This window comes from Sceloporus occidentalis, unplaced genomic scaffold, assembly GCF_023333645.1.
Source record: "Sceloporus occidentalis isolate IW3139 unplaced genomic scaffold, rSceOcc1.0.p SCAF_2, whole genome shotgun sequence".
In the NCBI taxonomy this organism is placed as follows: Eukaryota; Metazoa; Chordata; class Lepidosauria; order Squamata; family Phrynosomatidae; genus Sceloporus; species Sceloporus occidentalis.
The window spans coordinates 231853278-231971138 of NW_028316982.1; the positions used below are offsets into that span (position 1 = coordinate 231853278).

Consider the following 117861-nt stretch of genomic DNA (forward strand, 5'->3'; position numbering starts at 1 on the left):
TACTGTGTCTCTAGAATCCAATTTAGGGCATCCTCTACATGAGTGCTTACTTATAGAAATGGAATAATCTTCAGTTTTTCCAAGAAAAAGGGATTCTTACAATGAATAGACAAAGGAGATTACCGCACTGCGTTCTGAGAACGTTCTCAGAACGTGATGAGAACGGAACACATTTAAGAATACCGCACGTATGTGTTCCAATCGGGTTCTGAGAACATTCTAAATGTGTTCTACATGTGTTCCAGGAGGGTACAGATTGAATGTGTTCCCAGAGAGCTGAAACGTGATGAGAACGTTCCAACAGAGGTCTGTGCGGTATTCTTATCCGTTCTCAAATCCGTTCTCTCATTCCTCAGTCTCCTGATTGGCTGAAAGAATGACAGGCAGGGAGGCAGGGAGGCAGGCAGGCGAGCGACTGCAGTGAGGGAAGGTGTGTGTGTGTGTGTGTGTGTGTGTGTGTGTGTGAGGGGGGAAAGAAGGAGGGAGGGATGGGAGGAAAGTTGGGACAAGGGAGAGAAGAGGAAAGGAGGGAAAGAGAGAGAAAGAGAGAGGGAAACAGGGGGCCAGGGCAGAGAGCAAGAGGGAGAGGGTCTGGCTGCTTCTGCGGGGGGGGGCTCTGGTGTCATGTCCAGCGGGGCTCCTGTGCTGGCAGCCTGCAGGAAACAGGGATGGCAGGGATGCCCAGGACCTTCTCCTCCTTCCCTCCAGGAAGGATCCCACAAAAGCTCCTCTGTTTGGAGCACCACACAAAAGCAAGCAAACAACTCCCAGAATTCCATAGCAAAGAGCCAGACAAGAATTAAAGAGGAGAGGGAAGCTCACAGGCCCCACCTGGAATACTGTGTCCGGTTCTGGGCACCACAATTCAAAAAGCACATTGAGAAACTGGAGCGTGTCTAAAGGAGGGCGACTAAAATGGTGAAAGGTCTGGAAACCATGCCCTACAAGGAACGACTTAGGGAGCTGGGGATGTTTAGCCTGGAGAAGAGAAGATTAAGAGGTGATATGATAGCCCTGTTTAAATATTTGAAGGGATGTCATATTGAGGAGGGAGCAAGCTTGTTTTCTGCTGCTCCAGAGACTAGGACCCAGAGCAATGGATGCAAGCTACAGGAAAAGAGATTCCAGCTCAACATTAGGAGGAACTTCCTGACAGTAAGGGCTGTTCAACAGTGGAATACATTCCCTCGGAGTGTAGTGGATTCTCCTTCCTTGGAGGTCTTCAAACGGAGGCTGGATGGCCATCTGTTGGGGATGCTTTGATTGTGATTTCCTGCATGGCAGAATGGGGTTGGACTGGATGGCCCTTGTGGTCTCTTCCAACTCTATGATTCTATGAAGGCACACATTACATGCGCACACACACACAGGAGGCAAAAGGGTGACAAGCAGCCAAAAAGGGGAATTGGGATGACAGCAGAGGACTCTTCTTTTCTAACCGGTTTAAAGAGCTGCTATGGCTGCCGGGGCTCTGCCCTTGGCCCAGTCTCCTCCATGGCAACTTGCTTTCCTTCGGCTTGAAGAGACCTGCATGGAGCTCCTCCTTCTTCCCAGCCTTGCAAAGGAGGTTTGGGATGCAACTTGCAAGGCTCATCTCTCCCCATTTTTCTTTCTCCCTGCCTTCCTCCCGATCCCAGCCTTGCAAAGGAGGTTTGGGATGCAACTTGGAAGGCTCATCTCTCCCCATTTCTCTTTCTCCCTGCCTTCCTCCCGATCCCAGCCTTGCAAAGGAGGTTTGGGATGCAACTTGCAAGGCTCATCTCTCCCCATTTCTCTTTCTCCCTGCCTTCCTCCCGATCCCAGCCTTGCAAAGGAGGTTTGGGATGCAACTTGCAAGGCTCATCTCTCCCCATTTCTCTTTCTTCCTGCCTTCCTCCCGATCCCTCCTTCTTCCCTCCCTTCCCTCCCTCCTTCTTTCCCCCCTCTCTCTCACACACACACACCTTCCCTCACTGCAGTCGCTCGCCTGCCTGCCTCCCTGCCTCCCTGCCTGTCATTCTTTCAGCCAATCAGGAGACGGAGGAATGAGAGAATGGATTTCTCTCGGCCTTGGTGGAATATGTTCTCAGAACGGTTTCAAGAAAAAGGAAGCGCTGTGCGGTAAAATGCGTTCTCATCACGTTCTGATCACGTTCTAGTTTGCTAATGCGGTAATATCCGTTCCAGGAACGTTCTCATCACGTTATGACACGGAACGTTCTCAGAACGCAGTGCGGTAATCTCCAAAGGCACCTTTACAAACCTGGCAGCAGAGGTGTCAGAACAGCTAATCTCTGTGTGTGTTTGGGTGAATGTGTTCCCAACATTTGCTTCCTAACTGATATTTTCAAGAACCTTAATTCTTCAGTGCTATCAATTGCTGTATGAAAATGCCCTGTATTTACTTCTTTCATCTTCTTGATAGCAAAATAAACCTAATAACAATTGCTAAAAACAGAATAATGGCTATGAAGAAAATTGCAGAAATTGGAAAAGGGAGGGGGTGGCAAGTTACGCTAAGTTAAAGCTGATTCTTGGAAAAAGAGAAGTGGCAGAAGGTAAAGTATGATCCAAAACACACTGCAGAAATAATCCAGTTTTAGACTGCTTTAACGGCCCTAGCTCAGTGCTAGGGAATCCTGAGAATTGTAGTTTATTAGGACACTAGAGCTCTCTGACAGAGAAGGCTAAATGTCAGTTCCCAGAACTAGAGTTCCCAGAATTCCCTAGCATGGAGCCAGGGCAGTTAAAGCAGTCTCAAACTGGCTTATTTCTGCAATGTGTTTGGGACCTATGATTCATATTGATGAAGAATTTTAAAAAAAGAGAGAGATGATTAGATAAGAGAGAGAGAAGTTTGGCTTAGTTCAGATGTGCAAAACTTTCTTTTTGGTACTACTACTTCAAAACATTTCAAACATCTATTGAGCAGAAAAATGGTAACTACTGACTTGCTACCTGTACATTTGAACCACCTATCCAAGATTAAAAATTCATGAAGAATTAAAAGGTAAAGGTAGTCCCTTGATATGAATGTTTAGTCGTAACCAATTGTAGGGGCAGTGCTTATCTCTGTAACTAAACCGAAAAGCTAGGATTGCATGAAGACTGCTCTGTCTGTCATGTGGCCCGCGTGACTGCACTGAATGCTATTACCATCCCACCGAAGTGGTACCTATTTATCCTTGAAATCTATTTGCATTTGCACCAACTGAAATAAACTGAGGACAAAGTGGGAAGATGGGAAGCAGAGAGAGAATCTGGAACTTTTTTAAAGCAGCCAAAACACTGGAATGACAGGAGAAAATTGGGATTATCCCAGTCAAATCAGGACAATGGAAGGGTATGAAACAAGGCATGTTGGAGGAATACCTTAGTGACTAATTAGCATATTGTGGGATAAACTGTAATAGGCTAAAATATGTTTCACCTGATGTGTGTGTGTGCGCACGCACGCGCGTGCGTGCACAAAGCAGGAGTGTAAAGAAAATCTAAACCTAAATCTAAACTAGTTTTATGTTGCTTTCAAACAAGCAGCACCGTATGTTTGAAATTGTAGGTAGTTTCTTTCATCACCTGTTTGTCTTTTGATCAGTAAACTAATACTTATTGTATCACCTCAGGCTGAATAGTATTTAATATTACTGTAAGAAAACCTCATGATTGCCATAAGTTGGAAATAACTTGTAGGCGCACAGCAACAACAATCTTAATATAACAAAACAAAATATATTGCCAATTCACAGGAAAAGCATAAAGCATAAAGCAAGAGAAATTAACATGAAAGTCTAGAGTACCATCTAGTGGCAAATGATAGACAGTACAATGTTTGTACCATAGAGTTTACTGAAAGCCTTTCTTAGCCTGTTTATTGTTCTTACTATGTGCTTCCAAGTTAACTCTAACTTATGGTGACCCTGTCATATATTTTCTTGGCAAGATTTATTCAAAGGAGGTTTGCCACTGTTAGAATAAGTGGCTCACTCAGTATAGACAGCCAATCCGATGCCTGGCATGATAGATATTCAAACCATCAGTCTGAAATGTGTAGCTTGGTGGATAACATCTAATGTGCAATGTATGAAGGGGCTTCTCAAACTTTTTGGAAACTATGGGGCAGTACATACAGGCGGATCCATGCCGCCCATTTTTGCTTCACGTCTGTGCTGCAGCATCTGCACGCTGCAGCACAGACACACCACCAAAAAGAAGCTGCCTATAGTGGCTTCTTTTTTGCGGTGTCACAAACAAGAAGGGGTGCCACCATTGTGCCACTTCCTGTCAGTGATGTTTGGACGTTGCGTGACAGCGTTGTCATCATGGCGGCCCCCATGTGGACTGGGTTCCGGAGTGTGCAGTTGCTGTGCGCTCCCGAACCCTAGAATCGGTGCCACTATGCCACTTCCCATCCGTCTGTATCGGGCCTTTATTAAAGTATACAGTACAAGCCACTGGTTCAGGGCTCTCATTCTGCACAGCAGCCTGGCTGTTGGAATGTTAGAAGAAATGCATTTTTTTAGTAAGGTGAGATCCTTGATTCACCAATTTGGCTTTTTAGTTGGACTAAATTTGGCATAGAGAAAATTCCCTTCACTACCATCACTTTTCATCATAGTGTTACATATTTGAAGCTAGTCTAAATGGTTTTTAGAGGCCCTTTATACCCCAGTACCTCTAGAGGCAAAGACATTCAGAATTTCTTCCTCTGGTGTAATTCCTGATTCTAAAAATGAGCTAACAGACAGCGGGTGATCGATAACTTCCTGATGTTTTAATGGAGATGAGAAGGCTCAAGAAAGAATAGACAATGGATGGAATTTCATGTGTTTTCTTCCTTCGTGGAAAAGGGCTTGCCTTTCCTTCTCCCTTAAGGAACATGTTAGGGCACTATGGATTCCCTTAGACATCTGCTGAGGAGCAGGAGTCTGTTGGAATGTTAATGCCTTCTCTTATTGCCAGCCTGCCTACATGGAAATAAATCTTGTATTACAGAGATACTGTAAGCCTCTATTTAAAAACCAAATTGCAGATTTCACACAGACACAATATCAAAAAGCAAGCAGAAGACAAGAACCACCTGTTGTATTTGGACTTGGAGAAAAGAAGTAAGGGGCTACACAAATCAAATGTGAAGACAGTAGATTGTAGGGCAAATGCTACTTAAGTCAATGTGATTGTTCAAGTGCTCAGACAGCACAATGCAATAAGATTAGAGTGTTCAAGGATTTGCAGGGCCAACTTCTTGATTACAAAATGGGAACAATGATTTAATTGCATAAAAATATGTTTGTCAGACGCCTTTCCTCTGTTACTGGAAACACTCTCAGCAGCTGAACAAACCTGAAAATTCAGGTAATTGCTTAAGGTTCTAAGTGTTTGATATTCTGGTCATTTGAGGACAGGCAATGCTTTGAACAAGATGTGTCTCTTTTAAGTACTAAGCAGCTAACAGCACTAGCTATGAACATTGTGAAGCCATGATGAACCTGAGAGGATTTGTAGCATTGCAAGTACACTGGTGCCTCGGGATACGAAATGATCGGGTTACGAAATTTCCGGGTTACAAGAAACTTGGATTGGAAAAAACTGTTTCGGGTTACGAAATATTTTTCGGGTTACGAAATGCATTTCGGCGCGAAATTCAAATGATGCAAAGTGCAGCTACAGGCTTTCCAGGGCTAACGGAAAGCTAAGGGGGCTGGGTTAGGGGTTAGCTTTGGCGCGAATTTTGAATTTCGTTAGCAGCAGTGATTGGCTTGAGAAATCAAGCTGATCATCTGGATTGGCTAACGAAATTGGGGGGGGTGGCCTGGCTTGAGATACAAAAGCCGGCTTCCATTGATCTGCTCCTTTGTCTGGCCTTGTGGACTGTCTGAGCAAGAGTTTCTTCTGAGCTCTAACTTGGTTCCACTGTTGGTCTGGACTTTTCCTGGCTTTCTGCCTTTGGACTTTGCCAGGTGTATTCTTCGGATCAAGACCGGCCATCAGGAATTTCTCTACAGGTAGGTGGATGGATTTTTACCTTCTTCTTGTGGGGTGAGACAGTGTGAGCATGCTTTTGCTGTGTGGATTATGGGCTTGGGGTGCTGGTTTCCTTTTTTTTTTTTTTTCTTTGCTGTTTTCAAAGTGTGGAGTGTGGGTTTTAAAACTTTGGCCATGGTCCCATGTGGGCCAGAGAGTGTGACCTTGGGGTGGCATTTTCAGATTTTGGGTTTCTGGCCTTTGGGTTAGTGTTCTTGGGTGCTTTGGTCATGGCTGTGATGTTTTCAAAGTGTGGGATGTGAGTTTTGCATGTTTGGCCTTGATTTGATGTGGGCCAGAGAGTGTGACTTTGGGGTTGCATTTTCAGATTTGGGGGTTTTGGCCTTTGGGTTTGTGTTCTGGGGTGCTTTGCTCATGGCTGTGATGTTTTCAAAGTGTGGGATGTGAGTTTTGCATGTTTGGCCTTGATTTGATGTGGGCCAGAGAGTGTGACTTTGGGGTTGCATTTTCAGATTTGGGGGTTTTGGCCTTTGGGTTTGTGTTCTGGGGTGCTTTGCTCATGGCTGTGATGATTTGAAAGTGTGGGCATCCATTTTTGCAAGTTTGGCCTTGGTCCCATGTGGGCCAGAGAGTGTGACCTTGGGGTGGCATTTTCAGATTTGGGGGTTTTGGCCTTTGGGTTTGTGTTCTGGGGTGCTTTGCTCATGGCTGTGATGATTTGAAAGTGTGGGCATCCATTTTTGCAAGTTTGGCCTTGGTCCCATGTGGGCCAGAGAGTGTGACCTTGGGGTGGCATTTTCAGATTTTGGGTTTCTGGCCTTTGGGTTTGTGTTCTTGGGTGCTTTGGTCATGGCTGTGATGATTTGAAAGTGTGGGCATCCATTTTTGCAAGTTTGGCCATGATTTGATGTGGGCCAGAGAGTGTGACTTTGGGGTTGCATTTTCAGATTTTGGGTTTCTGGCGTTTGGGTTTGTGTTCTTGGGTGCTTTGGCCTTGGCTGTGATGTTTTCAAAGTGTGGGGTGTGAGTTTTAAAAGTTTGGCCTTGGTCTCATGTGGGCCAGAGAGTGTCACCATAGGGTGGCATTTTCAGATTTTGGGTTTCTGGCCTTTGGGTTTGTGTTCTTGGGTGCTTTGGCCTTGGCTGTGATGTTTTCAAAGTGTGGGGTGTGAGTTTTAAAAGTTTGGCCTTGGTCCCATGTGGGCCTCAGAGTGTCACCATAGGGTGGCATTTTCAGATTTTGGGTTTCTGGCCTTTGGGTTACTGTTCTTGGGTGCTTTGGCCTTGGCTGTGATGTTTTCAAAGTGTGGGGTGTGAGTTTTAAAAGTTTGGCCTTGGTCTCATGTGGGCCAGAGAGTGTCACCATAGGGTGGCATTTTCAGATTTTGGGTTTCTGGCCTTTGGGTTAGTGTTCTTAGGTGCTTTGGCCTTGGCTGTGATGTTTTCAAAGTGTGGGGTGTGAGTTTTAAAAGTTTGGCCTTGGTCTCATGTGGGCCAGAGAGTGTCACCATAGGGTGGCATTTTCAGATTTTGGGTTTCTGGCCTTTGGGTTTGTGTTCTGGGGTGCTTTGCTCATGGCTGTGATGTTTTCAAAGTGTGGGATGTGAGTTTTGCATGTTTGGCCATGATTTGATGTGGGCCAGAGAGTGTGACTTTGGGGTTGCATTTTCAGATTTGGGGGTTTTGGCCTTTGGGTTTGTGTTCTGGGGTGCTTTGCTCATGGCTGTGATGTTTTCAAAGTGTGGGATGTGAGTTTTGCATGTTTGGCCTTGATTTGATGTGGGCCAGAGAGTGTGACTTTGGGGTTGGATTTTCAGATTTTGGGTTTCTGGCCTTTGGGTTTGTGTTCTTGGGTGCTTTGCTCATGGCTGTGATGATTTGAAAGTGTGGGCATCCATTTTTGCAAGTTTGGCCTTGGTCCCATGTGGGCCAGAGAGTGTGACTTTGGGGTTGCATTTTCAGATTTGGGGGTTTTGGCCTTTGGGTTTGTGTTCTGGGGTGCTTTGCTCATGGCTGTGATGTTTTCAAAGTGTGGGATGTGAGTTTTGCATGTTTGGCCATGATTTGATGTGGGCCAGAGAGTGTGACCTTGGGGTGGCATTTTCAGATTTTGGGTTTCTGGCCTTTGGGTTTGTGTTCTTGGGTGCTTTGGTCATGGCTGTGATGATTTGAGAGTGTGGGGTGTGAGTTTTGCAAGTTTGGGCCAGAGAGTGTGACCATGGGGGTGGGGGTGGTTTCCAATTGTGGCTTTTGCTCAGTGCCTGTGCCTTTTGTCCTTTTTAGGCTTGAGCTATGGCTCCCAAGAAAGCCACAGATAAAAGCGGCGGTGACAAAAAGAAGAGGGCTCCCTTGTCCTTGGAGGACAAGAAGGAAATCATCGCCAAGCACGAGAGGGGCGTGCGCTTGGTGGACATTGCCAAGGAGTATGGACGAAACCCTTCGACAATTGGCACTGTCCTCAAGCAGAAGGAGGCCATCAGAGCTGTTGTGGCTCCAGCGAAAGGCGTGACAACGATTGCCAAGCAGAGGACACCGAAGCACGAGGAGATGGAGCGCCTGCTGCTCCTCTGGATTAAGGAAAAGGAGCGAGTCGGGGACACTGTGACCACCTCGGTCATCTGTGAGAAGGCCACCACCATTTTCGAAGACCTGGCCAGCAAGGAGGCAGGTGAAGGAACTTCTTCCCAGGAGGAGCCAGCCACCCCGGAATTCAAAGCATCACGTGGCTGGTTTGAAAGGTTCAAGAAGAGGACCGGGATCCACTCTGTCGTCCGTCACGGCGAGGCGTCCAGCGCAGACCACCAGGCTGCCGAAGCATTTGTCATCGAGTTCAAGGCCATGGTGGAGGAGGAAGGCTACGTCCCGCAGCAAGTGTTCAATTGCGACGAGACGGGCCTCTTCTGGAAGAAGATGCCTCGCCGCACCTACATCACCCAGGAGGAGAGGAGATTGCCAGGCCACAAGCCTATGAAGGACCGCTTCACACTTGCGTTGTGTGCCAATGCCAGCGGGGACTGTAAGGTCAAGCCCCTGTTGGTGTACCACTCTGAAAATCCAAGGGCCTTCAAGGCACACAACATTCAGAAGGACAGGTTGCCAGTGATGTGGCGTTCCAATGGCCGCGCATGGGTCACACGCCTCCTTTTCGTGGAATGGATCAACAGTGTCTTCGCCCCGACTGTGAAGCGGTACCTGGAGGAAGAGAATTTGCCCTTGAAGTGCCTCCTCCTCTTGGACAATGCTCCTGCACACCCGCATGGCCTGGAGAAGGACATCCTTGATGAGTTCTCCTTCATCAAGGTCCAGTTTCTGCCGCCCAACACGACCTCCCTCTTGCAACCCATGGACCAGCAGGTGATTGCCAACTTCAAGAAGATCTACACCAAGCACCTGTTCAAGCGTTGTTTTGATGTGACGGAGAGCACACAGCTGACCCTTCGAGAGTTCTGGAAGCAGCATTTTGATATCGTCGTGTGCTTGAAGATGGTGGACTTGGCCTGGCAGGAGATCACCAGGCGCAACCTGATTGCTGCGTGGAGGAAGCTGTGACCTGATGCTTCTTCCTTGGAAGGGTCACAGACCGAGGGTGCTGAGCCAGGTGAAGAAGAAGAGGTTGCTGAGATCGTCTCCATCGCAAGGTCCCTGGGACTCGACGTGGACAACGAGGACGTGGAGGAACTCATCGAGGAGCACAGCGAGGACCTGACAACAGAGGACCTGAAGGCCTTGGCGGCCATGCAACACTCGGCCGTGGATGAGGACGTGCTCCATTTCGACAGGGGCCAGCAGGAGGAGGCTGCGGGGGCATTTTTGCCAACAGCAGAAATTAAAGACATTTTGCGGCAATTCCACAATGTGTCTTCATATGTTGAGAAGCACCACCCTGAGAAGGTGCTCACCAGCCATGCCATTGCCCATTTTGATAATGTCTGCCTTAGCCATTTTAAGAACGTGCTTAAGGCCCGGCAAAAGCAGACATCCTTGGACCAGTTCTTCACTAGAGAGGGAGAACCGTCATCCAAGAAGGGAAAAGGTGACCCTTAAAAAAAAGGTGACCCTTAAAAAAAACACCAAATTTTTTAAAAAAAAATTGTTGTTAAACTGGTTAACTTTGTTAAATTGGTTGCATTGGCTAAATTGGCTGAATTGGTTGAATTGGCTAAATTGGCTAAATTGGCTGAATTGGTTGAATTGGCTAAATTGGCTGAATTGGTTGAATTGGGTTGAATTGGTTTAAATTTGGCTTTTTTGGCTGCCCCTCTCCTCCTCCTCCTGCCTCACTCTGAGATGCCAGGACCAGATGCCAAGACCAGCAAAAGATAAGTCAAAAACATTTTTTTTCTTTTTTTCTTTATCCTTTAGAAACTTTAGAATGGACCTGCCAGTCATTGTTAAGCTCTTTAGTGCCTCAGGCAACTTTGTATTACATTGTATTGTAGGGTACTTAGCTTAATAGGCCTCTATTGTACCTTTGTTTTCACTTGCAGGTTCAGTCTGAGGTCATAGAACGCATTAGTTATTTTCAATGGAAAAAGCGTTTCGGGTTACGAAATTTTCGGCTTACGAAAGGAATAGCGGAACGAATTAATTTCGTAACCCGAGGTAGCAGTGTACTTGGTTCCTTAATATCCATGTTGTAGCTGAGTCTTAATTATGCTCAGGCAATGGAGATTGAATATGTTTAGGGACCACAGAATACTGACTGCTGGAAAAAGGTAGGGCAAGGATGATATGGGGTATCTGGAAGATTTCGCTGAAGGTACCACTTGTAAATAAATAAATTCCTGCTGTTTTACATAGGCCATCAGTGAGGGGATTGGAAAGAAAGCAAACATCATTACCAAAGGCAAGAGTCACGGCTGTAATGTGAGTCTTCCTTCATATGCAACATTTAATGTTGTTTTGGTTTTAGAACATTTAAAAATACATCCAGTCTCCACATAACTCAGTGCACATGAGTGCCAAATTTCACTTTGAAGTGTGTGTGTATGGTAGTGGGATGGTGGTGCCATTAACATTGTTGTAAAGCATGTGGATTATAAACAGGAATTCCAAAACACTCAGCCACATCCTTACTGGTTTGTAATATGAATAGTTAAAACAGGAGTGGGCAAAGAGTAACTAGGGCTCTGGTGGTTAATTCCCCCTCCCCCCAAACAAAAACCCTTTAGCTCTCAAATGCCCTGTAGGAGGTATGGGGGCAATTTTACCATATTTACCACCACCACCCAGATATTTTAGGACTGGCGGGGGGGACTTTTTAGAGAACATGAAGTGAACTTAGAAGTCTAAAAGGTTTCTCCTGGGCCTAAAAGGACCTGGGGACATAAATGCCATTCACACTACCTAGTAGGGATTGGTGGCATTTGGGAGGGGGGGTAAACATTATTTTGTTTTGTTTTGCAGGGGTGCAGCAGGAAGTCTCTTGGGGAGCCAATGCAATCCCTGACCCCCAATCATTGCTCACATTTGAATTAAAGGGCTTCAGTTTCCATATATATTGCTATTCCTATTGCTATACAGTCGCCCCTCTTTTTTCGCAGGGGATCCGTTCCGGACCCCATTGTGAAAATTGAGTTTCGCCTATATTCAAGCCCCATTGGCTTGAAAATAGGTGTGGGTGCACAGGTGCATGCTATGGCCACGTGCCCCATTCATTCTCCCTCAGTTTGTCCCTCGCACATAAGCAAGGGACGCAAGACCGAAGACCTTGAGAATGGAGGGAGGACTGTATATATCTTCCTAAATCTTAAGATCTGCTGGAAGGGCCCTCATCTGTCAGGGTAATACCATGTGAGAAGATGTGAAAGACAGTCTTGTTGTGGCATCTATTTTGGAACATCTCCCCAGTGGAGGCTTAATTGGCACCAATATTGGTGTCTTTCAAGCACTAAGTTAAAAAAAAGTGTTCACCAAAGCTTTTGGAGGTCTATCTGTACATCTTAAGTAAATGTCTTTGTGATTTTAAACTATTTTATTTTGGTCTGCCATTTTTAACTTGTTTAATATGTATTTAGCATTTTAAAATAATTGTTATTATTATCATCATTATTTAGTGTTTTGAATTTGTCAGATTAGTTTTGTTGTGCACCGCCCTGTGACTTCTTTTTTTTTTTTAAGTTTATGTTTTTACTGTAATTTTAGAACGTATTTTGTATACAATCAAATATGGGAACAAAAGAACACAACCTAACTGTTGAGTTTGTATGCTGCTACTCAGATGATTTAATCAAAGTCAAACCTTGTATCCAGCTTTAGCTAAGAAATTCAATGCATTCTTCTATCCATGATTGGGTTTCCAAATGGTGGGAGAACCTGTAAAATTTTATTTTTGAAGCCCAATCTGTAAATATTTGAGCTAGCATTCAAACTGTATTCATAGGGGTACAATCATGAAACCTGCTGAATAAATACCAGCAATTAATTACAGATGTAGCTACCCTGTAATCAAAAAAGGGGTGGTAGTAAATGCAAAATTAAGCACACAATCCATTTTTCACATATGTAGCTGCTGTAGAAATCCCTTATTTGACACATATGCAAGAATATTTGGGATTTCAAACTGTGTGCGCTTTGTCAAACAGCAGCAGCCATTTAAAAAAAAATACTGCTAAAAGCAGTTACACCTGCTTGTGCCTTTAGAATACTAGCTACACAAAAAAAATTTCAACTCAGTGCTTTATGAGAGATTTAACATGCGGACTAAAAGTAGTTGCATACATGTAGCAAAGAATGAGACTTCTGAGTAGAGGGCATGATATAGGTTTTCGTTGTTAATTGCCCATGAGTCAGCTCCGACTCATGGCGACTCGGTGGATAAGACATCTCCAACCTCACCTATCATCCACTGCTCTGCTTAAGTCTTCTAGACTTAAGTATTTGAAGGGGTGTCACATAGATGTTGGGGCAAGCTTGTTTTCTGCTGCTCCAGAGACTAGAATACAGAACGATGGATGCAAACTCCAGTAACAGAGATTCCACCTCAATATTAGGAGCTTTCTGACAGTAAGAGCTGTTTGACAGTGGAACAAACTCCCTCAGAGTGTGGTGGGGTCTCCTTCCTTGGAGGTCTTTAAACAGAGGCTGGATGGCCATCTGTTGGGGATGGTTTGATTGTGATTTCCTACATGGCAAGGAGTTAGACTCGCCCTTGTGGTCCCTTCCAACTCTGTGATTCTATGTATGTGACTTCCTTAATAGAATCTAGCCATCTGGTGTGTGGTCTTCCTCTCTTTATTGCCCTCCGCAAGGGAACTATAGGCCCCATACAGACAGGCCAAAATAAAGCTGCTTGGGGTCACTTTGGAGGTATGCTGTTTAAATGATGCATGCATCCTAAGAGACCAGAAGCCGCACCAAAGCCATGATCTGGTCCTAAGGATTGGAGCACAACTTTGGCGCAGCTTCTGGACTCTTAGGATGCATGCATCATGTAAACAGTATACCTCCAAAGGGACCGAAAGCAGCTTTATTTTGGCCTGTCTGTATGGGGCCCTAGTTTCTCTGAATTCTGTTCTAACAGTAGCCTCTTGTCCTAAGTACAGATTTCTATCAGGTGTATTCTATCAGCAATTCCTGTATTGCTATGTACTGTATATGCACTATCCTACTTGAGAGTATGTATTTTCCCTGGAAAATGATTAACCATCCATTAAGAACCCAAGCCCTCCCTCCAGTCCATCTGCCTTGGTCCAGGCCTTGGAGGTAGAGAGGAACTGCTGGACCTCTTACCCTTTCCCTCCACCACTCTCTTCTCCTTCTGTGTCATGTCTTTTTAGATTGTAAGCCCGAGGGCAGGGAACCGTCTAACTAAAAAGATTGCATGTACAGCGCTGTGTAAATTTACAGCGCTTCATAAATAAAGGTTAATAATAATAATAATAATAATAATAATGGCATTCCCATGACCTTAAGAGCCATCCATAGCTTTTCATGATCTATGGAGTCAAATGCTTTGCTGTAATCTATAAATGACCCCCCCCCCCCCCGCAATTCCTTTGTACACTCCACTAGCCATTGTATGTTTGGTACATATTTTAATTAGAATAATAAAATAAGCTACTCTCACTCAGCCCAGCCTTCAAAGCTCCAACAGGCACATAGCTGTGAACCCTACTGATGTATTGCTGCATTTTAGATTGTCAGCCCAACTGGCAGTGAGCAGATAAAAATGATGGATAATAATGCAGAGTTGTGAGACAGTCTTTTGGATCTCAGACTGCAATAGGGGTCAAATACCTCTGGACTACACTGAAGTGTTTTTATAATCAGCTCAGAACTTGACCCACAGAGTGTTAACATAAGTGACCCTCTCTTAGGACCTTACCACACGGGAGCTTTTTGAGCGTCAGTTCGCATTGGCCGATTCGTATTCGCATCATATCGCATCGTTCATCCACACTCGCGCTCTCTGAATACGCTTTGCCGATTCGTTTTCGCGTCATATCGCATCGTTCATCCACACCTGGGCGGCCTTCCAGATCGAGGTCTTGCGCATTGTCCAATGCGTATTCACGCAAAGCGAGGCCAGTGCAGATTGGATCACCACACCAGCCCAATACAATGTGTGTTCGCCAATGCGCATCGGCAGCTTTGCGCATGCTCTGTGGGGCTCTGAACGGGGCGCAACATTTTTAACTTCCGGGGGTGAAGAATAAGTATATCGTGAGATTTGCTGCCTTTAGCCACTTACGAAAGGGGTATGCACCATCTGTATATGTGTGTGTGTATGTGTATATATATGTATATATATATATATATATATGCACACACATAAATACATATACACACACACACACACACACACACACACACACACACACACACACACACACAGTGGTACAGCCAAAAGTGTGATGCCTTTTTTATGTGTACACACACATTTGTCTGTATGAGAGTTTTTATATATATGTATGTGTGTGTGTATATATATATATATGTATGTATGTATGTATATAGGTGTCTATTTAGATTGTAAGCCTGTGAATATGCATTGGCCAATGCGAACTGACGCTCAAAAAGCCCCCGTGTGGTAAGGTCCTTAGTCACAGCCTTCACCAACCTGCAATATGGAGATAATGAACTACCCTTGTTTTGGAATCTGCATGAATAAAATTCTTTTCTTCTCAAACAGTAAAAAAGAATCAATACCCAAATTCTCTTGCTTGCTGGTTGTTTGGGGGAAGTGGAAGGAGCTACACACATTAGGGCTAATGTTCCACTCCAACTACATGAAAAGCCTGGGTTTTTCTATTGATTTCTATGGATAACAGTCACTTCCACTAGATTTGATGATACCACATTTTAGTCACAACAGGGGAGTGCTAAAGAAAAGTGAACTAATGGATTGGGAATTAACACTTTTGAGGTTTCTACCTCCAAAGAAGGTGAAACTTTTTTTAATTGGGACTGAATTTGGTGGGTTTTACTTGTATAGCAACGCAAAATTATGCTGAAGATTCTTTAGGACAAACTCCAATCATACATAGAACCGTAAAATCATAGAGTTGGAAAAGACCACAAAGGTCATCCTGTCCAACCCCCCTGCCATGCAGGAACTGACAATCAAAGCACCCCTGACAGAATTTGAGAGAGAAATCACAATCAGGGTTCAGGAAAGGAAAAGGCACTAGGGATAGTGTAGCAAAGCAATAGCAATAGCAATAGCAGCTTCATTTATATACCACTTCATACTGAACTAAGCAGTCTCTAAGTGGTTTACAACTGTAAGCTAATTGCCCCAACAAGCTGGATACTCATTTTAGCAACCTCAGAAGGATGCGAGCTTGAGCCCTGGCTAGGATTGAACTCGCAACTTTATGGTTTTGAGTGAGTGGCTGCAGTACAAGCATTTAACCACTGTGCTACAAGGCCATACAGCAGATGAAAAACGACAAGTCTGCCGGGATTGATGGAATTCCACCTGAAGCTTGGAAACATGGAGGTCATGCACTACATGCTAAATTCCACGAACTCCTTGTGAGTTGCTGGGAAAAAGGCGAACTGCCATCAGATCTCCGAGATGCAGTCATCATCACCCTATACAAGAAAAAAGGAGCAAAATCGGATTGCTCAAACTACCGAGGTATAACACTGCTCTCCATTGCTGGAAAAATCCTCGCAAGGATACTGCTAAACAGATTAGTTCTTGCCACTGCAGAAGAACTTCTCCCCGAAAGCCAATGTGGCTTCAGAACTAATAGGAGCACTACAGACATGGTATTTGCCCTCAGACAACCGCAAGAGAAATGTAGAGAGCAGAACAAAGGACTCTATGTAACATTTGTCGACCTCACCAAAGCCTTCGACACTGTGAGTAGAAAAGGTCTGTGGCAGATCCTGGAACGACTAGGATGCCCCCCCCCCCCCAAATTCCTCCAGATGATCATCCTGCTACATGAAGGCCAGCAAGGTCAAATCACATATGGCGATGCTCTCTCGGAGCCCTTTATAATAACTAATGGTGTAAAACAAGGTTGTGTTCTTGCTCCAACTTTATTTACAATCTTCTTCAGCATGATGCTCCAAAGGGCTACGGCAGATCTCAAAGAAGAAGACAGCATTTATATACACTACCGTACTGATGGTAGCCTGTTTAACTTAAGTCGCCTGAGGGCCCGCACTAAGACTCTAAACTCTATAGTAATTTATAATTTCTTGCAGCTAAAAAACTCATTTAAAATGTCATGGAAACCTAGCCATAAAGTATTCCAATGCTGTGCTCCTAACACTAACCTCAAAACCTTCATGAACACGACATTAATAACTACAGTGTGCCCTTCCCTTACACTGGGATCCATTCCACCGCGCCCCCCCCCCCCCCCCCCGCATAAGGGAAATACTGCGTATGCTGGAGCTCCATTGAAGACAATGGGGTTTGTGCCCGCGGTGTGGCCTGGCGTGTGGGTTTCAGTGTAAGCTGAAAGCCGCGTATGGCGCAGGCGCACTGTACAATGTAAAGAAACAGTGGTGTGGGGCTGATGCAAACTGTAAATATTTGAATGTCATATAGTCATGAATTTTAAGAAAACAGACACGCTATCACAAGAAATCCAGTAGTCCAATTCTTCCTGTACGTTATCTAGTCACAGCCACTGGCATTTCTTTAAACTTCAAGTGGGGACCTTTTGTGGGGTGAAGTTCCAGATCTTTTATTTAGTATTAATTTAATAAACATCCTTTCTTCCAACATGAGACTTGTATTTATACAGACAATGTCAGCTCTTTGACCATGCTCCCTGGTGTCAAAGTACAACTTGAAGCTTCTTTAGCCAGGATCTAACTTTACTCCTCCTCAACTGGGAAGGAAGAGCAAAGCCGACTTCCACCAAGATAGTGCTTGCAAAAGCCTGCTAAGCCACAACCATGGAACTCAGATGGCTCCTGCCAGTATGTCTTAAGTGAAGTGCTGGTTTAGTACATCACTGCCTCTCGATCAGGAGTGTGAAAGATGCAACAGGGAGTCACTGCTGTTATTTCCAATAACTGATTCTTTACCTGGAAGTGTAGATGGGGCCAGACTAACCTCACAGGCCAGAAGATTGCCAACCCACCCTACACTGCCCAGCTATAAATTCACATCCCTCTAAAGAAAGAGGAAATAATATATTTATGATTTTAAAAAGTTTGCTTACAAAAATGCCAGAAAACGTACACATTGTAGATAGAGAAGTACTTTAATCACCAATGTCACTGCAAATATCCTTAAATAAATGGAAATATCAAGGTCAGGAGGAAACAAAATCCAAAATTTGGTTTACATATGCATCAACAGTAAGATGTTCTGAGCCTAACTGTATACACAATAAACTTCTAAAACAAATAAATAATAAACAGTTCAGTGGATTGGAATCCCTTCTGTGTTCTCAGTGGATTTGTCCTTAGACTATTACATGTTCCTGAAAGTTTATAGTAGATTGTTGCTTTGGCATGTTCCTCTTTTAATCTGTTATGCCTGAAATTGTCCCATCTCTCAGACGAACCATCTTAAAAAAATACACTTCTTAGTAGATTCCCAGGAACCAAATTCCTACTTTTGTCTATTTCATATATGTAAAAAGTAATACAAACTGATCACAACCAGCTATTGAATGCTCTCTGTTTTCTTCCTATTGGCCAGAAACACCTTGCAGAAATATCCACTGCCACTTCCTTTGACCTTTCCATATTTTTAATGCTACAACCTGGAATTGAAATATATTTGTTAATCCCTTAATGTACACAAGAGATAGAAGACTGGAAAAGTACAAATATTTTTATTTGGCACAAAAGTTAAGTAAACAAGATCAAACTGATGCTTGCTGGTTGCCTAGATATTCATCTTTTTCAGATAGCATACCCCCCTGATTCTCTTTAGAGATAGAATACCCTAATTAAGATCCGGATATCCAACCACAACCGATTGTTTTTAAATTGATTTGTATTTGCTATGAGACTTTTATTGAACTGTGTAATATTGCTGATCTAACTGTTGATATATTGTATTGCTTGATTATTGTACTGTTTTGTATTGTACTGTATGGTACTGTGAACCGCTTTGATCAGACGGAAAAGCGGTTTACAAATAAAAATTATTATTATTATTATTATTATCATCATCATCATCATCATCATCATCATCATCTCTTCTGACACACTTGAATAAGCTCTGGCACAACTGACTGCTTCCAGAAGTCAAATAAATAGTTGAATAAAATCCATTCGCATGTAATTTCAGTCCTACAAGATTTGATATGAGAAATACCTGTTTCTGGAAGGTCTGACTCTAGACTATATTGGAAAACATATCTAGAGAAATGTTCTCTAGCACTGTGAAGAGCAAAAAGCTATCAAAAACAAGTCCAGAAGAAAAGTGTGGAATTTCCAGCCAGGCCTGGGGTATAAAAATATGTTCCTATGAACATGCCCTAGAGCTCTGTTAAATCCATTTCTACAAAATCAAAAGACTACAGATCAATTATAATTCTGCCTAGGGAATACCATCCATGAAAACTCAATTACTGGAAAAGCAGAGTATTTAGTCAGAGAAGCACCAAAAAGGTCCAATGAGAACTCAGAAAAAGCGGGAGAGACCCACATCTGAGACTGGAAAAAAGAAAAAACCATCACTTGGACACTCCACAAAGCTCAGCTTTATAGAAACATGGATAATTAAATCCAGGTTGTAATACAATGTGGAAAAGTAAAAGGAGGGTGAATATTTGCACAAGGCACCGTAAGCCTCTGGCCATCTGAAAATACTCCATTGGAAGATCTTCTGCATGCAGAATAGTGGCAAAGTTTTTCCTTTCTTTTTGTTTTCTAGTACCACTCCCCTGGAGTAGAACTTCAAATGGTTGCTGCAAGGAAAATCCAGTGGGTGAAGCTGTGAGAATTTAACACACACAAACTAGTTTTATCTAACCAGGCCTCCATAGGACCAAACAAGTTGGCATGTTTATTTAGGATTAAATACATAATAGCTTCTGTTTTCAGTCAGTCGTAGTACTGTAAGCCAAGGTGCCCTGACAGCAAGACTACTCAGGCCCTGTGATCTGAGAAACAACCCTCAAGAACAATCAGAACTCCCCTTTTCTCTGATGACAGCTACTTCCCTCATGATGACTGTGGCAAGTGGAACCATGTCTACCTACACACTGAACTGTGCTGCAAAGTGGTATCTGTCTGTGCACATGGTAATTTTAAAATCTGATCCCCAAACACTGGAAATATGAACACATATGTTGTGCTACAAATTGTGCAGATTAGATGCAGGTTGTGGGCATCAAAAATCAGTAGTAACTCATGATAAAACAGCAACTCCAGAAGATGTATTTGACACTGAACTACAGAAAAAGACTTGACATTTGATTATGTATTCCTCTTAAAAAGCTATAGGATGTTTCGGGTGGGCATATAAAAGACAAGAAAGCATCTACTTGATTTTTGACAATGACATCATCTGGATGTAGTTTGTGTGGCAAATAATGTGCTAGTGACATCTCCCAAGCATCCACAAAATTCACTCCAATTCCTGAGAACATTTTTCTCATGATTGTGTCAAGCTGAGCAGAATACCAGTCACTGTTGAAAAGGCTCACCTCTGGCCCAAGTTCCTGAACATTGGCTGTTTTGATAACTATCTGAGTTTTGGGACTCCGGTCCAACAGTCGGATAACTGATCTGCGAATATTTCTCAGTCTCCTGATATACACTTCTACAGGAAAAGTGCTAAAGTGAGACCAGATAGTTATGGCTATCACAGTATTCTTCCCTCCAACAATACGATTGAGTTCATTGGCAATGTAGTGCAGCTCACTGCTAAAAACTGTGAAAAAACGTATAGGAGGGCCATGGCAACGGAATTTTAGCAGGATGTTGTGCTTTGGGTCAACAGCCATGAAAGGACCAATCTTCCTAGCGCTGCCGAGATTTAATTCCATGAGATCTGAAAAATAAAAAGAATTACTATGTCACTGAAGGCAACTTGTCACCACTTGTAACTGTTAGAAATCTGTATACCAGCATGTTGTTGTTGTTGTTGTGTGCCTTCAAGTCATTTATGTCTGATGGCAACCCTAAGGCAAATATATTGCAGGGTTTTCTTGGCAAAATTTGTTCAAAGGAGGTTTGCCTTGCGTTCCTGAGAGTATGTGACTTGCCCAAGGTGGATTTCCATGGCTGAGTTGGTCTCCAGATTCAAAGTCCAACGCTCAAACTACTATTCCACACTGCATATCTTTTACCAAAGTTTCTGACAAAGAAGATCCTTTCTAAGAAGTCTTTTTTACTCCTATCCAAGCTCCTCTTATTTTTCCTTATCCTCTGTCAAACTGTACTTTTTTAGCATCATTGAAAGTAGGAGAATGGCACAGGAGAGCTGGAGAAACATACAGTCTCATTATCAAGTTGCAGCAGTGTGTCTGCAGCAAACAATGCAATAAAAGTTGTGCTGGGAAAGAATAAGATTCACTTCCAGCCAATCCTACAGCACATATGTGTTCTACACTATAAAAGGCAAGGTAAACAGCAGCTGCATCCAGAATCCTTTATTGCACATGTGGCAACAGTGAAACAGAGATTAAAAGGGGAAATAAGACAACCTGCTACACAAGTTCCCTTCCTCCAGCATGTTTTAAAAAGCATAGAAGTGGTTCCCCAAATGGAAATCATAAGAAAAGTGGAGGACGGTGAAAGAAGAAATCATCCCTGAACTGATTTTGGAAGAAGCACTCTAGTGGTTTCTAGAAGGTTCAAAATGTGTGCTGTTTGTTTTATTTGATCTGGCTGTTTCATTTACTGCAAACAATAATATTTATTTCTTCGCCTTGTGGATCAAGGCAAGGAACAACAGATTAAAAATACACAACATCAGTTAAATACAAATTGCTAGTTTTGAAGAATTGTGTTGAACTATTATTATTATATTTTAAAGTCTAGGAACCTATCCTTATTTCTTCCATGTTACTTCTGCCTGTGGTACCAAATTGTATGTTAAAAAAATAACATTCAAGAGCATATCTACTTTGTTAACTGAGATATACCTCTGTGTGTGTGTGTGTGTGTGTGTGTGCGCGCGTGTGTGTGTGTGCGTGCCTTCAAGTTGCCCGTCAAGTTATGGTGACCTCATGAACTTTATAGAGTGTTCTTAGCCTACAGGACCTGGTATTCATTTGTGTTCTCCCGTATAAATACTAATCAGGGCTGACCCTGCTTAGGTTCCAAGATCAGACCTGATGCCTTTAAGCCCCACCTGCATATATATTCATATTAACCCTCTGACAAGTCCCCTGTAAGACACAAGTAAAAGTAGCAGCTTTAACACTTCTAAGTACTGAAACACTATCTCAAAATGATATTTGAGGCATGCAGTCCTACAAATAAGGGAAGCCTCCTTTGCTGTAGGACAGATATTTTCTTTCAACTGAACCATATGAACAGGTTATCCAATTTGGTGATCCTCAATTAGGTTTTCTTTGCTCCCCATATTTAATCTACTACCAAAATCATGACTTTAAAAAAAAACCTATAGAGTTTCAGAACTCCATCCCATACTATTATTTCCCTTGAATCAGACTAAAATTCTCATTAATTATATCAGTCGTGAGGTTGCACCTTATACTGTAGCACTCTTTCCTCTGCTGCACCAACTGACTGTCTGCAGTTAAGAAAATTAATTCATCTTGTTGCTCAATGCCTCCACCTTTTCTTCCTTAAAAGCTAACATGGGCTTCCAATACCTGCCCATAAATTCTTTGTTGTTGCACTGGGATTATCCTCACATTCTCTTTGTCTTTCTTGTTGTTGCTGATGTATGCCTTCAAGTCGCTTCTGACTTATGGCAAGCCTATCATAGAGTTTGCCTGGCAAGATTTGTTAAGAGGGGATTCTGCCTTTGTCTACCTCCAAGACAGAGTGTGTGACTTGTCCCAGTGGGTTTCCATGGCTGAGTAGGAATTGAAACCCTAGTCTCCAAAGTTGCAGTACAGTGCTCAAACTAGTACATCACACTGGCTCTCTTCACTCCTACCTCAATATGTGTGTGGGGGGTGGGTTTGGAATGTCTATCTAGAAAGCCAAGAGTAGGAGTGAGATCCCTAATCTTTCAATATGTTGTTTTTTTTAAAAAGAACATCTGCACCAGAAACCATTAGAAAACCATTAAGCCCCACCAGCTTGATATAAATGTGCATGTTTACACATATAATATTAACTGTACATTTGCTCCTTCTTCAGTTCCTTCCTTTCTTTTGTAGTATCTACCCGCACTAATGTATGTACCAGGAACCACTATTGTTTGGGGGCAAAAGCTTGAAAAAAATGACGAAGCAATTCTCAGGGAGCCCATAGAGTGAAATATTACTGGGAGATTAGAGGAACTGATTTGGCATTTGAGAAATAGAGATGTCAGCCAAACAAACATCAGTCAGAAAGTGATGAATAAAGTCCCACAAGTGCTACATTTAAAAAATATGTACTAATGGTTTTACAAGCAAAAGTGAGACAAAAGTAATAACCTGGAACAAATGCTGTCAGATATTCAAACCACTGCCTGATTGTAGAATCTCCGAACAGGTGGATGAGTTTATCCTGTAAACATTCAGTAACATCTGATGATTTGTTAAAATGGTGAATCCACTGGGTTCTTGGTTGCCATTCATCCTGATAATAATGTCCAGAAGGGAATACATCAGGGCTTTGAGATTTTTTTAGATTGTCCGTCTCTGAAAGAAACAACTCTGAATTATCCATTACAAATACAAAGGAACGTATTGCAAATTAGAGTATATGACTTAACTCAGCCTCAGATATTGTTGTATAACTCCTGAAAACCAAATTAGATGTATGCCACTGAATTCCTGTTTTGGGGGAAAGGGGGTATTAATGAAGTTAACAACAACAACTATATAAAGGTAGCAGTGTGGGAGATGGTGTTGTGTTTTTTTTAGAAAAGAATGGTTTCCCCTCAGCTATCGTCCCATTTGTTCAATCTTTTCCTGGTTAGTCATGAACACTCATATAGTGCCGCAAGCATGAGCCCCATTACTTGTAATAGGGCTCGAGCATACACACTTTTTGTTTTACGTGGGGGGGGGGGGTGTCTGGCACACTCAATTAGCCAAGTCAAGATGAACCTGCAGATCCTTAGATGTTACTTTGGGGCTCTTGGTAATTTCCTAGATAGTTTGGTTCTTGGAGATTTCAGTAGAATTACCATTACTGGCTAGAGTGTCTGTAGTTTTGAACCGTCAGTTTTTTTACACACTCTGACAGTTGATTTATTGAGCCCCAAATTCTCAGAAATTGATTTGAAACCATTTTTAGACTGATGAGCAGAAAGAACTGCTTCTCTGAGATTCTCAGAAACATCTTTTAATTATGATGTGACATATTTATACACAACCATACAGTGAAGACCAAACTCACAAAGTTTTTGAAACTTTTATAGGCTAGATCCTTCCAAACACATCCCAAACAACTTGAGTGTAATTGTTTTATTATCTGAGCACAAGCAAAAAAGAGTTCACTTACCTTCTATGTCATTTTGTTTCACAAAACACAGAACCTATTGGACATTTTTGAGACAATTGCTTTGAATTAATGAAGGCTATATACTTTTTCACAAACTTTTTCTCAGAATCTTAAGTATATTTAACTCTCTGCTACATTGTGTCCAATATTTGGTCAGCAAGGTAAGTGATCTCCCTCTTCCCTGGATGCATCCTGCAACCAATATTCTAGGGTTATCAACTATTGGCAACTATTGGCTATGCTGATCACTGCTGACAAGCAACGTACGTTTCCTCTGTCCAACGACAGCAGTATCTTCTGACCTTTACAAAATCCTGAAGTAGCAGGGAAATTCAATAGTCCTTTTCAACCAAACAAAAGTGCTAAATTCTAGTCAGTTTGTTCCTTAAATAAGGCTGAATATAATCTCAGAATTTATTAAATAACAAAGCCCTGTGGTGGCACAGTGATAGGAGCCTTGGTGGCACAGGGGTTAATTGCGTATAACAAGGGGCCACTGTACTGCAGCCGCTCACTCAAAACCATAAGGCTGCGAGTGCAATACCAGCAAAAGGACTCAAGCTTGACTCAGGCTTGCATCTTTCCGAGGTCGCTAAAATGAGTACCTAGAGATTGTTGGGGGCAATTTGTAAACCGCTTAGGGAGTGCTTAAATGCACTGATAAGCAGTATTTAAAGCCCTAAATGGCTTGGGTCCAAGCTACCTTAGAGACTGCCTCCTCCCATACAATCCTCCCCGCGCACTCCGCTCCTCTGGGAGGAATTTGCTCCAGCCTTCAAAATCTAGACTTGCGGCTACCTCTCAGAGGGCATTCTCTGTTGTCGCCCCTAAGCTCTGGAATGACCTGCCGGTTGAGATCCGTCAGTTAACATCTTTAGACAGCTTTTAAAAAGCGGTCAAGACGGATCTCTTCCGGCAGGCCTTTCCAGATTAATTTTTTTCCCGGCCCAGGCTCCCGGGCTCCCCGATTTCCCTTATTCCTCTCGTGGCCCCATCCCCCGATGGTGAGGATTACTGAGGGTTTTGGGGTTTAGTTTTGGATAGTATAATTATACATTGTTATAGTCCCATTTTAATAATTTAAGTGTTTAATATTTTTTTAAGGGGGGGAAGGGAGTATAAATATTTATGTATATTTTATTCTGTAAATTTTTATGTTGTTCACCGCCCAGATTGGCTTTGCCACCGGGCGGTATAGAAATAAATATTATTATTATTATTATTATTATTATTATTATTATTATTATAGAAATGTACTTGCTACTGTTACCTATTTGCTAATGAATGTGTTGAATTGCAACACAGAAGCCATGGAACAACAGATTTGACATAAAATTTGTGCCAGTTCATATGATCAGCCAAGTTATTACTTATTTGTGTTAATTATCAGGTTCTGATTATTGTGATTTTTGTCCCCCCCCCCCCGCCTCCCCCCTGGTGCTAGTTTAACACAGGGTGCTGCCACACTGCCGGATTAGTGCAATCTGACACTGCTTTAACTAGGATCTATAGGTTATTGTGGCACCAGTGCTCTCTGACAGAGAATATTAAATATCTCACAAAACTGCAAATCCCAGAATTCTATAGCACTCAGCCATGGCAGTTAAAGTGGTGTCAAACTACATTAATTCTGCAGTGCAGGAGCAGCCAGTTGTTGCAAATGTGGTCTAGGAAACTACTGTTATTTCAAGCTCCTCAACCCCCATTTGCAATGTGTGTAGTATAATACAGACTTAGAATACTGAACTGTTGAAAGGATTACAAAAACAGAATGTACAGTATTATGCTCTTTTTGTCGGTAAGGTTTACAGTTGCCAAGTTATGCTTTACATAAGTTTTGTATTATTATTATTATGCAGTGATAACACTACCCATGTCAGCTGATTATTAATATCTCAGTACACTAATGAAGCTGTGTCTTGACAGTTGCACTTATTGTATTCATTTGGTATTCTGAGCTATTAAATGAGCAATGTGAACCTGGCCTTAGTACAGGTGTGAGTAAAGAGCAGCTGTGGGCTTCATAGGACTGCATTTCCCCACCACTGCCACCAATTTAATTTTTGAAAATACTGGCATCATAGTTTCCTACCAAAATTCTGAAGCAAATCTTTAAATCTGCTATAAGTAAATGGGGAAAATATCTAAATGTAGTCAGTTCATAGTTAAGACAACTGTCAACGTTGTAATTTTGAACCCAATATAATTTACGAATATCATAGTAGGCATCATATACAGATAATTATTATCATTAACTTTATTTGTATCTCCAAATTTTCCCCCAAAATTGCAAGACAGTTTTCAAATTAAAATGAGTACACTATAGTTAAGCTTCATACATACATACATGCATGCATGCATGCATGCATTTCATTTGTACATATATATAAATTTAGCAATCATTAAGCAAGTATGAGTGGGGGAAATTTTTAAATGGTATGTATGTATGTCAAAGTTGACTTAATGGTCAACTTTGGTCAACTTTAATAATACATACTTAAATTTTCAACTAACTGTAAATCTGTTTCACATAAAGGTAGCTCATTTTTGTGTTTTTTTTTAAACCCACACCAGAAAACAAAAACAAAAGGTGTGAGCCACAAACTTCTCACAAACCTGAAAAGTGGCTCCCAGCCCTAAGGCAATTGCTTACCCCTGCCTAAGTGATTTGAAACAAATTCCTTTACCTGTATACCCCGAGGGCCTTACGATCACAGTATCAGGGCCACTAGAGGATATTGGCACTTTGATATTCACACCACTAAAGAAAAAAAAAGAAACACACAACCAAATGTAAAAACATTCAATTTGCGATTCCTATCTTTTGTATCATATATAATTTTGTATCACATATGCAGAGCCAAACAATATATGGACACATCTAGTTTTGTTAACATTATTAAACCCTCTTTTGATTGTAGATATATATCAAAATACAAACCAAGTGGGTTATGGATTCCAAAGAAGTGACCAGACATCTTTTCCCTTTCTAGCTTCTCCTTCATAACCATCTCTACTCCCCATACCTCAGATTGAGGCTTGTGGAAATACAGAGACAGGCAATATGTTGAAATGCATTTAAAGGGGCTGGATTTTGTTTACAAGCCCTGCCTAGTTTGGAACTATGGCAAACAGAGAAGATAGGTTTAATTCTTCCCTCCAGCTGTAGTTCTGATTAATATATCTCTTAGAAGTTCCTATTTCTATTGTAAGATAAGTTCCAATAGACTCCAGTAAGAAGCTCCTTTTAGATGATGGGTAGGTGACAATAGTCAGGACTTGGTGTTGTTAATTACCATTAAGTCAACTTTAACTTATGGTGACCCTATGAATGAGAGACCTCCAAGTCACCCTATTACCAGGTCTTGCAGACACAGGGCCATGGCTTCCTTGATAGAGTCTATCCATTGGGAATGTGGTCTTCCTAATGCCTTCTACCTTGCCAAACACAATTGTCTTTTCTAGTGACACATGTCTTCACATAATATGGCCGAAGTATGATAGTCTCAGTTTAGTTATCTTGGCTTCGAGGGAGAGTCTGGGATTGATTTACTCTAGGACCATTTATTTGTCTTGTTAGTAATCCAAAATATCTGTAGAACTCTTCTCCAGCACCACATTTTCTTCCTATCAGATTTCTTCACTGTCCAGTTTTCACAATAATAGATAGAAATGGAAAATATGATGGCATGGACAATCCTAACTTTAGCATTTGTTGACATTTCAGGATCTTGGCCAGTTCCTTCAGGTTGTTGTTGTTATGTCCCTTCAATTCATTTCTGACTTATGGCGACCCTAAGGTGAACCTATCATGAGGTTTTCTTGGCAGGTTTCTTCTGTGGGGGTTGCCTTTGACACTGCCATTCTCTGAGGATGAGAGTTGCCCAAGGTCACCCACCCAGTGGGTTTCCAAGGCTGAGCAGAAATCACTACCCCACACTGCCTCTTGGTCCTAGGATGTATCTACACTGCAAAATTAAAGCAGTTTGACACTACTTTAATGACCATGTCTGCATCCTACAGAATCCTGTGATTTGTAGTTTGGTCAGGTGTTCAGCCTGCTCTGTCACAGTATTGGTGCCTCACCAAACTACAAATCTCACAGTTCTGTAAGACAGAGTCATGGTAGTTGTGATATCAAACTGTTTTAATTCTGTAATGTGGACACACCCCTAGCCTTCCTTTGATTTCTTGACTGAAGTCTCCATTCTGCTTATTGACTGAGCTAAGGTATGGAAAATCTTTAACTATTTCAATGTGTTCATCATATACTTTAAGGTTATACAAATCATATTTTTGTTTTCTTAATGTTCAACTGTAAATCTGCCCTTGCACTTTCTTCCTTAATCATTCAATCTTTGCTATTTTCTGCTAGTAATAGGATGTCATCTACATATCTTAAATTGTTGATGTTCCTTCCTCAGATATTCTGGACTTCTTCCTCCAAATCTACATATGATATGTTCAGCCTGGCTTTTTTGCCAATTGGAAACTGTTCTGTTTCTCCGTATACTGTCTGTCTCTCCGTATACTGTCTTTTGTCCTGAATACAAGAATGCATTAGGACAACCAAATGTTGTGGCACACTCATTTATTTAAGAGTGATCTACAGTTTTTCATGATCTATATAATCAAAGACTTTGCTTTAATCCACAAAGCACAGGCTGGTTTTCTTATCAAATTCTTTGGTCTGCTCCATTAGCTAACATATGTTTGCAATATGATCCCAGTGCCTCTTCCTTTCCTGAACCCAGCTTGGACATCTGGCATTTCTCTTTCAATATATGCTAAAAGTCTTAACTGTAATATCATGACCATCACTTTGCTTGCATGGGAAATTAATGCAATGGTCCCGTGGTTACTGCAATTCCTCATGTCCCCTTTCTTGAGGATTGAAATGTATATTGAGAATTTCAAGCCTGTGGGTTGTTCTTTTTTTTCCATATTTGTTGACAGATTATAATTAGAACTACAGTAGATTCTGTTTCCATAGCTTGAAGCAGCTCTATTGGTATGTTATCTGTTCCTGGTGATTTATTTCTCTTGAGTGCCCTGAATGCAGCTTTCATTTCACTTTTCTTCTTCAAAGGAATTTGTCATCCTTTTCATCTCTTTTATGCAGTTCTTCAGTGTATTGTTTCCACCATCTTTTTTATTTCTACTTGGTGATGTAATGTGTTTCCCTGGGGAACATAGAGTCCCCCAGTCTTGGTTTAATTTTCCCTTTGATTTCTCTGATCTTGTGGAAGAGATCTCTTGTTCTTCCTTTTTTGTTATCACCTTCTATTTCTCTGCATTGATTATTACAGTAGTTCTTGTCCATGCACACAAGTTGTTGAACAGATGCATTCATGGGTCATTGTCCAGACTGTAGCAGGTTAAATTCTGCCTTCCTGTCAGCCATTTTCCAGTCCTAAATGGATTTGTAAAAAATAACAAACTGTCTTGTAAATGCTTGAACTAATCAAAACAAGGAAATAGCTATACTCAACAGGATGCTGAGGAACGTTTATAATCAAAAAGAAAAATTAATTACAGTAGTGTAGTGGTTTGAGTCTTGGAATGCGACCCTGGAGACCAGGGTTTGATTTCCCACTTAGACATGAAAAGCCACTGGGTGACCTTGGGTGAGTCACATACTCTCAACTCCAGAAAACCCTGTGATAGTTCACCTTAGGGTCTTTATAAGTCACAAACATCTTGAAAGTACACAACAACAACAACAACAACAGCATTTCAGTAAAACTCCAGTAGTCCTTGAGAAATGGGAGCTAGACGTTAGCATTGAAGTGCCCTCTCTTAGACTTTTCAGTTAAATTAGAAACATCATGATTAAATTGCACAGATTAATACATTCACTTTTGATATCCTGGTACTAGGATTGTCAGATTATCCAGTTGTCTGGATTTTAACTGGAATCTAAGCCTTTCCCCACTGCCCATCTCTACTACTAGCTGGCACTGATTCCAACTTCTTGTGTGTTTTTTAAAAAAGGGGAAAGCAAGTCTCTAAGTCTTATAGGAGCTGAGCTATGGAGTAAAATGTATAGCCACTATTCCAATCAATGGCCTGTTACAGACTGCCAAAATAAAGCTGCTTCGGGTCTCTTTGGAGGTATGCTATTTAAATGATGCATGGGTCCTAAGAGTCCGGAGGTCGCGCCAAAGCCACACTCCATTCCTAAGCACTGGAGTGCAGCTTTGGTGCAGCTTCCAGATTCTTCGGATGCATGCATCATTTAAATAGCATACCTCCAAAGAGACCCGAAGCAGCTTTATTTTGGCAGTCTGTAATAGGCCAATGATTCAGTGACTTATTGGAAGTTCCAGTCCTGTACCTCCTCCCAACTAGTTCCAGAAGAAAATAGTGTATTGCACAAGCAGCAAAGCTAGGTGGACCAAAGTGGGACAGATGGAGACAGAACAGTTGGAGGAGGCGTATAAGATCTGTGTGTATGAACTAGTAAAGTGATGATACCAAAGGCAAGAATAACCAGTAGGCAGCAGAAGTAATGGGAGCAGACCAGCAGCACAGGATTTTGACAGTTCCCCTGTTATGGAAGTAGGTGTCTGTGAGTGTTTGAGGGAGAGAGAGAAAGAGATGAGGGGGGAGAGAAGATAAACAAGGAGGTGCCACTTTTTTGTTCTGTTTGTTTTAAGTCAAAGTACCAGAGCATAGCATGCATGCTCTGGCTTTGGGAGGCTAGAAGTCTGAGAGGACTTTATATCAGAAAAGTCTGGAAGCAGAGCAAACCAACAGCTTGATGGTAACAGCTGTACTTACAGCTAGACTGAAGCATGGTTTAGTTTCTTCAGCCCCAGCATGCCCAGTCACTTGCTGAAAACTGATGTGGGTGTAAGTGAATGGTTATGTTTGAGCTTCTTATGTTTATTTTTTAAAAACTTTTTTTAACTGCTCTGGCTCTGTGCTAGGGAATCCTGGGAATTGTAGTTTACTGTGACACCACGCCTCTCTGACAAAGTAGGCTAAATGTCTCACAAAACTACACTTCCCAGATTCCCTAGAATTGAACTAGGGCAGTTAAAGCAGTCTCAAACTGAATTATTTCTGTAGTGTGTTTTGGACCATGCTTTATTAAAACATTTTTAAGGGTTACAAACATTAACACATTTGCCAGAGATTAAGATCAAATGATTTACCCATGACAAAGGTCCCCAATGCAAAAAGATGGTAACAATAAGAATAAAAATATCATAAATTAATTATAAATCAAAAAGTAACAGAAATGATCAAAACTTGGAAGAGAAGCATGCAAAAAATGTCTATGTCAGAAATAAAATGCTGTTATGCTGTCAATTTGCCAGTCTAAAGTGTTCAATATTAGCCAAAAGGCTTATGTGCATATTTAAGTGAGATTCAGAAGATCATTTGACAGGATCTTTGTTTATACAAGAACATAATAAAATTGAACCTAATTGACTGGAACTGTCTATTTCTGTTTTGAATAATCTCTTAATCATTTTGTCAGTTTCTCTACCAAAGCTAATGACCAAACTCTCACTTGTCAAGTATGAACATATATTGAATTGGTTGGCATCCTTCCATCATTTGGTACTTCCGTTCCGCTGCAATTGGAAGAAAGGGAATTAGTCCTTAATGCAGCGCTGTTGTATTCATTCTACAGAAGATATTTAGGGGAACCAATTCTATCTTAAGATGAAGTTTCCCATTCAAAATAAGACCAATCATGTAATTGCCAGCAATGTGCATGCTGCTTTATATGGTTTTCCTCTCTCCAATTATCCCCACAATAACAATAGGTAGGTTCTGCTTGGAAGCAAAGATTGGCCAAAGGTCCCAAGCAAGCTTCACAATCAGAGCATCTGAATTCATATCTTCCTATTCCATGTTCAGCTCTATTCATTATATTACACCAGCTTTTTCAGACCTGGGTTTACTACATTAATAATTCAAAGATCAAAGCATTGTAATAGAATCTACTAGACAGATAAGTAATGCAACAATTTGCTTTATACAAATAGGCTGCTCTGATTTATAGAACTAGACTATGGCAACTCTATTTGGTAGCCATTTCCATGAAGAATTTCAACCTTTAATAAAAGCTTCAATGCAGGAACTTTCACCAGCAATACAAACAATTTTAATGGAATTGTTGTTGTTGTGTGTTTTCAAGATGTTTCTGACTTACACTAACTTTAAGGTGTACCTATCATAGTGTTTTCTTTGCAGAATTTGTTCAGAAGGAGTTTTCCTTTGCCCTCCTCTGAGGCTGAGAGTATGTCTTGCCAAAGGTCACTCAATGGGTTTCAATGGCTGAGGAGGGATTGGAATCCTGGTCTCCCAGAGTCTAGTCCAACACTGAAACCACTACACTATGCTAGTTCTCTACTTATTCCCTCCTCTCATATACTCCAAACACAACTTCCCCAAACATCTGCAACAAACTGCAACAAACAACTGTCAGTTTATAGTTTTTTGTGGGTTTTTCGAGCTATGTAACCTGTTCTGGAAGAGTTTATTCCTGATGTTTTGCCAGCATTTGTAGCAGGCATCTTCAGAGAATGCTCGCATAGAAGTAAATGGAGAATATACAGTTGCCCCTCCATTTTTGCGGACTTAGAATCTGCATCCCTCGCACGTTCACGGATGGCAAAATAGGACGTGCCACCATTCAAGCCAATAGGGCTTGAATATCGGCGATTTCCCATTTTCGTGGGGAGGGGGTCCAGAACGGATCCTCATGAAAACAGAGGGACAACTGTATACCATGTGACCTTTGGTTGAGAGGCAGTGACTAACATGTAAATCCGTGTGTTGCTCTGTAGTTGAATGGCAAGGCCTCAGGGTGGGAGGATATGAAAGGAGGATTTGTATCTATTTAATTAGTGATCCATTGCCTTCTGGGAAAACCCCTGACCCTGGGTGGTTTTCATTTGCATTTGCTGGGTCTTGATTTGCTGTCAGTTTAATTTGGTTGACTTAATTTCTGCACCACAACAAAAATATAAAATATATAAAAACAAGGTCACCCAGTGGGCTTCCATGGCTGAGAGGGAATTCAAACCCTGGTCAAATCCTCTGTGTCCTGATCCAACACACAAACCACTAAACAATGCTGGCTCCCTTAAATGGAATAGGGTATCTCATTTAAAATTACACAAGCCAGAAGACAATAGAGAGCAAACATGTGGGTCTAAGAGAATACTCACCTTTGGAAAAGCCGACTCTCTTCAGAAGTCAAAAGGCCCTTTTGATATCCCCCTTTGTAATGGTTGATTCTGGTGGCACAGGAAAGTTTTCTTGGCTTGTAGCAAAACCATGGCTCACCAGTGTAGGGATCTGTAAAGTTGCAGACTGGCATGTCTCCAGGTAAACATACATTGCACTCAGTAGCTTCTGAAATCCTCCCTGATTTGAACAGGCTTTTAAAGTAGGTCCTGTCTGGTTTTTCCTCTCGCAAACGTTGCAGGACTTGGATCCCTTCACTGGGGTGGACCAAAGACACTGACACCGTGACCTCTCCTGGCCAAAGTAAAGTGAAAAAAAGTCTGTATGTTCCATTCCGGTAATCTAAAACTCTTCCAATAGCTCCAGCTTTCAGATGAGCAGAATGGATTCTTGTTTGAAGAAAGTCTCCACCATACTGCTTTGACTCCCCTTCATAATCCCGCATGTGAACCAGTACCTCTAACTTATCCCCAACCTTGAAGTGCTTATGAGTGTTCAGTATTACAAAGTAGCTATGGGAAGGGTCTGTACTCTTCACAAAAGGGATTTTGTCATTTGGTCCAGGCCACTGTATAGCAGCAAATAAGGCCTCTTCTTCCTCTCGTTCTCTTCTGGACAAAACTTGCTGTTCATAGCCACAATACAACTTTCTGGGTATTTTAATCAGCTGTGATAAAGGTTGCTGGTAGTCATCTTCCACCAACCACTTTAAACCTGTGGTATTCTATAAAAGAAGAATATTCCTTGAAATAAGCTTATTAAACGTAGCTTCATTTTTAACCACACTGACAAACCACAACTATGGCTTGGGTCCAAGGTATTTGAAGGACCATGTCTCCCTGTACAAGCCCACCAAAGTACTGAGACCATCTGGAGAGGTTCTTCTCTCTGTCCCACTACCCTCTCAGGGTATTTGATGGGAAGAAGAGAGAGGTCCTGGATTTTGAGGGTTTATGGATTTTGGAATATTAGCATATACATAATGAGATATCCTGGAGAAAGGACCCAAGTCTAAATGTGAAATTCATTTATGTTTTGTACGTTCCTTATACACATAGCCTGAAGGTAATTTTGTACATATTATTTTTAATAATTTGATGAATGAAACAAATATTGTGTACATTGAACCATCAGAAAGCAAAGGTGTCACTCTCTCAGTCACCCATGAAAAAAGTTTTGGATTTTGTAGCGTTTTGTATTTTGGAATTCTGGATAAGAGAGATTCAATCTATATACTGAGAAGCAAAGTCTTGTTGTGTCTTAAAAACTAAAATGTTTTATTTGGTATAAGCTTTCATGGACTCCAACAAATTTTGTCTGATGAAGTGGGACAGAACGCATGAGGCTTATGCCAAATTAGAACTGTTAGTCTTTAAGGTACTACAAGATTATTTTATTTTTTTCTGTAGCAAACATAACAGAGCTGCTCCCCTGTGCATTTACAGACACACACATCTACTAGCTATTAAATAATTTCCTCCCTTTTATTAATATACATGTTTATCACAATTAGATAAATCAGTAAAACTACTGAACAAAGTTATATGCATATTAATGAAGGAGAAATATTAAAGATTACTACCAAAGATTTTATATGAAATTGGTAAGAACACATGAACTGTGCATGTAAAAGCAGAACTAATAAATGCAAGTCCAAAAATGTAAATAATGTTTCCATGTAATGAGGACATAGGAAAGTACCTTCTTGGTGGCTGCTCCTAGGCTGTGGAATTCCTTCCCAAGAAAGGTTCATCTGGAAAGTGGCCTATTTAAACAGACTTTTGACTATTAACTGGTAGCTGCAGAAGGGTTTGTGTGTATGTGTGTGTAAATGGGGGGAGTGCTGTATAGTATTTACATGGTTTAAAACTGTTTTTAATTTAGAACTGTTTTAATCTGATAGTTTACTTAATTGTTTTACAATGGATTTTTGATGTTTTAAAATATTGTAATTGGTTCTAACTGTAGTCTGGGTAGGGTACATATGTGAGCAGAACTGAGCAGAACACTGGAGATCTATCATCTTTCTTTTTATCAAGAGACTATCACTACACCAGAGAGAGCTCAAAACATTTTCTTGCCGAAAATCTGTTGACTAGAACAGCAAAAACATTCATTTAGAACTGACAAAGAATTTGACAACCTCTCAAGCATTTTGATGCCAACAGAGGGGCTGGAAGTCTGGAAAAGGTTTCCACCTTTTTTACTTCCTGGGATAATTATTGAGGGCTAATGACACTAAGGGCAGAATTTACAAGTTTATCTTGCCAGCTATGTAAAAAGTAGCTATCTTTTTACCTTGCTTTGTATTGGTACTCTGTACATTAATGGAAAGCATCTATCAAATTGGTAGTTTTCAACAGAAACCATACATTTTCCGGTCTAATAAGATTTTCATCCTATCTAGATACCATTATAAGCCAAAAAACTGTGGTAACTCTAGCTTGCTGAGGATTCAGCATCCTGGTGCACACCACCCAAATGATCTCACGTGCAGCAGGAGCTCACATAGTCCTTCAGCAACAGCCTGCACTCTAAAAATGGGGGGGAGGTAAACATGTGGTAATATTAATATATGGTTATGGTAATATTTTGCATACCTTTAATGCATTTTAAAAAACCCCAAAATCATTTGTTTTCTGTCTATAAAGCACTATAGTAATCATTTGCATTTGCACTTCACATTTCTTGCACTGGTAGCCCTTTGAGGTGTCCACCTAGTACTTCCCTATTACCTCCTCCAAAAATATGGATGAAGGAGAAGGAAATATCCAGAGGAGGTAATAAGGAAGTTCTGGGTCGGCATTCTGAAAGGCTACTAATGCAAGAAATGTGAACTTCAAATAATAGCTATAATCACTAGAGCAAAACTGTAGTGTAAAAAGGTAACACTAATCCTCATAGCATAATGGTGGCATATTTCTATGGTGGGACAAGAAGCAAGTGTGAAAATGCCCACCGACATTTTAAAGAGACATTCCCTTTGCAAAAGAAAAGGTATTGGAATAAAAATGATGACAAGGAAAAATAGGTGAAGATTCAGTTTAGAGTTTAGTAGAGTTTTTCAAGGCACAATAAGATACAGTCAGCCCTTCTTATGCACAGATTTTTTATACACGGATTCAAGCATCCACGGTTTGAAAATATTTTTTAAAAAGTATAAATTTCAAATATCAAACCTTGATTTTCCATTTATTATAAGGGACACCATTTGGCTATGTCATTGTACTTAATGGGACTTGAGCATCCACGGATTTTGTTATTCACCGGGGATCTTGGAGCCAAACCCCAGCGTATAACTAGGGTTCACTGTATATGTATGTATGTATGTGTATGTAACTTTATTAGTATGCTTTTTTTAAGTTCATACATTCTATTTTGCCATTTAAATGGAGCACGGAAGTGGCACTACTTTCTGGCAGATTTTACCTAGCCAGCAAGGCTTTAAGCATAGTCCCAGAAGCAGCAGTATGTCAGTCACATAAGAAACAGCCAAAATAGCAAGAGCTTAGTCAGTTTGGCCACTCGCAAGTATGAACACAAAGTGTGAAATAACTGTGATCTGAGTTGGTGGAAGGATAACCCACACAAGTGAAATCACAGACTTTCATAGCATTAAAGGTACAGAAGAGGAAGAAAAGAACCATGTATATACAGTTATTAGACTACAAACTACTTATATAACATAACAGTAGAAAAATAGGGGAAATAAAAAGTTCACTCCCACTGCCCAGTCTTTGAGAGTTGAATAACTCACCTCTATCTGATAAAAGTTATGAACAAAACCCAGAATCGCCAGCACTGTGAGAACCAAGCACAAAACCTGTATTCTGGAGTAAGTGGGCCACATGTTCCTTTTATCTCTCTTTCACTCACGTAAGATGCTGCCACATTGTCCATGCTCTGCAGGCACCAATGTCATTGTTACTCAGTCTCACACAGGAAATGTCCTCAGGAGTTTTCTGCTGCATTGCATCTCTCTAAATATATATATTCTGTTAGAAAAACAGAGTTGAAACAAAAACAGATCATGAAACGACAAACATTTTTCTTAGTTGTGACAGATCTGCTTTTAAATATGTATCATGTTACAGTCATCTTTGCAACTTAAATTTTGAACTGGCTTAGCTAAAAATAAAGATAATAAACCTCAAACAGAAGACTGTTTTCTGGATTCCTTTTCAAGGGATGCATATGCCTTCTGACCTAAACAGAATTTGTGAAGAGTATATTGAAAACACGCATACACTGAGGCCTTATTCATTCCATCCTATAGTGCCTTGGTACATATCATACAGGATTGTTTCTTCCGTTGGAAGCAGGTCTTTCTGACACAAATACAAGAAAACTCATTTTATTTCTTCTACACAGCTTCTACCTGAACATAGCTAGATATGAAATACTTATTCCACAAAAAAGCAAACTGCTGAGGCTAAAAGACAAGTAATGTGCCCAATAACCTGAATACAAAACAGAAGTTGGGGTCTGATCATCAATATGCAAACCTATCAGAGCAAACCACAGCCACTAGCCATGCTGACTGTGGGATTCTATGGTCTCTGTCTCAATATCAGTATCACACCACCACTACCTCAAGCATGGAAACATATACATTCCACACAAGCACCATACCTCACAATCATACATCCCATTCATCCACCTCACAAGCACACATAAACCTCTGTCACACTTTTGTCTCGCTGATTATATTGATTCTCCATGTAGCTACTGCTTTTAAATCTTGTAAATATCCTGCAGTGCAAAAAGACTCCATGTGAGCTATTACATGGATTATATAAAGGGATTACAGAGATTATCAGACATACTGAAAAATGATTCCCCATTATAAAGAGAAGACAGATGTGAAAATAAATTTTAAAATGGAGGAAAAGACTTGCCATATAAAATTGGACCATTTCCCTTGGATAATTAAACAAAAAGCAAGCACTCAGGGTATCCCAGAATAACATGCTTTCTGCTGTAGGGATGAATAGTGCCTACTCTGGAAGGGAAAAAAGACAGTGGCCAAAAATACCTGCTCTGTTGGTTTCTGTTGTTTGAAATGAGGCTGGCCTTTCTCTTCTTCATCAAAACAAACAGCACCTACTCTATGTTGAGACTCAAATGATAGAAGGCCTGATATATATTTAAGACCAAACATTGGAACATCTCCCTACTGGCTCTCTGAGCTCTAACATCATGACCTACTTTCTGAGTATGCCATCATAAGGCTGAGTGAATAGCTAAAGCAAACCCCTCAGGCTGCAGCAAGCTTTCTCCAGTTTCTCTATGTTCACTGTGGTATAGCTACTGGGGGCAGGGCAAAATGAGGGCAATTATCCCACAAATAAGAATTCCCCCCCCCCCCGGAAATTTTCCTTTACTCTCAAAATTTCTATCACTGCAGAAAGTGAGACACTGAAAATCATTTACACCTAGAACTCATGTTTGCTGTGTTCGTATTCCTTTGGGAAATTTGCTTGTTCCTTTTCTCTGGCTCCCTAAACTATATTTCTAAATGATCAGCTGAGGTTTTAAGTTACTGTAATGCCAGAAATTTGACATTTGTTGTGATCAGCCACCCTTGAGTCAACCTCAACCCATGGTATCCCTGTGGATGAGACATCTCCAAGCCTTCTTATCTTTCACTGTTCTGATTCAGGCCCATGGCCTCCCTTATTGAGTGTAACCATCTGCCATGCAGTCCTCCTCTCTTTCTACTGCCTTTTACCTTTCCTAGCATTATTGTCTTCTGATGATGTGCCGAAGTACAACAGCCTCAATTTAATCATCTTGGCTTCCAGGGAGAGTTCAAGCTTCATCTGTAATGCAGTTTGGCATTACATGAAGGAAAATTTCATTGTTGTATGCCTTCAAGTAGTTTCTGATTTATGACAGCCCTAAAGCAAACCTACCATGGAGTTTTACTGGTAAGAGATGTTCAGAGTTTGCCCTTCCTCTGAGGCTGTGAGAATGTGGTTTGTCCAAGGCCACGCAGTGGGTTTCCATAGCCCAGTGGGGATTTAAACCCTGGTCCCCAGAGTCATAATCCAATGCTCAGACCACTACACTGTGCTGGCTTTAAATGCTCAACTGAAGTCTGTAGTGTCCTGACTCATATTGCCCACCTCTGGATCATAGTCGGAATGTAAATAATTTATTTTAGAACAATGATGGGCAATCTTCAATGCTAACATCCCTGTTGGCCAGTCCCAAATTGATACTAAACACCAGTCTCAAGTTTTCAAATACTAAAAGAAAAGTTCTCAGTGTGCGCCATTTGAAAGGATATGGTTCTCTGATCCCAAAAGGGAAAATGTCATCTCAGAGCCATAGACTCTTTATAAAAAACAAAAACAAAACAAAACTCTGCTCACCCATCTAGTGAGTAGGTTTCTAAAAGCAAGCAGAAATGAAGATCCAACTCTACAGGCGAGATCAGATTGCATTCATACTGTATGTACAGTCACTGAGATGGTTTTGAGAATCTGACTGCATCAATTCATACCAAATTTGTACCCATGGAAATCCTATTTGATCTATTGTACAAATCACACATACAAAACTGCCTGGGTTGATTCATTGGATACATCTATGCCACAAAAAATACTAGCAGACCAGGGGTAGGCAATCTTTTTGAACCGGGGGCCGGGTTGCTGTCCCTCAGACAACTGGGGGGCCGAAGCCGAAAAACAAATAATTAAATATTTTTTTAAAAAAATTAATATATAAATAAACCAGGACAAATGTAGGACAAAATTTTCAAATGGAAGACACTTTTTTTAAAAAAAATTGAGGACACGCGAAAAAATTTGCTTATTTTTTAAAAAAATGTTAATATAAATGCATGTTTCTGAGGCTTCTATAGACAATTGCTCCCCAAAGGCCCCGGTGGCAATCGGCGGCAGGACCGGGTTGGGGCCGGTCCCAAGGCCTCGCCGGGCCGCATCCGGCCCGCGGGCCGCAGGTTGCCTACCCCTGCTAGTAGACAATATGATATCTCTACTCAAGGAAGACACATCTAGTGGGATTGGATAGTGCAATAAGCCAAGGAACTGTGTAAACCCAGTTACAAGCAGTCCACTGCTTCATGCTGCCCAGTTTGCTCCTGCTTGTAACTGAAGTAGCTCAAGAAAGAATGGAGCTTTATTTATTGTCTCATGCAAATATGGACCCAAGCTTTTGACTTTTGTGGGTTTGCTTCTCTCCCAACAAACAGGAAAAAATTTCATGGTGTGTTTCTTTGGTTTGTTGTGAGACAAAATAAACAAAAGAAGATAAAGTGCTCACATTCAGATAACATAATAAACAAAACCAAAGTTTGGTTGTAGTGAGAGTGATTGTAACTAAAACCACATGCCACTCATAATTGATAAGCCAGAGCTCAAAGGAAGAAGAGCTCTAATTGAGCCTGAAGAAAGCATAACATTTTATGAGACTAACCAAAGAACAAGAAAAGAGTGCACTGACGGATGGTTTGTAGAAATGGGTTGTAAAATACCTCTTGTGAGAGAGGAGTATATGCTGGATATTATGCAATCATTATGTACAAAATATATTTTCTCCATTTAAAGCAGTGATTCTCAATCTTTGTTCCTCAAGATGTTTTACAAGCATTCTTCCCATTTCTTATGCAAGTTAAGTGAATTTTTCCATTATAAGGATGTAACTTGACTCAGCAGTCTTGCAAACAACAAGCGCTTTCAAGTGGAACTTAGCATGGTGTTTTCAGAGAGGATTTGCCTTTGCCTTCCTCTGAGGCTGAGAGTGTGTGACTTGCTCAAGGTCACTCAGTGGATTTCCATGGTTCAGCAAGGATTTGAACCCTGGTCTCCAGAGTTGTAGTCCAGCGTGCAAGCCACTACACCACATTGGCTTTCAACCACTTTAGTACTATCTACATATTGGTAGGTGTTAACCAAAAAATATTGTGAACACAAAAGACACTGCAGGCTATTCACTACTATGTGCCTAGAAATACAAAGCAGCACAGCAATGCTTCCACTGCGCTGATACAAAAAATGCATGCTTAGAACAACAGAATTTTGCCCCTAGGGGAATTTGTTCTGAAAGCCATTCACAGTTTTTCCATACAAAAATAACATTCTTTATTGTCTTATGCATTTTTCATGTCAGCAACCTAATTTAGAGCAAAGAGGAAGAGTGGGGGGGGGGGGGGTCATTTTGTTGCCACTACTATTAAGCAAACCAGCATGGTGCAGCGATCTGAGCACTGCTCTATGATTCTGCAGACCAGGTTCAAAGCTTATCAGCCATGTAAACCCAATGGCTGACCCAATTGTGCAAGCCCTGACATGGCAAACATCCTCTGAACAAATCTTGGCAAGAAAACCAACCCCATGATAGGTTTGCTTTAGAGTGCGCATAAGTCAGAAACAACTTGAAGGCACACAACAAAAAGCAATAAGGACACTATTAAACAGAATCCCATAAAACATTGTTGAACTATTTCAGGCACCCAAAGATCTTCAAATAGATCCAGATTGATTTTAAATTTAATTTTTGCAATAACGGAACGCTCACAGAAGCTCATAAAAGCTATCAAGCCATTTGGAAATTTCAGCAACTGTACCAAAATGATTTGCATGTCAGGAAGCCAGCCAAGAAAAGGGTAAACTCAAGGAAAAGAGAGTCTCTATAGAACCTTAGGTCTGTGTATTGTGTTCAACTTTTCAACTTCGAACAGCCCTTAGGTGACCCTATCACTGGGTCTTCTTAGTACAATTTGTTTAGAGGGGGCTTGCCTGCCTATCTCTAAGGCTGAGAGAGTGTAACTTGCCCAGGTTTACTAAATAGGGATTCAAACCCTAGTCTACAGAGTCACAGTCCAACACTCAAACCATTACACCATGCTGTTCTATGCTTTCAGGATTGGGTTCAAAGTCCTGGTTCAGCTATCAGGCTCGCAAGGTTGCTAAGTCACTGCATCACTTTATCCCTTCATTTTTGTTCCCTGTGGGTGACCCTGGCGGCAATACACAGAAGAGTTATACAAAAGAGATGAGGGAATGAATGATATTTGGAATGAGGAGTCATATGAAGACGAACCCCACATCTAAGAAGTGAAGTGGAATCTGCAATAAAGGAAATGAGAAAAAATAAAGCACCGGGAAAAGATGATATCCCAATTGAACCTGCTACAGTGCCTACACACAGATGCAACTTTAGTGCTAATTGAAATATGCCAACAAATATGGAAAACAAAGTGGTGGCCAACAGACTGGAAACGCTTGATATACATACCAATCCACAAGAAAGGAGATACAAAAGACTGCTGCAACTATAGGATAATAGCACTAATTATTATTATTATTATTATTATTATTATTATTATTAAGCTTTATAATGCTCAAATTTCTGCAGCATAAACTCCAACCATACATGGAGAGAGAAATTCCAGAAGTGCAAACAGGATTCAGAAAAGGAAGGGGGACCACATTGCAAACATGCAATGACTAATGGAGCACACCAAAGAATTCCCAAAAAGAATCGGCATGTGTTTTATAGACTACAGCTAAGCATTTGATTGTATAGATCACGAAAAGCTATGGAATGCACTCAAAGACATGGGCGTGCCACTACATCTGATATTCCTGATGAGGAAACTGTGCCAAGGACAAGAGGCCACCGTCAGAACAGAATTTGGGGAAACAGAATGGTTCCCAATAGACAAAGGGGTCAGGCAAGGCTGCATCCTATCACCTTACTTGTTTAACTTATATGCTGAAAATATCATAAGAAAAGCATAATTAGAATCAGAAAAAGGAGGAGTGAAGACAGGAGGAAGCAACATTAATAACCTAAGATATGTAGACAACAGCATACTTTTAGCAGAAGACATTCAGGAATTGTAACAGTTAATAAGGAAGGTCAAAGATGAAAGTGCAACCTACTCTGAACCAAACTTGCCACAAAAAAAAAACACAACTCGTGATAGGTTTGCCTTAGGGTCGCCAAAAGTCGGAAATGACTTGAAGGCACACTACAACAACCAAATAGCTATGCTACATTAATGAAATATAGCAGGGGTAGGCAACCTCCGGCCCGCGGGCTGGATGCGGCCCGGCAAGGCCTTGGGACCGGCCCCAGCCCGGTCCTGCCGCCGATTGCCGCTGGGGCCTTTGGGGGGCAATTGTCCATAGAAGCCTCAGAAACATGCATTTATATTAACATTTTTTAAAAAATCAGCAAATTTTTTCGTGTGTCCTCCATTTTTTTTTTTAAAAATGTCTTCCATTTGAAAATTTTGTCCTACATTTGTCCTGGTTTATTTATATATTTAAATTTTTAAATTTTTTTTAATTATTTATTTTTTGGCTTCGGCCCCCCAGTTGTCTGAGGAACAGCAACCCGGCCCCCGGCTCAAAAAGGTTGCCTACCCCTGAAATATAGAGATCTCAGAGAACAGTATGTTCACAGGTATATAAATTCCTCTAGAGCTGTCATGTGAGATATATTATGCTTAGCAGTTACGACACTGACTCTGACGATCACACACTCAGGGGGTTAGTAACAGCGTTCTGTGCAATCATGCTGGCTACATGACCCACAGAATCCGACAATGCCGGCTTTTTGACATAGTAATGGACATCAGCACTGCTTCCTACAGTCATACATGACTAGACAATCATGTCTAAGGAGTAACTTTAACCTTTATAAGTATAAACTTTATAACCTTTAAAATTTATAACTAGGTAAGATGTTGCTTCTTTATCAATGCAACGTCCTATGAGTACCAAGGGCCTTATAAGTCTGAGAGACGTTCCTTATAAGAGACAGAATGTATACTTTGCCTACGATCATGTAATGCCTAAGCAAGATGCCTATACTATATTATGTCTATGATAAGAGCTATGGGATTAGACAGGGCACAATGCCACAGCGCCGCAGCTTTAGACGATGGTCTAGCTATTTTATTGTACTAATGTTAGCATTTTATTGACTATATTTTTATACAGTATTGTGTAGTTTTATTGATGTAATCCCATCTCGATCGGCAGGGAGAGGCGGGAAATATAAATAAAAAATATTATTATTATTATTATTACTACTAAGGCACTCCTTTGACGGATGGAGCTGGGTGCGGTGTCACGCCACCCTGGGTACGGAGTCGGGGCATGTGTCATGTGGATGCCATACCCCAAGTCTGTCCACGGGCCGGCCTTTATGGCTAATGTGCACAGCCCCTAAGAGTACACGGAATCAATGTACAGTGCACCCTTGGCTTACATGGGGGTTCTGTTCCGGATCTCCCCCCCCCCCCCGCGTAAGCCCAAAAACGCATATGCTCAAGCCCCATTCAACTGAATGGGGCTCGTGCATGTGGCAGCAGCACGGCGGCGCAGGCGCGCCATGGGCACACACACCATGAGACATGCCATCCCTTGAGCCCCACACAGCTCTCCACAGGTTTGAGCGTATCCTCAAACCTGCGTATAGCACACCCGCATATGACGCGGGCGCACTTGTACATGGAATAAGTAATGTCTAATTCAATGGCAAACTCCCTCTGAAGAAATCTTGCAAAGAAAGCCCCACGATAGGTTCGCTTTATGGTCACCTGAAGGCACAGAACAACAACAACATTAAAACAAACAGTATCTGGAAATGTAAAATGAACAACACAGAGAGGACCTTCCCTGTGGCTGCTCCCAAGGTGGCTGCTCCATTCCAAATCCCAGGATTTGGAGAAAGAGAGTAAATAAATAACTCAACTAAAGAAGGCGAAAGAAAATTGACACACAATAAGCCAGCATCAGGAAAACCTCTGCAAAGTGAGATTTCTATAGGAGACTCCCTCTGACTGCCAAATGCCTCACCTCAAAAGGGTGGGAACACTTGGGGGAAGCTTGTCCAAAGCTTACCTCAGGATAACAAAGGGGTCCATGGCCTCACAAAGGATAGAGACAAAGTGGAATTCAAATGAAGCATCTCTTTGTGATGCAAATAGATGTTAAATTTCCATGGCTTTTGAGAATCTCCCAGTAGCCCACATAGCCAAGAAGAGGAGGTGTTGGCCTGCAAGAGATACCCCCTCATGCCATGTGAACTAAGATCAAAAACAGCAAAATGCAGGCCTAGGACTAACATCTTCATTTCCCCCCTTCCTGTATGGTTTTTAACATCTTGCCTGATGAAGAGGCCAGTGGAGCTTTGAAAACTTGCAGCATGTATATTGTGCATTTTGGTTGGCCCCATAAAGGTATCACGGCTTGGTGGATTTTTGATGTCACTGGATTTGCTATATGGCTGTTCTCAGGATATATAAAGACTGATAAAGATAGAGTGATCAAATATATAGATTTAAGACCCAGTTGTTCTTCCAGCAAAGATTTATGTTCACATAATCAGATCTCCCTCCTGGAAAAAAAAGGTCTAATATGCTATGTGCTGCTCATGTGTGCACTTTCAAGTACTGAAATGTTAATGATTTTAAATATCCAGAGCTCTTACTAAATGTACATTGACAAGAAGAAAAAACAACAAGCTGCCTCATATCCTGTCACCACTGAAAATGGAAGAGGGGAAAGCACAAATTGGAGAAGGAGGCACCACCTTGCCATGGAAGAAATAAAGAGTACTGTTGTTGTTATTATTATCATCCTCATGATTATTATTACCATTATTATTCAGGGTGACCAGAAGTCCTCCTTTCTCGGGATACTATATTTTATCCTTCTGTCCAGGAGGAATCGTAAAATGTCCTCCATTTAGAGCATGACTGAGAAGCATGGATTTACATTTCTAGGAATGTTTCTAGCTTTTATTTGGTCCTGTCCTCCATTCTTCTGGAATGTCCTCCATCTTTTGGTGCCTTGTTCTCCTTTGCAGTGATGACACCAGGTCACCCCATTATTATTACGTATTATTATAAATGAAGGGGGAAACTAATGATTAAAAAAACACTCTGGTGTTCTAAGCAAGTGCAATTTCAACCAATAGTGCTGCAAGGCAGACTCAAAATCACTCCTTCTGCAGCTGTGTGACACACACAGCCATGTTATCTCCAGGCACCTCTGCGTCAAAATCCTCCTTCTCTGAGGTCTGAGATGAGGCCTTTGCCACCCAGCCCTCTGGTTTCAGCCACTGGGGGACCATGGGCCAGGTCACACTCTCTCAGCCTCAGGGGAAGGACATGGAAAACCAAATCCAAACCAATCTTGCCCAGAGAAAAAGAAACCCGTGACAGGGTCTCCTTAGGGCATGGCAACCAGATGTCCTCACTGCAAAGGAAGATAAGATATATGGGATATATAGGATATAAAGGATATATCTTATCTTCCTTTGGATAAGATACATAGGATATATCATCTATATATCTATAGGAAAAGATATATAGGATATGTCTTCCTATATCTACCTTATAAAATATATAAGATAAGGCGCCACCAGATGCCGTCACCACAAAGGAAGATATGCAGTATAAGATATATCTTATTTTCCTTTGGATAAAATATATAGAGAATATATATCTATCTATAAATCTATAGTATAAGATATATAGGATATATCTCTCTATATCTATCTATCTATCTTATATATAAGAGAAGGTGCAACCAGATGTCCTCACCGCAAAGGAAGATAAGATATATGGGATATATAGGATATAAAGGATATATCTTATCTTCCTTTGAATAAGATACATAGAATATATATGTATCTATATATCTACAGTATAAGATATGTAGGATATATCTCTCTATATCTATCTATCTATCTATCTTTCTTTCTTTCTTTCTATTTCTTTCTTATGTATAAGAGAAGGTGCCACCAGATGTCCTCACCGCAAAGAAAGATAAGATATATGGGATATCTAGGATATATCTTATCTTCTTTTGGAAAAGAGACATAGGATATATCACCTACATATCTATAGGAAAAGATATATAGGATATCTATCTATCTATCTATCTATCTTATAAGATTAGGGGCCACCAGGTGTCCTCACCGCAAAGGATGATAAAATATATAGGATCTCAATCTCATATATATATATATATATATATATATAAATAGATAGATAGATATATATATATAGATATATATATATATATATAAAATAAGGCACCACAAAATGGAGGCTAGTCAAGGGAAGAGGGAGGAGATGGCCAACCCAAAGCTCAAAGCACTCATAATAATGTAGAATCCCAGAGTGCGAAGGGTCCACAAGGGCCCTGATCCAGCCCAGTCCCATTCTGCCATGCAGGAACTCCCAATCAAAGCCATGCAGGAACTCCCCATCGATGTGTGTAACAAAAAAACATGCTTCTCGGTCCTCCCTGGGGAGAAGGCTGAAATGGAGGACGGGGGGCGGGGAAGGAGGTCCTCCCCAGGAGGAAAGGAAGGGGAGAAGAGAAGGGGGGGCTTCCCACCTAAGTCACTCACTCACCAGCTCCCAGGCCCTTCAGCTTCCCCTCTGCTCTGGTCCTGGCTGCGCCAGCTCCCAGACTCTCCCACTCCTCCATCCTTCTAGGGCTTCTCCACTTGATTGGCTGCTTTCCTTGTGGAGGCGGGGTGTTAAGGAGCAAGGCGGACGAGACCACCGTTAAGACAGGGGGGGAGCTTCCCTCGAGACTCAGTACAGGAGGGGGGGCGCGCGCATGCGAGGAAGCTCTCCCCCCTCTCTTAACGGTGGTCTCGTCCATCCCGCTCCTTCACTCTCCTCCTCAGGCGATTGGGCGGGTCTTCTTCAGCACCTGCCTCTTGGTGCTGCTTGGCGACGGACCGTTATTTCTCTCTGCTGCATTAGGCCCCTCTGTTCAGTCCGCACACACATATATATATATATCTCCATAGCCATGGGTTCTTTACCCACCCCACATAAAACACCATGGATTTGGAAGACACACACACACAAGGGCCAACCCCTTTTTGCCTTATAGGAGTACATAAAAGCACAAATGTCATTGTTTTAAAAACCTTCCACATAAAGAGACTTCACCACACTGAAGCACTGTGGGCTTCACCATGACTGGATAAGAGGCTCATAGAAGATTTGGAAGGGATCCCTCAAGGGCCATCCAGCCCAAGCCTCCCCCCTTCTGCCATGCAGGAAATCACAGTCAAAGCATATAGAATCATAGACTTGGAAGAGACTGCCAGGGCCATCCAGTCCAACCCCATTCTGCCATGCAGGAACTCTCAGTCAAAGCATCCCCAGTGACAGACGGCCATCCAGCCTCTGTTTAAAGACCTCTAAGGAAGGAGACTCCACTACATTCGGAGGAAGGAGTGTGTTCCACTGTTGGACAGCCCTGACTGTCAGGAAGTTCCTCCTAATGTTGAGGTGGAATCTCTTTTCATGCAGCTTGCATACATTGCTCTGAGTCTTAGTCTCTGGAGCAGCAAAAAACAAGCTGGCTCCCTCCTCAATATGACATCCCTTCAAGTATTTAAACAGGGCTATCATATCACCCCTTAACCTTCTCTTTTCCAGGCTAAACACCCCCAGCACCCTGAGTCTTTCCTCATAGGACATGGTGTCCAGGCCCTTCACCATTTTAGTTGCCCTCCTTTGGACACACTCCAGTCTCTCAATGTCCTTTTTGAATGTGGTGCCCAGAGCTAGACACAGTATTCCAGGTAAAGTCTGACCAAAGCAGAATAAAATGGTACTAGAAACTAGAAAAAATTTTCCTCACTTGTTATATGGTGCTGAAATCTGGGGGTATAACAGTGTCTCGAATTTGAAAACTGTTCAGAATACATTCCTGATATCCCTGATGGCTGTTGCTAAAAAGTACGTACCCCTGTTTACTTTTTTAGAACAGAAACAGGTCAAGTTGCCTTTCAAGCTGGTATACATATTGCTCTTGCTTTTTACTGGTTGAAAGTGATGACCATGAGTGATTGCAGGCTCCCCCCAAAAAATGCTTCTTAGAGCAATGATCTTCTAACTTCCCAAGCTCCTGGGTATCTATAGTTAGAATGATACTTCAGAGCTATGAGATTAATGTTGATTTACTACCAAATTATGCTGCCAGCAGAGTTAAACAAAGATCTGATCATTTCTCCCATTAGTGGCTCAGACCTGCTTGAGTGTACAAATCACACAAGGTATCAGCCAGCTTTTCTCTATCTCATACAATTCTCAGCTCCAACTTTGGTGCACCTACTCTTCCCCACAATGTGCCCCTGAAATTCCCCTAGACAGAGTTGCAATGTGTTTGTGTCCCCACCCAGTGAGATGTAGTAGCTAATGGTCAGTCGCAGTCTGTTGTAGTCTTTAGGGATATCAGGATGAAATCCCATACAGCTCAGGAAAGAGCAGATGACAATAGGGCCAGAACGCAGAGCTGCAATGCAATTGCCTGACTGTAACACTGTGTCCAATTTGGGCACACTGCTGTTCTCCAGAATTTTTAAAAATCTTATTTATTAGGTCCTTGAAAAGGTTAATTCCTCATAGCTCAGCATTTGGGCATCAATTTCCACATTCTCCACATGGCCATTGAGCTCCAGGAACTCATCCTGATCCAATTCCCCTTGGAGAGCATAGTGAACTGCCAAAGCATGCAAGATGGCTCCATTATAACCCAAAGAGTTTGAGTGGGTTAATTCAGCACCCAGCTTAGCACACTTCTTTACATTTCAAACAAGTAGAATAATAGAATCATAGAGTTGGAAGAGACTGCAAGGGCTATCCAGTCCAACCCCCTGCCATGCAGGAAATCACAATCAAAGCATCCCCGACAGATGGCCATACAGCCTCTGTTTGAAGACCTCCAAGGAAGGAGACTCCACTACACTCCGAGGGAGTGTGTTCCACTGTTGAACAGCCCTTACTGTCAGGAAGTTCCTCCTAATGTTGAGGTGGAATCTCTTTTCCTGCAGTTTGCATCCATTGTTCCGTGTTCTAGTCTCTGGAGCAACTGAAAACAAACTTGCTCCCACCTCAATATGACATCCTTCCAAATATTTAAACAGGGCTATCATATCACCTCTTAACCTTCTCTTCTCCAGGCTAAACATCCCCAGCTCCCTGAGTTGTTCCTCATAGGGCAAGGTTTCCAGACCTTTAACCATTTTAGTTGCCCTCCTTTGGACACATGGCTCCAGTTTCTCAATGTCCTTTTTGAATTGTGGTGCCCAGAACTGGACACAATATTCCAGGTGGGGCCTGACAAGAGCAGAATAGAGTGGCACTATTACTTCCCTTGATCTAGACACTATACTTTTATTGATGCAGCCTAAAATTGCATTGGCCTTTTTAGCTGCTGCATCGCACTGTTCACTCATGTTCAACTTGTCATCTACTTGGACTCCCAGATCCCTTTCACATGTAGTTTCATCCAGCCAGGTGTCCCCCATCCTATATCTGTGCGTCTTTCTGCCCTAAGTGCAGTACCTTACATTTCTCTGTGTTGAATTTCATTTTGTTAGCTTTGGCCCAGCTTTCTAGTCTATTCAGGTCATTTTGAATGTTGATCCTGCCCTCTGGAGTATTAGCTATTCCTCCTAATTTGGTGTCATCTGCAAATTTGATAATTATGCCCCCAATTCTTTCTTCCAAGTCATTGATAAAGATGTTGAATAGCACTGGCCCCAGGACAGAGCCCTGTGGGACCCCACTGGTCACTTCTCTCCAGGATGAAAAGGTGCCATTGTTGAGCACCCTTTGGGTTTGGCCGGTCAACCAATACAAATCCATGTAACAGTTGCCTTGTCTAGCCCATATTTTACAAGCTTGTTTGCAAGAATGTCATGGGAAACCTTGCCAAAGGCCTTACTGAAATCCAGATATACTATATCCACAGCTTTCCCTTCATCCACCAAGCTGGTAATTTTATCAAAGAAAGAGATCAGATTTGTCTGGCATGTTCTAGATGTTCACAGACTCTCTGTTTAATGATCTGCTCTAGAATCTTTCCTGGTATAGATGTCAGACTAACTGGACGATAATTGTTTGGATCCTCTTTTCCCCCCTTTTTGAAGATGAGGACAACGTTTGCCCTTCGCCAGTCTGCTGGGACTTCTGTTCTCCAGGAGTTTTCAAAGATTATTGCCAATGGCTCCGATATTACATTTGCCAGTTCTTTTAGTACCCTTGGATGTAGTTCTTCTGGTCCTGGTGACTTAAATTCATTTAGATTAACAAGGTATTCCTCTACTTATTCTGTGCTGAAATTCCCCTATTCTGTCCTCTGCTCCATTATCTTCAGGTTGAGTTCCCTTTTCCTTTTCTGAGAAGACTGAGGCAAAGAAGGTGTTGAGTAATTCTGCCTTTTCTCTGTCTTCTGTTAGCATTTTGCCATCTTCTCCAGGCAGTGGCCCTACCGTTTCCTCCTTCTTCCTTTTGTTGCGGACATATCCAAAAAAGCCCTTTTTATTCTTTTTAACTTCTCTAGCAAGCCTGAGTTCATTCTGCGCTTTAGCTTTTCTGACTTTACCCCTACACATGCCTGCTATTTCTTTGAATTCCTCTTTGGTGATTTCCCCATTTTTCCATTTCTTATACATGTTCCGTTTCAAACTTAGCTCAGTTGAAAGTTCCTTAGTCATCCATCCTGGTTTCTTGAGACACCTCCTGTTTTTCTTTCTCACTGGAACTGTTTGAAATTGTGCCTTCAGTATTTCCCTTTTGAGAAACTGCCATCTGTCCTGAACTCCCTTCTCTTTTAGTATTTCTGACCATGGGATCACCCTCAATACTTCTCTAAGTTTACTGAAATCTGCTCTCCTAAAGTCTAGAATGCGTGTCTGACTCTGCCTGGCTTCTCCTTTCTGTTGGTCACTTTCACCTAAGGATCCCACCACTTGCACCCCACTGACCATGTCATCCTTGTTGGTTAGGATCAGATCTAAAATAGCTGACCACCTTGTTGCCTCTTCCACCTTTTGGACCATGAAATTGTCTTCCAGGCAAGTGAGGAATTTGCTAGACCTTGAGGATTTTGCTGAGTTTGACTTCCAGCAAATATCAGGGTAGTTGAAGTCGCCCATCACTACTAAGTAAGTTGGCATGGCAGTATGGCTGCTATCACATTGCACCATTAGGAGCTTCTCCCATTAAACTATTTGTTCTGGTTCAAACACATCTATCTCTGTGTTTGAGGCAGAGGAGTTTCTTGAAGATGGCAATCATACTCCATAGCTCTGGTCAGGGTCCTTCTTATATTCCTCAGCAAAATGTTTTGCCATATCTACTTGGTCAAAATCCCGTTAGGCAGACAGCGGGTCACTGCTGTGTCATCATTATAGAAGAGGTTTATCTTTGCATGGCTGGACTGAGTTGGGCTGTTTGCTGTCTCTTCCATCGCCAGCAGATTAGCTTTGTGGGAGGCCAGAAGGTATTATATTATATTATATTATATTATATTATATTATATTATATTATTTATACATACCCCGCTCTCCAGCCAAAAGGTTATCAGAGCGGCTTACAAATTGTTAATTGGACATTTCCCTGCCCTTAGGCTTACAATCTATGCACAATGTACAACGTACGCACAAACTACAGTAATTCCATTAAATTGGTTCACCCCATGAGGATCTTTCTAGCTGCTGAATGGAGTACCTAAGACTCAGGAAGCCACAGTCTGCTTGTTCCCTGCTACCACCAAAAAACAAAACAAAAAAAAAAACAAATCAAGGATATTCCATAAGACAACAAGCATCTCCCATCATTGAGAAAATGTGTTTATTCTGTTACATCAATACAAGTTAATCAGAACTGCACATTTTCAAAAATTATAGCATGCAGGTATTTTTTCTTTTTAAAAACAATGTTATAAAATTTGTATTACACTTTAGATTTACAGAGAACAATACTTTCATTTGATCCTGACTGAGCAAACTGCAGTAAATTACATTGCATTGCTGCATAATGATGACAGCCTTTCATGGACACAAATATATTTATCTCAGCTCCTCCTGTGTTGCTTTTTGAAACACACACCGTCATAACTATTGCAATGTTACGTCACATGGCTCTGAAAACCTTTTACTGGACTCAGTTTTTCAGTATTGATTCTGCTGTTACCAATATAAAGTACTCTCATTTTCATTTTTTTTTTAAAAAATTATGGGCAAAGATGAAAATGCAGTCCCAAAAAGGTTTACGAAGATGCAGAATCCATTTGACTTTAATAAAATATCTAGACACCTCTGATTAAAGTCTAAATATCTTGCATAAGAGGAGCAAATGCTAGAAAGAACCTAACTGGAACACTGGAGAATACACACACAGTTATAAGGCTGTTTGTTGTGTGCCTTCAACTCATTTCTGACTTATGGCAACCCTAAAGTGAACCTATCATGGGGTTTTCTTGGCAAGTTTTGTTCGGAGGGGGGGAGGGTGCCCTTGTCTTCCTCTGAGGCTCAGAGACTTGCCTAAGGTCACCCAGTGGGTTTCCAAGGCTGAGCAGGAACCTGTACTCTGGGCTCCTGAGTTGTAGTCCAACACCCAAGGCTTACATGAAAATGATTTCAAAAAATATTTTTAATTCACAATTTAAAAAAGAGGCCAGCATTTTCCAGAGTGTGGCCTTATGATGAAAGGGGAGTTTATGAGAGAGAAGCACCTGCAATAGCACATGATCTATGCAGCACTGCAATGGGACCATAGCACCTCACTTTCCCATTTTACTTTAAAAGCAAAATTAATCACCTTGTGATCTTGAGACTCAATAGGACTTTGCTAGTTGTGACTAACAAGAACTATTTATTCACTTAAACTGACCTAATTATGTTGGATTTAGCCTATAGGTGGCAGTTTATAAACTGCTTGCAAAATGCTCCTATTCCCCTTACTGTTCCTTCTTTGGCCTCCTACAGCAAGATATACACACACCATTCACATTTACATAAGAAAAGTATTTTGTTTTTTTAAAGAAAAAGACAGCAAATAATTCTTTCTCTCTTAAACACAGATACTTTAAGAATCCAGTAACAGACCAAAAGGAACCAATTAACAAGTTGTTTGCTGTGTTTGTTTGAACACTCTCCAACCTACTCTACCTTCCCCCATGACAGAAGCTTTTTCTTAATAGTTACTCTATGTAATGCCACAAATTTTTTTGCATGTTTACGTATATACATACAAATTAGTTAGCTCTGCAAAAGGTGATTAAAGCTTTTGTATTGTAACTACAGCCTACATTCTATGCAAGCAAAGCATACCGAGCAGTACTGTTTGGTATAGCAAAGTTGGGAAGGGTACACATTGGTATTTATATGGTGCACTTCTTCATATATTAAAAGCATTTTGGTTCTTACATGCCAAGATGAGTGTAAACAAAACGCTTGTATTAGTACATATGGATTTGTAAAAAAAGAGCCTTTCAGCATGACTTTTTAAGCTCCATTATCAGAGATAAAAACTATGGAAATCCTGAAGCTTATTTGAAAATGTGGTTTTCCTGTAGCATCAGCTCTCCTATGGCACTGTATCTTCTTGAGGCTATATTAAAACAGCAGGTTGCTACACCATCTAGCCAGGCATGCCTCCATACTACATCAAATTAAAGAAACAACAATTCCCCCCACAATCTCATCAGCTCCTTTCAGCTGTACAGTATTTTAGCCACAGCAGCAAATTGTTTATAATTCTTCTGTTTCAATGTTCTGTCAGCATTTTTACTCAACCATTCTGCTGTCTGCAACTCTCCAACCATCTAATGTTGTCTTTGAACTCTCATTTGATTTCTGTGGGAATGGAAGACAAGTCTATCAAGCTTAACTAGAAGGCAGATGTGCTTAGTCCATTTGTTTATCATCAAAAGAGGTGTTTCATTATATAAAAATAATTGTACAGAGTTTAAGCAACAGTCAAAATTAATCTTATTGAATTATCAATTTTGAAGGGTGAAAGTTACAGTAATCACATACTTAAAGAACTCTCCCAATGAAATTAATGGAACCTTTAAAAACTGTCTGAATTGTTCTTTTTTGTGCTTAGCCATCTCACTAAGCATAGAACAGTAATCAATTAACTACTTATCTACATAATAGACTTATGTGGTGCTGCTTTACAGGGATTAATTTTATTTTCAGAACTAGCAATGGACTATAACCTACACATACTAAAAAAAAGTACTCATAATTCTAAGACATTTCAAAATGAGAGAAGAATGAGTGAAGAAGTAATGGCTGTAGCATAAAAACATAACGGGTTATCTTGAACAAAGGCAGCTGTAATAAGGGTTAAAGACCCCTTGAGCAAGTCTCCAATTGAGTCCTCTTAACTCGTCTTTGTTTTTCTAATACAAGATCACAGCATAAAACATTGAATTCCCATAAAACAATAATGGTACACCTGAAGATTAAGGTTCGAGTTGAAGTGATGAGCATTTTTACAAAATGCCTCTTTCTAGGATTACAGCAAAACTGTTAACCCCTTGGCTATTCTGGAAGTCTTCTAAATAGAAAAATACAGTCTTTAGTGATGAGAGTGAATACCAAAAACATATGCTAAGGAGGTCACAAGTAGAAATTCATGGGGTAACATATGAGGAAAATATATACAACTGGAACAGAAGGACTTAAAATTTCCCATGACAGCATGGTATCACTTGGGAAAGCACAAGATCCAGGAGTCACCTTAATGCAGTAAGGGTCCCTTGTCTAATAACAAATTGTTCTAAGCACCTTCAAACACTGTCCCATTGTGTTCCTACTGTCTACTGAGAAGGACATGAACCATGACAAATTCTTAATATATAATCACCCCATCCTTGCTGAAAGACCATGGGGCTTATGCCAAAATAATACAGTATGCTATACAATGCTTGTTGGTGCACCCTTAGAACTCTGACCATGTTGCTATCTAATCAATAAAAATTATTTTATCAGCAACCCCCTGTTATAAAAGAGGAACAATCACTGGAATGTAGTGCTAGAGGATGACTACTCTACCTCTCTAGCCCTTGAAATCTGCTGCTGCATCCATCATCTTTAGAGAAAGCTTTCCCTGAGTTCTGCAAAAGCATGATTTGTGTACAGGTAAGTAGCTATAGGGTAGTAAATCTTGTGTTGAAAGAAGAAATGTACTAGAGTTAGCATGTAACTAATTTATTCTAATGGATTAAATTGGCAATTAGTTACTTTTTTGCAACACCAAGCTGGAACTGAGTTAGTTTTTACCTGTCATGTCCATAACTGTTGTTCACTACTTTTCAGTGGACTGGAACAAGTTGTCTACTTGTTATACATTACTTGGTGTGTCTTGACTTAGTCTGAGCAATGTGAAGAGGAGGAGGAAGGGTCATGAGTGGCTGTTTCATACTGCAGCTAGAAAGAATTGCTTTTTAATACCTTCATTTTTCTCAGAATTTCCCAGGTGTAATATTTGAATTGACCACTTGGGGAACCAGAGTGAATTTTCCTGTATGCTCTGGCAAATCCATATACATGAGTTACCTTTGGAGTGCAGTTTAACAGTGATTTTGTGTTGGGTGATCAAGTAATGAGTTCCTTTTGAAACTTAACATTCCAAGCTCTGATATATACATGTAGTAAAGATGACACATAAAATATCCATGATATGGTTTAGTACCTGAGTGTAAGCTTATATTTTCAAACTGTTGGCCAAAACAAACATTGACGGTTAATGCCTTGTCTCCCTATTTGTCTTACATTACAAATATTATTTTAATTTCTTCCTATACTTTATTAAAATGAGAATCATAATAAGAATGTATGCTTTGTCTTTGGGGGGAGTAAAGGCTTAGTTCAACAAAGATAATACAAAAAGGAATCAGAATCTTCAAAATTATATTTCATAGAAACCTGTCAGTGTTTAAATCACATTTAAAAATATAAGTGCATCATATTAATCATAGTGAGCCTTACTTGTTACAATTTAACACAGTGATAAAGGTTAGAATTAGCAAAACTATTCACAAGCAAATTTGTTCTAACAATAAAGGAGCACATATCTCCCTCATTTCTTCCTTCCCAAAAGTATAGAAAACATGTATAAATAACAAAAAGTGTTAATTGCTACACAGGTATGCTAACAGCAAATGCCTGGAATGAAGTGTCACAATCTGTCTGTTTTCCTTCTACCACTTCTGATGCATGACCAATTCCATCTTGTGTTGAAGCAAGCACCTCTTGGGAGCCCAATATGGTGCTACATCCAATATTTTGGTCTTCTGATGAAAGAGCTGTACAAGGTCTACTACTTTCTGTTCCACTACTGCAACTTGTCTTGTCATCAGCTCTATCTAATTGCTCAACTGATTTTAAATACTGCTGGAGAAGACTATTGTCCTGTTCACTATTGAAGCTAACCTTACTGCATTCCCCATGTTCCATCTGGATTTCCTCATTATTTGAAGGGCATCTTGGAAAGCAATCTTCACTTGGTTTGACTGTTTCCAAAGAACTCCCTGGAGAGCCCTCATTCACCTCAGACCATTTTTCTTCAGAGCATTGTGATTCATTAAGGCAATTTTGGTCTGTCACACAGGAATGAAAGCCTGAGTCAGGAAATTCTGATGCAAATTTCAGATGAGGAACTTCAGCAGCTGAAACTAGCCATGTTGAACTGTCAACAGGAGAAGACCTTTGATTTAGCTCAGGGGATTCCATAGGTAGTTTGGAGGGATCTGAAATGCTTGACGTTGGAATATTACATTGCCAGATAGCAGTCAAATGTGGGTTTACTGACAGTTGCCACTCCTGGATAGATCTAACCTGTAAATACCACAAAAAGGAAATTTTAGAATTTCAGTGAAAGAGACATACATGTACATCATGTGTTGTCAAACATGCAGTTTCTCTCTTTCAAGCTCTCACATATATAATTAAAAGCAATATCCACAAGAATGGATGTCCTTTGTAAAATATCCTTCAGCTTGGCTATACAATATAACACACAGTTCTCTTCAGTTTATTCCCTACAGTGCCTTAACGTGATATGAAATCAGAAAATGATTTAGAGATAGGAATTTTACCTGGTTCCAAAGGAATTTAACTGCTTCCTCTTGCACAAGTCTTTGAAGCTTCTCTTCGTCTTTTTCTTTCTTTAATCTACAAATGATAAATATATATACAGAGAAGGTTCAATATGGTTACAGATCCATCCAAACGTGTTTGCTGAAGCAACTGATGGACCCTTACATGGACATGCAAGACTGGTTTTTAGAGAGTATTATATTACATCTTTACTACATAATTATGACATGTTCAAATACCATCATCATCATCATCATCATGCCCATTAACAAGAGACAGATGTCACAACATTCAAAAGATGGCCCGCTTATCAGTAGAATGCCTTTCCTATTAATAAACAAACCATCTTCTGAGTGTAGTAATTCACTCAGGGAACTGAGATGTATTGTTGGTTAGCAGTCCAGATAGCAAGAGCCAGGGTATCTCTCAGAAGTCAGGGAACTAAAAGCAACAGGAGGGCATACAGAAAAGTAGTCTGGATTTAAGAATAGGCCAGTGTCTCTGAGCTGGCCTAGATGTCTCTCACAGAGGAGGCCATCAATTGCTGTTTCCAGCAGTCATAGTGCATTTGCTGCCTGCCTTATCTAGGGAGGTTGATTGTTCAGTGCAAACAGCTGGGGCTGCACTAACTGAGCTGCAGGTGTGCTGAGTCTCTCCCCAAATTCCAGTCCTGCTAGTATCTCCAAGGGAGCCCCAACATTGAATATCTTCAGACATGACTCTTGTTTTTTTCTTTGGGTTCCATTGGATGCTTCCCACTTCTATATTAAAAATCAAAATTATTCTTCTTTAGAGTAAATTGCCCCATTACAGTACCTCTGAGATCTTCTGAAGCTGATGAGCTCTACTGTCCTAAATCCAACTGCTACATACAACTGGAGTAGATCCACTGTAGCAATAGAATTTATGTAGATGCTAACATACCAAGTTCCCATTGAGTCAATAGATTTACTGTAGTAGAGCCTACCAATCAGATGTAGTTCTCCATAACCTTCTTACTTGCTCTAAACACAGAATTAGAGACAACACCTTAAGACATAAAGCCTCATCAATTCAGGAGGATGGAACAGCTGTGTCTTGCCACTTACATAGTGACACTGTTAGCAGTTAGACAAGGTAAAGTTTAAAGATTAGCCTCAAATTCTAACAATATAATTTCTACGTGATCAGGCTAGCAGCTTGGGTCAACTCCTAGACTCCACTCTGAGCCTGGATGCCCAGATTTCAGCAATGGCCAGGAGTGCGTTTACACAGTTAAAACTTATGTGCCAACTGCGCCCATTCCTTGAGACGTTAGATCTGGCTACAGTGACACATGCCTTTATTACATCCTGTCTGGATTACTGTAATGCACTCTGTGTGGGGCTGCCTTTGAAAACTCTTCAGAAACTTCAGTGTGTGCTAAATGCTGCAGCCAGAATACTGACTGGGCAAGTTATAGGTACAACATAACTCCCTTGCTGAAACAGCTTCACTGGCTACTGGTTCGTTTCCAGTCACAATTCAAAGTGCTGGTTATGACTTACAAAGCCCTACATGTCTTAGATCCAAATTATTTGAGAAACCTTCTCTCTCCATATGGACCTGCTAGAGCCCTAAAATCTTCCGGGGAAGGCTTTCTCTCGGTCCCACCACCATCACAGGCTCACCTGGTGAAGACACAAGAGAGAGCCTCCTTGGTGGCAGCTGCTGCCCTCTGGGATGCCCTTCCACAGGAATTAAAGCTGGCCCCTTCCTTGCTTGCCTTTTGTTGGGAAGCAAAAATGTCTTTATTCAGGCAGGCTTTTGATGTATAATCATGGGGTGGCTTGGGTGTTTGTTATACAGGGTGGGTATCATGGTTTTAGTGTGGTTTTAATGTCTGCAACTTTATATTGTTTTAAAGATAATTTTAATTGTTTTGTTGTAATATGTTTTTAGAATTTTTATTTGTGAGCTGCCTTTGGTCCCTTCGGAGAGAAAGGTAAGAGAGAAATCAAATCAATAAATGACTTTCACCTTGAAAATGGCTGCCCACTTACTGTTTTATTTCTTCAGTTAAATGTATAATGTGCTCTTGCATTCTTCTGAGTCTAATTTCATAACGCACTTCTTTGGCTCTGGGATGGTGGTTCCTTGTATAAAATCCTCTCCAACGGGCTTGCAGTTTGATGGCTGCTCTGTTCATTTCTTCAAGCATACTTTCCCTTTGAATTAAAGCAGATTCATTAGGAGCCAGTTCTAGAGGTTTGGCAGATGTGACAGTTTTGAGCAAGTTCTCTTCAGGTGTACTTGATTGCTTGAGGTCATATTCCAGATGGTCTTCAGAGGGTGCTTGACAATTGTTAATACCAGCAGATAGAGTCACAGTGGCCATTGATAAACCAGAAGTGGACAATGTGCCTTTCTCGTGATCTTCCTTTTGGGTTTTTACAACCTCTGCTGATTTGATGGCACATTCTCTAAGAACAACAGAGGTTTTATCTTTTTCTTTATCTTCTTCATTAATCTCCAAGTCAGCAGTCCCTACATCTTCCATATCAATATCTATTCCATGAAGCCTCAGCTCTGCTGTAATAGGAGACACTGGAGACAATCCTGAAGTGACTGGCATAAAAGTCGACTCAGAGGACAGAAGACTACTGTTCAATTTGTCTTCATCAGTTTGTATGTCATCCAGATAAAGATCCTTAGAAACACTTCTTTCAGCCTGTACTGAGGCTGGAGACACATACTTAACTGCATAGGAATGGTCATCATTAGATTTTGTTGCAACCCACGTATTCTTCTTGATTACAGGTTCTGGGAAAAGAAAAAAGAAATAGACTACAATGCCTTGTATTATGTGTTGTTTTGCCAGACATTCATTAAGAGGTAAAATAATAATAAAAAAAAAAACAAATATACACAACAGACTCCTAAAGAGCATTATTGAGACTTCCCTTCCCCTAGTCATTATTTTAATGTCTGCCAATTACTTTGAATGGAGACCAATCTACCAACTGGAATAACTGCAGTGTAGGGAGGACAATATATACTAAGATGAAGAGTAGCAGGGACATGAAAAAGGTCTCCATTGAGCTCAGGGGTGGTTTTGTATATATTCATAAAAGCTGGCTTCCAACATTCTCTCAAAATTCAGCATCAACAAGACAGAACACAGGAGACAGATATGCAGTGGACTCGATCAGACACACTACAGAGATTACAAGTTCTGCACTTTACAAGTTCTGAACTAAGAACTGCTTCTGATGGCTTGGGATTGTAGGCAAGTTACAGAACCAATATCAGCTTGCTCATCTTTTCAAAGACCTCTAACTGTGAGAGCCATCACAATAAAGCAAAAATAAATTGAACACTTTCATTCACTGTATAATGCAAAGGTAACTCAATGCAAGACCTAGAATTGAAAAAGACCCAGAACTTCAGACAAAGCAAGGAGGAACATAGCTGCTTAACCCATAGCTGCTTAACTTCTTCTTTTACCTGTTTGGCCCATAGTCAATGCAAGTGATTACTATTAGCTTAGTGCACAACAGGCCCTATTGTGAGTAGCAGATTGAGTAAGAATCTTACCACTTTCAGTCATTATTTGTGGCCTATGGACAGGACTGTTTGGGTCACTAGTAGCAGGCAGACCTTTGTTCAGAGATGAAGATACAGGTGGCTCATCAACTTCACTCTGGTACATCAGTTGCCTCTGGTGCAACCTGAAGACAAATATCAGAGCCTGGTTTCATTTGTTAATATATTGAGGCATAGAGGCTGTAGGAACCTTTTGGTACTTTCATAGCAGTAACAATGGCAAGTATAGATTTTTTAAAAGTTTCATAAAACAGCTTCTTTGGTTGGTAGTAGCTAATATAAAGCTAGCAGTTTATTATTTCACAGCTTTAAAACAAAAACCAGAAGCCCCCAGCTTCACATGGGTTAGGAATTTCTTAGTCCCTCTACTTACTCAGTGCTCTTTTCCTTCCTCCCCCTTAAGTACTTTCTCTTCCCTCTCATCTTCTCCCTCCTCTCCATGAAAACAGGTTTTCACGCTCTCACATACTCCAGTGCTCTGTGCTCTACAGAGTGAAACGTTATTTTTTCCTCTTTTCTGAGACACCCATTGGTTTTTTTCTACATCCTGTCTCTCTCTGATTTTTTCTTCCTCCTCAGGTTGTGCATGCTGAACTTGTCTAAAGGTTTTTTGAAGAAATAAACATGCAAAGCCTAACTACAGTTTATTTCTGATGGCTAGAGAAACCTAGTGATTAAAGGTGGTACTGCAGGCTATGCTCAAACTCAAAGTAACTAACTGATTACGGTAATTCATTTTAGGAAACCATGTGCCTTAGTGTCCATGCCAGTTTCGGGTGCCTAGGTTTCATGATCTTGGAGCTATGGCATAAACAAGCATGGGCACAGGCTATGGAAACAGCAGTCATGGGAGAAACTGACACCATGACAGCCTGCCATGTCCTTGAAAGAGGTTACATTTCTGCATGCAGAATAGTTAGAGCTGAATTCTTTATCCTGCTTCTAAGTATTCAAAATATTAATTCACAGCTAAAAACATGTTTTTCATTCCCCCTCCTTTCACCATTGTTTCCAATCCAGGGGGATAAGGGATAGGTGTTTTATTGTGGATATCCTACGAAAAGTTTCCAGTTTTGCCAAATGAATGTGACTGCTGCTCAAAGTAAAGAATGGTCCCAGTGTTCATGGGGAACTTGGGGCTTCAGAGGAGACTATCATTTCCTGGTAGTCCTCAGCAGAGACTAGTAACTGACCAGTAACTAACTGTACACTCTACTGGTGTGAGAGCTTTTCCTCTGTTTTAATCCATTATCTGTTTTCACAAATCATCATTAAAAATCTTCTTTTGCACAAATCACTTATTCTGTAATTGACTATTTATAAATCTATGTGATGGCTCTTGAATGGATCAGACTCAGACAGAGACACAGACTAATGCATATATTTGTGTAGTTTATCCACTGATGACAGAAGTTAGTGCTCTTACCTTTGTTTATGTAGTATTTTTTCCAGTTTGGCATCTTCAGCAGTTTGAAGCCCAAACATAGTAGTAAGAGGACACACACTGGCTAAATACTGTACTAACTGAAGGTGCTGGCCTGGTCGAAATGATCTTCCCTTTCCTTGACTATAAAGCCATTCCGCTTTCAAGCTATAAGAAAGAAATCAACAGCCATTAACTAGTTCAGAAATAATAATAATAATAATAATTATTATTATTATTATTATTATTATATCCCACCCTTCTCCTAGAGCTAGGACTCAGGATGGATTACAACATTAAAAAACACCAAACAGTTAAAAACATACAAAAATAGTATATTAAAATAGAATTAAATTACTACAATAATTAAAACAAATTCAGTGTTAAAATCAAGTACGTTAAAAAGACTAAAATGCTTAAAATATATTAAAACAATATAACAAGACCGTATCACATGCTTTAAAAACTTTCTGTTTTAAAAGCCTGTCTAAACAAGTAGACAGCGGAAGGATAACAAAGAAGAGACCATTCTGGCCTCTCTGGGCAGTGAGTTCCAGAGTCTAGAGGCAGCCACGGAAAAGGCCCTCTCTCATGTTCCCACCAACTGTAATTGTGATGGTGGTGGGATCGAGAGAAGGGCCTGCCCTGAGGATCTCAGAGCCCAGGCCAGCTGAAATAGGGAGATATGGTCTTCCAAACAGCCTGGACCTCAGCCATATACGGCTTTATAGGTCATTACCAGCACTTTGAATTGTGCCTAGAAACAGATTGGTAGCCAGTGGAGCTGTTTCAACAGGGGTGTTGTGTGATCTCTATAAAACTGCCCTCTTTGGACTAGCTGAAGTTTCTGAACACTCTTCCAAGGCAGGCCCATGTAGAGTGCATTAAAATCAGGGGTTGGCAACCCCCGGCCTGCAGGCCACATCTGGCCTGTGGAGGCGGCAGGACCAGCCCCAGGCCGGTCCTGCCGCCGCCACCTCCTGGGCCTCTGCGGGCTCCTCCCAGGGCCCGCGCAGCCCCAGGCCTCTCCTTCTGAGGCCCCCTCAGAGGCCGAGAAGGAGCCGGCGGAGCCGCCCGCGCGGGTTTCCTCCTCCTCCTTCCCGGCCTCTGAGGGCCTGAAGGCCCCTCAGAAGCTGGGAAGGAGCCGGCGAGGCCACCCGCACGGGTGTCCCCCTCCTCCTTCCTGGCCTCTGAGGGCCTAGAGGCCCCTCAGAAGCCGGGAAGGAGCTGGCGAGGACGCCCGCGCAGGTGTCCCCCTCCTCCTTCCCGGCCTCTGAGGGCCTGGAGGCCCCTCAGAAGCCGGGAAGGAGCCCTTGGTGTTCTCTGTGCAAAATCCCCTCTCAGCACCTTGTGCCTTTCTGAGTTGAGACAGTGTGCATGCTTTCTTCCTTTCTTTAAATTGCTTTGTAGTAGTTTCCATGCTTGGAACTATTATTATTATTATTATTATTATTATTATTATTATTATCATCATCACTCCGGGGGCAGAGCATGAGGCCCCGCCCCTGGAGGGTGGAAGCTCCACCCCCAGCATGCAGCCCCGCCCCTGGAGGGTGGAAGCTTTCAATAATCTGGGAAAGGCTACATCTCTAGTACAAATATATTCTGGTAGAACATTAAATTCCATGTATATTCTGTACAGCAGTGCATCTCAAGATATCTGATGTAAACATGGGCTATATTTTCCCTAGCGGACCATAGAACCAGCTTCATATTTGTGTTATTTTATTACCATACTAACACAATTTCCTGGAAAATGGTGGCCAATGAAACACAGACCAGCACTGGTCTATGAACCACCACTCTCAGTAACACTGCACTCCAGCTGTTATTTGGCAAAGCTATGTAGTAATAAAAGCTGCAGCTATTTAGAAGTTGAAAGCAAAAGGAAGTAGGAGTGCAATTAATTTTAAACATACATACATACATACATACAGTGCATTATTGTTGTTTAATCATGTTTATTACCTAGTGTCCTTCATTTCCTTACCTCTCTTTCTGAGAAATCACATAGCCATCAAGGACTTTAAGACTGAGACACCAACTGACAATATATGGTCGATAATCAAATCCTGGGATAGAGGGCGTGGCCATCACACAGGGATTATTCATAATTGATAATTGCTCCAGTTTGGGAAGAGAAGCCAAGAAAGAGATCTGGAAGGAAAAAAAACATCTATGATCAACTGTCAATATTCAGCAGTTTTAAGAACTAAATATTGTATTGTCACATTCTACGTATACAGCCAGCCATGAGCAGGGGTACAGGATTCAGCTGACTTTTCTACAGATAAAGTGACTTTTTATTTTCTGAGTGTATTAAAGGTTGCAACCCATATAGTGAATCAAATATTTTCAGAAATGAACATGACTGTAATGATTATTGGTGCTTACTTTGGCTTCATTTAAAAGTGATAAAAGGCCAAAATATTTCTGACTTTGGTTTCATTTCACCACCAGATTAGAACATAACATTTTATTTGGGACCTGATGATGTTATCAAATTTGACAGACTGCATAGCTGTGACTGTTACATTGCATTACATTTAGAATTGTTTAATGTGTTAATATTTATTCTTATTAGAACTGGTATTCTTACCTCATTCAAGTCTCTGATTTCATTTTCTGCCAAAGAAAGAATAGCTAGACTCTGTGGCAAGCAAGCAGGTGCTGTCCGCAATGATGTAATAATATTTCCATGCAGCAATAGAGTCTTGAGAGACACCAGAAAGGAAGGAATGCATTATATGTGGCATTTGTTCTATTCTATATGAAGTGGTTTGAACTTGAAAAGAGATATACATAACCCTTTTTCTTTTACTGTATTACTATAATAATATAGCATTGTGAAATAACAGAACAGAACACAAGCTATTTTGCTGCCAGAATTACTTCTACCTACTGAACCAGGACAGGGTTCCTCTTACTCTACAGTTCCCCATGCACCCTAAGAACTTGCTCTAGAGAGTTACAGTGAAACACTGAGTTCTTCTCAGAAATTGCAAAATGGCTGGCAAGAGTATTCCTGTTACATTTCAAACAAAGAACACATTAAAAGGAATGTCTACACATTCCAAAGTAGGGTTCACTTTGATATAATTCAGAGGATAAACAATGGTCCACTATATAATGTGATCCACAATGGTCATTTATGCGGCCGCTGGCACTTACAGTTACCACCCCAAGCTCCAAAATTCAGTTGACAAATTGGGCATGTGGTTTGTACTTCCCACAGGACCAGTGTTTCTACAGAGAAACACAACACATTAGAGTAGCTCTCCTCATTCTTCCAGTTTTTCTGCAGAACTGGGCTCCTGACAACCCATCAAACTACTGTCTGGCAGACTGCTAGGAACAATTTTGTGCTTGTTAACAGGATGCATTCTGTGGCCCCTGTTTCCCAGTAAAATGATCTTATATTCCTTTTACTATACAGCCGTATATAGACAGGGGGTGGATTGTTCCTCCAGACCATCCAAGAATGAAACTTCATGCCAAGACCAATTCTTCATTCCCTGGATGGCCCACTGGAGCAACCACATGCATATGGGATATATCCTAGCCTCACACTTTTGAGCAGGAGTAGCTGCTTTATAATTATAATACTGACTTTAGCACAGTACAAACAAAATGCTCAAAACTGGTCCAAGCTGATTTATATTTGCCCATTTTATAGTGTTTCACAAATGTTGATAGCCCTTTCCATCCTGCCACATTGCAAGCATTGCTGACACTAAATAAGCTGTAGTAGTTGCCATGGATTGGGTGGAGTGAGGTCACATGTTGTTTGCTCAAGGAACTTTGTGCTAAATCATAACACAGCCAAATGCATATGTTTAGCCATCTTGCAATTTGCTCAGAGGCCTTATTTCCCATTGATTTTGGATTGAAGGAAACAAATAATACCTCTGTATGTCTATCCTAGCATGTGGGGAATAACCCTTATGTATGTGATGGTCCCTTACATAGGGACCATCCAGAGAATCACTGTGATTTCTTCAGCACCTTCAGTAACAACAGCTGTTTCAGGAATTGCATGAGAAAAGGGCCCCCAAGGGTTCTAGGAATGCCAGTGCAGCCCTCAAAGCCCCAGAAGCTTAAAGTACAATATGATAAGTGAAATCCAGAGGAAGTTACACATTTGATCTAGTAAAATTGACAGAACAATTTAGTCCTGGACACGATACTCAAAGTGTGATGAACTTGCTCTGTACCAAAATTATTTTAAAAATATTTGGATATAGAAAATCCTGAATTAAATCTAAAATTGCTTTGCCATACAATCAAATGCATGACAACCCAGCAGGAAGTCCCACTGGGTGCAATGAGACTAGCCATCCAATAACTGCACAAGATTGTGTCTTAATAAAGAACAGGCACCACATCAAACAAAACAATCCAACCAAGAACAACTAAACAGCATTCACCTTTAGAGATAAGAGCTTGGAAATATCTCCTATTTGGGATATATTGTTGTCTGACAGGTCAAGATGTTGAAGAGATGTACAGCAATTGATCTGATCTATAGTCTATATAAAGAGAAAATATTAAAATTATGAAATGTCATATACTTATTGTGTATGTTTGTGAATTGATAATTCAACAATTTATTTGTTATTTTAATTTATATCCTGCCTTTCTCCATCATGGGATTCAAGGCAGCATGTAGCATCTAAAACAAAAAACATATTACAATTATTTTCAATCTGTCCAGCCTGAGGGTGTGGACAGGATTCTTGGAAAGTGAGAGCCACCACATATGTATTAGACCCTTTCCCGTCCTGGCTAATAAAAAAGGACAAAGGAGGACTTGCTGAGTGGGTAAGATAAGTGATTAATGCCTTTTTACAAGGTTTGCAGTTTAGGGATACTCCTGAATTCATCTCTGAGTTTCAGCAGTGACCAGGAGTGCTTTTGCACAGTTAAAGCTAGTGCACCAAAAGCACCTATTCCTAGGAAAGCTGGATCACGTCATAGTGGTACATGACTTGGTTACCTCCTGTTTGGATTACTACAACACACTCTTGTGTGGGTTTGCTTTTGAAAAGTGCTCAGAAACTTCACCTCATCCAAACAACTGCAGATAGGTTGTTAACTGGAGCTGGCTACAGGGAGCGTACCCTATTTACAACAGCTCTGTGGGTCACCAGTCCACTTCTGGGTACAATTCAAAGTGCTGGTTTTGACCTATAAATCCCTATAAAGCTTGGATCCTGCTTATTTGAAGGGTCGTATGTCCCTTTATGAGCCCATTGGGGCTCTAAGATCATCCAGAGAGGTCTTTCTCTCTGTCCCATCACCCTCTCAGGCTCATTTGGTGGGAACAAGGGAGAAGGCTTTCTCTGTAGTTGCCCCATGCACTGGAACTTACTCCCTAGAGAGGCGAGGATGGCTCCACCCCCGCTCTCCTTTTGGCAACAAGTAAAACATTTTTTGTGTCATCTGGCTTTTTAAAAATGACAAAAAATGGGCTTTTAAATACTGTGCAATTCAGGTGTCAAGATTTATATAAAGTTTTTGATACATTTTACCATTTTAATGTGTAATGTTTTTTAAATTTATGATAGTTTTTTTTAAAAAAAACTTTATATTAACACTTTTTAATGCATTTGTATTGTTTTTAATTGTACAGTTTTAAATTTGTTGGTAGCCACCTTGAGTTCCCATACTGGAAGAGAGGCAGAATACAAGTAAATAAATTTACCAGCTTATTTAATACATCTAAGTCCTGACTAGCCCTAACTAGCTGACTAACACACATCTCTTTAACATATTCATCACTCCCTAACTCACATCTCTCACTCTAATATACACATCTGTCAGGACCATGTGCCACACTGGTCTGAAAATGACATGGATGTGGCCACTAGGAGGAACTTGAGCAGAGGTTACTACAGTTCAAGTGACAGGTGCATGAGTCAGTATTTTGTGAGCTGTGCATCATGGGAAGTCTGATGCAAGATGAACAGTAGGTGAAGTCAGCCAGCAGTGCATCATGGGTGATATTCTGATGCAACAGATACTGGGTATGAAACCAGCCAGGTTTCATTGGTGGCATGACTGTCATATGACTTTCAAGAAGACAATCTATATGAGGGAGAAGGTAATTATCTCTATTGCTGGGTTGTTATGGTCGGTGGTTGGTGAAGCCCTTTATTAGTTTGTATAGCTGTGAGTATTCAAGACAGCTGTCTGATACTTTGTGTAATCTTTATAAATAGTTTGCAACAAAGATTAAAAACCCTCCTGTTGAGTGAAGTATCAGGGTGGAAGCCCAAAACGGCAGGCTCTGTGGGAGGAAATTTGCTGTGCAGCTGCAGGCCTCACAGAAGCTTTGCTCTTCGTAGACCACCTTCTAGGCGTCCTGCCTATGTGCATCAACTCTGCGTGTGGTCGTAGGGGACACAGCCTGTCTCTACGCTCCAACAACATCAACCTTTTGAAAATCTCATTTGGACAGCCCCCCCCCCCCCCAAACAAATCCTTAGCTTAGAATGTAATACTACACATCACTTACATTTTTTCTTAAAAGTCTATAACATCACAGCAGGCTTATAAGGCAGTTTCAGATAAACTGATTCTGAACATATCTAAATCCCCAGTTAAACAGTACTAAATATATCTCCCAACACTTACTGCTGCTTCAAATCAGTAGCATCATTGTGGGGGTGCGGACCGCACCAGGTGATACTCCAGAGGATTGTTGAGACCCAGCCAAGTGCATCTCCTCCTTACCCAGCACCAGTTTACTCCAAAGTAAATCAGTGTGCAGCAGGGTGGGAGTGTGCTCTGGGCACCTTCCCTACCTTCCTCGTGCCACTTTACTCCAGAGTAAACAGGCATGCACCGGGGGGGGGGGGGGGAGGATGCTCTGGCAAGCTACCCTCCCTCCCTCCCTCCCTCCCTCCCTCCCTCCCACATGCCAACTTACTCCTGAATAAAATGGTGCAGGGAAGCGATAGAGGGAAAGGGCATGCCCTTTAGCTCCGCCCGCAAACCCCACACCAAGTGACACCCGGTGGGGGAAAGCCACTGCTTCAGATGAGAAATTGAGTCCATGTTCACTGTAAATGTTTGCCTTTAATATTTTGTCAATTACATGAAGATTCTCCCCCTAGCACAACAACTTTAATATCTGCATGCTTTTATGTGATTTTTTAAAAAGGAAATCTTACCTTTAAATTATTCCCTGCCAGGTTTAGCCATTCCAAGTGCATTAGATCCTTCAATCCTTCTACATAACCAATACTATTGTGAGGCAAATTTAATACACGAAGCTGAGTCAGCTTTGCTACGCCCATCATCCTCACTAGCCGATTGTTTGCTACTGATAACTGCAAAATAGGAAGACAAAAGAGACTTTGAGAGTTGTCCTACCTAATAAAGCTGACCAACGACCAGCAGTAGGCCAATCTGATCTGTTGGCAGACTTCTGAGATCAACTGGCAAAATCATCATCAGCACTGATATCCCACCCTTTTCCCCCATTGCTGGGATTGAAGGTAGCTTACCAATTAAAAATGATTAAAATATAATGAAATGAAATGGAAAGTCTGAATTAAAACAGAATGAAGCTATTAACCATATTAAAACCATTTAAAACATACACTTTAAAAAACCTAGTTCAAAACAATGCAACTCTCTCCTACAGAAGAGGCCTGTAACACGTCCCAAGCCTTTATAGCTGGTTTAAGATAGGGCTGCAGTATATATCAGTACTGTACAAGAAGCAGTGATGGTGCAAAATCTTACTGTAATTTCACTTCAGTCAAATGAAGATTTCAGTACTTTTGAAAACTTCATGACACAATATACAGTGCGCCCACCTTATATGCAGGCACCTTACTCGGCTTTCAGCATACACTGAAAGCCGCTCCGGAAGAAGGGCAAGCGCGCCCCTTGGTGCACACGTGCCACTGCACCACCGTGTGCACCAGCCCTATTCATTTAAATGGGGCTTGAGCATATGTGAAAATCCCCTTACGTGGGGGGTCCAGAATGGATCCCCTGCGTAAGGGAAGGGACTACTGTATTAAGAAATATACAGTACTTGGAGTCAGAAAATCACTTTGCAAAATGTGACCTCATCAAATGTAGTGTCATGACAGCTTAAGGTGTAATGGTAAACACAAAGAATAAAACAAATAAAAAGCACAGTAAAGCAGTAATCAATAAAACAAAAATTATTAAAACATAGTAAATATTTTATGGTTTTTAACTGAGATACCTTTTCCTTTATTTTCTTTTAATGATTAAAAGAATGAGAAAATAGGACAAATGAGTAAAGGGAAAGAGCAGCTGCATGTTTAATAGATGAGGTTCTATGGTGGCACCAGTTAAGAGACCTTTCTCTAATAGCCACACAGCTAACCTCACAAGGGCATCTCAAACAGATCTTACTGATAGTTAAATTCATGTAGAATCAAGCAATCCTTTAAACATGGAGGAACTAACCATCTGAAGGGTTACACAAGCACTCTGAACCGAGCCCTGAAATTACATTGCTGCGACATACACTTTGTGCTCAGCTGCATCTTGCAGTCTGGCTACTTTAGAGTAAGTTGCCACTTCCATATATTCTTCCGAGGCGGCACCTCCATATAAAACATAGGTCCAAAACACACTGCAGAAATCATCCAGTTTGAAACCACTTTAACTGCCCTGGCTCAATGCTAGGGAATTTTGGGAACTGTAGTTTTGTGAGACATTTAGCTTTCTCTGTCAGAGAGCTCTGGTGCCACAGTAAACAAGAATTCCTAGGATTTCCTACTACTGAACCAGGGCAGTTAAAGCGGTCTCAAACTTGATTATTTCTGCAGTGTGTTTTGGACCAATGTGAAGCTTGCTACAAAAGGAACATATACTGACACATTGCAGGTGGTACCATTACTTAAATCCCCCCCCCCCAAATTTTTGCTGTAACTGTAAAAGGCATCATGTAATCTGCATAGCATGTTTGTATCACAAAGACAACTAACCTGTACCAGATTCCTGCAGCTCTCCAGGTGCTCCAATTTAACCAATTCATTTTTATCGAGAACCAAAGTATGCATATCTGCATCACAGGATAAAGTGGGTCCCAATTTTTGTAAACCCTGGCCTGACCAATTAACTAACAAGCCTAGGAGAACAGAGGAAAGACAAAAGTTTAAAAAGGAATGAAGTCATTCACTTGAGTCAAACGAAGATTTCCATACTTTTCAAAAACTTATACAATCACCACTTTTAGGAACTAATCCATGATGGTAATATACTTGGAAACAGAAAACAGTCTTGTAATATTTGACCATAACCAAAATTGATATTATTTTTTTCAAAATAGACAACCTTGGTAAATATAAAGGTAAGAATTGAAGTGACTGTGTATCACAGACATTGCCTATGTACATCTTTAACAAGGCAAAAATACTTTGATCTTGAAGACTGGTGTGAACCCTATGTCAATGTATGTGTTGAAGGCAGATAACGCAGGGAGAAATAATTTCACCTGATCACCACACACAAAGCCCATCAGCTTTGTGTGTGGTGATGTGCGCTGGGAGAAATCATCCATGGATATGGGGCTGGGTGTCATCAGTATGCCGATGACACCCAAATATATTTCTCCATGTCCTGGTCATCAGTGACAACGACAGATGGCATCTCTCTCTTCAACCAGTGTCTTCAGGCAGTAATGGATTGGATGAGGGAAAACAAGCTCAAGCTGAATCCAGACAAAACGGAGGTACTTACGGTAGGGGCCCCCAAACCAGGTATTGGGCTGCAACCTCCAGTCTTAGAGGGGCTCACGCTCTCCTCAAAGGACTGTGTTCGTAGTCTGGGAGTGCTTCTCGACCCGTCGCTTCAGATGAGGAATCAGGTGAATGCGACAGTCAAGAGTGCCTGTTATCATATTCGGCTGATACGCCAGCTTCACCCTTTCCTGGAACAGGGTGACCTCGAAACTGTAGTACATGCGCTGGTAAGCTCAAGACTTGATTTTTGCAATACACTCTACATGGGGCTACCCTTGTGCCTAGTCCGGAAACTCCAGTTGGTACAGAATATTGCAGCCAGGTTGGCCACAGGAACAGCAAGGAGTGACCATAAAACACCAATACTGAAGTCACTCCACTGGCTGCCTATCAGTTTCCGGCACAGTACAAGGTGTTGGTTATCACCTTTAAAGCCCTACCTGGCTTGGGCCCAACCTATCTAAGGGATTGCCTGCTTCCATACAATCCGCCCCGTACCCTCAGGTCCTCTGGGAGGAATTTTCTACAACCTTTAAAGACCAGGCTGACGGCAACCTCCCAGAGGACATTTTCTGCAACCGCTCCCAATTTATGGAATGGCCGGCCAGAGGAGATCCGTCACATTAACTATCTAGAGAGCTTTAAAAAAGCCATTAAGACGGATCTCTTCCGGCAGGTCTTCCCGGAATAAAATACTCAGTCACAGACAAGACTTTCCATCTAGTGACTCTGCCCATGATGATTTTTTGTTTGTTTGTTTGTTTGGATTAGTTGGTTTTTAATCTTATATTGTTTAATCTTGTTTTAAGGGGGGGTACTGTATATATATAGTTGTATTTTAACTTGCTGTACGCAGCTTTGATTGCTTGGCAAAAAATGGGATAGAAATAAAAATGTTATTAAAATTTTTTATTTTATTTATTTGAGAACATGATGAAAGCTTTATAGGTCAAAAATATGATTATGTTAAGTATTCTTGCACACAAATGTGTTTTAAAAACAGACATCCCCTGAGTCCAAGAGTCTACAACTTGAAATGATTAGTGAAGTCGAAGGCTTTCATGGCCGGCATCCATCGTTTTTTGTGGGGGTTTTGGGCCATGTAGCCATGTTCTAGAAGAGTTTATTCCTGACGTTTCGTGCTGGGGAAACGTCAGGAATAAACTCTTCTAGAACATGGCCACATGGTCCAAAAAACCCACAAAAAACTTTGAAAGTATTTGTTTGTGTTTGGCCTGGTTAACTCGTTTGCTGCGCCCTTTCCTGGAAGTAAAGGACCTAGAAACTGTTGTACATTCACTGGTAAATTCACGACTTGATTTCTGTAATGCACTCTACATGGGGCTACCCTTGTGCCTAGTCCAGAAACTTCAACTAGTGCAAAATATGGCAGCCAGGCTGGTCGCTGGAAAAACTAGGAGTGACCGAATAACACCCGTCCTAAAATCTCTTCACTGGCTGCCTATTAGTTTCCGTGCACATAGGGTTGCCATAATTGTCCACTTTTACCAGGGACAAAATGTGGAACAAATTCAAGACCAAACTGTAGGACAACTGCAGGACAAAACTCAGCCCAAAATGTAGGACATTGAAGAAAAATGGTGGACCTTAAATGTCCTACATTTTGAGCTGAGTTTTGTCCTGCAGTTGCCCTACAGTTTGGTCTTGAATTTGTCCTACATTTTGTCCCTGGTAAAAGTGGACAATTATGGCAGCCCTACGTGCACAGGACAAGGTGTTGGTTATAACCTTTAAAGCCCTACATGGCTTGGGTCCAACCTATTTCAGGGATCGCCTGCTTCCATATAATCCGCCCCGCACCCTCAGGTCCTCTGGGAGGAATCTATTGCAGCCTTTAAAAACCAGACTAACTGCTACCTCCCAGAGGGCCTTCTCTGCAATTGCTCCCAAACTATGGAACGGTCTGCCAGAAGAGATCCGTCAAATTGCCAGCTTAGACACATTTAAAAAAGCTGTCAAGACGGATCTCTTCCGGCAGGCCTTTCCTGATTAAATTGCCCAACCACAGAATGACTGCCCCCCGCATCATGTCTCAGCCCACTGCTCTGTCCTTGTTATATATTTATTATGTTTTTTAATTGTGTTTTTAATAGATATTTTAATTGTAACATGTTTAATCCTGTTTTAAGAGGGGGAATTTGGGACATAATGTTGTAAATGTGGATATTTTAATATGTTGTGAGCTGCTTTGATTGTTTAGTTACAGAAAAGCGGGATAAAAATAAAAGTTTTATTTATTTATTTATTTACTTTTCTGGAACATTTATTAGCTTTGGTGGAATATGTAAATCAGACTAGGCTTCACCAGCATGGCACCATTCAGCTAGCTGGTGAAGGGGCTGAGGGACATGTCATCCAGCATATGTGAAAGACACCAGGTTATGGCTGCTTTAAAAAGTCTCATGTTCTGAGGAAGACATACATGTTTAATACACACCAGGGAGAAGTTTCATAGTAAAAGTTGTACACTTCTCCTACTTATATTTTAGTATTGCTACTGCTGTACAGGACAGCCCCACCCAGCTGTTGTAGCTACTGTTGCTAACCCGCCGCTGTGAGCTTTCAAGTCATTTCTGACTTATGGTGACCCTAAGGTGAATCTGTCATGGGGTTTTCTTGGCAGGTTTTCTTTAGAGGGGTTTTGCCATTGCTATCCTCTGAGACTGTGACTTGCCCAAAGTCACCCCAATGGGTTTTGATGCTCAAGCCAAGATTCAAACCCTTGTCTTCCAAGACCTAGTAGTTTAACTCTCAAACCGTTACTCCGCACTGGCTACCAAAACAAGTGCTTCATATTAAAAATCACTGAAAACACAAACCACTGTCTTGTGTACTTATATGGGTGATCACACCTGCCATTAAACAGCAGACATAGCCTTTGAGACAAAGGCTGCATCTGCAGTTCAGAAATTTGACACCCCTTTATATGCTCAGTTCAGTTTGACCCCCCTTTCTTTATACACTCAAACAGAAGGAAGCCACAGAAAAAGAAAAGACTTTGGCTGTAAGAGAGCTTCTCAAGCAGTGTCTCAAGGGGAGGGGAAAAAGGAGGCCATTTTGTCCCAGAGGCTGCATCCACACGGCTGAAAATAATCCAGCTTGACATCCCTTTAACGGCCAAATGTACAGTTCCCAGAATTCCATAGCATAGCAGTTAAAGGGTGTCAACCTGGATTATTTCTGCAGTGCGGAGGCAGCCTCTGAGATAAAGGCTGCATGATTTGCAGCTCAGAAACAATCTAGTTTGACTTGTCCTTTAGCTGCCTGGGCTCTGTGCTATGGAATTCTGGGAGTTGTAGTTTGCTCTGGTGCCAGATGAAACTACAATTCCCAGAATTCCATAGCACAGAGCCCTGGCAGCTAAAGGGGGTGTCGAACTGGATTTTGTGACCTCGGCACGCTTTCAAGCCCTCCTCCCAATCTTCCCACTTCAAAGAGAAGACAAAGGCCCTCCAGCAAGGCCCTCTGGGATTTGTAGTCCGGCTCTAAAAATAAGCTTAATGCCACGGTCCAAACTGCAGCAGCACAAAGACTACAACTCCCACAAGGCACTGCTTAACACTCTCTGGGGGGGCTTAACTGCCTCTCCTCGCTTTGCCCTAGGCCTCAACACACCAACCCTGGGCTGCGCCATTAGGCCCACCTACCTCCCCTGCCGTCCATGGCTGGCTTTGTCCCCTCGCTTTTCCTCCCTGCCGCCGCCGCCGCTGCTGTTGCCGCCGCCATACTTCCCGCTTGCTCCGAACGCTAGGCAACCGGGCGGGAGCTCGACGCTGATTGGACGGCTAATGGCGCTGAGGGTGAAAAGGGAACACGGTTGGTTTTAAACGAAGACTGGGCAGCTTTCAATACGCCTGAATAGGCTGAGGAGGTGAGGGTTCTAGAAAGCAGACCACCTCCCATCATGAATAAAGGGAGGCTTGAGACGGTGGACCACCTCCCATCATGCACCGGGCTGAGGGACTCAGAAAGCGGGCCACCTCCCATCATGCATCGGGGTAGACTTAGAAAGAGGACCACTTCCCATCATGCACCGGGGTGAGGGACTGAGAAAGCGGGCCACCTCCCATCATACTGAGGCGAGGAGCTGAGATAGTGGAGCACCTCCCATCATGCACCGGGGCAAGGGCTGCATTCCGTCGTTAATAAACTGAGTTGAGGGACTTAGAGGACCACCTTCCCATCATGCACCGGGGTAAAATAAACTGAGGTGAAGGACTTAGAAAGCTGGCCACTTCCCATCATGCACCGGGGCAGCGGCTGTTTCCCGTCGTGCCCCGCGCGAGTATAGAAGGCGGTTTCCCATGATCCTCCCTTCCTCTTCGCCGCCGGAGTTGTCTGCGAGGGAGCTGCGGCCGCCATCATGAAGTAAGAGCCGAGGCCCGGTTTTAATCCGTCGCCATCCTCCGGTGCGAGGGCCTGGGGGGGCGGGAGAAGGGAGGCCTTCGGCGCCGGGCCCCTCGCTTATCCTTTGCCGCTCTGTCTTTTTCGCCTGCAGGGTCGAGCTGTGCAGCTTCAGCGGGTACAAGATTTACCCGGGCCATGGGCGCCGCTACGCCAGGACGGATGGCAAGGTGAGAGTGGAGCAGGGAGGGCCTGAGGCCTTGGGGTCACGGGTTCTTCCTGGTCCCCTGGGAAACATAATCATAGCGGTAGCAATAGTAGCAACAGCAGTGATAGTAGCAAGGGGGAGGCGAAGGCTTTCTTGGCCGGCATCCATGGGTCTTTCATTGAAACTTTTAGTTGAAATTGGCCATAGAGTTGCACTGGAGGACCCAGGTATTCCTAGAGAGAACGTATTAATCAAATCCACAGATGCCAGAGCTGCCCATAGGGAAGGAGGACTGTAGTCGTAACGACAGCAGTAAGCTTTATTTCTTCCCCGCTCTCAAGGCTTGAGGTGGGGCACAACATGTTAAAGTGCAAAAGGAAAGGCACAAAACACAAAGCAGTTAAAGCACAACCCCAGACACTACAGAACCCTTTAAATACACACTCGTTTAAATACTTTAAAATATACATAAATTGAAAAGTCGTGAGAAAGAAAAGGCTTTTAGGGGCAGCTCAAAGGTTATTTGTAATAGTAAAAGCCTCACGCCTTGTGGAAGCTGACTTAAAGGCCTTAACAGAGGATGTAAAAGTGCCTTTTGTATGGCCACGGACTGGAAGGATGCTTAACAGCTTTGCTTTTCAAAGAGCATGTCTAGTTTCTCTTTGGACGCACCCACATTGTAGAAAGGATCTAGTTTGACACCACTTTTGACTGCCATGGCTGAGTGCATGGGTCGAACTGTGTAGGTTCAGCGGCTACACCTGGATGGATGACAGGGGCCCAGAACACGGCAGAAGTAATCCAGTTTCAGACCATTTTAACTGCCCAGGCTCAGTGTTAGGGAAACCTGGGGATTGTAGTTTATTGTGGCACCAGAGCTCTCTGACAGAGAAAGCTAAATGTCTCACAAAACTACAATTCCCAGAATTCCCTAGCATTGAGCCAGGGCAGTTAAAGCAGTCTCAAACTGGATTACTTTTGCAGTGTTTTGGGCCCTTGGGAACCACTGCTCTAAACTGTTTATTCACTGGTTGACCATCAGGTTTGGATGGGAGCCATGCTGCTGTTTTTCTCACTTCTATAACAGTGTTACCCTCTTAGATTCTATACAATGAAACGTCAGCATCCAGCATTGCGTTTTGGGGAATTTAATACGGAGCAAATCAGCAACACAGATTGATAGCGGTGCCTTCTAAATTCTGGGGCAATAATCAATCTTGCTAACTGTTGTCTGTGCCCCCCTCAGTTCTAAAGAGCATGCTTTTGACTAGAGCATGCATTATGACTTTTTGGCAGTTTTTTATCCCACTGTTGGTTGATAGCAAATGATTTCCCTAGGGCCTCTGAGACATTGGTGTCACAGGTTCTTCCTGGTCTTTGTTCTTGTTGACTTCCTTCACTTCTCTACTCATGGCGACTCTGTGGATGAGACATGTCCAAGACCCCCTGTGTGCCACTGATCTGCTTGGGTCTTGCAGATTTAGGCCCATTGTCTCCTTGATTGAGTCTGTCTGGTGTGCCTCTCTTTCTACTGCCTTCTACCTTTCCCAGCACTGTTGTCTTTTCCAGTGATTCATGCATTCTCATGATGTAGCCAAAGCATGACGGCCTCCATTGAGTATGACAAAAGTATGACTTCCAGAGAGAGTTCAGGCTTTAGCTGTTCAAGGACCCATTTGTATGTTGTCTTGGCTGACCATTATATCATCAGCACTTAAACTCATTTGAGATGTTCTGCTGGATTAATCTTATTTTTATCAGCTTTTTTCCTGGCTTACTCTGCTGGTCCCTTGTTAAAAATTATGGTCCATGGCCCGAAAACATTATAACAGGGGATCTAAAAGTGCCTTTTATGTGCAGGCGTACTCGAAGCATAATAATAGTGTTTTGTTTTGTTTTTAAAAGGGTAGGGCTAGTTTCTTTTTATTAATTGTAATCAGGTTCTACTACATTTGAGGAGGCCATTCTGTGTTTCATTTTGTTCTGTGGCCTTTTTCAATTGTCAGTTGTCTCCTGTAGAAGTGATGGGAAAGGAGAACATGATTTTGATAGTACTTGGAACTTTATAGTAGTGGGAGCTGTTCATTAGTAAAACAGACTAGATTCTTTATCAGAAGTTTGCAAACTGAAGTCTGTGTGATCATCTGTTAAGGATGTTATAGAAAGTGATTTCCTGAGTTAACATTTAGTTGGACCAGATGACATTTGATGTACTTACAATTAATTAATTAGCAAACACAACATGCTAAATTAGTGTTGCATGCTTGAATTCCAAAATTTGTAGTTTTCTTCTGACAGGCACCTGAGTGAGCATGGCCATTGGTGTGGGATTTGTCGTATTCACAACAGTTGGCATCAGAGTTTGGAACCCAGACTTCTTATTACTCTGTAAGAATGTTACCATTGGGGTGGAACAGGATGCTGCAAAGGGTGGATTGAGCCACCCCAGCACTGCCCAGCCCAGTGCTGCAGCCCCAATCTGTCTTGGAGCAGGCCCAAATAGAGGTGGAAAATATCCACTCCTATTTGGGCTGGTAAAAAGCCGTCCTGGGCGGCCCAGTCGCAACCTCAGGATGGCTTCAAGCTGCTCCAGAGGCATGTGGCGTATAAACGCTGTGACCCCAACTTGTGCAGAAGCCAGCTTTACCGTCCAGTCTGTTCCAGCCCATTGTTGATGAATTGTTTTAAGAATGGGTGTACAGTGGTACCCCGGGTTACGAAATTAATTCGTTCTGCCGCCGCTTTCGTAACCCGGAAACTTTCGCTAGCCGAAAAGCCCATAGGCGCTAATAGCGAAAGCCGCGATTTTGTGCGAAATCGCGCCGAAAAGCACCAAAAATTTTCTTCGTAACCCGGAATAACCTTCGTAACCCGGAACTATTTAATTGAATGGATTTTTTTCGTAACCCGGAAATTTCGTAAGGCGGCGCATTCGTATCCCGGGGTACCACTGTAAATAGCAAAAAATTTATCAACATTGTGTAATGTATTTCTTTTTTGTCAGTTAGGACTCTGCTAAGTTGATATTTACCCTATAGACTTTTGTTCACAGTTCACCTTTCTGCCACACTACTGTTGAAAAGCTTTAATAAACTTTCTGGTTAATATTGTTGTATGTTGAGAGCTCCACAAGCATGTTATACAGAAACAGTACAAATCTGTTTGCAGACAAAATACTTAAGAATGTCTGTTATTCCAGGTTTTTCAGTTTTTGAATGCAAAATGTGAGTCTGCATTCCTCTCCAAGAGAAACCCCCGTCAGATCAACTGGACTGTTCTATACAGGCGGAAGCACAAGAAAGGACAGTCGGTAAATAAGTTGTGATTTCTTTGCTGATACTCTGAAATTGAAAAAATATCATAGGTTACACTGCAATTCAAGCCAAACATACAGATAAATTTCATTAAATTCATTGGGAGTGACCTCTGTGTAAACTCTCAGGACTTCACTATGGGATTCTGTCATAGAAAGTTGCAAACTACATGTTTGCTTTCACTTTTTAAATACTTTTTATATTGTATTAATTCAATGTTCCAGGTACCATGGGTTTGATGTAGCATAATCTGTTCATCTGTAGTATTTTTAATCTTTCGTAATCCCTTCTGTATTTAAGCAAAAACTTGTTTCAGCTTTGATCTGGATGGTATTAAAGACTTTATTTGCACCACATATAAAAAGAGAGAACCATGAATATGGTTTGGAAACCATTTAAGAAAGTCTGTTGTCTGTATGCCCATATTTACATATGTCTGTATGCCCACATTTGTAGCTAGGTTTTTTTTTAAAGCACAGAACAAGTGTTTTTCAGCATGATCACATATGTTTTCTACTCAAATAAATCTAAATGAATTCATTGGGGCTTTTTCCCAGTTTAGTGGGTTACACTTGCATCCAAAGAATCAGAGAAAAATAACAAACTTCTAAAATATACTGTAGTTAGTGTCATGACTTTAGAGTCATGATACAGAGGGAATGTTTTATCATTTTAACTGAACTGTTTTTAATAGCTTTTTATTTTTGAATTTATTTTGTTTTTTAGCTGAAGTGAATTGTTTGACTACAGTGGGCCCTTGGTATCTGCTGGGGTTTGGTTCCAGGATCCCCCATGGATAGCAAAATCCATGGATGCTCAAGTCCCATGATATACAGTGGCATAGTAAAATTGTTTTCCTTATATAAAATGACAAAAAATCAAGAATTGTGCTTTGGAATTTTGGGGGTGGGTTGGGAATATTTTCATGCTGTGGATGCTTGGCTTCCTAGATACCGAGGTCAGACTGTTTTACAAAATATTAATTTTATTTTAAAGTTCATTTTTGTGTCGTTTTAATTGTATTCTTTTAAACTGTGATGTGCTTTAAGTCCCATATTTTGAGGAAAAGCAGAATATAGATCAGTAAATCATTCAGAGGATGTCTGACCTCCTATGCATCCATCTGATGGGATTTAAATCTGGCCCATTCCATACATAGCACCCTGTGATTCATTCTCACTTTGACTGAAGTAATACTTAGTTGGTATAGCAATGCCCATTTAGCATCCTAGCAGTTCAATAAGGTTTGTCTCTTGAAAGTTTTCCCAAATTTTATTCATGCAAGACATGTTTTATCTTGCTTTAGTTGTAATGCTGAAAGTAGCGAGGTTTAAAATACCAAATAAAAGAAATGACAAAAATATAAAATTGAGAAACTGAATAGGATTGGCCCAGTTGGATATGAAACTGATTTGTACCACCATTTTCCCTAGTTGGGATAGGTTTGCATTTACTAACTATAGAAAGCTTTGGGGGAGGTTAGATAAAAGAGATGAGGTATTTATTTTGGGTTTTTTTCCATAGATTTAAGGTAGGTAGTTGTTTGGATTACTAGATTTAAAACCAGTAGTTTTCAAAGGTGACTCTGCAAATATTTTACAGATACAGTGGGCCCTTGTTATCTTATGGGGTTTGGTGGATAACAAAATCCATGGATGCTCAAGTGCCATTAAATACTGTGGCATAGCAAAATTGTGTCCCTTATATAAAATAGCAAAATCAATGTTTGCTATTTGGAATTCATACTTTTTTTCTGAATATTTTCAAGTGGTGGATGCTTGAATCTGAATAAAAAATCCGTGGATAAGGAGGGCCAACTGTAGTTGCACTTTTCCATCTATTTTATTAACTTAAAAAGAAGGTGGCAAATACATACTTTAAAATATGAGTAGAATCTTTGAGGCTTATGAAAAATGCACTTTTTGCATCCACTTTCTGAAGCAGTATGAAATAAATACCTTCCTTTTTTCCATTTTTCAGGAAGAGGTACAAAAGAAACGTACACGCCGTGCTGTCAAGGGCCATAGGGCAATCACAGGAGCCTCTTTGGCTGAAATAATGGCCAAGAGAAATCAGAAGCCTGAGGTGCGGAAAGCTCAACGGGAGCAGGCCATTAGGTAAGCATTTTCCGTGGTTTGCATTTGTTTATAAGAATTGCATGGATTCCTCTTTGTATTGTGATTATTAGCTCAGCATAAACAAGGCATGCTGACTTCTACTGTTGAAACTTTTGGCTAGTCTTGGTAAATTGGGTTATTGTGATCCTCTACTTTCCCCAGCATTAGAATCCTATCCTTGATATCACCTGGAAATGGAGGTGGAAGCTTAACTGTGGCGGGTTACAGACTGCCAGAAAATATGTAGTGACTACGTATTAGGGTTAGGGAGGTGCGGTGCTTCCGCACCCCCCTAACCCTAATACGTAGTCACTACGTATTTTTTGGCAGCGGCCGTTCCAGACGGCCGCCGCCATGTTTACATCTTGGACCCATAGCATCCAGACGTGTCGCGGCGCCTATGATGTCGCGAGTGCGCCAGCGGCGCCTATGACGTCGCGAGTGCGCCAGCGGCGCCTCGTGGTGTCATAGCTGCGCCGCGGAAAGAAGCTCCATTTTGGAGCTTCTTTTTTGCTCCGTAAGGGAGCCGCACGGTTTGGCTGCAGCGGCTCCCTCACGGAGCAAACAGCGGCGGCGGTTTATAACCTGCCTGTGTCACACTGGTTTCACAGCACTTGGAGTGTTACCAACACACAGTTGCCTAAACTACTTAGAGTCCCCAAACTTATTCAGGAATGTTTCCCACAATCCTGTGTTTGTAGGAACTGCGAGTGTTTCAGAAGTTCATTACTTTACAAGTTGTCATTAGGTGTTAAGTTAAATGAGGAATTAGAGTTTATAAAGCTGAGCAGAGGAGGGAAATACAATGTTTCCCACGGCAACTATATTTGTGAACTTTTAAAATGCAAGGTTGCAGCTTCTAAAATTTTGCCTGAAATTATGAACAGATTGTCATGTCAAAAGTAGTATAATCTTGCAATTAAAATATAATTTTTGATTGTAACTTGGATGAGATTCTACAAATAAAAATAATTTAACTGTTGAAAATGAGGATGCTTCACACATAGGAGGGAAAGTGATATAGACACTCTTTAGATTGCTGGTGGACAGTTTTAGTCACTTCCATGTTAGAAAAAAAAATCTGATAAAATGAAAATCAGTCAGGTGAAGTTTTGATCTCAGTACTTTACCAGTTTGTGTGTATTTTCCTTTTATTAGAACATTCAAAATGGAATTGCTTTATCTATGGTCTGGAGTGTTCTGCTCAGTCTACTACTTCAGGCTCTTGTATGAGTAAACTTAACACTGTGAATGTAATTTACAGAGCTGCCAAGGAAGCAAAGAAGGCTAAACAGGCAACTAAGAAGACTGTACCCTCCACAACAAAGGTAATGTTCCCTCAGCGACTGATTTAAGGAATGAGAAGTTGTATGTCCTTTTTCTTTTCCTCCATTTTTTTAAAAAATTCAGAATATAGTTGTTGTACTCAAATTATTATTTAGAAATACTTTAGATCATTTTCTCAAACGAAAAAGCACCCAATGGGCAAATAAGCAAATTGGGAGTTAAATGCAGTTTTCCTGTATGCTTCATAATAATTCCATGTGTAGATATGCATTTTCATTAGGTTGCTAAGTCATGTGCACAGTTCCATTTATTCATTTCCAACTGCTTCTCCAAGATGATGTTTAATATTTACAGGTCATTTCATTTTTATTATTAATAGATCTCAGAAGGTAGAGTAAACTGCTGGAATTATTCACCTAAGGTGAATTTCATCATCCAGCTACTAATTTTCTGGGCTTATTTATTACATTTTGCTAATTCTCATGAATTTAGCAATACACGTAGTTTATTAAGAATGCACACGACTGTCTTGATCTGGAATTTCAGAAGGCTTGAGGTTGTTGCTGAGTGCAGTACAACCAAGGTTAGAGCCAGTGTAGTGTAGTGGCTTGAGTGTTGAGCAACTCTGGAGATCACAGTTTGATTCTATACTTGGTCATGAAATCCACTGGGTGCCTTGGGCAAGTCACATGCTCTCGGGGGAAGGCATTGGCAAACCTCTGAACAAATCTGGTCAAGAAAACGCCACAATAGGTTTTCCTTGGGGTCGCCATAAGTTGGAAAGTTGAAGGTACACAACAACAAACAAGGTAGCACTTAGTTCTACTGTTGTTCCCTCTCCTAGCCAACCCAATTTAACATTTGAGGAAACACACTCTACAGGAACTACCATAATCCTAGAACATAAAGGTTATAAGGTTTCTTAAGCTATCATTCAGACTAAGGAGTGCAAGTACACAGTGGCCTCAATCAGACATGGCTCAGTATAATGTATGTCTTTCGTTGCAGAGGTGCCACTGTGGTACCACCGCCATCCTTGACCTATTGTAAAACTCCCCCATTGCCTATCTGTACCTGTGGTGAGGGGTTATAGTAGCAACTGGCGATGTCCCCATACGCAAATGCAAAGAGAGTACCTCAGCCACTATGTTATGTTGCAGTTCTGGAAGTTGTAGTGATTGATGTAATCTTTCCACTTGTGCCTATGCAGAATGTCAACTGCTGTGGCTACTGTGTGGCTGGTTAAGTAGCACATCCTCATTTGTATTATCTTTCTGTTTACAGGCACCTACAAAGGCTGCACCAAAGCAAAAAATTGTGAAGCCTGTGAAAGTTTCTGCTCCTCGTGTTGGTGGAAAACGCTAACTTGTGCTGATTTGGTTACATTAAATCAATTTTTGACTGAACTAACTTGCCGTTAATGAGTCCTGATTGTTTTGCATAGGCTTTTTTCCTTCTATGGGGGTCTTGAAATAATGTTCAGTTCGGTTGTCAAATAGTAATAGTAACAGAATAGTCAGCAAAATTTATATGATAAAACTAAGAACAGCTTGTGCAGAGCAGGTCCAAAACACACTTCAGAAATAATCCAGTTTGAGACTGTTTTAACTGCCCTGGCTAAATGCTAGAGAATTCTGGGAGCTGTAGTTTTGTTAAACATTTAGCCTCCTCAGAGCTCTGGTGCTACAATAAACTACAGTTCCCAGGATCCCCTAGCAGTGAGCCAAATAGTTAAAGTGGTATCAAACTAGGTTATTTCTGGACCACAGTTCTTGGTAAAACAGTCTGGGGGAACCTTACTGGAAGACCTTTCAAGATAGTAATATTAAGATCTTGAAACTAAATTGCATTCTATTCCACTATTAAACCATCACAGTTATTAGTCTGTTCCAGATGAAATTGTTAACCACCCTTGAGTCAATCCTGAGTCATAGTGACCCTGTAGATGAGACATCACTATCTTCCACTATTCTTTGATCATAATTTTGCTTGCATGAGAAATTAATGCTATCATTCTATAGTTGCTCCAGTCTTTTGTTCTCCTTTTTTGTGAATTGGGATGTACAGTTGTTATTCAGGTGGTGTTTAAAGCAATGTTCGAAGATTTGGGTACATACATCCCTCTTCTTTATAAGTAGAGACTGACTTAACACCAACTCAATACAGTGTCACAGTGTTTTTCTCTAGGGAAAGTGATTCTGAAATTTCTGTATTGGAACTATGTAGCTAATAGGACAAAAGCAGTGTGGTTTATGGTGCTGATGTATACTATGTGATGTGGATAAAACATTTTGCATTGTAATTGTAACCATTCTAAGTATGCCACTGCTTGTGACTCTAGACTTGAACTCCTGGTAAATCTTACCCCATATGGATTTTAATTATTCCTTGATGTTCTTTGGGGCCAGAGTTACATTACTAAGTGTTATTTTCTAACATCAGTTTTTTGTGGGTCTTTTGGGCTATGTGGCCATGTTCTAGCAGAGTTTCTTTCTGACGTTTTGCCGGCATCTGTGGCTGGCATCTTCAGAGAATGCTTTGCCTGGAAAAATTGGCTGTATATTCTCTGAAGATGCCAGCCACAGATGCTGGTGAAATGTCAGAAAGAAACTCTGCTAGAACATGGCCACATAGCCCGAAAGACCCACAAAAAACTATGGATGCCGACCATGAAAGCCTTCAACTTTACATAACATCAGTTTGATTATACAAAGCTGAAATACTCAAGATTTTTTAAAAGCCTACTATTGAGTAACTTACAGATGAATACATACTCTACATAGCCCTCCTCCAACCACCATCTTGAGGGGGAGAGAGGCCTGGCCTTAAGAAAAAGAGCCCTCCTCCAACCACCATCTTGAGGGGGAGAGAGGCCTTGCAATTTTTTGTATTGTGTTGCAATTTTACTGTACACCGCTATGATCATTGTGGAATAGCGGTCTATAAATAAAAATTATTATTATTATTATTATTATTATTACTGTATTGGACTGTCGACCACAAAAAAGTATGTTTGAATTTTCCCCACTTAGTCTCAAAAGGTGCTTACCAGATTCCTGTATGTCTTTAGCTATACAAATGCAGGGGTGGTTGAACTGGGGGGAAAAACACTCCAAAGTCTGCCTGGTAGTGATACCTTTATTTAGGCTTATTTTCATGGTATAGTGGTTTGAGTTTAGGACTTGGACTATGGAGATTGGGCTGTGATTCCTCGCTCAGCCTTGGGAACCCACTGGGTGACCGTGGGTGTCATACACACTCAGTCCCAGAAAACGGTGTGATAAGGTTGCCATAATTGAGAAAAGACTTTGAAGGCTCACAATGACCATCTCTTTGTATTCACAAGTCATCTTTGCCTGATGAAGCTTGGGATTTTTGAAAGCTAGCCGAGTTTTGTGCCTTTTTACTATGTGGAAGATCAACTATGAAACTTCAATGTGTTGGATGATTTTGGTATTGTTTCCATTTTTCTAAAGACATTGTGTAATAGTATGTACACCTTGACACTTCCCTACAGTCACGCTGCAGAAACAATGCAGTTTGACCTACACTAACTCCATCCTGTGGAATACTGGGATTTGTTATTTGGTGAAGTATTCAGCCTGGTCTGTGAGTCTGGTGCCTCACTAAACTACAAATCCTAGCATTCTGTAGGATAGAGTCATAGCAATAAAGTGTCAAAACTGATTTATTTCTGCAATGTGAATATACCCTCAGAGAAATGGGCAATCAGGATATTGTAGAAATTTATGCTGGTACCACTATTAAGTGAAGTCTTGTATTGAGAAGGCATGTTCAAATCCCACATCAGAGAGCTGGATAACATTGAACAAGATTGGCTTCCTTTTTCAGTCTGTATTTGAATACAAGCATACTTCAGTTGACAAAACCTGTGACGAAATTTCCTTTTTTTACTGTCCAATTCCTCCTTGTCAAGTATTGGGGAGGGGGGGCATGGAGAAACACATACTTGATATGTGGTCTCATCCGTATGTTTGCAGTAAACAAGGCAATAACCAAAGTTTGAGCTGGGAAAGAATGGAATTCTATTCTAGCTGTTCTTATTATCACTATGCCTGCATCCAACAAGTAAGGTTAAAACAGCTGCCTCCAAATCCCTTACAAAGCATGAATGGGTAGTAAAATGGGAAAAACAGATAAACCTGCTCATTGGCTTTATCAAACATGTTTTTATAAAGCATAAGTTTGGCCACCAAAACAGAAATCATAAGAAAAGTGAAAGCTGGTGGGTTTTTTTAAATCAGTGCATTTTGAAAAAGGCTTGTCACATCTTTTTATCGTATACATCTTATGTACATAAAGGTAATTTTATAAAACATTTTTAATAATATTGTGCAGAAAACAGTTTGTATACATGAACCATCAGAAAGAAAAGTGTTACTGTCTCAGCCGCCCATAAAACAGTTTTGGATTTCCGATTTCTGGATAAGGGATACTGAACCTGTAGCAGGACTTGTGTCAGTCCCCTACTAGAATAGCTTCCAAGCAAACACCTTGTTCATTTAAAATATTCTGTTTGGCAGTCACTGCCACTGTGATGCAAATTACTTTAATGAAAGATGGTATATACATGTATTTTTAAAAGCATGTAGGTCTTCCCAAATCAATTTAAGGGCCAACTTGTATTTACTGCATACATAAAATAAAGAGCAAGGCAAATCCTTTCTGCAGGTTTACAGTGTAATTTTTTTTTTGCAGTACAAGGAAAAATGATAATGAGAAAAGCAAACCCAGGTTTCACTTCTTAATGTTTCTTTATTAGAATTATCTGCTAGAACCTTTAAAATTAAACCCTTCAGAATAAACATGATTGCAGCACACAAGCTAATAGTTTTCTTCTGCTTATACAGAAGTCTGAGGAGGGAAGTCATGATTTGTTACTCTGAGTAGGCACTTACTAGATCTTGTAATCACCAGACAACCCCCTCCCCCACAATTCTATTACGGTAATTCTTGGGCCATATGAAAATGTGTCCTCTTAAATGTGTGCTCTCAACCGCTGAAACAAAACAAGAATAATATTTATTTATATCCCACTCCCCCCCCCCAAAAAAAAATTTGGACTCAAAATGGCTTACAATTTGAAAGCACAGTATATTTAAAAACATTCAAAAGTGACCATTAGAGTTAAACTATTACAATATTAAAACATCCCTTGTTTAAAAATACAATTTAAAGAAAGATAAAAGCACTTATAAAACATACTTAAACGTACATTAATGCAAGACTTGGAAAACAATCCCGTTTATGGTTATTGTTATTAAATATTTTTATTGGTGAATAAACAAAACTTTCACACAACAGAAACATTAGTGAAGGAAAAACAATGCACACTAACACTAATTTTTTTAAGGTACTTGATTTTAGCATTGATTTGTTTTAATTAATTGTAATTTAACTTTATCCTAATATACTATTTTTGTATGTTTTTAACTGTCTGCTGTTTGTTTTTTAATGTTGTAAGCCGCTCTGAGTCTCAGCCTTGGGAGAAGGGCGGGATATAAATAAATAGATATAATAATAATAATAATAATAATAATTATTATTATTATTGCAAGATCTTTTATTTATTACATTAAACACCCAAACAATAAAATTTAATTCAAACATACAACATATTTGTTCAATAATAATAATAATAATAACCTAAAAGGAAAAAGGGGGGACAGTCACATTTCAAGAGGTTAAAAATAATTAATAATAATAATAATAATAATAATAATAATAATCATAGGTTCAAATCAGGAGGAAAAAACGATTTCTTTCTTAATAACACACATAAGCATAAGCAAATAGAAATACAGATCCAAATACAAAATTATAAATATTGACAACTTACACTACATACATCCATACTTTATAGTACAAACATTATAGACAAACAAAAAGATACATACCTACATCCATATTATATACGACATATACATGTCATATATGTTATATATACAGTGTGTTGTATGTCATGTTACGTTTCGCCCATTTCAAAGATGGCGATAACGACGCCCCGGCCGTTGGAGCACCCTTACAATGCCCCCAAGCGAACTTGAACTTGGCGAGCCCTTGCCCGGTTCCAACATGGCGCCGCTCCTAGCCTAAAGGGCAAGGGCTCGGTTGTCGCCATCTTTGAAATGGGCAAAATGAGGCACCTCCCCACACGTTCTCCCTTTCCCCGTCTTCCATCTCCGGGAAGGGCTCGGCTACACCTCCGCCGACGTCACTTCCGCTTGTGCAGCAGCCATTTTGTCTTTCCGTTAGCGCCTGCTTTTGCCCCTTCGCTTTCTTCCTCCCGTCCGTCGCCGCCGCGGACCTCGAAACTCCAGTTCCACCTCGGGGCGGGGGGCGCCCGTTCCGCTTCTGTCCCGCTTCTATCCCGCTCCTGGTTCGCGTCCGTCGCGGAGGGAGGGCCATGTCGAGCGAGGAGAGCTACCTGGCCATCCTGCGCTACCTGACCAACGAGCGGGAGCCCTACGCGCCGGGCACCGAGGGCAACGCCAAGCGCAAGATCCGCAAGGCGGCCGCCTGCTACGTGGTCCGCGCGGGGACCCTCTACTACCAGCGCCGCCAGAGGGACCAGCCCCGCTTCGCCGAGCTCGAGGTGGTGCTCCAGGCCGAGCGCAGGGCCAGGCTCATCCGCGCCGCACACCTCGAGCCCGACGGCGCCCACCGCACCCGCCTCCACACCTGGCAGCGCCTCTCCCGGCGGTACTGGTGGCGGGGTAAGGCCCCGGGCGCCTGGGCAGGCATCGGGGATCCTGGCCCATAGCGAGTCATGGGGGGCTTCCCCAGGGGTTTCTCTATGGGCAAGTGCTCTGGAAATAGAGCAGCCGGGGGCCAGGTGCTTCTGCTGGGGACTGAGAGCACGTTGAGCCTTCTCTGCCCATTGCCCTGCGAGGGACTTCCTTCCCTCTGACCCGCCTCCAAAGGAAAACGTGGCTCCTCCACATCTTTTGGACTTCAGCTCCCAGGGTTCCTGGCTGTTGGCCAAGCTGGCAAGGGCTCATGGGAGTGGAAGTCCAAACACCTGTCAGGCCAAAGTTGGGGTACCACTGCAATGGTTGCACTCACTGACTCCCAGACTTTGGTCCTCCAAGTATTTTGGACTTCAGCTCCCAGAAGCCCCAGCCCCAGCCAGTGTGGCCAACGGTCAGGAATCCTGAGACTTCAAGTCCAAATCATCTGGAAGGCCAAAGTATGGCAAAACATAGGGCAATGGTTGCCAGACTTTAGTCTTCCAGATGTTTTGGACTTCAGCTCCCAGGATTCCTGACTATCGGCCAAGCTGGCTAGGCATTCTTATTATTATTATTATTTAATTCCGCCTTTATCCCAACATAGGGACTCAGAGCAGCTAACAGCAAATTTAAAAACAATACAGTTTAAAACAGTACAAGATTAAAATGTATAAACACAGAATCTAAAAAACAATTAGACAATTTTAAAAGTTAAAACAGTTATGAATTAAAATGCAGCATGTTAAAAATACAAAACTTAAAATTTAAAATGCACGGCATTTTATGGGAGTTGAAAGTCCAAAATATCTGGAGGACCAAAGTTTGGGAGTCACTGCATAGGGTTTGCTGGCCACACAACCTGACAACTAGCATCCCTTGCTGAAATGCTTTCATCTGTACAGCCATTAAAGGAATAGGCACTCTCTCATGTTTTCAGAGCCAGTTGTGGTTTTGGCTGCAACTGTGTATGTTTGATCTAATATCCTACATACCAAGTTTGCTTTGAAGCAGATGGGGGTCCCTGTTGGGAAGTGGGATTGGTTAGTTAACCCTGCTCCAAGGTTTACATAGTGGAGGAGGCACTTGATGTATGGGCTTTGGATTTTGGGGGTTTGTTTTAAAATGTTGGCTAGTGAGAGCTTGCATGGCGTAGTGGTGTGAGCTTTTGACTATGACGGGAGACCAGGATTCAAATTCCTGCTCCAGTATTTAAAAAAACAAAACAACCCACAGTTTGACACCACTTTTAAGTGCTGAGGTTCCATCCTGTATAAGCCTGGGATTTGTCATTTTATGAGGCCTTTAGCCGTCTGTGCCAAAGAGCGCTGCAAAACTACAAATCCCAGGATTTTGTAGGATGGAGAGATGGTCGTTAAACAGGTGTCAAACTGCACTATGTCTGCAGTGTAGCTGCACCCTGGGCTAATATTTGAGTCTGAATGCCTCAATGCAGTGAGCCAGTGGGTGACCTTGGGCAAGTCACTCTCTATCAGCCTCAGAGGATGGCAATGCCAACTCCCCTCTGAAAAAACATGCCAAGAAAACCCTATGATAGGTTCACATTAGGGTCACCATAAGTCATAAAATACATTGGGGCACACAATAACAAGAACAACCCTAGTTAGAAGAGCCTAAGTCAGTGCAAACCTGAGTCTTAAGAAATGGGACAGAAAGGTGATGGTGGCGCTTTATTATGAAAGTGCTTCACTAAGTAATCAGACCAGCTGATAAAAATGTACTCAAAATTACTCCACTCACTTTTTATGCTTTTCTCTGTGTTGCACTCATATTTGGGGACAGTTTAGAATGGTGGAATAAATGAAAGAAAGTAGCTACCCCAAGACAGAACCATGTTTTTAAATATATTTAGCTTTTTTATAGTGCATCTTATGATGTTCACAGACCTTCATGCTGATTTGTTAAGTCTCATGGGTGGGATACAGACTGCCCAAAAAGGGCGGTCTCCTGGCGCCTTGGTTTGCTCTGCAAGGAAGCCGCACCCTCCAGACAGTGGGGCTTCCCCACGAAGCAAAAAAAACCCGCAAAAAGCGGTGTGTTTGTGATGCCACGGTGTACCAATGGCACACTCGCGGCATCACAATGACGCCAGGATGTGCAAACGCTAGGCGTCCATCACGTCAAAATGGCAGTGACCATGTGTACAGGGCGCCACCATTTTGACGCCCTCATCACGTGCGAGGGGCATCTGAAAGCCTCTGGAATGGGCCCTAGTTAGGAAAGTCTCATAGTTAGGAAAGGTCAATATTATTCTCATTACTTAAATTTATATCACATCTTTCTGCCAAGTAAATAAATAAAATGAAAGTAGCTAAACTTTTCTGAACTGTAAGACCAATCCTAATTGTGCATAAATGTGATCCTACATAAATATGTCAAAATTCCAGTCAAATCAACTTACCTGTTTCATATTAACCAGAGTGCTTGCCTGTGGGTTATGTTTTTAAAAGCAATCACAGAGAGCAAAACCATTCAAATGAAGTAATAAAGATTTTTTTTTGCCTTTTTTTAGGTATTCTGAAGCAAGTTAAAGATTATATTAAAGAATGTAGCAAATGCCAAGAAAAAATAGATCGTTCCAGGTCTTTATCAGATCCATCTGAAATGCTGGAAGAGTTAGGATTAGATGTGATGTCTCATGAAGACAGTAACGAAACAGATGATGAAATAAGTAACTCAGCATCAATTCCAGCAGCATCACCAAAACCTGTGAAAAAGAAGCCAATAGCTAAACATGAGCTTGTATTTGTAAGTAACTTTTCATATTGACTAGCACTGAGGATTTATTTTACATTTGGATTACCTGTTGCTATAAATGAATAGTAATGATAACATTTCATGATTCTCATGTTTGATTTGTTTTTTTGTTTTTTTAAATACCAGGTGGATAGTAAAGGCCTTGTGAAACAAACTTCTCCAAAGCATTGTCAGTTGGTGTTGAACCAACTGAACCAGCAGCGTCTTTCCAATCAGTTTTGTGATGTTACTTTGCTTATTGAAGGAGAAGTACACAAAGCACACAAATCTGTTTTGGCAGCCAACAGTGATTATTTCAGAGAGCTGTTCATTGAAAAGGGAGCTGTTTCTAGTCATGAAGCTGTGGTGGATCTTTCAGGTAACCAGTGCGCAAAGAAAATTTGTGCATTACATTTGTAGACTATTGAAGGGCTGATTGATCAAATATTTTAAAAATAGACAATTTGCTGCTGTCTTATTAGAAGTGTTAGGATGGTTTATTTCTATCCTTTGTGAAGCTGAAAATCTTGGGTACCTGATTTCACCCTGTTTATGTTGAGAGATAAGCTGAATTAGATTTCTACAACTGTCTTTCAAGGTATTAAGCTAAAATGGTTTACAGCAATAATTGTAAATTAGTTAAAATCAGTCAGAGTAACCAGATAAAAACCACAACAGCTAATCACAAATAACAAAACAATAAAGCACTGGATGAAAGAAGACTTAAGGTCTGTTTAAGGGCAGGTACAGGCAAACCCATATATACAATTCTCTAGTTAATGATTTCACAGATGTAGGACTCTACAAAAGCTCTGGTTTGATATACAGAAATCGGATGCACAGAGATGGTGCTCATCTGCCTCTTAGATTGATGTGTTTTTAGATACTATGTCTTGAAGCTCCTTAGTTTCTGTTGACGTTTTATATGCATGAACAAGAATATATGGAACTCCTATGCACTCCTAGTGGAAATGATGTGCTATCTCCTTGGCATTGGAGCATTAGTAGTACTCCTTATTTATGCTTAAAGTTAAACAATGTCCTACATCCTAGAATAAATGTATTTCTGATAGTTGTGTTCATCATTTTCCAGTGCACTAATACTAAGTATACTTATACTTAGTATAAAAAATGGGATTGTATTCTTAGTCTACATTTCCAATCCTTTGATGCAAGAAGGCAGTTTTTCTAGAGAAAAGATTCATAGAATAGTAAGATATTTTGGTATGTTAATTTGGATTTTGCCACAATGGGCCATACCTTAATTAACTCTCAGTCAGACTACATGGGGCTCATTTAGAAAATATTTGGAAGCTACATCTGATACAAGTGCAGGGCCAGACTGTTTTTCCCAAGTGTGCCAGAATCGGTTGTGCCCATTATAGTCATAGAGTTGGAAGCTTTAACTGCTACATTCTTTCTGGGAAACCAATCACTTAGGGACCAGCACCAACCAATGGGCCAATGGATATTGAGTAGTCTTGGTGTGGAGTACACTTTAGAAAGTAGGGTTTGTACACATGTTGTCAAAAGGCCCGTGTACCCTCAACCTCACATCACCTTGTACAGATATAGGTCAATAGTTCCGAGCTGGGATTGGCCAGTCCAGATGCCTATCTCATAGTCCTGGACTGATCATGGCTCAAAGCAGCCTGGATGTGCCTCAGACAGACCCGCTGTTTGCTGCAGACTTTCGTGGAAACTCCGCAGGGACACCACATGGCCCTACACACCCTTCCTTGCCCCTGTTGCCACATCTTCTCGAAAGGCCCTGATGATGTTAGATGGAGATGTCTGGCCATGTGGGTGCAGCCAGGTGTCCCATTTCCTCTGCGATGGGGGTCTTCTGAGAAGATGCACCTGTGGAGGCAGGTAAGGGATGCATGGTGACGGGCATGTAAACACCTGCCCATTGCTGCTCTGGCCAAGGGACCAGCCCAGGTCAGAACTAGGAACAGGATAGCATGGACTTGGCCTGTACTACCCTGTCTGTCTGCTCAGCTCCTAAGTATCAACTGTACCAGCTTTCAGTTTTCTTCTGAATTCTGGTTTTAATCTGCAAAGCCATAAAACCAGTCAAAATTCTGGTTTTAATTTGCAAAGCCATTAAAAAAAATGTAAAAAATGGAAGGCTACAGATAAGAGCCTTCCCAGAATTTGAAATCCCCAGTGAAGATCCTATTGTGTGTTTCATCATCCTGAGAGACTTGGTTGGTGAATACACAAGAAAGTCCTTTCTGTTGAGCATCACCTCAGTTGTAGATCTCCCAAAGGAGGTCAGGCTGACTCCATCTCTGCCAAACATTTGGGAGGCAGCCAGGTTGTTTCATTTAGACTTTGATGCATAGTTGTATGTGTATGTTTAACATTATTTTTTAAAATGTTGCTTTGACATTATTTTTTAAAAAAGCTAATCTTTCACCTTGTTTGGCAAAGAGACAATCATTATTTTCAATAAATATTTTTGATTCAGTTCCCTATTACCTTAATATTCAAATCTGCAGTATGACATACAATTTGAAACATGTTTTCTTCAAAGAAAGGATAGGGTCCTACAAAAAACTCTTAATTATTTATAGAGATTTGTAACCTCTCTTTTAGTGTTTCAGGACAGATGAAAGGAGTAGCCATTCAACAATATTTTTCACAAGTTAAAATCCGCCCCCTCCCCCTGTACAGTAATACATTCACTAAGGAAATATGGAATCTCTCAAACTTTTTAAACCATCTTTTTTATTTGGTACAGGATTTCGCAAGGCCAGTTTCCTTCCTTTGCTGGAATTTGCTTATACTTCTGAGTTAATATTTGATTTCTGCAACATGGCAGCAGTAGCCGAACTAGCTCAGCATCTCCTCATGACAGAAGTCTTGGAAATCTGTGAAAATGTGCACAAACAGATGGAAGATAAACAAATCACAGTGTATCAGAAAGGAGATGTTCAGATAGTAGAGGTAACTCAGAATATTTTAGAACCAAGTGAAGGTGAAGACAACCCCACGGACAGAACTGAGCAACCTTTATCTAGTGAAGAGTCAGTAGCAGTTGTGAATGGAACATATTCAAGCACTGAAGTGGAAGCAGTGACCACACCAGAAGCTGAAGTGCAAGCTGCTCCACAGTCTATTGTGGACAATCCTCCAGAGCCACCAGTACATTCTACTGGAACAGAAGCAACTGACAATGAAACAACAGAAAATAAAGAAAATGCTGAAATAGTAGAGTGTACCACAAATCAAAATATACCTATAGAACAGACAGAGCCTCCAGCAATTGAGCAAATAGTTATCAGTACTCCAGTCGAAAGTGATACTCATCAGAATGTAAGCAGTGAAGAAATTACAACTAATGAAGCAAATGTAGAAGTGGCTCCTGAGGAGTCACAGGAAGGACTGAAAAGAAAACGTGGCAGGCCATGTAAAATGCAGAGCATTCCACAATCACAGTTGGAATCCTCCATTTCCAGTCAAGATGACACTTATAAAAGCAAACTTCGCCAACGTTCTGTTACTGAAGGCGGTTATATCCGATTGCACAAAGGTATTGAAAAAAAGCTACAGAATAGAAAGCCAGCCCTAAAATCAGCCATCCAGCAGGTATGATAAGTCTCCTTAAAATACTTGTCAAAAACGTAAAACACAAAAAAGCCTAAAGTGCACTGCAGTTATATTCATTTATCAATGCAGCTATTACTTTCAATGAAGCTCCCAAAGTGGTTGTAATAAAATAATGTTAAACTACTGAAAAGCAAAAACCAAGCCACCATCAGGGCAAGAAAATAGTTCCATATCTACTGTTAGTAAATGTCAGTAGGAATGATCTCCAGTCATAGTCATCACCACAAAGTCCATGTATAAAATAATCACCTTTACCATTTTCATAAAAATGGTGAGAATTCCATAATTGGTAGGCTTGAGATCTCACTCCATTCTGCTTTGAGGAGACTTATCTTAACAATGGGCCCGTACAGACAGGCCAAAATAAAGCTGCTTCGAGTCACTTTGGAGGTATGCTATTTAAATGACACATGCATTTTAAGAGGCCAGAGGTTGCGCCAAAGCTGCGCTCCAGTCCATTATTTAAACAGCATACCTCCAAAATGAGCCGAATCAGCTTTATTTTGGCCAGTCTGTACGGGCTCAATGTTTGAATATCTCAGAAATAAGGTATGAAAGACACATTAGAGTAGCCAGAGCCACTGTGTATTCTATAGTTACCTGTCTAGTTTGGTGGCATGAATTGTGTGTGGAGAAATATTAGTGATAATTTCACTTTCTTAATAATTCTTAATGCATCATTGTATATTTGTGCTCTGTCAAATGTAGAATTCTGAATTGATTTGAAGAGGTGGTTTTTATGAGGATAACCAGATATATCTACTTCACCTCCCTTAGATAGTTACAACTCCTGTTTTAGTTATGTATAATGCACCATCTTTTCTGTTCTGTTTGTGTAAAATGTTTGTTCTTGATTTCTGCCTGTGTGATGTTAATTTTAAATACCAACTTTCCAATTAGGTTGCTATGAAGTTAGTGCAAAGAGGCAAGAAAATGAAGCAGCCCAAGAGAGACACCACACAACACAACGAGACAGAAGCTCAGCACAAATGCAATGAGTGTGGAATTATTTTTCAAAGGCGTTATGCTCTAATAATGCACACACTGAAGCATGAAAGGACAAAAAATTATAAATGCCCAGTAAGTTGCTCTTAATTAATTCTGTATTTCTGCAACGTTGTACCTTCAAGTCATTTCTGCCTTATGGTGACCCTAAGGTACACCCATCACAGGGATTTCTTGGCAAGAGTTGTTCAGAGGGGTTTTGCCATTGCTTTCTTTTGATGCTGAGATAATGTGAGGTGCCCAAGGTCACCCAGTGGGTTTCCATGAACTACAGAGACTGTAGTGTAATCCTTAAACTGCTACATCACACTGGTTACTTTGCACTTATTCTTTATATCCGGGTAGCTATATGCAGTCTGTCATTGATCCATAAAATATAAACATAAAACATGGAGAGGTGCAGTGCTTTGTGTCTTGAGAAACCTTTTGGTTCTGCATCTTCTGTTAATGTAATTGGTGTCTAATGTTTCAGTCTTCCAGGCTGGCTTCTGCAACAAGACAACAATTTTAAGTTTAACTCTTAAATGGTGCATATTCTTCAATTCTTCAGACAGATAGTATTATAATTTCACAGGCCTAAATTTAGTTGTTAGTCCTAACTAGAGTATAACCATTGAATCAGCTAAATGTATATAAATGATTACTTAGCATGTTCCCATTGATTCAGATGGAAATTTGATTTAGTTGGAACTAATATTTGGATTTAGTCCCTAGTCCTTGGATCTTGGAACATTATATGATAAAGTAGCTGTTTCCAAGTCTGCAAACTGAAATATATCTGAACTCAGGCAAATTTTAGAATTTCAGTTTCAGTGATCTTTCTTGAGAGATCTGTGTACACATTAGTATTCATACACTACATGTATGTATGTGTTGATGATCATATAGGGTTTTGTTTTACCAAATAAAATGTGCAAACATGAAAATAACTTTTGTGTGTACAAATTTATAACAAGAAAATGTGGCCTTGGATTTTTCATTCTAAGATTACTACCAGTGTGAAATCATTGCAAACTTTTGTTTCTTTAGTTGTGCAAAAAAGAGTTTCAGTATGGTGCCTCACTGCGAGCTCACCTTGTTCGTCATACCCGAAAGAATGAAGTGACTGTTGCAACTGCTAGTATAGAAGAAAGTGGTGCAGCTATGAAGGGAAGAACTAAGCGGGAGTTTATCTGTGATATATGTGGAAGAAGTCTACCTAAACTCTACTCTTTGCGAATCCATATGTTAAAACATACAGGTGTAAAACCACATGCGTGTAAGGTAAAAAAAAAAAAAGGAATACTTCATGTCCTCAATTTTATAATGTAACTCACTGTATTTAACTCACATAACTTAGTTTAGACCAGCGATGATCAAAGTGTTGCCCTACAGATGTTTTTGAACTTCAACTCCTGCTTTCTTCACTATTGAGCATGCTTGGTCAGGCTGATAGGAGCTGCAGTCAGATAGTATCTGAAGGACTACACTCTGCCCACTCTTGATGTAGACTAATTGATATTCATTCAGCTACTATTTAAAAGTGACAGAACTTTTAACAAGTGATATATCAGCTTCTGAAGTTAAGCACAGTAAGGTGGATTAAAATAGTGCCTTAAATTTTAATACAGTTCAGATCGTGAAGAGTTTTAACATCAAGTAGCAGAAACATTTGTTATTAAATCAAGTTAAAATCCATGCTCACTGCTATTTAAAGCATATGGTTGCTATCAATATCAATACCCACCATGTTTACACTTATTTTAATTTAAATTCAAGCTTTTTGCAGTTTCTACCCCTGCATCCAATAGCCCGGGACAGACCACCCCAAAGGGGCGGCCTACCAGCAGCCTATTTTCCTCCGGAGGGACGTCGCAGCTGCCAAACTGCATGACGTCCCTCCAGAGTAAACAGAACCAGGAAAAAATGGGTTCTTTTTTAGCGGCTGGGCAGTCGTCACAAGTGTGCCAATGGCGCACTCATGACGTAAGTGATGCGTAGAGATGTGCGGATGCTGCATGTCGCTTACGTAAAGATGGTGGCCCCCATGTTGATGGGAGGTCACCATCAGGATGCCGCCCACACATACTAGGGTTAGAAACTGGCAAAAACCGAAAGAGAATTAAATACTAAGGGCTCATTCCCACTTACATTTGAACCAGTTAGCTAATGATTCTACCCAGCACATCAGTATGCAATATAAAAACCCACATATAGCAAGTTTAATTACAGCTGCCTCTTATAGGCATTAAACTTTTTCAAGTACAGGTATACCCATATAGGTGTTGAGGTTTAGGGGGTTAGATGTGTTATCATTTTGTAATTTTGCCATTTCAGAATTTGATATTAGAATTGCTTGCTTTAAAAGGGTTTTAGATCATTACGTTTGACCTCAAGTGATTAAATATTGCTTATGGTCACTAGAAAAGATCCCAAGTTCTGTGGAGCTTTAGTTTCATATCTTTTTATTTCTTCCTTGGATTGTTAAAATGTTTCTGCTGATAAAAAGTTTGGCCCCTTCCTAAATAATCTGTTTGCCTTTGCTATAAAACCTACAGGCACTGAAAAAGAAAAAGAAAAGTGTTAACCCCTTCCTGACCATATAATACAAACATATTCAGTAAACTATCCTTTATCTTTGCATGTTACTGTCTGTTTTGGACAATATTAACATTTGCAATTTTGTCTCTTACAGATTTGTGGAAAGTCATTTACTTACAAACATGGTTTAAAAATGCACCTTGTGCTTCATGAAGCAGAGAAGCAGTTTAAATGTGAATTGTGTGATAAGTCCTTTGTCACAAAAAGAAGCCTTCAGGAGCATATAAGTATTCACACAGGTAAATGAGATTAGTTTTTAATTATTGGCAATATTATACAGTTAGTTTTCATGAATGTGTGCCAAATATAATAAATTGCAAACTGTAGCCAAATAATTTGCTAATCAGTTGCTGAAATTCAGAGTTCATGCACCATTGGGCTGGGAGACTAGAGACATTGTATGGCAAATATTTGGCTGGCTGTTCTGAATCAATATATGTTCACTATTAGTTCTACATTTATTGCACATTGGTACCAAAATGTAGAATTACTGCTTCTCACCTATCTTGTTACCTGCTCTGATTCAGCAGAAGAACATGATATCAGTCAGATTCTACTACTCCCTTTCCACCTGCAGCACACATCCTTCATATATTCCTAGCACAGGTGTGAGCCCTTTTGTCCATCTCCTTTCTAATCCTTGATTCTGAAGTTGCTTGCCTGTCTATTCATTTGTGTTACTCCCACCCATTCATACACACACAGCCCAGATCTGTCTTGCCCGTGTTACAGCTTATCTGGTTTGATTCCCTCTGCTCCCCACCCATAAAAATTCCAGCTATTAGAATGTTTTGAGCACTCCGTGACATAACCGTAGTTTACACAGTCTGAAATGAAATGCATGCAGCAGGTGCAGATCGTTTCCGTGATGGAAATAAAATATTTAAGTTTTATGTGTAATTTGGTGTTTCTACATTAACAGGAAATACTACATATACAGTAGTATATGTGGTGAAAGCCTAGAGCTTTCCATACCTGTCTTTTCATGAGCTATCCATGACTCATTCCAGTATTATTCAACTTCCCTGTGGCATTTTGTTTCTTTATCTTCTGTTCAGATTCTATGCAGCCATCACTTTCTTTTCTTTTTCTCATTTCATGTCCTCTTCTCCCACAAATATATGTCTCTGTACATTTCTTCTTGATCTTGAGCAAAGTTTTCCTTTTGCCTGGCTGCCCCCTTTTTAAGACCGCTAACGTTACTAAGAACAAATCACCAGCGAAATAATTATCATATATACATTTTATATGCTGCTTTTTCCCAGCACAGGACTCAAGATGGTTTACAGATGCTAAAGAGCAGAGGAACAAACTTTTGCACTGTGGTAGAATATGACCTACTTACTCTTGTGTCATAAGCTCCAATATGTTTGTCTACCTATGTCCTTGCCATTAGTAACTGCTTCCCTGCTTTCTCCAGATTTTCTTCAGCTACCTCTTTTCTGCTGCTTCTGTATCCTTTGCCTTGCCTTAGGTTTTATCACACCATCAGCCACCCACAATAACCCATTTTTTTCAACATACCAAAAGCAGTTTTATTGTTACTTTTATGTTTAAATAGTTCTACTGTTTCATTAAGCTGAATGTGATTATTCTTATATCTTATTTACATGGTACTATTCATTAAACACCTGTCCACTCCTATCTTACCAGGAGAATCAAAGTATTTTTGTTCACACTGTGGAAAGTCTTTCCACAGAGCTTCAGGACTTAGTAAACACATAAAGAAGCATCAACCCAAACCTGAAGTTCGTGGATATCAGTGTACCCAGTAAGTATGAATGTATTTTATGGCTTTAGAAGTTTTAAATGTTGTTTTTGTAACTTATTGGATATAAAAATAAAGAAATAAATCTCCCACTTATTCAACAGGTTAGGGATCAGGCTGTTGTCAAAAAGCAGAAGTCATTGAAATGTGGAAAGTATAATGTTCTAGTCCCTAGCTTGTCAAATAAGAAGGCAATGCCTGTTTTCAGCCACACATAGAAATACTGAGGAAAGTTTGGAAGCAGCTTTAAAGGAGCAAGCAGAGTGTCCTGGCTTACTGTGCTAAGAAGTGCATGGAAGGGTAGAAAAATTAAGAAAAGTAGGGCATGGGCAAATGCAGAATGTGGAGTAGGCACTGTATGTGAGCATGTTTGTTCTCTGTGGCTCTGGGAGGTGGGGGAGGATTGAAGTTAGAAGAAAGGATTGATGGCAGGAGAAGATGTTCATTCACTGTTGCTTCCTCCTCCTCTTGTTCACCTGCTGTTGCTTTTTCTCCATCTCCCTGGCCCCCTGTGCTAAGATAGTTGAATGGGTGAGATAGGTGAATGACAGTGCTTTCCTGCCTCTTTACCACAGGTGGGGAACATAGTTGAAGGTTAAAGGGTGCTCATATCTTATACATGAAACTCTCAAGATCTCCCCCTCTACTATTTTCTGCCTTCCTGACAAAGAGCATCCAAACCAACTGGTGCATTCCTTTGCAAATATGGTGTGCCATTTTGAGCAAGAAGTGCCTAGAGTGCAGCAGGAAATCTCACTCATTCACATGCAGTACCTATTCTGTACTCTTTCTCCCTCACCCTACTATTCTTTTTTTCTCCTGTTTTGAGCACTCCTCAGAAAACTGAGCAGGGATACTCTGTGTGCTCTTTTAAAGCCACTTTCAAACTTTCCAAAGTAATTCCAGGTGCTAAAAACCCCTTCCTGATGACCCAGGAGATATCGACAAGGTCCATTGTACTGTACAGTATATAGACTAAACGAAAGATTGTGGTGTGTAAGAGAAAAAAAAACAGTATGTGGTAGTAAAGGCATAATGCAAAGTGCCATCTTTCCATTCAGTCTGAGTAAGTACAGTATAGTGGGCCCTCAGTATGTGTTGGACTTTGGTTCCAGGACACTCTACCCATGGATAACAAAATCTGTGGCTGCTCAAGTCCATTGAATACAATATAATAGTAAGATGGTGTCGCTCATATAAAAAGACAAAATCAAGGTTTGCTTTTTGGAATTTAAATTAAAATATATATATTTTCAAACTCTGGGTGGTTGAATCTGTGGATAAAGCATCCATGGATATGGAGGGCTGAGTACTGTAGTAGCTGCAGCTGCTGAACTACTTTTGAACCTTTTAAATTATACATGATGAGAACCCATTAATTCTACATGTGGTCGAAAGAACAGGCCATGCATCAAACATATGCTACTGGGTGGTAATTTACAATGGTTGAAAGAGTGGGACATCTAAAAATTAGGTGTCAATACATGGGGGGGGGGGGGAACACCTGCAATTGTGTTTATTATTGAGTACAGTAGGCCCTTGATATCAGCTGGGGTTTGGTTCCGGGACCACCCCCACTTCATGTGAATACTAAAAAAAAAAAAGGATATTGAAGTCCCATTATATACAGTGGAGTAGTAAAATGGTGCCCCTTATATAAAATTATTGATGATGATGATGAAGATGATGATGGATGGTTGAATCTGAGGATAAAGAATCCATGGATATGGAGGGCTGACTGTATAAATCTTCCGAGAACATAGTGTGATTCAATAAGCATTCTTTAGATTTGTTTCTTACTGCCTACTTTTATTTTGTATGCAAGTGGAACTTGCTACAGAGTGTTGTAATGTTCCCCTGTTCAGGCCTTCTGTTCTATTCCCATGCTTCTGCAATAGCCATTCAGTATTCTTTGTACTCCCAGTATGTTCACTCTTTATTGGGCAGTTTGAGTTGGAGGTTCTCCTCTTTTTCCTTTTCTTTTTTGGTACAGTTGCAAATTTGGGGGTTTTCAGGCATCCTGACATGTTCTTTCTTGTTCTACAGTGGTCAAGTTCTGGCTGTAATCTTGTCAGCATTTTTCCACAGAATGTGCAAGAAAGTTGACAGGAAATGATTTATTAGAGCAATGGTTCCCAACCTTTTGGACTTCAGATCCCAGAAGCCCCAGCCAACATGGCCAGCAGTTGGGAATCATGGGAGCTGAAATCCAAAACATCTGGAGGACCAAAGGTTGGGAACCACTATATTAGAGGATATGTAACCAAATGTTACAATGAATCCTCATAAGCTGTAAGGATCTCAAATAGGGCATTCCATTTTCCCATTTCTCAATTTTCTTTTCCATCAACCAGACTTATAATATAAAGCAAACAAGCCTTTCTAATGGATGATTGCGTCTCATTAGAAAACTGATACTAATAATTGGAAGAAATGTAAGAGAAACATTCCTACAATTCTTAGACAAGAGTCTTCTATTGAACTTTACTTGTAAACAGAGTTTTGATCTTAGCATGTTTTCAAGTGTCTAAATGAATCATATGGAGTCTTATGAGTTGTTGAATGCCACTGGTACTAACACACTAAGGGACATAATGATGCTATTTGCCTGTTTTTAGGAGATGGAAGAAAAAAAAGTTGATTTATTGCCTAGAGTCATGGGAGCAGTTCTTGGCTATCAAACCCACTTAGGCTTTAAAATTAGCTTCTTTTCTATCTCTCTTAATCTCAGGGGTAGTCTATCAGACATATGTCTGTACCTTAATAACCTTCCACTGTAAAATCTTTTATTAAATACACACAATTACATTCCATTTCAGATGTGAGAAAAGTTTCTATGAACCTCGGGATCTTCGGCAGCATATGAACAAGCATCTTGGAGTAAAACCATTCCAGTGCCAATTTTGTGGGAAGTGCTATAGTTGGAAGAAAGATTGGTATTCCCATGTGAAGTCTCATTCTGTAACTGATCCATACAGGTAAATCAAATTTGTAAAAGTTGAGAATACCCACATGATAAAGACCAGGAGTCAAGCCTGTGTGTGTAATTCTACTCATCTGTAAAGGGATATTTATTGGATGTACAGTTGGCCTTTCTTATCCATGGGGGTTCCGTTCCAGACCCTCCCACAAATGCCAAAAACCACAGGACCTCAAGCCCCATTGTTTACAATGGCAGCATGCCATATGCAGGGCCATGTCAGTATAGGCACACGCATGGGCCACCGTTGAGAATGGGGTGAGACCATGTGCAGATGCTCTAATCTGCAGATGGCAAGCCCGTGTATAATAAGGGCCGACTGTACGTTAAAAAGATTTAGAATAATGGCCACGGGGAGTAACTAATACGAAGGAACGATACTGGTTATTGTTATACGATTGTCATGATATAAACGTGACTGTATGTAATTGGTTCCTCCTGCACTGACGTGGTTAAGAAAAGCTTTGTATATAGGAGAAATGCAAAAACCCTAAAGTTTAACTGTCTTTCTCTTGCTTTCTGATTTCCTCAGTGCATTAGAAACACAATGCCCACACAAATGGTTGACAGTTTTATTTTTACAATAATTTCATAGGAGTGATCCATCCTGGTATTTAACCTTTACTAGCAATTTGGAGGCCTTTGCTTTGAGCCAAATAATTTTCCATTAGACATTACCTCCTATGATTCTTACACCTGATTGCTTAGAGTTCCAAAATACTTTTGACAAGAGCTCCTTAGTAAACTTAGCAGGCATAGAGTACAAGAGCAACTTCTCTTATGAATTAACTGGCTTGGGAATAGTATTTAAGACCCACTTTTCAAATTTAACATTCTTGATCAGCTTCATAAGAAATACAGTGGAACCTCGCCATAGGCGGGCGCGCCATACGCGGCCTTGAGCATACACGCTCAAGGCGCGGGACGGAAGGGGCAGCGCGTCCCATTCAGTTGAATGGGCGCGCGTGCGTGCCCGTTGCACCACGCGCGCCCCCGTTGCGCCCCTGCACCTACGCGCCGCCGTGCACGAGCCCCATTGTTTACAATGGGGCTCGAGCATAGGCGGAAATCGCCATACGCGGCGGGATCCGGAACGGATCCCCCGCGTATGGCGAGGTTCCACTGTATATTGTGACAATAAAATATTGGAAATCATTTAAGGTATTAATATTTTTCACACACCTTTAAAAACTAGCCAAAAATAGTGACATAACAAGAGCTAAGGTTAGAATTAAGTGGATAGTTTCTATAAAGCGGAAAAATAAGATAAGGGCAGGGACGGAACTAGCAAGGATCAAATACTATTTCATTAATGGATTCATAAATGATCTAGATTAGTATTTGGATGGGAGACTACTAATGAATACCGGGTGCGCGCAGGCTACATTTCAGAAGAAGAAACTGGCAAAACCTTTGAGTATTTCTTGTCTAAGAAAATCCTATGAAATTCTTGAGTTCACCATAACTTGACAGGTGACTTGAAGGCATACACACACTCACACTCTTACACACACACACTTATAATACTAGGCCATCCAATTAAACTTGCAGTAGATTCAGAACAGGAAAAGGGGCACTTGGCTTGAATATGGGATTGGAGGAACTCATGGAGGATTTGAAGTTGAAGGTTTTCATGTCCAGCATTCATAGTTTTTTGTGGGTTTTTTGAGCTATGTGGCCATGTTCTAGAAGAGTTTATTCCTGATGTTTTGCGAACATCTGTGGCTGGCATCTCTGAAGATGCCAGCCACAGCTGCTGGCAAAATGTCAAGAATAAACTCTTCTAGAACATGGCCACATAGCCCGAAAAACCCACAAAAAAATAATGGAGGATTGTTTATCACGAGTATTAGCCATGATAACTTAATGGAGCCATTAGATTCAAAGGCAGTATTCCTTTGATTACCATTTCTTGTGGGTGGGGAGTTCCCTTATCACTTGGTCTCATATGTAATTGTTTGTATTATTATTCACATATTAGAGATGCCATACAGTGCGCCCATGTCATATGGCAGCGCGCCTAACGTGGCTTTCAGCATACGCTGAAAGCCGCACTGGGAAAAGGGGCAGTGCATCCCAGAATGGGTAATGGCACGCGTGCCCCTGTGCCACCACATGCACGGGTCCCATTCATTTAAATGGGGCTTGAGCATACACGGAATTCCCCTTACGCCGGGGGAGGGAGGCGTCTGGAATGGTTCCCCTGAGTAAGGGAAGGGCCAACTGTATTTCCATATTACAGAGCCATCATGGTTGAGTGGTTTGAATGTTGGACTAGGACACTTGGAGGGCAGAATTTGAATCCAGTGGGTGACCTTGGACAAGCCACATTCTCTCAGCTTCAGAGGAAAGAAAAGGGCAAACACCTACAAATTTTGCCAAGAAACCCCCGTGATAGGTTCATCTTAGGGTCAGCATAAGTCAGAAATAGCTTGAAGGAATGTAGCAACAATTAGAGATAGGAGCATGAGGCTGAGAAGGCAATGGCCTATAGAAGACAATCTAGTAATCTTGTCTCTTAGACAAAATATAAACATGGGAGTAAAAATACTTAGTCATTTGCAGTTGTTTAAACCTTATTTTACTATGTTACGGTATATGATGTCTGCCCACATTTATAGCAACCTAGAGGTACTCCAGTCTTCTTCACAAAACTATATTTTTAAATATCTAGCATCAATCTAGATGATAGACAAATGCAGGCTCTGATTATCCACTGCACAAGTTGTTTCAGGGATCAAGAAAACAATATAGAGGCGGAGAATGCTTGGGATGATAAATAAATTTAGAATGTCATATTTGGAAAGTTGTACTGGTCAAGTTCTCGTGACTTTGCACGCATCAGGTCACTTGATCTGGGTGAAAACTACTTACAGGCTAAGTGTTGCTAATCTTCAAGTAGGAAAAAAAATCCAGTAAGTTTCCCCCCCAATTTTATTAGGTCTTTAATGCCCCACTTTCATTCTTCTCAGAGATAATGACAACTGTAAAATCTCATTATCATTTGGCTGGAATAGCTCTTGCACCGTGGAAGTTATTTTCCAAAGAATTTCCCATATTTGCAGCAGTTCTTTAATGCAGCTTTCCCCACCTTTTCTTTTAGGTGCAATGTTTGTGGCAAAGAATTCTATGAAAAGGCTTTGTACAGAAGGCATGTCAAGAAGGCCACTCATGGGAAGAAAGGGAGAGCAAAGCAAAATTTGGAACATGTTTGTGAGCACTGTGGAAGAAAATTCTCCCAACTGCGGGAGTACAGAAGACATATGAATAACCATGAGGGTAAAAGCAACATGTTTAATTTTTAAAATATATTTTATTATTTAAAGAAATGAACAAATATGATTATTTTAGTGTAGAAATTACAGAAGGTAATGCTGGAGGAAGAAATAATTCAACTAAGTATTGCTATAATATAGAACAAAAATAGATAACCAGCATGATATACTTAGTTTGAGTGTTGGACTAGGACTCCAGAAGATGGTTTGAATCTTGGCTTGGGTAGAAACCCACTGGGTGATCTTGTGTAAGTCACAGCATCTCAGCCTCAGAGGAAGGCATTGCCAATGCCATTTTGCCATTACCTTCCTGTGTGAATAAATCTTGTTTTAAAAAAAACACAATAAGTTCACCTTAAAGTCACCATGTTCTGAAAAAATGTAAGGAATACAGCAGCACCAAAGTAATGGGCTAGATGTAAATGATGCACTTGTGCAAAGACTGTGAAGCAGTGAATTAAATGGAGAGGTAGGATTAGCATAGAGAAAACATACCCGATATCTTAACTCTATTGTATGATTGGAGCAGAGATTGCAGTGCCTGTCAAATGTACTATAGCTCTGTAAATCTTTTTAAAAGCAATTTGGCATCAAAATAGCAAACTAAAAAATAACAACAACCTCAAACAATTTGTAAGTAACGTATCATGAAAAAGGTGCTTTGAAATGAGTCCTATATTATAATTTGAGGATACAAATCGTAATGAAAAAGTGTTTAGTTACCCTTAATTTAGTGGTGGCTTTGCTCAGTGTTTTCAGGGTTGGCAACTTCTTTCTTTCTGTATTTTGTCAAATAGGTGTTAAGCCCTTTGAGTGTCTGACCTGTGGAGTTGCTTGGGCTGATGCACGTTCTTTAAAGCGCCATGTGAGATCACACACTGGAGAGAGGCCTTATGTGTGTCCAGTGTGCAATGAAGCCTACATAGATGCTCGTACCTTAAGGAAACATATGACCAAGTTCCACCGGGATTATGTACCTTGTAAAATAATGTTGGAAAAAGACACGCTTCAGTTTCATAACCAAGGGACACAAGTTGAACATGCCATCAGTATTTTATCATCTGATACACCAGAACAAGAGACAGAAGTTTGTAGTGAAGAGGTTGAGACAGTAGTAGTGACTGAAGAAACACTTGACACTGTTGCAGCTACTGAAGAGTGTACAACAGTTTCTACTCTTTCTGACCAAAGTATCATGCAGGTCGTCAATTATGTATTGGCACAACAACAAGGACAGAAAATCGCTGAAGTTACAGAAGCTATTCATACTGTAGAAGTAGAGGTAGAGCATGTTTCTGATCATGACTGAATACAAACATTTGTTAATGCAGAAGATGACAGCTTAGGTGAAGCAGCATGTGCAATTTCCCAATTATTAATTGGCTGACTAGACATTAACAGCATCACAGTAATTCCAGAACCATCCTCTGACTTTCTTGAAAGTTTAATACGAACTTCCATTATGACAAAATAAAACTGATAAGACTGACAGAATAAGCCATGTGGACTTACATGAAAACCACTGCATCATTTGTAATCACAAGTAAAACAAATAATACAAAAATAAAATCATTTGTGTGATAGTGCTAGGTATGATGTACTTCTTGTTTTGCTCTTCAGAAAGTTTGCTTTTTACACAGCTGTTCTGCTCTATAGGGTGGTCTAGTAATCCAAAGCATTGTGCCACTCAGTATAAAAGACATTCTTGAAGGTCATAGAATAAAATAACAGAGTGATCTGCAAATTAACCTACCAACTAGATGTTAGTATACAAAAGCATTATGACAGTGCTCACAGCTCTGTATGATTCTGACACATTTGTCAAATCTGCATGGCTTTTTTGTAAATAAACATGAATGGTGTAGGTCTGTTATTTTCTTATGCTTTAAAGCTTCCACAAGGAAACAATTTCTGTAAGCTTCAAAATGTAATCAGGTTCAGACGTTCAATAGTTCTAACTGTAATCGGTTACAGGCAGCATTGTGGAGAAACTGGTTTAGTATCAGTGACTGTGTACATTCTTGCACTATTTTGTTTTTGCACATCCTGAATTTTTTTTCCAAGATAGTATGTCTTAAGGCAAGTAAATATGTCTGTATAGTTTATTTAAACTGGTGAGATTATGTTTTATTTAAGAAACTACAAACCAAGAATGAACAAGGGAAGAGATGTTGTGTGTATATATATATATATATGAAAAAACAATTGAACTTAAAAAAAAACACCATAAGACTAAGCTTTCTTTGTGTTCTATTTTTGTATATTATACACCTTGATAATTAAGATATTAAAACTTAATTTATTAGCAGGGCATATTATTTAAAATTTATATTGATTCATTCAGAGCAAGAGTGGGCAAAGTGTGGCCCGTGAACTACGTGCAGCTCTCCCCCCACCCTCTCCGAACTGTTTTAGTGGACCTCAGGAATCAAAAGATTGTGTTGCCCCCAGTAGCCTCTAGCAGACATTGGGGCATTTTCATCATGCTGGATCCCCCAGGCTGTTTCAAGCCTATTTTAAAACAGACAACAAAAGTGACTCCCTACAGGCTTGTATGTTTTTAAAATAATAAAATTAAAAGGGGTGTGCTGCCCTATAGGCCTCATGGGGAGAGGCTCATGCAGGCCCCCTGCCTTCCAGCAGTTCCCTCTCCCTAATTTAAAGTAAGATACAGAAGCCTGCTCAGTATTTCATTTGTTTGTTAAAACATTGTCCATTCTACCCAATTACTCTCATCTGCTGACCAAATGGCTTCCATCGATGAAATAATCTGGCAGTTGCTCCTCCCCCATGCATCCCTGTATGCTCTCTCTAAATTTGCTCAGGGTAGTTGAGGAGATTCTTTATAAGTTATGTTCTGCAAGAGGGAATAGGCAGAATTCCTTGTGCAGCTTGGAAATCTACTTGCATGATGTGCGATTTTGCTCATTAATACTGTTTATCAATCAAAATGGTGCTATACACTGAGCCATTCTCTATGAAGCTTTACAATATGATAAGGAGCAGCTGTTTGTTTGTTTTTCTTTTAAATGGCCAACGTTTAGATTAATTCAGAGTCTAAATCAGTCTGACATAATGGCTTGAACACTCATATAAAGAAACACATGCCATTGGTTTTCTGCAAATTGTGTCTAGATGGTATGCTAGTGAATAATAAAAAAATGTATTTCTTGAGTATGTCACAGACTATTCAACAAAACTATATCTTCTATAGGAAATCAGTGTATCTGATGGAATTAGGACAAGATTATGCTATGTGTCTGTTTTCTACAACCTGATGCCTTTCATTTTGCAAGGCAGCCATTTGGATTTCAGCTTTCATAACCCCAGTCAACATGGTCTATTGTCAGGACTGCAATGCTGGGAGTTGCAATCCAAAATATCTGTAAGACATTATTTTGGGGAAGGCTTCAATACACCCTGCTTATATAAAGATAAGGGGAAAATGCATGGAGTGGGAACAGTGCCCTAGCTTCAGCAGCTTGTTCTGTATAACTGTAAACAGACATGCACTGGTCACTAACTGCCTTGTTGCTGCATATTTTAGAAGTAGATGCTTGGGAGCTGGCTGCCAGGGCAGAGTGTAAAGTACCAGCTATGTGGATCTAACATGCCTGGTATCTGTGTCAGCTGGCAAAATGGAAACAATGCTTCCTCCTGAACGTGGGAGGGATGCTGTTTTAAGAGTCTGACATCATTCATCTTGTTCTCAACAATGCAAATGTTGGCCTTTAAATATTTCAGGATGTTTTACTGTACATCTACCAAGATCATGCTTTTACCTATTTGATGTCTAATGAAATTCCAGGTGAAATTCTGATACACAGCAACAGGTATTATTTTTCATCGGTCCAAACTGTCTCTCTTGGCTTTGTTTTTGTTAAACACAAGACAGCAAAGTAAAGCATTCTAATGTCTTACTGTTAGCAGAGGTGTTCAATTTGTCAACTGTTAATTCTAACTTAGAAAAATTATATTCAGTGTTTTCTCTTAGAAAATGTATTTTCTCTACTTGTGGCAAGAAGTTATGTTGTAATGGAGATTTAAGGTAGTCTTCTAACACTCTTGTGGCCTTGTGGGCAAATAAGCCCTATAAACATTGGACTGCAACTCCCAGAATTCCCCACCATTGGTTATAAGCATAAGGTTGATGGGAGTTCCTGTCAAACCTCTCCAGGATAGCACTTTGGTTACGCTTACCCAATACAAGTTTGAAGACTAGCTGCTTTTTGGATAAGGAAAGGCAGTTCTAGGACTGAGAATAAGATTAGGAAAGATGTGTTGATAATGTGTTAAATGCCTGTACTACAGCCACTCACTCACAAACCACAAGGATGTGAGTTCAATCCTAGCCAGGGGCTCAGGGTCGACTCAGTCTTACATCCTTTTGAGGTTGCTAAAATGAGCGCCCAGCTTGTTGGGGTCAATTGGCTTACCGCTTAGAGACTGTTTAGGCGGTAGAAAATGGTATATAAATGAAGCTGCTATTAAGACTGACAATAGAAGGGTCACTGGCAGTTGCTAAAATGTCATGTCTGAAAGTCTGTCACCTAAGCAGAACAGTTTCTTTGGGGACAGTTGCTGAAGTTAATGGGAATGGAACTTCCTAGAGTTATTACAGCTGCCTTCCACTGGAGAAAAGGTCATGCTCCGAGCTGTGTTGTAATTGTGAATCCACAGTCAATAACAGAAAATTAAAATTAAAAAAAGAGAGAGAGAGAGAGAGAGAAAATTAGATCCTTTTACCCACAACTCGAGCCATTCAGTTAAGAATCAGAGCCAGGAATCCCTTGTTGTGTTGAATCTCATCCTGAAGTATACAGGCACAAAGAGCTGTCCAAGAAATGCGATGGCCACCTACCGCCAACAAGACTAATATTTATTTTGATTTTAAAATTACGTACGGCTGTATTTTTTTTTAGCATACTTCCTCTAATTTAAATTTATAAGATTATTTTAGTCTAATGCAATTTTCATATTCACAAAGAGATGCAAATGAATAGTCAAAGCAGAGTACGACTATAAAACAGTAATAAACAAGAGTCCTAAAGAACCTGTGAAAACATATTGCAGTCTTTTAAAGACTGCAATAATGTGTATTGAAGAGTTCCTGCCGTAGGAGTTGTAGCCACTGTAAAAAAAATGGTGTCTTTCTAATTCAGAGTTCATTTGGATAGCATCCCTTGGATTCATTTTAAACGGTCCCAAGATTACTCTCGGCATACAGTCCTGAAAAACAGTGTGCCCTTCTTTTATATGGAGGATCCGTTCTGGAACCCCCCCCCCCCCCACGTAAAAGAAATTGTGTGTGTGCTTGAGCCCCATTACAAGTAATGGGGCTCATGCTTGCAGTGTATGCCATTGTTCCTTCCGGCGCATGGCGCTGCTTCCAGCAGTGCTTTCAGCATATGCTGAAAGTAGCATATAGTGCACCCACATATGCTGCGGGCACACTGTAGTTAATTCAGTACAATGTCCTCTAGGTGTCCACTCGGGTTTGGTTCCAGGACCCCTTGTGGATATCAAAATATATGAATGTTCAAGTCCTGTTATATACAATGGAGTAGTAAAATGGTGTCCCTTATATAAAATGGCTAACGTTTGCTTTTGGAAATTTATATATTTTTTTGAATATTTTAAAGCTGTGGATGATTGAGTCTGTGGATAAAGAATCCATGGATATGGAGAGCCGACTGTATTTAGTATTTCATTTCAATAAAGTAGTGAACAAATGTGTAAATTTCTCAGAACTTAATAATCTGTGGCCTGAAGAAAACTGGGGGGGGGGGGGGGGGTACTGCTAGATATAGATCTTTGTTTTGTTTTTCTTAATATTTAAACCGAGGAAACATTCTGGAGAATTCAAAAGTTTGCTCTCAATTTTGAGATGCAGTTTTCAATTTCTGTTACCACCAGATGGCTTCAGAAAGCTGAAACAATTCTGACTGCATTAGTCACTGAAAAACAGACCGGAAATAATAATAATAATAATAATAATAATTATTATTATTATTATTATTATTATCCTTTAAATTTTAAAAATAAATGCCGGAATCCTATATGACCTCTTATGTAACTTAACTTTGCATATAGCTAGCTATGTAACAGAGATGCTAAAAAAAACTATCTGGATAGTGAAGAAAGAGGATAAGAAGAAAATCAATTCATTTGGGGTGTGGAGCTGGAGGGGAGTGCTGAGGATACTGTAGACAGCATAAAAGAGAAGCAGATCGGTCCCTGGAAGCCAAAATGATCAGATGCTGCTTTGGCCACATCATTAGAAGGCAGGGTTCATTACAAAAAAACAGTAATACTAGGAAAGGTAGAAGATACAGTAGGAGAAGGCAAGAGAGGAAGACCACACACCAGATAGCTGGACTCTATTAGGGAGGTCACAGACATGAATCTGCAGGACCTATGCAGACCAGTGGAGGTCTTGGAGGTGTTTCATCCACAGGGTCAAACAACAAACCAACCGAAGTCCCTTAGGTTTCATCCACAGGGTCACCATGAGTCAGGTCGACCTGAAGCAGTTAACAACAAAAAACAAGGTGACTCCATAACACAAATGAATTGCTGTAAGTAGGGATTTTCCCTAAGGAAGTTTTGCTTCAGCATGCCTACAAATGATAAAGCAAGGACAAGGGTGCTCAACTGGCAGCATTTCCAATCTGGATGCAAGGCTAAGCACAAAGGAACAGCAAGCTCACACTATATATCAGGATGCCCCAAAGAGAATGACCTATTCTAGAGTACCTCTATGGTTTATTAATGTAGCAGCTTGTATCAGATTAAAGGTGGAATAGGAAAGAAAGGAAGTGCTTGGCAACTCCACAGATTCATCATGATCCACTGCCATATTACATAAGTAGTCTGTTATTGGTGTCTATATGTGTGTGCACACAACTGTGCACCTTCAAGTCAGCCAACTTATGGCAAGCCCATCCTATGGTTCTCTTAGGCAAGGAATACTGAGAGGTGGTTTTGACAGTTCCATTAAAGATGCATGCACTTTCTAGCAGCTCTATGCAGCAGAGAAAGGATCAGCAACAAACAGCAAGCATTTTTTAAAAGGATGTTTATGGCCTGAATCCAATTGGTAATTCTAAGTACAGTAGACCTACTGAATTGATAGGAACTTGGGAAATCAAACATTATATAAAACTGAAGTTGAAGGCTTTCACAGCCAGCATCCATAGTTTTTTTGTGGGTTTTTTGGGCCATGTCCTGAAATTTATTCCTCACATTTTGCCTGCATCTGTAGCTGAAATCTTCAGAGAATGGTGGTGTGCAGAGTATATATGCTGTGTGACCCTCAGTTGAGAGGAAGTGATTTCCATGTTAATCTGTGTGTTGGTCTGTTGATGGATGGCAAGGCCTTAGGGTGGGAGGATCTGCGATCTGTGTCTATTTAATTAATGATCCATTGTCTGCTGGGAAACCCCTGACCCTGGGTGATGCTCATTTGCATGTGCTGTGGCTTGATTTTGGTGTTTGTCAGGACTGGTAGCCAAACTATGTTTACTTTAAAGGTTTCTTCTTTCCTGTTGAAGTTGTTCAGCACACCCTTGGTGTTCTGGGAGGCTTCTGAGGACTAATCGCTCAGGTGGAACAGGCCTTACATAACGTGCTGGATTGTCTATTTGTTTTCTTTTCAACGGCTGCTTTCAAATAACTGAATTTTTTCAGTTTAATTACATTTTAAACTTTTCTATGCTGTGAATTTTTGGCTACAATTGTTTTCATTGTAAGGTGCCATAGGTCCCAAACTGGGAGAAACAAACAATTGGTTGGGGTGATGGTTAACTACTGCTGATTTATGGCAATCCCATTAATGAGAGACATCCAAGTCAACCTATCAACAGCAATCTTGCTCTTGTCTTGAAGACACAGGCTAGGACTTTCATGACTGAGTCTATCCATCATCTGGAATGTGGTCTTCTGCGTTTCCTACTGCTGTCTTCTACCTTAGCAAGTGTTATTGCCTTTTCTAGTGATGTGTCTTCTCAAGATATGGCCAAAGTACAAAGAGTAGGTATTGCTCAACTAGAATTTGGCAGTCACTGATGTTTTCTTTAGCGAACATACTTTATCCACTGAAGCTCTTATACTTTATTGAACACACAAATTTACCTATCAATTTATGGTTACACTGAGAAGCTCCTATCCCATTCTCATCAACAAATATTTTTTAAATGATATTCCTGCAGCATGGAATTTCTCTAATAATCAGAATGATTAGATTCTTCATACTTACTTGCTAAAAGACTTATAGTTCAAGATTGTAAAGAAAAACATTCACCATCCATTGTTCAATGGTCAGAAAAGCTCACTGCTTTGGCTAAGCATGACAATGCACTTTATAAACATCAGCTCTTAAGAAAATCATATGTACATTATTTTAATGTATATGCCAAGCAAATGTTCATATCCTATGTGGGTTTTTGTTCCTTTCTTGCATTATTATTTTTTAAATCAAAGCAAATATTTTGATCATGGGCTGACTTCACCATTAAGCTCTCACTGTGTGTGTGCACACATGGATGCACACACACTTTCAACTCACCTGTCAAATTATGCCGAACCCATGAGTTTCATACGGTTTTCTCAGGCAAGGAATACTCAAGAGGTGGTTTTGCCAATTCCTTTTTTTGGAATGTAGCCTAAAGAACTGGTATTTGTTGATGGTTTCCCAACCAAGTACAAATCAAGGCTGACCCTGCTTAGCTTCCATAATCAGACAGAATCTGGTATGTTTAGTGTATTTAGGCATTAAGCAGATTATACTCACCGAAATCAATAGGACTTAACTCAGTCATGATTTAGGTAAACATAATTTCAGTAAGTACAGTTGTCCCTCCATATTCACTAAGGTTAGGGGAACAAGACCCCTGTGAATATGGAAAAACCGCAAATAACAAAAACACCATGTATTTACCTGAAGGACACCTCTCTAGGAATCTCTAGGTCCTCCAGTGCAACACTGTGGTCAATGTCCAACACACACTGACTATAGAAT

At 40.8% G+C, this 117861-nt stretch overlaps 4 protein-coding genes and 1 pseudogene across 7 annotated transcripts; 2 read left to right on the forward strand and 3 right to left on the reverse strand.

The window, feature by feature from the left end:
* Positions 1-17617: 17617 nt before the first annotated feature.
* Positions 17618-37159, reverse strand: NXPE3 (neurexophilin and PC-esterase domain family member 3). Of its 2 annotated transcripts, none has more exons than XM_089512362.1 (5): positions 37057-37159; positions 33162-33904; positions 26658-26731; positions 22956-23162; positions 17618-20386 (listed from the first exon to the last, which is right to left on the reverse strand). In XM_089512362.1, the coding sequence occupies exons 1-5, from the start codon at positions 37078-37080 to the stop codon at positions 19785-19787; spliced, it is 1650 nt and encodes a 549-aa protein (XP_089368488.1). In that variant the 5' UTR covers positions 37081-37159; the 3' UTR covers positions 17618-19784. The 2 variants fall into 2 exon arrangements, with proteins under 2 accessions (XP_089368488.1, XP_089368486.1); XM_089512360.1 differs by having other exon boundaries at positions 36938-37147.
* A 12153-nt stretch (positions 37160-49312) lies between these two features.
* Positions 49313-52341, reverse strand: LOC149319784 (ADP-ribosylhydrolase ARH3-like; annotated as a pseudogene).
* Positions 52342-52823: 482 nt separating this feature from the next.
* Positions 52824-76797, reverse strand: CEP97 (centrosomal protein 97). Its single transcript, XM_089512363.1, has 11 exons — positions 76491-76797; positions 72067-72209; positions 70264-70422; positions 67516-67617; positions 65688-65801; positions 65079-65245; positions 63092-63256; positions 61657-61790; positions 60123-60882; positions 58101-58176; positions 52824-57840 (listed from the first exon to the last, which is right to left on the reverse strand). The coding sequence occupies exons 1-11, from the start codon at positions 76567-76569 to the stop codon at positions 57142-57144; spliced, it is 2598 nt and encodes an 865-aa protein (XP_089368489.1). The 5' UTR covers positions 76570-76797; the 3' UTR covers positions 52824-57141.
* A 311-nt stretch (positions 76798-77108) lies between these two features.
* RPL24 (ribosomal protein L24) lies at positions 77109-85519 on the forward strand. Its single transcript, XM_089512367.1, has 6 exons — positions 77109-77211; positions 77342-77417; positions 80595-80705; positions 82690-82826; positions 84091-84154; positions 85398-85519. The coding sequence occupies exons 1-6, from the start codon at positions 77207-77209 to the stop codon at positions 85476-85478; spliced, it is 474 nt and encodes a 157-aa protein (XP_089368493.1). The 5' UTR covers positions 77109-77206; the 3' UTR covers positions 85479-85519.
* A 4844-nt stretch (positions 85520-90363) lies between these two features.
* On the forward strand, positions 90364-110953 carry ZBTB11 (zinc finger and BTB domain containing 11). 3 transcript variants are annotated; one of them, XM_089512364.1, is made up of 11 exons: positions 90364-90850; positions 93396-93631; positions 93767-93998; positions 96366-97213; positions 98135-98314; positions 99269-99502; positions 100914-101058; positions 102473-102590; positions 105407-105565; positions 108671-108846; positions 109640-110953. In XM_089512364.1, exons 1-11 carry the CDS (start codon positions 90541-90543, stop codon positions 110149-110151), a joined length of 3150 nt encoding a protein of 1049 aa, XP_089368490.1. In that variant the 5' UTR covers positions 90364-90540; the 3' UTR covers positions 110152-110953. The 3 variants fall into 3 exon arrangements, with proteins under 3 accessions (XP_089368490.1, XP_089368491.1, XP_089368492.1); XM_089512365.1 differs by lacking the exon at positions 90364-90850 and adding an exon at positions 92312-92539; XM_089512366.1 differs by lacking the exon at positions 90364-90850 and adding an exon at positions 92313-92600.
* The last annotated feature ends 6908 nt before the right edge of the window (positions 110954-117861 follow it).

Coding starts and splice junctions, on each gene's coding strand:
- NXPE3 (XM_089512360.1), bottom strand. CDS start 37,030: ATGTGGCCCACTTACTCCAGAATACAGGTTTTGTGCTTGGTTCTCACA. Junction 33,905..36,937: donor ATAACTTTTATCAGATAGAG/GTGAGTTATTCA, acceptor CTTCTTTTATAG/AATACCACAGGTTTAAAGTG. Junction 23,163..26,657: donor AAGGCCCTCGGGGTATACAG/GTAAAGGAATTT, acceptor TGTTTCTTTCAG/AGACGGACAATCTAAAAAAA.
- CEP97 (XM_089512363.1), bottom strand. CDS start 76,569: ATGGCGGCGGCAACAGCAGCGGCGGCGGCGGCAGGGAGGAAAAGCGAG. Junction 70,423..72,066: donor GCTGCAGGAATCTGGTACAG/GTTAGTTGTCTT, acceptor CCTATTTTGCAG/TTATCAGTAGCAAACAATCG. Junction 61,791..63,091: donor AAAATACTACATAAACAAAG/GTAAGAGCACTA, acceptor ATTTGTCTTCAG/GTTGCACCAGAGGCAACTGA.
- RPL24 (XM_089512367.1), top strand. Junction 80,706..82,689: donor AGCACAAGAAAGGACAGTCG/GTAAATAAGTTG, acceptor TCCATTTTTCAG/GAAGAGGTACAAAAGAAACG. Junction 82,827..84,090: donor CAACGGGAGCAGGCCATTAG/GTAAGCATTTTC, acceptor TGTAATTTACAG/AGCTGCCAAGGAAGCAAAGA.
- ZBTB11 (XM_089512364.1), top strand. CDS start 90,541: ATGTCGAGCGAGGAGAGCTACCTGGCCATCCTGCGCTACCTGACCAAC. Junction 97,214..98,134: donor TAAAATCAGCCATCCAGCAG/GTATGATAAGTC, acceptor CTTTCCAATTAG/GTTGCTATGAAGTTAGTGCA. Junction 105,566..108,670: donor TCTGTAACTGATCCATACAG/GTAAATCAAATT, acceptor CTTTTCTTTTAG/GTGCAATGTTTGTGGCAAAG.